Here is a 125,559-nt window from a genome sequence, read left to right on the forward strand (position 1 = left end):
AATCTCCTCGCAGTCAGTGCAGAAGCAAACTCCAGGATAGATGTCAGGAAGGGAGCAGGGTCTGGGTCGGAAATTACTTTGTTGGAAGGGGGGGCAAGCACGTGGGCTATCTGACTCAATTAATTTTATAATGAATGATTTTAGAGTGTTGTTTATGCTGTACTTTTGTACTGTTTTATTGTTGTTAGCCGCCCTGAGCCCAGCTTCGGCTGGGGAGGGCAGGATATAAATAACATTTATTATTATTATTATTATTATTATTATTATTATTATTGTTGTTGTTGTTGTTGTTGTTGTTGTTGTTGTTGTTGTTGTTGTTATTATTACTATCTGAGGAGGAATGATTAAGGAGGGGCTCCAATTGAGCGACTGTGTAATTACCCAATAAATCCAAGAAACTATAAACCTGTCGACTGGCTGTGTCTTGGTGTGAGAGGAGAGTCATAAATCCCTAACAGCAGCAGTGGATCCAACCCCCATGGCAGGTCGCCAGGAATGGATAAGACAAGGAAAAGTTCTTACCAACTGCTTTTTGTTCAATGTTCACAGAGAGAGGCTTGCACTTCTGCCTCTTGAAATAATGGCATTGCCCTGAACGACTCTCCACCCCCTCCCTCTCTCCCTTCACGCATCCTTATTATGGGTTCTGAGAAGTGCCTTCTGCCTCTGAGCTCTCTGCTCTCCTACTATAAGTGCTCGCTGGGTTCTGGGAGAGAGGGGGTCTGGAATGCTTTCTAAAGACACTGCGTCCATCATTTGTCCGCTCTCTGGTGCTTCTTCCTCCTCCTCTCCCATTATTTCCCAGCTTTCTCCCTCATCTGCCTCTGAGCTCTGATCTCCCTCAGACCCCTGTTGTAATTCTGAACTGTCTTCCTCTCTGGAAGGGTCAGGCTGGGGAGGCAGTCTCCGCCATTCCTCCTCTTCCCAGTCCCTGACATAGACGCCAACTCCCATCAATTTCAGCCCATGTGGCCAATGAGCAGGGATAATGGGAACTGAAGTCTAGCAAATATTTGGAGGACTTTAGGTTTCCTGCATTTGATAGAAGCTTATCGTTGGGTGTCAAGCCATGGTGACTTTTCACAGTTGCTGCACTCCTTCGTTGATTTCCATAATGGCAATGCTATTTAAAAATTGCCCAGTTGCAGTGGTTGTTTTGAAAGGCTTGGACTTTTCAACTCTGTGTTTATGTGCAATTTGGCATTCTTGAGAGTCACGAGAGCACGCTGGGCTTCAAATAGAGCACCCAAGTAGGAGATCATTTTCTCTTGTGCTGCTGCTGGAGTTCCACTCTCGAAAATGTAATTCCAGTGTTAATAATATAGCTGCAAAAGAAGAAACAGCGGTCATTTCCCCATTGCTTTTTTAATTGGTACAATGAAAACAAATTCTTGGTTTTATCTGAAGTTTGGGGACAGACCAATACCTGAGTGAAAGACAGTGTGTTAGGAAGATGTGAAGAGCTGGCTAGCAGGTTTTAAAGAAATACAAGCACTTCTTCATGATTGATCTATGGTTCTCATTTCCACTGGAATTTGCATAAATAAAACCACCCCAAAAAACATAGCAGAAATTTTAGACGGGCAATTTCAGATGTAACTATACAATTTTTCATTATAGATTTGCACAAACCATAGTTTGTGCAGTTCAAATGGAGCAGATGAGGCGGGTGAGGGACAAGGAGGGAGAGCACACCATCATTTAGGTTGCCCTATAGCACCAAGTCATTATGTGATGTGATTGCTGCACAAGTCCCTTTTCTTGCCTCAAATTTGACAGGTCTTATTCTTTGGAGGGGTATATGGATGCCTTAACAGTGCATGCCAAGGGGATGGAAAACACAGACATTACAGCTACTAAGTCTCTCACTGGGGGAAAAAGGAGAATGAAAATGAGTGTAATTTTAGTGAATGGATAATGTTTTTTTATTTGATAATCTGATCTGGGTTCATATTTGCAGTTAAGCAACACAATGGGATCAGCAGGTTAAAGCATCACCTGCAGTAACGACCACTGACTCACTGTAATAAAAAATGAACTAGTATTCATACACAATGCTCAATTCAGAGAACAATGCTTAATTCACACTGTATTATCTTCATACTGAAGATTATATTGTGATCGTTGAAGAAAAATGTTAGCAACAAAAAGAAGATGTAATCCAGTACTTAGAAAATAGTAAGAATTAAGATCAGAGTAATTTATAGAATCATAGAATCATAGAATCATAGAGTTGGAAGAGACCACAAGGGCCATCGAGTCCAACCCCCTGCCAAGCAGGAAACACCATCAGAGCACTCCTGACATATGGTTGTCAAGCCTCTGCTTAAAGACCTCCAAAGAAGGAGACTCCACCACACTCCTTGGCAGCAAATTCCACTGTCGAACAGCTCTTACTGACAGGAAGTTCTTCCTAATGTTTAGGTGGAATCTTCTTTCTTGTAGTTTGGATCCATTGCTCCGTGTCCGCTTCTCTGGAGCAGCGGAAAACAACCTTTCTCCCTCCTCTATGTGACATCCTTTTATATATTTGAACATGGCTATCATATCACCCCTTAACCTCCTCTTCTCCAGGCTAAACAGTCCCAGCTCCCTTAGCCGTTCTTCATAAGGCATCGTTTCCAGGCCTTTGACCATTTTGGTTGCCCTCCTCTGGACACGTTCCAGTTTGTCAGTGTCCTTCTTGAATTGTGGTGCCCAGAACTGGACACAGTACTCCAGGTGAGGTCTGACCAGAGCAGAATACAGTGGCACTATTACTTCCCTTGATCTAGATGCTATACTCCTATTGATGAGGCCCAGAATTGCATTGGCTTTTTTAGCTGCCGCGTCACACTGTTGGCTCATGTCAAGTTTGTGGTCAACCAAGACTCCTAGATCCTTTTCACATGTACTGCTCTCAAGCCAGGTGTCACCCATCTTGTATTTGTGCCTCTCATTTTTTTTGCCCAAGTGCAATACTTTACATTTCTCCCTGTTAAAATTCATCTTGTTTGTTTTGGCCCAGTTTTCTAATCTGTCAAGGTCGTTTTGAAGTGTGATCCTGTCCTCTGGGGTGTTAGCCACCCCTCCCAGTTTGGTGTCATCTGCAAATTTGATCAGGATGCCCTTGAGTCCATCATCCAAGTCGTTGATAAAGATGTTGAATAAGACCGGGCCCAAGACAGAACCCTGTGGCACCCCACTAGTCACTCTTCTCCAGGATGAAGAGGAACCATTGATGAGCACCCTTTGGGTTCGGTCAGTCAGCCAGTTACAAATCCACTGAGTGGTAGCATAGTCAAGACCGCATTTTACCAGCTTCTTTACAAGAATATCATGGGGCACCTTGTCAAATGCCTTGCTGAAATCAAGGTAGGCTATATCCACTGAGTTCCCTTCATCTACCAGGCTTGTAATTCTGTCAAAAAACGAGATCAGGTTAGTCTGACATGACTTATTTTTCAGAAATCCATGCTGACTATTGGTGATCACAGCATTCCTTTCTAGGTGCGCACAGACTGTTTGCTTAATGATCTGCTCCAGAATCTTCCCTGGTATTGATGTCAGACTGACTGGGCGGTAATTATTTGGGTCCTCTCTTTTCCCCTTTTTGAAAATAAGGACAACATTTGCCCTCCTCCAGTCTGCTGGAACTTCACCTGTTCTCCAGGAATTCTCAAAGATGACTGCCAGTGGTTCTGAGATCACATCTGCCAGTTCTTTTAATACTCTTGGATGCAGTTCATCTGGCCCTGGAGACTTGAATACATCTAAACTAGCCAAGTATTCTTGTACTATCTCCTTAGTTATTCTGGGCTGTGTTTCCTTTGCTGAATCATTTGCTCCAAATTCTTCAGGTCGGGCATTGTTTTCTTTATCGGAGAAGACTGAGGCAAAGAAGGCATTGAGGAGTTCAGCCCTTTCTGTGTCCCCTGTTTGCATTTCACCATCTTCTCCTCTGAGTGACCCCACTGTTTCTTTGTTCTTCCTTTTGCTACGAACATACCCATAAAAGCCTTTTTTGTTGCTTTTAACCTCTCTAGCAAGCCTGAGTTCATTCTGTGCTTTAGCTTTTCTGACTTTGTGTCTACACGTGCTGGCTATTTGTTTGAATTCCTCTTTGATGGTTTCCCCCCTTTTGCATTTTTTGTACACATCCTTTTTTAATCTTAACTCAGTTAAAAGTTCTTTAGATAGCCACCCTGGCTTCTTTAGGCACCTTCCATGTTTCTGTCTCATTGGTATTGCCTGACGTTGTGCTTTTACTATCTCCCTCTTAACAAACTCCCAGCCATCATGAACTCCCTTTCCTTTTAGTATTACTGTCCATGGGATCTCACCCAGCACTTCCCTAAGTTTTATGAAGTCGGCTTTCTTAAAGTCAAGAAATTGAGTCCTAGTATGCTTGGCTGCTCCTTTCCGCTGTATAGTAAACTTCAGAAGAGCATGATCACTCGCGCCTAATGATCCTTCCACTTCTACCCCACTAACCAGGTCATCAACATTGGTTAGGACCAGGTCTAAAATGGCTGTTCCTCTTGTTGCTTCTCCAACTTTCTGGACAATGAAGTTGTCTGCAAGGCCAGTGAGGAATCTGTTTGACCTTATGCTCTTGGCTGAGTTTGACATCCAACAAATATCCGGGTAACTGAAGTCCCCCATTACTACTATCTCCCTTCCTTTTCCATGCTTGGCCATCTGTTCCAGGAAGGCATCATCTATGTCCTCCGTTTGGCTTGGGGATCTATAGTAAACTCCCACAATGAGGTCTCTGTTATTCTTCTCTCCCTTAATTTTGACCCAAACGCTCTCACTTTGGCTTTGAGGTTCTAAATCTTGGATCTCTTCACAGGTATACACATCCCTGACATATAACGCCACTCCTCCTCCTTTCTTGTCTGGTCTGTTTCTCCGAAATAGATTGTATCCCCCCATTATTACATTCCAATCGTAGGACTTATCCCACCAGGTTTCAGTGATGCCTATTATGTCATATTTAGTTTGCTGTACCAAGAGCTCAAGCTCATCTTGTTTATTTCCCATGCTTTGCACATTAGTGTACAGACATTGAAGTCCATTAATCATTCCCCCATGTCTCTTATTTAAGGATTTTTTCCTCCCACCACTAGGTCTGCGTGCCGTTTGCTCCATTTGGTCTATGACATTTGGATGATCATCTTCATCAATTGATAGACTCCTACCTTCAGGATCACTGTCTCCCTCCCCTACATTAGTCAGTTTAAAGCCCTCCTGATGAGGTTTCTGAGATTTTTGGCAAAAACATTTCTCCCAACCGTTGTGAGGTGCAGCCCATCACTTGCCAGAAGTCCATCTTCAAGACTTAATTTAAATGAGAGGCTTGTTATTTCCTAACCCAACTGAAGATTTGGCCTTTTTCCTAACTTCCTCCAGCCTAGTTTTCAAGAAGAGTTTCAAAGTTTTGAAGCATTTTGGAGCAAAGTTCATATTATATGAATGAGGCTTTTAATAGCAAAAATTAATGGAGTAACGAAAGAAACAAAAATTCAACACTCTTTCCCAGGAGAGTCTTCTGACAAACAGCTTTCAACCTTCAGCGGTCTTTTTAATTCTGACATTCCCCTCTATTTGCATGCCACTAATGAGCCGTTTTAACTTTGTCAGAGAATAAAATAAGAGTTATTGCTTTTCTTTTCCTTTATTTTTAAAACAGAGTTCTAATTATCTTCCGGAAAACTGCAACATATTTACATGAGCATGTAAATATGGTTATTCATTAGAAAGACTAGCTCTTAAAAATGGTCCTGGAGATAAATGGTCCTGGATAAAAACCCTAATGGATAAAATGCAGGGCTGAATTCCTCGTCCCTAGGACCTTCCTGGTTTCCAAAATAACAGAAAATGTGCAGCGCCACTGGCAGCCTACAGTTCTTGAACCTCTTTAGCGGAAGTCATGACAGTTATGTTGGTTAACATTTGCGGTGCAACTTTACTGTTGTCCAATATGTTTTCAATAGCTAACAGGGTGGAACTCCTTTATGAGGGCTTGATGGGAAGATATGGCACGAGTAAGAGAGAGACAAAAGTGCCAGCTTTGATTTCTCTCATTTTTTCCAGTCTTCAGTTCATTCCATCCCATTTCCACACCAATTTACTTTAAAAAACCAGAAAAAACCACACAAAAATCAACATTCATGTGCATTTTCATACACATTTTTCCTATTATATGCATTTTATTCCATTTTCACCAATATATATTTTTGTGTGCAACGTTCCCAAATGCAATGCATTTTTCTGCATTATTTTCATATATATATATATAGATAGATAGATAGATAGCACACACCAGTTTTTTTTAAAAATGTATTTTTGTAGGCCTTTTTTGGTTAGAGAATTGATTTTTAAAAAATCAGAGAAGTGCAAATTTGGAGGAGAAACAGCATTTTGGGTAGCATATTGAGTCAGGATTTAGGCTGGTTCACATTAAAATCCTAACTGAATGAATTTCTTCCCTGGACATAGGCACCATATCTGCATGGGGAAAGCACAAATGCAGGTAGGTTGCTGGAGTCTGATATGCATGCATGTGTTTGTGTCCCACTGCCAAAGAGACAAGCCATTTTAAAAGAAAGAATGGGAACAGCCGAAGCAAATACAGAAGGCTAAGCTTAAGCAGCTATGTGCCTCTCTCATTCACAAGTCTCCTTTGGGGTCCGAGTCTTTGCACAATCTAACTTTGCTTTTCTTTCATTCTGGGACAAATAAAGCATCAGTGAAATTTCATACAGTCTCCTGCCTAGTGTATCGAGGAGTTAACAGAGGCAGGAATGTGCTCATTGACAGACAATCAATCAATCAATCAATCAATCAGTTGCTTTTCTTATTTCTCTGTCCTGTCAATCTCAAAATTGCAGCTAATGAACCTCGTAAGTGAAGGGCAACCATAAGCTGCTCTATTGCCTTTGGAGGAAGTTAAAAATAAGCTCTGTTCCGGGTATGTAACTGAGCTGTATTGAGATGTAAAGTCAGCCAGCCCAGACCGTATGCTTAGCAAGAGATGAGGAGGAAGGCAGAGATCAAACTATGTTCACTTTTAAAAAGGCCCCGCTGTCATAACACATCAGTCTGTTCACACAACTGAACTCTGCCGTGATTTCATAACTTGACTGCTAGTGAATCAGACGAACCACTGAGAGATATGGCACATTGACAGTGAAATAATACTTATGTAGTGCTATGGAAGAAACTTGAAAATGATTAAAACAGTATAAGGCTTCCTGAGAACAGCTGTCTGGGAGCAGTTATTTTAAGGTGCAAACCAAAAATGATTGGCAGGATATACATACAAAGTACTGATTGAACCAGATGCTCCCCTTAAGCTCCACATAATTACGCCATGTATACCAGAAGTTAACTCTTTCTTCAACATCAAGCTTCAGTGTACCTGAGGGCAACAGGCTAGCTGAGGAGGCACAGGGCATCATCCTGCCCTGCCCCCAGCTACTGCTCCCACAACCAGCTTCCTAGCTCTGCCTAATGGTAGAGCCAGTCCTGCTTGAGATAGGAGACTAATAAAGAGATTGTGACCGGCTGTGGCTAAGAAAGAAAATGCTCACTGGAACAAAAGTCTGCTGAAATGTCTGCATGGTGCTTTGCTTGCGTGGGTTTGAATCCCACCTTTGTCACCAGTGAAACATACTCGGAGTTGTGTAGTGATTTCATGCTCTTTATTGCAGCTCGTAAAACAGAACCCCCCAAAACTCGAGCTTTATATACATTATTTACACAATGAGTTCCATCTGATTGGCTGATTCTGCTTCCCTCCTGGAGCCCGATTGGGCTGCGCATGCAGTCCAGTCAGTTGTTGCATTCTAGGCTCCTACCAGCTTAATAGGCTAATTGAAATATACTCGGAGTCAAGTGTGAATTTCATGCTCTTTATTCAGCTCATAGTAGCAATGAATGAAGCTTTCCCCCAAACGTCTAGCTATATATACATTATTTACACAATGGGCCCCGCATGATTGGCTAACTCCAGGCTGCTCCTGTAGGCCAATCAGGTTGTGGATTCACTTCCTCCTGAAGCCTGATTGGCTGCTCTGGCAGTCCAATCAGGTTGCTGATTCACTTCATCCAGGAGCCTGATTGGCTGCTCTGGCAGGCCAATCAGGTCACTGATTCACTTCCACCTGGAGCTGGATTGGGTGGCTCCTGCAGACCAATCAGACTGCTGCATTCTGGATCCTATTGTTCTAGGATTCAGCTCAGTACATAACACTGATGAACTTCCTCCTGGGGTCTGATTGGGCTGCTCCTGAAAGCCAATCAGGTTGTTGCATTCCAGGAGCCTACCTGCCTATTGATCTAGGATCCAAGCTTAGTACACAACACTAGGGAAGTTCCAAGTCAGATCAGGGGCACCAACTCCATAGAGCTGAGGCCTCTGCAGCCCCCTAATGTCCACTGGGATGGGGCTCAGCTCCCCCAAATCTTGACGGGGCCAAGGAGGCCTGACAGTAAGTCACTCCGGGCTGTGCAGCATCTCCTGATGTGGCGCAGCCTGGTTGGATGAACACCTGGAGCCATGAGCCTTAGAAGGTGAACCATCTCAAATCCTTCCTGTCAATTTGTCTAATTCTGTATAGTCCATTAATTTCATTTGCCATTCTTCTTTTGTCGGTAATTTTTCTTATTTCCAGTTTTGTGCCAATAATATTCTTGCTGCCGTTGTTGCATATAAAAACAATTTACAATCTAGTCTATTAATATCATCTCCTACAATGCCAAGTAAAAATGCTTCTAGTTTTTTTTAATAAATGTATATTTCAACATCTTTTTCATCTCATTATATATTGTCTCCCAGAAGTTTTTTACTTTCTTACATTCCCACCACATATGATAAAAAGATCCTTCTTTTTCTTTACATTTCCAACATTTGTTACTTATTTTATATATTTTGGCTAATTTCATTGGCGTAATATACCATCTATACATCATTTTCATCACATTTTCTTTCAAAGCATTACATCCTGTAAATTTTCATCCTTCTTTCCAAAGTTTTTCCCAATCTTTTAACTGTATATTATACCCAAAATCTTTGGCCCAGTGTATCATAACCGACTTTACCTCTTCATCTTTCAAATGCCATTCCAACAGCAATTTACACATTTTAGACAATATTTTACAATCACTATTCAATACTTCTATTTCAAATTCTGATTTGAAGGCGAATTCATGGCAATATCTTAGAGCAGGGCGGTAGCAGCACAGGGAAATGCCTTATAGGTTTTTTTTGTACTGTTCACCTAGCCTTGCATCCTCTACTCCAGGCAAGGGAGATGCCCCTGTTCAGCTCAAGGGCCATATTCCTTCCTGGGAAACTTTCTAGGGGCCACATGCCAGGCATGGGCAGGCTCAGAGGCAAAAGAGGACAGAGCAGCAAATGTTGTTTTTCTGCAGGAGGCCAGTTTCTAGACGATGTCACAGACCCCTCTCTGTCGTCTTTCCAGGCAGACAAGAGGCGTTATCAGAGCTGAGGGGCCTGCTCAGAGTGCAAAGCAGATCCTGGGGAAGGGTGACAGGCACAGCAGAGTAGAGACTGGTTGTTATTTCTTAAAACCAACAACAAAAAACAACCCTGATAATCATGGCTTTACAAAGGATCTCTTTCCCATGGTATATTCACAAAACCAAAAGCAGATGGAAACGGTGCAAGCCCAGTTTATTATCATCCGCTTTGTGAAATGTTCTCCCGACAAGGAAAGGGTGTGCCTATCGCCACAGATTTCACAAGGAGGTACGTTGTCATAGCTGTAAACATGCATCAAGTTGTCATGACAACCTCCATCGCTGAAGCGTCAAAGAGCTTGGCAGAGAGGGGGACGGGCAACATCAGGCAGAAAACTTTAAGAACATAAATAACTGGGAGTTCTCCTCCTTTCTACTTCTACAGCACATTTCATTTGTAGAGTGTCTCACAACTTTTGCTGGGAATCCCACCTTGCAGTATCTCTTGAAGGCAAGTCAATATAATATTTATTGATTTATTGATTATTGATGGGGCGAGAAAAGCTGCTTCCTCAGTGCTTCCCAGGTACATTTTTTTTTTTTTTGCCTTTAGACACTCAGGTTTAGGGACAGCGCATGAAGAACTAGGAAAGCAAAGTGGTGGCAAAAGCCACTATTAAGGTTTTAAACTCCAGGGTGAAATGACCAGTAATATCTTCTTTTGGCTGACAGCTCCTTGGTGCCTGTGCCCGATTATGGGTTGGGTTTTTTTGTACTTCCACAAAAACTCAGCATTCTCCTGTGCATAGGTGGTCCCATTTTGGCTGTGTAATGATCAGCACTCATTTTTGCCCCAGAAGCCTTTGTAATGGCACATGCAGAGATGCAGATCCACCTTCCTCCTGACACCGGCATTGCCCCTGCTTTACCTGGATGGGACTTTGGAGCAGATGTGGAAAGGCTGAGGCCATGCAGGCACACTGCCAGAACTTCTAGGGTTCTGGCGCACCCATGCAACCCCAACTCTGGAACCACCCCACCGTCACCCTGTCCAGGTGAGTAGCAGCAACACCAGTATTAAGAAGTGGGACCCTGGAAATTACAGGCTGGTTAGTTTAAAACATGTCCTGGGAAAAGTGGTGGAAAGCATTGTTAAAGATAAAATAACCAAGCATATAGAAGATCAAGCCTTATTGAAGCAGAACTCACAAACCTATTTGACACTCTTTGAGAGTGTCAACAACTCTACAGATAGAAGTGATGCAGTTGGCATTATGCAGACTTTCCAAGTGTCCCAATTTTCCAGGGCAGTTCCAGATTTACAGAAGATGTCCCAGTTTCTAATTTGATCCCGGAATGTCCTGCTTTCCCTTAAGATGTCCCTATTTTCCTCGGAGAAATGTTGGCGGTTATGCATTATGTACTTGCACGTTCAAAAATATTTTGACAAAGTACTCCAATGTGGTTTAAAGATCAATTCCCCTTTACAAGGATTGCTAAGAATTGTAGCTCTGTGTGGGGGAATATAAAGTTCTGGGAGATGCCTTCACTTGCAGATACTTTTGTGTTTGACATGCTGCAACCTTGTCTGTGTTCACCTCTGGTTTCAGTTACAGATAGGTAGCCGTGTTGGTCTGCCATAGTCAAAATAAAAAAATTCCTTCCAGTAGCACCTTAAAGACCAACTAAGTTAGTTCTTGGTATGAGCTTTCGTGTGCATGCACACTTCTTCAGATACCATCTCTGGTTTGTTAGCCTGAAATTATTAAGGCAAACATGTAGACCTTTTTATCCACCTAAGCTCATGTACAAGAACAGCTTCAGATAATGATGGTTCTGACTAATTAAAAGAACGGGTTTTGGCTAGCACATAAAGTTAAATGTCTGGCCTTGAAGTTGAAAGGAAACATAGTGTTATCAGGCCAGAAGTGAGACTTTTTGTTCAGTTTAGGGAGTGCAGATAAAAATAGGGATTGGAGCAGGTAAATCATTTGGTTTGTATTTTAATGAGAGTTTACCAAATTTTCACTTTTTGAGCCCAAACCAGGCCCAAGCAGCACTTTTTTCTGGGGGTACTCAAATGTACACAGTACTGGCACCCCCCCAAAAAATGTTTAAAGTGTGGCACTTACTGCTGCAACTTCATGATGAGTACCGACATTCCTCTCCCCCCCCCCCAAAAAAAAGCACTGGGCCCAAGTAAGGACAGATCCTTGATAACAACAGTGTGTTTATGTAATAGCCCTCAAAAATGCAAATCCTTCTGGAGGTCAGCATTTGTTTGCACCATCCTTTTGGAAAGTGCACACAAGGTTGCTAGGCGACAGTACGGGAAGCAAAACATAACCTCATGAAAGGAAGAGATGAAAAGCAAGCAATTTCTCTTCTTTTCTTTCTTATTGGTAGGTACATAATGCACCGCCACATATGTAAGATTAGAGATGCCAGCCTGATTGCGTAACCTCTTATGGTTTGAAAACCACAAACAGTGCAAGCTACCATGATGCAGCTCAAAAGCAGCAGTGCCTGCAGGAGGGAGCTGTTTTGCAATAAGGAAAGTGATGCCTGTTGGTTTTAACTCGTATGTAACATTTCAAAGCACTCCACATCCCATGATCTCGATAATCTTTACAACAACCTTGTGAGGTAGCTTAAATACACTCAAAGTACAGATAAGGAGTGAAGCTATATCTCTTTGCTTGTTTATATAAGGCATTTATTTGTTTCCAACTATGAATCGCTCCCTATTAACATCTCCAAGCAATTTAACAATAAAAGCACATATAAAACCATTCCAACAACACCTTTAAACCCAACAAAACAACAACTTTAAACCCAAAACAGACACAGACTATGATAAAAAATATCCACTTAAAAGTCTGGATTTGTGTTGTTGTTTACTGGGGTAACAACAATGGCAGCAAATATTACAGCTGGTACAATAAAAATAGGCCGAGTATACTTTTAAATACAGAATAAAACAAAACTCATTGCTTTCATGCGTGGGATGAATCTTAAAGAGGAATGATATCATATATTATTGAATCAACCAAATCCATTGATGTGATTGGCTGGTTGGATGCAGAGGAATGGTGAGAAGAAGCAGCTGGGGGAAAAGGCTCAGAGCCCAGGAAGTGGTGCTGGGATGACAATGAGTGGTCAGAGGGAGAAGTAGGAGAAAACGGGGGGGGGGGGAGAGAAGGTGTCAGAGGCTTAATTGGTAACAGGGATTGGTGAGTAAGGAGACCCTGTGGCAGAGAGAAGCCCAGAATCAACAGAACAATATAAAAGGACTTGCAACAAGTTACAGATACAGGTAGGTAGCCGTGTTGGTCTGCCATAGTCGAAACAAAATAAAAAAAATCCCTTCCAGTAGCACCTTAGAGACCAACTAAGTTAGTTCTTGGTATGAGCTTTTGTGTGCATGCACACTTCTTCAGTTACAGACTTATGTATAAAAAGTTAAATACCTGGGGGTATGGTTGACAGCTAAGAATATAAACATATTCAAGCATAACTATATAAATATCTGGAAAGAGATAGAGAAATTTAGAGATTTGGGATAGGATGAATCTATCTTTTTGGGGAAGAATATCCATGATAAAAATGAATGCATTGCCAAGAATGTTGTTTTTATTTCAGTTGACTGGCAGTGCAGGACACTTCAAGGAACGTCAAAAAGATATTTCTGGATTTATCTGGCAGGGGGAGAAACTAAGGATAAAATATAAACTGTTAACAGACGTCAAAGAGAGAGGAGGCTTCGCCCTGCCAGACTATAAACTATATTATGAAGTGTTCTGCATTTGCTGGATCCAGGAATGGATAATATTGAAAAATGCAGATATTTTAGATTTAGAAGGTCATGATAATAGATTTGGATGGCATGCATATTTATGGTATGAAAAAGCAAATGTACACAAAGCAGGAGAGAGGGAGGAAGGAGGCCAAGAAGCAGAGATGAGTCAGGCTGGTGAAGAGTCATAGGTTTAGCTTTAGCATTCCCTTTCCAGCAGAGTACAGTGGTACCTGGGGTTACATACGTTTCAGGTTACATACGCTTCAGGTTACAGACTCCACTAACCCAGAAATAGTGCTTCAGGTTAAGAACTTTGCTTCAGGATAAGAACAGAAATCGTGCTCCGGTGGCATGGCGGCAGCAGGAGGCCCCATTAGCTAAAGTTGTGCTTCAGGTTAAGAACAGTTTCAGGTTAAGAACGGACCTCCAGAACCAATTAAGTACTTAACCCGAGGTACCAATGTACTGTTATCACTTGGGTATATAAGGGGTGAGACAATCTTTCTGTATAGGGATGAGACAAGTATAGTTCCTCATACATGCAGCTTATCCAGAGATGGGGGGGGAATGGCTCACAATAAAACATTTAAAATTAAACATGTTTTTAAAAATAGCCTAAGCTGCTTAACACTGGAGCCGACTCTACCAATAGGTCAAATGAGGCAGCCTCCTCAGACGGTAGATGAGAGTAGGCAGTTTGGAAGACAGAGCCTTGTGGAGCCATGCTGCCTGCCTTCAAAGAGAGCTTGCTGCCCTTCAGGTGCAATGGAAGGTGCTGTCCCCTTTTACAGTGCTGAAGTAAGAGAGATTTGCCAGTCTGATTGACATTTGCATGTGGAATGGGGTGGGAGGCAGAGGTGTCATCCTTTCCTTTGCCTCAGGCAGCAAAATGTCTTGGGCCGGCCCTGCTGAACACGACTGAGAGCAACAACATGAAAAATCACCAGAAAAAAGTGATTTCCCCACCCTCATGCAATTACAGCTAATTTCCCAAAATGCAAGCCCAAAAAAGTCATCTAGGATGTGATGGAGAGACCAGTTTGCCTCAGGCCACCTAGCAGTTTGCATTTATTATTATTTTAGAGTGAACAATGGCTATTGAAGTCAAAGTTCCCAAGTAACCCTCGTGATAGGTCTGCTGTCTGCATGGCTTTTCTCCCCCTTCAGTAATTATTGCAGTGCAGAATATCATTTAATTCTTTTTTTTTATAATAGTTTTTTTTATTTGCTTTTTTCCAGGGTAAAAATACAACATCAGTAACACAACAAAAGCGGTTTTACAGAAAAGAAAAGAAATTTTAAAGAGAAAGAAGAAATTCACTTTTTCAGATCAATTTTCATAATCAACCAGACTTCCCCACGTCCTCCATCCCCTGCTTTCTTTACAATGAAAAATAAACAGCAAATTAATACCTTATTTCAGTTGTTTTTGTGTTTTCATTTAGTTATATAGTCCATAATTTATACGTTTCAAAATCTTAAAACTTAGTTTCAATCATTTACCAATTTCAATACTGAAGCGTGTTTTTCCAAAGCACTTAGCAAACTCTCAACATTCATATAACTTATAATGTTTTTGTAAATAGTCCTTAAATTTTTTCCAGTCCTCTTCCACTGCATCTTCTCCCAGGTCTCGGATTCTGCCTGTCATTTCGGCTAATTCCATATAGTCAATCAGCTGCGAATGCCATTCTTCCAGCGTGGGTAGTTCCTGTGCTTTCCAGTATTTAGCTATAAGAATCCTTGCTGCTGTGGTTGCATATAAGAAGAAGGTTCTATCTTTTTTTAACACTCTCTGGCTCACAATGCCCAGGAGAAAGGCCTCTGGTTTCTTACAAAAGGTGTATTTAAACACCTTTTTCAACTCGTTATAGATCATTTCCCAAAAAGCCTTCACCCTCGGGCATGTCCACCAGAGGTGAAAAAAAGTTCCTTCAGCCTCCTTGCATTTCCAACATTTATTATCAGACAAATGATAAATCTTTGCAAGTTTGACTGGGGTCATGTACCACCTGTATACCATTTTCATAATGTTTTCCTTTAAGGCACTACATGCCGTAAATTTCATACCTGTGGTCCACAACCTTTCCCAGTCTTCAGACATAATGTTATACCCAATGTCTTGTGCCCATTTTATCATTGCTGATTTAACTATCTCATCTTGGGTATTCCATTCAAGCAACAAGTTATACATTCTTGAAAGCACTTTCGTCTTAGGCTCAAGTAGTTCTGTCTCTAGTTTTGATTTCTCCACCTGGAAACCAATTTTTTTGTCCTTTTTAAAAATCTCTAGAATTTGGGCATAATGAAACCAGTCTCGCACCTTTCCTTTCAATTTTTCAAAGCTCTGCAACCTCCAGGTATCACCATCTCTCTCAATTATATCACAATATCTCAACCAGCCACTCCCCATATTACGTAGTTTTATGGCCTTGGCCTCCGTCGGTGATAACCACCTCGGGGTCTTGCTTTCAAGTAAGTCCTTGTATTTAGTCCAGACAATAAATAAGGCTTTCCTAACAATATGGCTTTTAAACAATTTATGGGACTTTGCCTTGTCGTACCACAAATATGCATGCCACCCATACACATTGCTGTGCCCTTCTAGATCTAGGACATCAGTGTTTTCCAACAGAAACCAGTCTTTCATCCAGCAGAGAGATGCAGCTTCATAATACAATCTTAAGTCCGGCAGGGCAAACCCCCCTCTTTCCTTTGCATCTGTTAATATCTTAAATTTTATTCGGGGCTTTTTGCCCTGCCAGACAAATTTCGTAATATCTCTCTGCCACTTTCCAAAACATTCCACTCTGTCCACGATCTGAAGGGTCTGAAACAAGAACAACATTCTTGGCAATACATTCATCTTTACCGCAGCAATTCTTCCCGACAAGGTAAGTTTCAATCTTGACCAAGTTTCCAAGTCCTTTTTAATTTCTGACCAGCATTTTTCATAGTTATCCTTGAATAAATTCAAATTTCTCCCAGTCAAATTAACCCCCAGGTATTTCACTTTTGTAACCACATTTAATTCTGTTTCTTTCTGAAACCCATCTATTTCTGCAGATGTCAAGTTTTTTGCCAAAACCTTAGTTTTTTGTTTGTTCAACTTAAATCCCGCCACCCGACCAAACTCAGAAATTAGTTCAAGAGCTCTTTTTGTACTGGTTTCTGGCTCCTGTAGTGTCAAAACCAAATCGTCTGCAAAGGCCTTAAGTTTGTATTGCTTTTCTCCGACCTGTATTCCCTCCACCAGCTGATCCCTCCTAATCCAGTTCAGTAAAACCTCCAGGACAGAAATAAATAACAAGGGTGATAGGGGGCACCCCTGTCGTGTCCCTTTTTCAATTTTAAACTCCTCCGTCACCACACTGTTTACTATCAATTTAGCCTTTTGTTCTGAGTAGATTGCTTCAATACTATTTTGAAACGCCCTTCCCACTCCCATCCCTTCCAAATTTTTCTTCATAAATTTCCAAGATATATTGTCAAAGGCCTTCTCCGCATCTATAAAAATCAAAACTGCTTTTGTATTCATATTTGTCTGAAGTAACTCCAAAACGTCAATATTGTTCCTAGTATTATCAGACAAATGCCTACCAGGGAGAAAGCCTGCTTGGTCCTTATGAATTACTTCATTCAAAACTTTTTTCAGTCTGTTTGCTAAAATATCAGCAAAGATTTTGTAATCCACGTTTAGGAGTGAGATGGGACGATAATTTCTGAGTTGAGTCTTTTCAGATTCCAATTTTGGTATCAGAGTGATGAATGCTTCTTTCCACGATTCTGGTGCCCCCTTCCCTTCCATGATCTGGTTACATACCTCCATTAATGGTTGTGTCAAATATTCCATCAGAGTCTTGTAGTATTTGGAGGTAAGCCCATCTGGGCCCGGGGATTTGCCTATTTGCAGATTCTGAATGGCTCTTTCAATTTCCTGTTGTGTTATTCTACAGTTCAGGGTTGTTTGTTTGTCTTGTGTTAGCTTTTGCAGGCCATGACTTTTTAAGAAATTATTTATTTCAATCTCTGCTTGTGGTCCTTGGGTGTACAGCTTTTTAAAGTATCTCTGGAAGCACTTTCTAATTTCTTCTGGTTTCTGAATACAATCTCCTTCAACCTCCAGATTGGTAACAAAGTTCAATTTTTGTCTCTTCTTCAGCTGCCATGCCAGCAGCTTCCCGCATTTATTCGCCGACTCAAAAGATCTTTGTTTCATCTGTTTAATTTTCCATTCAATTTCTTGGTTTATCAGTTTTGTATATTGTGCTTGATAAAATTTTATTTCTCTTAAGACCTCTTTTGATTTTGGATTTAATCTCAATTTTCTTTCTCCCTCACTTATTCTTTCCAAAATCTTGTCCTTTTTACCATTCCAGAGCTTCTTTTTGATAGTGTTCTGCTGAATCAGGAACCCTCTCATAACGGCTTTACTCGCGTCCCAGATTGTCTTCTTTTCCACCGAAGTATTCAAGTTTATTTCAAAATAGTCTTTCAGCGTTTTTTGGGCCTTCTTCACAATCTCCTGGTCTCTAAACAAGTAGTCATTCATTCTCCATCTGAAGGATCCAGCTGGTGTAAGTCTCAAGTCCATTTTCAAAGCATTATGGTCGGAGCAAGTTTTAGGACAGGTCTCTATTTTTTTTGTCTTAGGTGCCAGTCCTCTTGATATCCAGATTTGGTCGATTCTTGTCCATGATAGATGGGCCTCAGAGAAGAAAGTTCCCTCCATGCCTAGAGGGTTCTTTGTCCTCCAAATGTCAATCAGGTCCATATTGTCTGTAAGTTCAAAGAAAGTCTTTGGAAGTCTGCCATCCTTGTTCAGGTTTTGGTTTTGTGACTTATCCATGTAGGTAGAGACTACCCCATTCATATCTCCCATCAAAATGATGTTGGTGTAGTCAATATGATCCAGCATTGTCTCGTGCAGTCTCTTGTAAAATTCCGATTTCCCATCATTTGGTGCGTATATTCCAACTATCAAAAATTTTTCTCCTTGTGATTGTATTTCAATCGCCAAAATTCTTCCTTGTTCATCTTTAAATACCAATTTTGGTGCCAGGTTCTCCTTTGCATAAATCACTACTCCTCTTTTTTTAACCTTGTCTGATGAAATAAACTCTTGGCCTAGTTTCTTGTTAATTAACACTCTCCTGTGGAGCCTGGTCACATGCGTTTCTTGAAGACAGATGACGTCCAATTGCTCTTTTCTTAAAATGTGAAAAATCTTCTTCCTTTTTTTGGGAGAATTCGCGCCATTTATGTTCCAGCTAAGTAACTGCAGAGACATCCTGGATCAATTTATTTGTCAGTAGGGGTGTCTCCTTTGTCTTCTTCACCTGGAGGTGGAACCGGCTTGAAACCAAACGAAGGAGGTGGCCAGGCTCCTGCTACTCCTTTCCGAAGGTCCTCCCCGTGGTCGTTTAGGAACTTTTCTTGCTCCTCTGCTGTTCTAATTCTTACCTTCCTCTCTTTCAAGGTGAAAGATAGTCCTTGAGGGAATTCCCACCTATAAGGGATTTTATTGTTTCTCAGTAGGCTTGCTAGGTCTTTATACGTGGTTCTTAAATCCAAAAGCTGTTTTGGTATATCTCTGAAGATTTCTGCCGTCTTTCCCTGTATCACCAAAGAATTTTTAAAATGTAGGCCGAGTATGTTGTCTTTTTCTTGCTTTGATCTCAAAATGATCAAGCAATCTCTTGGTTTATCCTTCTTGACCACTCTTCCTAGTCTAAAAGCGGTGACAATTTTAAAGTCCTTCTCTTCTGTCAATCCCCAAAATTTGGAGATTTCTGTTGTCAAAAAGCCAATCAGGTCTTCCTTTTCTGATTCTGGAATATTTCTCAATCTGAGATTATTTTCCCTGTTTTTCAATTCTGCCAGGGACAGGTACGCTTGCTGTTCAGTTACCTGTCTACTCAGTGGCCTCACCTCCCCTCTCAGTTCCTCTATTCTCTTTTTGTTTTCGTCTGTTTTTGTATTTACTTCTTCAACTAATTTTCGGTTTTCTGTTGTGGCCTTTTCAATATTGCTTATTGCCTGTGTATTTTTAGTGACCTGGTCTGTCAATTTATTAATGGAAGCTGTCACCTGGTCGAATTTAGCAGATTGTTCATCAAATCTAGCTGCCTGTTCGTCAGCTTTCTTATTCAATGCTGCCAGTTGTTCCAATATTTCTTTAGAAACAGGATCTATCCCTCCAGCAGCCATCTCCCCTAAGGGTGGTTGTGTAATTTGTCCTTCTTGCAGACCTGTCACTATTGGAACAGACGATCTGCGTAGCTGTCCAGGCAAAGTTGTTTGCACAAGTTCAGATTGTTTTGCTTTCTTTGCAGCCCTTGTTTTTGGTGCGCCACTCATTCCACAGCTGTCCCAGGATCAAGGTCAAATTATAAATCCCATGGGAAACAATCCAGAGAAAGTAAACATCCAGAAAAAAGACCGGCAGTTCTCAGAGACTATTAAATCTATAATCCAGTAGGGGGAGCTCCCAAAAACAAATTTAGGAGAGAAGGATAAAGAGTTTCCGCCATTAAATTCCCACAAAGAAGGAGAAAGAAAAAATAAAAGTTAAATAACATCCAAAACAGGGGGATCTTCCATTAACTTTTAACTGCAGAGAATAATAGCTCTCAAACAAAGGTGCATGCAACAGTTCTCTTTTTTTTTCCCAAATACAAAGTAGCCCGATCTAATTTTATGTTTTATATACAGTTACCGCAGTCCGATACAACTTATATCCAGGCAGATCGGGAGCCGGGTTTCGAAACTTTGTAATCCACAGGCAGGGAAGAATAGAGACCACAGTTTTAAATCCACTTACGATGCTGTTATAACTTTTTTTTAAGATTTAAGCAGTCTAAATCGAGTTTGCAAAGTAAATTCCAACTTCTTTTAAGCTCCTTTCGATGCTTCCGCTTTAGAAAAGTCTTTGCTTGGCACTTTAAGCAGAGCCGGAAGACTGACTTCCTTTTTAGCGTCTCCCGCTTTCAGCCGAATTTCGCCAAATTAGTTCCAAATAAAACTTTAGATTTCTTACTCACGAGTAAGTTGTTTCAATTCAGTTGTTGAAGGAAGAAAGGTCAGCGCTAATCAGCAGCAGCCGCGCGGCTTCGCTTCCGCGGAAAGAGCGATGGATTCACAGCACCGCTACCCCCTCCACGTTCCGATACCCCTTACGGGGTCTCTTCTACGTATCCGAGGTCGCTTCTGGTGCCCGCCGAACCCCACGGCCACGAGCTCACTCTACCCGTGGTTTGTCTGGATGGGTCGTCGCTGTGCCGCAGCGCACGACCCTTTTCCGCGGAGCCCCTCTTCAGCAGCTGAAGAGGACCGCCATTGCTGAGCGCGCCGCCTCCGGAAGTCGAATATCATTTAATTCTAATATCATTTAAATTGTAAATAAAATAGCTGTCCTGTGGCTAATTGAACAGCAGCAAACATCCATGAGTGCCAAGCATGTTCCACATACTGTAGTCTAATAGATTGCTGCTGGATTGTTCAAGGTTAAAAACTTGTTCGACAGAAAGCAACCACTGTTATCTGTCACAAGCAAGAAAAATAGGTATTCTGAAGAGCTCCAGGGTTTTGTAGGTTAGCCCCTCCCCCACCCCCACTCCACCAATGCAACAGTATCCTGAAATATGTGATCTGCAGTTTTAAAACAAATATACATAATAAAATTACATGACTGGGTAGGCTTGGATAAACAATAGAGCCTGCCAGAATCAAAAGAGAGAAGGGGCCTGCCTGTTATAAATAGGCAAAGTAGGTGCTGTCACATGGAAAGATTGATTTCTTGCAAGTGAGGAATGGACATTAAATGGCCCTTGTAAAAGTTCCAGCTCTGGGCTGAAGGAGGCAAGTATTCACATTAGGGTAAGATGATTCAACTGAGAACACAACCCCAAATCTGGTGTGTGCGTGTGTGTGTGCGTGCGTGTGTTTTGATGATCTTGACTTCAGTGCCCACCCTTCTAAAATTCAGCGTGTTACTTTCCTAGGTGCACCTCCACAATGTATGGCGTTTTCATAATAAAACCATTCAGAAAAACATCAACAGAGAGACAAAGAAATTCATTTTCATTGCAAAATTCACTGCAAATTTCCAACAGCTTTTTTTTAAAAAAATCCCCCTAACAGTGAATCAAGGATGCACAAATCTTAACTTTTTGCAAATTTAGACCCTGAGCTGAATTGGGCTGTCTCTGATGTGCTTTGGGCTGAATCCTGCTTTTTTCCACAATGCCAAATTGGGTTCCAAACCAAATCTTTTGGTCAGTGACGACCTCTGGCTTACTAATGCCAGTCTATTTTGTCATCGAAACCACTATGTGAGCAGTACTGCTTTAACCTAATTGTGATTAAAATGTATGTTAAATGTAATTGTCACATTCCATACTTCCTGCTTTTTATTTCCCTCTGATCATATTGCTTACAACACCCTCATTTCTACACTGACATGTATACATACCTACGAACTGAAGATGACACTTCAGATTAAGTGGACTCTAGTCCATGAAAGCTTATGCCACAATATACTGGTTTGTTTTTCTGGTGCTATAAGACACATTGTTGCTTTTAAAATAAGTGAAGCACTTTGAGCACATCAGGAAAAAAAAGCTGTGTGCATTCAAAGCATATCAGTATTGTAGCAAAATCTTCATCGGAGGCACTTAGTGCTCCATAGCTCTTTCAGAACATTATCTTCTGCAGCTGTACCTTTGCGAAGGTTCTTAACAGAGTAAAGGCTGAAGGCTGAAACAGCTACACGGAGCTGAATGTACCGTATTTTTCGCTCTATAAGATGCACCAGACCACATGACGCACCTAGTTTTTGGAGGAGGACAACAAGAAAAAAAATATTCTGAATCTCAGAAGCCAGAACAGCAAGAGGGATTGCTACGCAGTGAAAGCAGCAATCCCTCTTGCTTCTGTGATAGCTGTGCAGCCTGCATTCGCTCCATAAGACGCACACACATTTCCCCTTACTTTTTAGGAGGGAAAAAGTGAGTCTTATAGAGCGAAAAATACGGTATATCCTGTTAGTGTAAGACTGCCACGAGAATTGTCTATGTTGTACAAGTTGTGGTCTTCTATAACCTGCATCACAACAGCTTTATTGTGGAAACATTAAGCAGTTTCTGATAGGCCACAGAAAAATACAGAGATAGAATGGGGTGCAGAGACAGGGTAGGAGAACCTCAGACCTTGAGGCCAAACAAGGCCTCCTAAGTCCTTCTGTTTAGCCCTCAAGACTTTCTTCAGGTGACACACCCCTACCCAGCCCTCCTTTTTCACCCTCCCTGAGTGTTTTCCCTGGCTGCAATGTTTCCTTGAACTCTGTGAATGCCTCTCTTGGTTGTCTGGATGGAGGATTGAGAGGGGCATGTGAGAGTAGGGAGAAGCAAGCCTACTGGACAAAGGTAAATTTTACATTCCTTGCTCCACCCCGGTTTGCCACTGGTCCTGGCCACCGTTGGCTAGATGGTACCTCCAGCATCAGGGGCAATGTTAATCATGCCTCTTTCTTCTAACAACAAGTGGTAGCAAATTGCACTGCCAGTTAGCTCCACAATACAGCTCCTGTGTCTTGCTCCAGAAGCGATCTGGGTAGGAGTATATTTGCATGGGGACCAGAAGATTGGCATGAAGCCACTTCTCTCACCCCCTCCTTCACTTTCATTCTATCCACAACACCCTGCCCATCCCTGACATCTCTAGGTAGGGTTGGGGGAGACTCCTGCCCCAAATCCTGAACAGCCACTGCTGCCAGTCAGTGTAGACAGTACTGAGCTAGTTGATTCTGGCTCAATATAAGACAGTTTCCCGTGTTCCTTGAAACAGAGGCTGAGTATCTGAAGGCACAGTTAAGTTGAACAGTTGTATCAGAGACTTGCACATCAGGCTCTGTGGTCCATGGGGCAGGGTATGGATCACTTCTGATGTTAACCTGTACCATTTGCATGGGGTTTTGTGGCATCAAAGAGGCATGCATCAGGAGGACCTCCTTCTTCACCTTAAGGGTGTAGCAGGGGAAAAGGGTTGGAATTCAAGGCAAAAGTTACTCCCTGCAAGCTAGGCTCACCCAGTCAACATGCTTAGGAGCCTGACAGAGCTTGGGGATTCCCCCCCCCATAGTTTCAGCCCCCCCCCCCATGCAGTTGCATAAATTCATTATGTTCTCTAAAAAAGGCAAAGGGACCCCTGACCATTAGTCCAGTCGTGACCGACTCTGGGGTTGCGGTGCTCATCTCGCTTTATTGGCCGAGGGAGCTGGCGTACAGCTTCTGAGTCATGTGGCCAGCATGACTAAGCCGCTTCTGGCGAACCAGAGCAGCGCACGGAAACACCGTTTTACCTTCCCGCCACAGCGGTACCTATTTATCTACTTGCACTTTGACATGCTTTCAAACTGCTAGGTTGGCAGGAGCAGGGACCGAGCAACAGGAGCTCACCCCGTTGCGGGGATTCGAACCGCCGACCTTCTGATTGGCAAGTCCTAGGCTCTGTGGTTTAACCCACAGAATAAAGTGGCCTGAGTTTTACACTATATTCAGTATCTTGTCTTGTTATTTCTGGTCTCCTAACGCAACAGCCTTTCTTCAGCATTCCCCCCAAAAGAGAGAGAGAGAGAGAGAGAGGCACCCAAGTTGAGTTTTTGCACATTGCACTTACATTTAATAAATCAAAGGTCAGATACAGGATCAAATATGCATTTTTAAACAGTTGAGCACTGTACTATCCACCAACAGTTTCCACTGCTTTGAGGTTAATTTTATCAGCTCGAGAATTTTTATTCCTTCAGTTCATTAATCTTTTAGCCTTTTGTGCCAAACCCTGACTTATTTATAAGTTCTTCAATAGCTTACTCCATGAATAAATTAGAGGAGTGAATTCAGAGTCTTATGAGAAAACAGCAACGCGTTTATGGCTGGCCTCTGCTCCTTCCGGGAAATAAACGAAATGTACAGAAGTCTGATAATTGGTACATTTGCTCTTGTTTACCCAGCTTGAAGGCAATATACACATCAAGTCCAAAGCTTTGGGTCAGTGATATAATTATGTTGAGCATTCCTTGCTCCAATTGAGCTTCAAGCAGGTTTGAAGTTGGACTGCAAATAGCATTTTTTAGACAGTGCTTCGTGGAATATTTTCCTGCAAACGTTTTCAGGATCAGGAGGGCCTGAGATATCCTCAGCCGTAACTTTTTATGCTCTTCTTCACAGCTTTTCCTCAACCTAGGCTGTGTTTCTGCTTTGGAACTCATTCTCAGGTGATCCCAAATAGTAAGAAATCTCTTAACCTCAAGGGCAGCCTCTTTCCATATGAATCTACCTGGACCCTGAGATCATCTTCTGAGGCTCCTTTTCGTGTGCCTCCTCCTGAAAAGGTCCAGAGGGTGGCAACACGAGAATGGACCATCTCTGCAGTGGCTCCCTGTCTGTGGAATGCTCTCCTCAGGGAAGTTCACCTGGCGCCTTCATTATACACCTTTAGGCACCAGACAAAAATGTTCCTTTTAAACCAGGCCTTTGGCTGATCTGATTTACATCCTATGCCCTTTTAAAATGTGGGGGTTTTGGGGGGGAGGGGGCTATTGATCTGTTGTTTTATTGTCATTGAGTATCTTGCAGTTTTATATGATTTTATTCTGTGAACCGCCCTGAGACCCCTGGGTATAGGGCGGTATTGTTGTTGTTTAGTCGTTTAGTCGTGTCCGAGAGCCAGTGTGGTGTAGTGGTTAAGAGCGGTAGTCTCGTAATCTTGGGAACCGGGTTCGTGTCTCCTCTCCTCCACATGCAGCTGCTGGGTGACCTTGGGCCAGTCACACTTCTTTGAAGTCTCTCAGCTCCACTCACCTCACAGAGTGTTTGTTGTGGGGGAGGAAGGGAAAGGAGAATGTTAGCCGCTTTGAGACTCCTTAAAGGGAGTGAAAGGCGGGATATCAAATCCAAACTCTTCTTCTTCTTCTTCTTCGTGACCCCATGGACCAGAGCACGCCAGGCATTCCTGTCTTCCACTGCCTCCTGCAGTTTGGTCAAACTCATGCTGGTAACTTCGAGAACACTATCCAACCATCTCGTCCTCTGTCATCCCCTTCTCCTTGTGCCCTCAATCCTTCCCAACATCAGGGTCTTTTCCAGGGAGTCTTCTCATCTCATGAGGTGGCCAAAGTATTGGAGCCTCAGCTTTAGGATCTGTCCTTCCAGTGAGCACTCAGGGCTGATTTCCTTCAGAATGGATAGTCTTCTTGCAGTCCATGGGACTCTCAAGAGTCTCCTCCAGCACCATAATTCAAAAGCATCAATTCTTCGGCAATCAGCCTTCTTTATGGTCCAGCTCTCACTTCCATATATCACTACTGGGAAAACCAATTATAAATTCAATAAACAGCACCACCAACAACTGATATGATGGGACCTTGGCATCTAGAGATGCTTCCTCATTTCTCCCAATTTCTGAATTTAGATGTTTAGATTCACAGAACAGTGTGTTTCCAAAATAGATCATAGAGGGCTTTAAATGGGCAATGGAAAGAGCACCCCAGTCCAGATTCAAATACAATTATAGGTCCCGTTCTGTAGCTTCTCTCCCAAACAGCCCTACTTTTTCAAAAAGTGGAATCATTTATGCATATCTGCTTCTTTGCCATTTTTTTAAAAAAACATTTTATTAATAAACCAAATATAAAGAGCATAAAGAAATACCAATACAGGAGTTTGAGAGCAGCATAATGTTGGACATTATCGTTGAACTTTTTGTTTCAAAATATATTAAAAGGAACACAACATCAATTTTCTTGTAAACGCACTAGGCTTGTTTGAATGTATCCTTTTGAGATAAGTTTGCTTAATCAAAAGCAAAATATCGTTAAAAAGTAAAGTAAAACAAAGCCCTTTTGGTATTTTTAACAGAAGTAAATATTATGCTTTCAAATCCATGCTCAGATGTGAACTAACAATGTGGGACCATTCTCTTTTACATGGGGAAAAATCATTTTAACTGCTTCAGGAACAATGAGCTGATGCAAGAGCAATTAATTTCAGAAATTAATTATAGAAATTTGCCTTCCCTATTTGGAGGACAGGCAATGCAGAATATAATGTTGAAGCATTACACAAAAGGAACAGGAGAAATCTCCATATTTAGTGACCATCAGACAAAGCCAATTTAGAGGGAAGGCACTGCTTCCACCTCTCGTTTTGAATGCGACATCATGCAGCCATCCAGTGTTATAAAGCTAAGCAAGAGAAAGGGTAATGAATTGCTGTTTTCAGCCCCCTTCTCTGAACAATTGCCCAAAGGGGTTGTTTTCTTACTGCTAATGGGAGCTTTGTTGGAAAATTCTCCCTCCCCAACAACCTCAGGCTTATATAAATGTTATACTGATGTGCTTTTACTCCATTTGGAGCACACAGTTTGATTGCCAATGCTTAATCCAGCCCTCTATCTCCTCTTTAAGTGATACCTTTAAACTACCTGCTGATTTCATTGTCGAAGGCTGTCACTTTTGACCCTGGTGAAAAGCAACCAAAGGAGGAGGCCACAAGTATGAGCAAAGGTGATTATTGCCTGCCAACACGAAGCTGTGGAAGCCAGTTGATTCACAGTTGCACATCTGACTCCCCAGACAGATTAAATAGCAGCATAAAGCACAAACATTTCACTGCTGGCACAAGTCAGATAAGCCAGTGGACAGAAGTGGGTTTACGGATCACCTTGACAAGTTTCAGAAGATCCCACTACCACAGCTGAGGACCAGCCTTATCATTAGGCAGAGTGAGGCAGCTGCCTCGGGTGGCAGATGCCGAGGGTCACAGAGCAGAACAAGCTGTGAGCGCCACTTAGCTTGCCCTGTCCCATAACACCTCTGAAGGCACTGGTCACAGGATGGCAGCCATGGGGGCATGGCATAGCTGAAAACAGGTGCCATGGGGTGTGATGTAACAACAACAAAATGGCTGCCACATCTAAAAGAGCAGAAAAAGAGACAGGAGCTCAGAATGGTTCAGACATGGCTCCTCACTACCCCGTTGCTCCATCAATGGGGGAAAATGCACCTATATTAGCCACTCACAGAGAGCAGCTATGGACATCTGTCCTCCATTCAGAACAAATTGGAGGGTGGGAGTTCAATTCTGGCATCCAATGAGACATGGGCATGTCTGGTGGGAGAGGCTGGGCCAGTGCAAAGAAGAGTTAACAGTTTCTTGTCCAGTGGGGATTTTGAGGGTTATTTATTGAGACCTTTCATGGGCACCATAGGAGGTACTAGGGGCATGCTAGTGCCTGTGAGTGCCACATTGGTGACATGTGGCCTAGAGGCTCTTGAATATGCTATCCAATTACAATCACTTGGTACGCAGTTACAATCACATGTTCCTGATTACAATCACATGCTACACAGTTACAACCGCATGTTCCCAATGAAAATCGCAAAGGCTCAACCTCTTTCAGGAAGCACTGCATATCCTTCAAGTGTCCTGATTTTCCTGGGACATCCTGGAATTACAGAAGCCACACCGGCTTCTGATTTGATCCAGGAATGTTCCTGTTTTACCCCTCCATGAGATACAAGCGCCATGAGGTGGCGCTTGTATCTGGTGCTGGCATTTGCAGTGGTGTTGCACTCTCATGAGAGTTATCTGGTTCCTGCAAGTGCGCAGCATCAAAGAAATGTGTCCCGATTTTCATCATGGGAATGTTGGAGGGTATGGCATCGTAATGCTTTGATATCCCTATTTTGATAAAGAAAGATACCTGGGTCCCTTACTCCACAGTGGAATAAAATGCAGATCATTTTCAAGCTAATAGCACTAGCTGAGATACTTGTAGAATTATATTTTTGCTGGAGCAGTTCCATTCAAGGATGGAAAATGTGATACCTGAAAAAACAAAGTTCAGTGAACTAAAAGGCAATTTACACCATTGTGACTGAGTCAACTAATGCAAGCTAGTTCTTTTGGCATGTTTAAATAAGAAACGGGTAATGAGAAAACTGTAGCTAAACAATTGAGACCTCTTGTCAAGACATTGTACATTAGCACATGAGCTGATGCTAACAAAAGTTTATTGGCAAATAAGCAGCAGGCTCCACTTTTGCTGCAAAGGTCACTGACAAATGAAAGGATTGTGTAATTCTCTGCAAGGGCCTCGATGCCAATTTGGTGAGTACCGCCCCAAGCTTTTACATGACTTGAGACTAGATTGCAGAAACAGCAAAGGATAGTGAGCGATAAGCGCAATATCTGTAGACTGAAGTTGCTGCTAGAGGAAGGCAGGACAGCGATGCAAACTTAGTATGCTAGATGTTCACATCATCCCAACCAATTATTCCCCAAAAGGAATATAAGCAATAAGCCATCACTTTGATGAAATTCGAATTGTCCCCCATGATCATCATCTAATGAAATCCTTCCACAGCTGACCTTTTACATTTCTTGGAAAAAAGTTGTGATCTCCCATTTATAAGACATGAGTTGGCATCCATCTTCCCTGATGCACACCTGCCCTCTGCTTTATCTGAAAGTAAGCAGGGATTTTCAAGAACAAGCTTGGTCACCCACCCAGCATTTACTGCACACAGATAAGTAGGAAATTATACCTTTTATAAGTTCAGGCTACCAGGTTTAATAGACTCCACAGGAACTGGATGGATCAAACAAGAGTACAGGACATTCCATCTCTCAAATGCTTTTTCTTTTGCAGGAAAGAGAGCCAGTGAGTAAAGTGATTTGAATGATAATGACCAGCTGTTTTCAAAAAAACAACTTCCTACAGAAAGGTGCATAGGAACCTGCCTTATACTGAGTCAGACCATTGATCCACCTTGCTTAGGATTGATCACACTGGCTGGCAGTGGCTCTCCAGGGTTTTAGGGTAATATTTCTCCTAACCCTACTCCCCTGCCCTAAGAAAACATATTTGTAATTTGACTCAGTACTTTTAACTCAGAATTGGCAACCAGCTGTCTCTTTACTTACCACCTGGCCCAGGGCGGGGCCTGACGGGCCTCAAAAGGACTGCTTGCTGCTGGCTTGCCAGCTTGCCACTTGCCACCTGGCCCAGGGCGGGGCCTGACAGGCCTCACTAGGACAGTTGCTGTTACTGCTGGAGGGGCACAGTGTTTTTTAAAATGTTTTTAAAAATTTCTTTTGAATTTTTTGTATGTGGGGGGTGGGGGTGGGATGGGTGTTTGGTTGGGCTTGGGGAATTTTTTTGATTTTGATGTTTTTGTAATTTTTACAGTTTTTTGTTTGTATTGTTTTATTGGTTTTGTTTGTTTGTTTGTTTAAGGTGTTATTTTGTTCTTAAGGGAAGGGGTCAGGGCTGCTGGGGAGTGGGTCCCAGCCCACAAAATGGCTGGGGCATGTTCCACAGGGGGGGGGGATGCACTGGGACAACCGATCTCACTGATCACGGGTAGGAGGAGGAGTTACGCTAAGACTAGACCATGTCATTACAGAGGAGGCAGGTTTAGTCGTTGTCTAAGGCCTATTCCTGCCTCTGGGTCTGGTCCTGACCGGATGGATACTAGAATCAGCAAGGGATACCCACATGACCTGAAGGTGCTGCTGTGCAATGCCAGGTCAATGATTCATAAGACCACTGCCATCCATGACTTGATCATGGATGGAGGACTTGACCTGGCATGTGTAACAGAGACTTGGTTGGATGAAGCAGATGGGCCTGTCCTTGCCGCTGCTTGTCCACCAGGTTTCTCTTACGCACAGCAACCCAGGTCATGTGGGCGGTGAGGGGGGTTGCAGTGATTTTTAGGAAGTCATTAGTTTGCACCAGGCGTCCTATTGGGAAGACCCAGTTTTCCGAGTGCATGTTCTGGAAGTTGGGCAATAGGTGCAGTACAGGATTCCTTTTGGTGTACCGACCTCCCCGCTGCACCAAGGATTCCCTGCCCGAGCTGCTTCAGGTCGTGGCGGATGTTCTCCTGGAGACACCTAGTTTGGTCGTCTTAGGGGATTTTAACATCCATGCCGACACAACCTTACAAGGGGCCTGTGATGGCCTGGGAATCCGATTCAGAGGCTGAACCGGAGGAATCCCAGCCTGCACAGGAGTCCCCGCCTCCAGGGCCGGCTGAACTAGGGCAGGGCCTTGATTCTGAAGCGCCTGCACCTGTGCCGGATCCTCAGGAGCAGGCACCAGGTGAAGCCACTCTGGCTCCGGAGGTGGTTGAGGACTCAGTGCCTACAGGTGAGTCTCCCCCTGGGTCCAGTAACCCTTCAGCCTCTCCTGAACTGCAATGGCTCAGGGCAGAGAGGCGGAGGGAACTGGTTTCTCCCAGGAGGAGTGCTCGCCTTAAGGCCAGGAGAGGCCGGGGGCCGGGACCGCCCCTGGCCTCAGAGAAGATAAAGGCCAGTCAGCCCGGTCCCAGGTTGCGGGAGCAACATTGTTGAAGAGCTGTTTCGGCCAGCACTCAGTCCAGTTCCCCCAGAGTTCCTGTCCTTGCCCGGCTCCTCGCTGTGGACCCCGCTTCGCCCGTGGAGGACTGTCTGCCAACCCTCGACTCAGGTCCTGGACCTCACCCCACGGTAACCTCCCCCCTGGACCAGCACAGGGCCGCTCGGGACTTTGTGGAAAGCATGGCCTCCATGGGGCTGTCCCTGAATAAGTCTGGCCCAACCCATAGCCGCGGACATGCCTTGGACCTGGTGTTTACCTCTATGGATGTTGGTGATCTGACACTAAGTAAAAGCGAAACGAAAGAAGTGCCATGGTCAGATCACTTCCTGGTGCAACTGGACTTCTCTGCGACCCATCCCCTCTGCAGGGAGGTGGGACCAATTCGGATGGTCCGCCCCCGCCACTTAATGGATCCAAATGGTTTCCAGAGAGCGGTAGGGGATGCTTTATCCCATGTTGAAGGCCTTTCAGCTGATTCCCTGGTGGCCCGCTAGAATGTGGAGTTAACCAGGGCTATTGACTGTTTGGCTCTGAAGTGCCCTCTCCGATTGCATGGAGCCCAGACAGCCCCGTGGTTTTCCACAGATCTGAGGGCAATGAAACAATTGTTGAGACGGCTAGAGCGCCAGTGGCTGATAACTCATTCTGAATCTGACCGGACACAGGTTAGAGCTCAACGTCGAGCCTACCAAGTGGCGATAGCGACGGCGAAGAAGAATTTCTTCACCGCCTCTATTGCATCTGCAGAAAACAGCAGCAGGAGACTTTTTCAGGTGGTTCACAATTTAGCGGAATCACCTGCAACATCGGGGCCCAGTACGGGCCACATGATCTCCTGAAATGATTTTGCAAAGTTTTTTGCAGATAAAATCACTCAGATTCGGGAAGAAGTAGACCCCACCATGGGAGCAGGGCCGGGGCGGGAGAGGGCTAGAATTTTGTCTAGTCAAGTTACATGGGATCAATTCCAATCTGTTACCTCTGAGGATGTGGACAGGCTGCTTGGACAAGTGAAGCCAACCACCTGTCTTCTGGATCCTTGCCCATCCTGGCTTATAAAAGCTAGCCGGAAAGGACTGGGCGATGGGCTTCCTGGGGTGGTGAATGCTTCCCTCCGTGAGGGAGCCTTCCCAGACCCGCTGAAAGAGGCGGTTATTAAACCGCTTCTTAAAAAACCATCTTTAGATGCGGCTACGATGGCCAACTATCGCCCAGTCTCAAATCTTCCATTCTTGGGCAAGGTGATTGAGCGAGTGGTTGCTGAACAACTCCAGGCACGCCTGGAAAAACGGACCATTTGGATCCCTTCCAGTCGGGATTCAGGCCTCATCATGGGACTGAAACTGCCTTGGTCGCACTGGTTGATGATCTCCAGCGGGCTAGGGACAAAGGTGAGAGCTGTTTCCTAGTGCTGCTGGATCTCTCAGCGGTGTTTGATATCATCGACCATAACATCCGTCTTGAGGGGCTGGGAGCTGGGGGCACAGTCATATAGTGGTTCCGCTCCTTCCTCCTGGGCCGTGTTCAGAAAGTGGTGGTGGGGGATGAGTGTTCAGACCCCTGGGCTCTCACTTGTGGGGTGCCTCAGGGTTCTGTCCTCTCCCCCATGCTTTTCAACATTTACATGCAGCCGCTGGGAGAGATCATCAGGAGGTTTGGGCTGGGTGTTCATCAGTATGCGGATGATACCCAGCTCTACCTCTCTTTTAAATCAGAACCAGTGAAGGCGGTGAAGGTCCTGTGTGAGTGTCTGGAGGCGGTTGGAGGATAGATGGTGGCTAACAGATTGAGGTTGAATCCTGACAAGACAGAAGTACTGTTTTTGGGGGTCAGGAGGCGGGCAGGTGTGGAGGATTCTCTGGTTTTGAATGGGGTAACTGTGCCCCCAAAGGACCAGGTGCGCAGCCTGGGAGTCATTTTGGACTCACAGCTGTCCATGGAGGCACAGGTCAAATCTGTGTCCAGGGCAGCTGTTTACCAGCTCCATCTGGTACGTAGGCTGAGACATTATCTGCCTGCAGAGTGTCTCACCAGAGTGGTGCATGCTCCGGTTATCTCCCGCTTGGACTACTGCAATGTGCTCTACGTGTGGCTACCTTTGAAGGTGACTCAGAAACTACAACTAATCCAGAATGTGGCAGCTAGACTGGTGACTGGGAGCAGCCGCCGAGACCACATAACACCGGTCTTGAAAGACCTACATTGGCTCCCAGTACATTTCTGAGCACAATTCAAAGTGTTGGTGCTGACCTTTAAAGCCCTAAACGGCCTCGATCCAGTATACCTGAAGGAGCGTCTCCACCCCCATCGTTCTGCCCGGACGCTGAGGTCCAGCGCCGAGGGCCTTCTGGCGGTTCCCTCACTGCGAGAAGCAAAGCTACAGGGAACCAGGCAGAGGGCCTTCTCGGTAGTGGCGCCCGCCCTGTGGAACGCCCTTCCAGCAGATGTCAAAGCGATAAACAACTACCTGACATTCAGAAGACATCTTAAGGCAGCCCTGTTCAGGGAAGTTTTTAATGTGTGATATTTTAGTGTATTTTTGGTTTCTATGGAAGCCGCCCAGAGTGGCTGGGGAGGCCCAGCCAGATGGGCGGGGTATAAATAATAAATTATTATTATTATTATTATTATTATTATTATTATTATTATTAGTAGTAGTAGTAGTAGTAGTAGATGCCATGTGCTGCTATACACATGCCTACAGGCTCCCCACTCCCTGGCATAATCTGCAATGGCATCTACTCCTTTCATCTGAACCTGTCGAGGTTGGAGAGCCAGAGAGGTCTAGGAGTCAAAGAGGGAAGAGGCATTTTTTAAAGAGAGAGAGATTGCAACAGGTGCTGTAGGCCAATCAGGGAGCACTGTGCAATAATTGTCCAGCTGCTCTTGCTGATGTCATCAATCTATGACAAGGGGCACCTAGCTATCCAGAAAATGTGCACTTGCATGGAGCTGATTGAGACAGCACACTGCCACCTCCTGGTTTCTTTTAAAGATGGGAATTCATTTTCCCTTCCTCAATCGCCCTGCAGTGTTGGCCAGTGGTTCATACTAGCAAGCCACTTCGCTGGCTGCTTTTTGGGATAATAAAACTGACCAAACTTCAGTGATGTGGGAAAGCAGTCTACAAAGACTTATGCATCACTAACAGTAGACTGAATTTGGAGCCCGGGTTGCAATGGTGTGAACTAATTGCATCAAACGTGGCCCAGTGCTTATGCTTTGATATAAAGAAAAAGATTCTGTGGTCAGCTGGAAGAAATATGCAACAAAACAAGCAAGCAAGCAAAAGCAGGAATAAAAACTCCCTGTGCGAAGAGTCGGACACGACGAAACAACTAAACAACAACAACAACATGCTTTTTGACTAGCAAAAATAGAATTCTGCAAATTGACATAAAAGAAGCAGAAAAGAAAAACAAGCAATGACAGAACATGCTGGGCACTGTGTTGTTTTTGGCTCTTTTTTCATTGTAGCCCTTGCAGAAACAATAAACATTTCATTCAGAAGGGCTGTAGGTCCCTGGAGTACCAACTAAAATGAACAACATTTGCTTTCGTTTTGTCTTGAGTCTGAGTAAATATAACAACTGGGAAAGACTCAAAGAATAGTGCCGTGCCAGGGACAAACAGCAAGTTTTTGCTCTTCCTACCGTGGCAACTTAGGACTGCAACACATTCTTCTGAGAGATAAAGCAATTCTCCAACATCTATACAACACCTATACAAGGTGCTTTGCACAGAGTCAGATCTGTGGTCTATCTAGCTCAGTATTGTCAACACTGACTGACAGCAGCTCTCCAGGGTTTCAGGCCGGTATCTTTGCTCAGCTCTACCTGGAGACACCAAGTGCTGAATCTAGGACTTTTGAATGCAATGCATGTGCTCTACAGCTGACCAAGGCCCTTCCACAAAAATCTCTCTTCCCAATCTCTATCAAATATGAATGCAACTTTTACAAATGAAACAAATGCACATACGTGCAATGTGCATTTGCACAATCATATCAAAACTCTTTTCACTTGGAATTCCTCATACCTGAGGAAGGACCCCAATGTTTGCCAGTGTTGACCCATGTATTTGAGAAACTCATTCTTGCTTCAAGGGGAAATCTCTAAGCAGAATCTTAAAAAACAAACAAAAACAACCAACCAAACCCTAGCCTAACAGTTCAGCAGTGTAGACTATCTCCAATGTTTCCCATTCAATCCCTGTTTATAGGCAGCCCCAGTGTTGGCGATGAATAGTACAGTTGCTTCCACTTGGTGAGATGGCAACACAATTAGACATGACCTGATCGCATTCATAACACTAATTAAAAAGTCCTTGGCAAAGGCAATCAAAGCATGTAAGAAAGCACCAAGACACAAAGAAGATGTTCTTGAGCGCTACAGCCCTCTAATGGAGGAAAGAGTACCAACATTTCAAAATTCATCAGGTCATCACAAGCTGAGAGAGATGCACTGGCTGCCAATTTGCTACCAAGCCAGGTGAAAAGCCCAAGACAACTTGGGTCCAAATTACTTTGAGGACCAGCTGGTTCCTTATGCTCCATCTTGATCACTGAGATCCTCCGATGGGACACTTCTGGTTGTTCCCCGCAACCCCAAAGTCCAGCTGATCATCACTAGGGTCAAGCTTTTCGTGTGACAGGTCCTGACCTGTGGAACTCCCTACCTGTAGAGGTTCAATGACAACCAGCCCTACTTTCTTTTGGATGTCTCTTGAAGACTTCCTTGTCGGGACAGGCCTTTGGACCACGAATTTTCTTTTTAATCCAGTCAGCATTCAGTGGTGTTTTTAAAACTATGTTCTTATGGATATCTTTGCTGGTTTTCTTTTTGCATGTTGTGTTCCATCACATTTTCTTCTGTGTCCCTACCAATCATGCCTATGATGGTGGCAGGGCCCAGAGAAGGGCCTCCTCTGAAGATCTCAAAGAATCATAGAATTTTAGAGTTGGAAGGGACCCCAAGGGTCCAACCCTCTGCAATGCAGGAATAACCTGGGCAGGTTCATATGAAGGAATGTTGTTGTTGTTTAGTCATTTAGTCGTGTCTGACTCTTTGTGACCCCATGGACCAGAGCACGCCAGGCACTCCTGTCTTCCACTGCCTCCCGCAGTTTGGTCAAACTCATGCTGGTAGCTTCGAGAACACTGTCCAACCATCTCGTCCTCTGTCATCCCCTTCTCCTTGTGCCCTCCATCTTTCCCAACATCAGGGTCTTTTCCAGGGAGTCTTCTCTGGTGGCCAAAGCATTGGAGCCTCAGCTTCACGATCTGTCCTTCCAGTGAGCACTCAGGGCTGATTTCCTTAAGAATGGATAGGTTTGATCTTCTTGCAGTCCATGGGACTCTCAAGGAGTGAAGGAATATGAAGGAATAGAGTCTCTCAAATAGCTTGGACCCACGAATTCTGTACTACATGGGATTTTGGCCTCTTGGCAATGTGCAAGGAGCAAGACGTCCTGAGATGCACCCATTGCACATACAGTAGTACCTCAGGTGACAAACACCTCAGGTTACAAACACTTTGGGTTACAGACTCTGCTAACCCGGAAGTAGTACCTGGGTTACGAACTTTGCTTCAGGATGAGAACAGAAATCATGCGCTGGCGGCATGGCGGCAGCAGAAGGCCCCATTAGCTAAAGTGGTATCTCAGGTTGAGAATGGTTTCAGGTTAAGAACGGACCTCCAGAACAAATTAAGTTCGTAACCAGAGGTACCACTGTACTGGAGATATGCCAGTGTCTGTATCACACCATTTAGATTACCAGATTCAACTCCACTTGCCATGAAACAGTAGTATATCAAAACGGTCATGTCGTCCAGAGACACAATCATTGCCAACTCTCATCACAAGACAGATGTGGGGCTGATTGCCTCTTTGTTTGCTGAAAACTGAGGATGGCAGAAGCAATGTTTTGCCATCCAAAACCTATTTCAGGCGGCAGGTGATGATCTCCAGCACAAATCAAGTTGTTGTCCCTGGGGAAGCAGGAATTCATACGGAAACTTCATTTCACTGCTGTCAGGTATCTGTATGAATTAGTCATCTGGAACAACTTCTCTTGATTTATCATGCACGATTCTTTTAGCTGTAACACTTGGCGCTACAGCCAGGTCCTTCAGTCCCCCTCCATCCCCCGCCCTTTACAGAAAATTTTCAGGTGAGAAATTGTAAGGCTGAGGTTTTTTTGCAGCTCAATTTCCTGGTTGCCATTAGACGTTCCCACCAAACTGCTGCAGTTTGAAGTAGGAGACCTCCGTTGCTCATTGGATTCCAGATCACTACAGAGGAAAGCAAGAAGGAAGTGGAAGGAGGGTTTTTTTATTTCTCATTCTTAGAAGAGAAGAGAATCCTGTATTTCGTTTTTTGCATGGATGCTCCACCCCCCCCCCATTCCTTCTTCAATGCCTGATGGGATTCTCTTTAGTTTCCTTCAAAGTTATTAATGAAAAGTCAGGAAGTTAGCCTGGTCAAATGTAATTTATGACTGGGCTTTACATCTGGAGAAAACAGTATGTCCAATTTGATTTGTACAAATGCCATGCACAGACCTCAGACGCCACATTATTCCCTACTCTGCCTTCAGTTGAGCAGTTTAGGGTCACCCCTCCCCCCAATCTGAGTATCTGGTGCTTGTTCTCCAAATGCAAAATATTATGTTGCCAATAGGCTACAGTAAGGGGAAAAAGCTAACACCAAAAGCCTAGAAACTTGACCTGCCGCAAGAGATTCTGAGATGGGAGGAGGGTTAAAAGAACAATTTTTTAAAAATAGAACATCTAAATCAAAACCTTCACAGAAATGATAGATGATAGATAGATAGATAGATAGATAGATAGATAGATAGACAGATAGATGATTACAATTGATAAGCCAGGACAGAAGCAGAAAACACACTATACATTTAAAGTGCATGACTTGCCCTAAATAATCCTGGGGGCTGTAGCTTATGCTACACAGAGTTGCAATTTCAAGCACCCATAGCAAACTACAGCTCCCAGGATTCTTTGGGGCAAGTCATGTGCTTTCATTGCAGCCATAGTTAAAATGTAACTGCCTGCTGGAATGAAGCACCTGCAGGTCTATCTTTCTACCTGGATCAACACAACTGCACGTTTTTAGGGTCTCTCCATGGGTGTGAGGCTATTGGAGCTGTCAGGAGGAGCTGCCGCACCTCAACATTTTATCCCGACACCACTGCTGGGTGTGCTGGAGCTAGTAATCTAAGCCGCACTCTCAGTGGAAAAGCACACTCTGCTGGAGAGTCACTGCTTCAGGAGTGCCTCCTGCCTGTCTTCTTTTTCTGGCCTAATGGTAAGTAACTGGGTGAGTTGGGTCTCATGTACCAGAGAAAATGTTTTTTAGCTATTAAGGTATGTTGGAGATGCCCTGCTTGTTTCCCCAGCCTTAGTTTCTCCTGGGTAAGTGGCAACATGAGGCAGGGATATCTTGGTGGTGGCCCCATGATTATGTGACCTTCAGTTGCCCCATGTTGGTATCACTTAGGCATAAGGTAATAACTTTTCCATTTACCAAGGCATTTGGAACGCAACCAACCTTCTTTGATGACTCTGCTACTTTCCCTGTCTCTACTGCTGCTGTGTCGGTCCTGATTTCTTTTCTGGATCTGTTGTACTGTTAACAATTTTGTTAAAAGTGTAGTAGACTGCTGTGTATGACATCAGGTGTGGGGCAGGTGAAGACCTAGCTCAGTCCAAAAGGAGTTGCTGTGATCAGCTGATTGACCCACCTGCAAAGAACACATAGGATATAGCCTGGAAAAGAGAAGACTGAGAGGAGATACGATTGTTGTTGTTGTTGTTTAGTCATTTAGCCGTGTCCGACTCTTCTTGACCCCATGGACCAGAACACGCCAGGCACTCCTGTCTTCCACTGCCTCCCACAGTTTGGTCAAACTCATGTTCGTAGCTTTGAGAACACTGTCCAACCATCTCGTCCTCTGTCGTCCCCTTCTCCTTGTGCCCTCAATCTTTCCCAACATCAGGGTCTTTTCCAGGGAGTCTTCTCTTCTCATGAGGTGGCCAAAGTATTGGAGTCTCAGCTTCAGGATCTGTCCTTCCAGTGAGCACTCAGGGCTGATTTCCTTAAGAATGGAGAGGTTTGATCTTCTTGCAGTCCATGGGACTCTCAAGAGTCTCCTCCAGCAGCATAATTCAAAAGCATCAATTCTTCGGCAATCAGCCTTCTTTATGGTCCAGCTCTCACTTCCATACATCACTACTGGGAAAACCATAGCTTTAACTATATGGACCTATACGGAGATACGATAGCCACCTTCAAATATCTAAAGGGCCAGCACATGGAAGATGGAGCAAGCTTGTTTCCTCCTGCCCTGGAGAGTAGGACCCATCTGCCATGGCTGCTTTAGCTAAGAGTTCTGCAATTCTACAATTATGATTCATTAACTTTCTGCTCTAGAGAAGAAGTGCCCAGAGGTAGTGACTTCAAAGTGTTGCACACCTTGTCAAATAGAAAGGGCATGCATGCTTGCCTGTTTAAAATGAAAGGAACCAAGTCAATATGGGAGACATCTAGTGCAAATCTGCCTTGAGATTTTGAGTAGCTGGACTTCTTAGTAAAAGAAAGAAAGGAAAGATTTTTTTTAAAAAATTGAGATGCAGAGATTACTTATTAAATGATCCCAGTGGACTAGAACTCCAAACAGCTGTGCAAAAACTTTCCAGCAGCTCTTAACATATTGTTATCTGCATGACTTTTTCTGAAATGAAAGCCAGTGAAATTGCTGTCAAAAGAGCAGGCAGCACAATATAATAATCAAGGGCTTAGCTCTGGGTTTCTGGAGAAGGACTTCGAATTCTCAGTAAGCTTTCCTTGTACACCCATTTAATATAGCCAAAGACATTCTCAAGGCAACAATACTCTGTCTGACTACATTTTGCAGGTTTTAACCTCTGCAGTAAGTCATCATGGCTTAGCTAGGCTTTTCCTCGATGTCTCAGGGGAGAGCCTTGACGGATCGAAGACCCTGGGCTTTTCAAGCAGATGCATCTTAATAAGGAAATACAATATTAGCTCCTCTTCTTGTCAGTCTTTGGACATGTTTATTGCTAAAAGGCGCAGTGTTTTAAAGATGTGTCTAAATATAAAAGCTCCATGTTGACCTGATTGCTAGCCAAAGTGCAGACTGTAGAGAGACAGAGAAAGGAAAAGAAAAGGGACAGATTTCTATTTATTATCTATTCTGTTTCTATACCACTCCTCATGCGAGGATCACAAGGCAGTTTACAATATAAAAACACAAAAATAGCAGCAATAATAATAAGCACGTAGCAGCAATAATAATAATATTCCCTTCACAGTTTAAAAGACCATAGATTGCTTAATCAGCCAAAGCCCTGGGAGAAGAGGAATGCTTTTGCCTGGTGCCTAAAGATATGTAATGAAGGCGCCAGGTGAGCCTTCCTTGGGAGAACATCGCACAAACAGGGAGCCACCACAGGAAAGGCCCGTTCTAGTGGTGTCACCCTCTGGACCTCTCTTTTTTTAAAAAATAATTTTATATTAACAGGCCAATCAGATCACATTAATTCCAAATCACATTAGTTCCTAATTATACAGCCAAATTTTTAAAATTTTGTTGGGGGTACCCATACTTCAAGCTCCGAAAGGGATCCAAACATCACTCTTGCTGCTGCTTTAATTACACAGTTCTGTCCAGATAGTCTCTTTGTTATTTTCCTCATCTTCTTGTTGTTATCATATATTCCTTTCTTTGTGATCTCTGATAATCTTCACAAGCGGGTTGAAAACAAACATATCCTGTGTGGATTTTACTCTTTCCAAGAGCCATATCACATAAAGGACAGACGCCATTTCCACACCTCCGTACAGAACATTCCCACAGTCTATCCGTTGATTTCCACAGGCCTGCCAGTCTGTCATCAATTTTCTCAGGGGGCCCTGCCAGGTCGAATTCGCATTCCGATAACCATACATTCACATTCCGATGACCATGGTCCTCCTCCCCCTCGTCCTCTTGTGGGCAGGCCTGCAGTAACAAATCTCCATTTGTAACTGCGTCACAAAGCTTGCTTTCCATTCCCGATGTTCCCACAAGTCCTCTCTTTGATTAGTAATTTATTTCCACACAGTTCTTAATCTCCTGCTTGTGATTGGTAATTTGCAACGATTCTTTCTCTCGGGGGGGGGGGGTTATTGGGTACTCACATAAGACAAATAAAGAAAAGTTTTTTCCTCCCCCCTTTTCCGTTTCGCTCCGACATTCCAATCTTTTAATGATGAGTCTTCTTTTGATTTATTGTCCAGCCGGTCGCTCCGCTTCACAGAGATCCCATTAATTAGCAGTCTTTACTCCCGATCTTCACTTGAAGTATGTGCATTTGCTTCTTTTCCTAATTGTTTATTTTGAGCTCTGCAACTAGCTGCGCAATCAGAGACAGCGTCCGGGAGAGCCGACCCACCCGAGGGCTTTGTGCCTAGTGCCCTCACCCCCTTCTTTCGAATTGGGGGTGATATATGGCAACAGCAGGCAAGGCAGTGTTCCCCATTCCCTTGGGGTAACACAGGGAGGCTGCATACTCCCATATCAGCCTCTTAATTACCTCGTGTGAGTCGGAGAGACGGTATTGTCGGCCATCTTCCAATGCGGCCCCTAGCGGCCCCCCCCCACCCTCTGGACCTCTCACAGAGGCAGCTTCATGCTGCAGTAATCTAACATAGGGGTTATTAGAGCATAGACCACAGAAGTTAGGCTATCCCTGTCCAGTTATGGCTGCAGCTAGACCCCCAGCTGAAGCTGATGTCAGGCACATCCACTGCCACCAAACATAATCAAACAAACAAACAAACAAACAAACAAACCTGGTTTTCAAATGGATCGTGTGATTGTGCTGTGCCAAAAATGGCTAATGTAATGCCAAAGGCACATTTTGGTCCGCCATCATCCGCAGACTGTCCGCAGACGGCATCCAAACATCGATGAAGACGCCCCTGAAACTCTTGTGGCAAGTTTGTTAAAGAGATACCCCACATTTTCCTTCTCCAGTTTGTCCCTGTTGCATTTCTCCTTCCCATTTCACATTGTCTTATTTCCCCTTCCTTTCCATAACTATTTTAGTGTGAATAGCTTCCTCTTGGTGGGCAGACAGATGCCCAGCTTCACAGGAGAGCAGCTGCAATCTCCAGCCAGCAAACCTTGCTGCAAAGGAGGAGAGAGGCCAGTCAGCGGAATGGAGAAGTGTTTTGGGGAGGGGGTGAGGAAGTGGCGTCACATGAGCACTTGCCTGAATGGAGGATAGGAAAGTATGTGCATAGATGAAGGAACTGCCCCAGGGAGAAGGAAGCATTGTTATGGCAAGCAAGCAGGAAGGAGGCAAGGAGGGAGGTGCAGCAGCCAGATCCAAATCTGCCACCCCTCCCAGAATGCTGCCTGAGTTGACTGCCTTGGAAAGGCTCAAAGTAGTGCCAGCCCTGGGCTGTTCCCAGTAATGTATGGAACACACTCCTGCCCCTGACACATGGGAAATGCTTCAGAAACCTCAACTGTCCCTTACCTTGCAGCCAGATCTCATTTTGAGCCTCTGAGCTAGGGTTACCAGATGTCCCCGGTTCCTGGGGACAGTCCCCGGATTTGCGAATAAGTCCCCGTACAAATTCCATCCCCAGAATGTCCACGGATTTCATCTAATGTCCCCGGGAAAAGCAGCAGCGGCAGTCTCAGCAGCCTGGAGCAGTTGGCTCTGGTTGGCTTCAGGAGCTGCTTGGAAGTCCCCATATGATGGTGGTGCAGAGGCTCTAAGATGCAGCTTCCGGGCTGCCTCCACCTTCCCTGACCCCAGCAAGTAAGCTGTGAAGGGAGGCTTCATGCTGCCTATCGGAGCAGCCTCCCAACTCCTACTTGCATGCAAGCAGGAGCGGGGCGATGATCTCTCCCCTCCCAGCTGAGGGATCCCCGCCCCCTCCTGCTTGCACACAAGTAGGAATGGGATTGGGGATGCTCTGATGGCCTCACCGTCGCTGCTCTCGGCCCTCCTTCTCCTCCTTCCATGCCTGACCCACTGCATACCACTTCCCCACCACCACCACTGAAGAACCAACAACTCAGGGGCTGCCCAGGCTCATGGAGAAAGGAGATAGAAGCCTCGGAGGAAGGGGAAACATGGCGGTTGATGTCAAGGCGGCGGCCGCCCCTCTGCCACTACCATAGCTGCAGCATCAACGTCCTGAACGTGTAGTATTTATTTATTTATTTATTTATTTGAAGTGTCCCCGGATTCATTGGAAAAAAATCTGGTAACCTTACTCTGAGCTGTCAGTCATGTATGGTTTTGCATGAATCTTAGAAAGCAATGCTGTACAGCTGGGCAATAATAACCGATTAGTTGAAACACCATAAGCAGACCAATAAATCTACATTGGAACAACTATTTCAGAGCAGAAGCTATTCTCTGCTTTCACAAGGGTGCGGGGGGATGTAAGGTTAGACTGAGATCATCCCAGACTTCAAAGAGTCCTTATTGATTGTTTGCAATAAGAACCAAAAGGATTTAAAAGCATGCTTGGAGCAAGACCTTTGCTTGTATATAGTAATGGCACAAAGACACTTTGACAGGGAACTAGAAAGCAAAAAAATGGATTCATGATGTTCATGAACGAAAGCCTGCGAGATGCGATATTCTGCATCAGTGATCCCAGACAGGCAACTGTTTTGGGTAGTATTTCTTTTTGCCATCCAGTGTGATTGCTGTGGGATTGCTACATGGTTTTATTCTAGTCCGCTGAATCCGAGTAGACATCATTTTGACAAAGATGCTTTGAGAGAGCAAAAGAATACAAGTTGGAAATAAGAGTGAGTTCTGGAATGGCTTTGAAGGCCCTTTCAACAGGGCTGCTTCCAAGCGGCTGCTTGAAATTTTGCCAACTTTTGAGAATGTGGTACCTTTTTTTCCAAATTTTGCAATTGGGAATACGGACAGCGAGATGAATAATGTGGTTTTTGGAGGAGGGTGAACAGCAGCGGAACAGAAACCATGCTGCATGTAAGACATACAGAGCAGAACAGAAAATGAGGGCTTCTGATATCTCTATCAGGACCCAGAGCACAGCCACACCCTCATTTAAAGCATTCTTATATCACTTTAACTGTCATGGCTTCCCCACAAGAATCCTGGAAAATGCAGTTCATTAAGGGTGCTGGGAACTGTAGCTCTGTGAGCAGTCTCCAAGCATCTCTTGGTACTCTTAATGAACTACAGTTCCCAGGATTCTTGGGGGGAAGTCACCACTATGGCGAATGCTCTAAATGTAGGGTGTCAATGTGACTGAAGATTCTGCTTTCATCCTTCCAAGTTTCTCTTGGAAGAACCAGACAGTGACACCAGAGCAACAATTGGGCCCCAAGAACAGTACTTTGGAGGGGAGAGTCAAGATGGCTCCAAATAAAGTGGTACCTCGGGTTACATACACTTCAGGTTACAGACTCTGCTAACCCAGAAATAGTGCTTCAGGATAAGAACTTTGCTTCAGGATGAGAACAGAAATCGTGCAGCAGCGGCGCAGCAGCAGCAGGAAGCCCAATTAGCTAAAGTGGTGCTTCAGGTTAAGAACAGTTTCAGGTTAAGAACAGACCTCCAGAATGAATTAAGTTCTTAACCTGAGGTACCACTGTACAAGAAACACACCTGCAATTCTCATCCCTCAATGGAAACAGTTCACTAAGTTTGGAATGAGGCTTTCACAATACATTTCTGAATTAAAAACATGTTCTTTATGACTTGGACATTTTGTTTAATGCATTCTCAAGCTACTTTTCCTTGACCTTCCCCCCCCCCCAATCCTGGTCTACCGTGTCTGCAAATACCGAATATTTTTGCTACCCTGCGCCAACAGATCCACATGTCCACAATGTACAAAACTACAAGTGGGTTGTTTCTTTGAATACAAGGGCATGCTTGCTTCACCAGCTGCAACTTTCTCTGTGGCTCATAATTACGATCCCATCAGAATCCTGTTGTGCATTGTTAATGTCTGCAAAGCTGCCTGCTTCCCTGCAGCCCTTTGCTCTTCCTGCCACGCTTTATTAATTAGAAGTGATTTTTTAATTACCCAGGAGTTATGAGCACATCTGGGTGATCTACACGTCTTTTCTCAAGGTAAGCAACACTGCTGCATACACAACGCATTCCCCAGGAATCAAACTACAGTCTTTTTTAATCTCTCTTTTTAAAAACTTTTTATTTCAAAAACTAAAACAAATGGTGGGTGCGAAAACGATCACAATCTCACTACAAAACACACCCTTCTTGCAAAACAAATATGGTTGCCTCTGATCTTGAAGAGTGATATTCCAATACTTAATAGATAAGATCAGTGTCTGCCAATCTTTTAACAAGGAGCTGAGGAACTTTTGAACCTCCAGATGTTGTTTGACTACAACTCCCATAATTTCCAACAAATGGCCATGCTGACTAGGGTCAATAGAAGGTAGCATCCAGCAACATCTGGAGAAACATAAGTTCCTCATTTTTGGTAAAGGTAAAGGTAAAGGGACCCCTGACCATTAGGTCCATTCATGGCCGACTCTGGTATTGCGGCGCTCATCTCGCTTTATTGGCCGAGGGAGCCGGCGTACAGCTTCCGGGTCATGTGGCCAGCATGACTAAGCCACTTCTGGCGAAACCAGAGCAGCACACAGAAATGCTGTTTACCTTCCCGCTGGCATGGTACCTACCTATTTATCTACTTGCACTTTGATGTGCTTTCGAACTGCTAGGTTGGCAGGAGCAGGGACTGAGCAACGGGAGCTCATATCGTCGCGGGGATTCAAACCGCCGACCTTCTGATTGGCAAGTCCTAGGCTCTGTGGTTTAACCCACAGTGCCACCCACTTGCCTTGTCATCTCTGGTACAACATGCCAATTGTCATCCAGAGAGTCTGCTTAAAATGTCACAGTGCAAAGCACTCTCCTGTGGTTGAGGTAACCTGAGTATTCCTCAGGGACATCTTCATTCCTAGGGAATGCCATAGAAATCTGTCAGAAACAAAAATGGGAGTGGATAGAGCCCCGTGTTCACTGGTTTGCCCCATGTCTGGAACTCAATCCAGTGAATGGGATGGGTATTCACTGCTGCTGCTTTCAGCCTGCAAATGCTATGAAACTGATAATATTCCCCCAATTTGGATTGTGTTTTCTTTGCCATAAAACGAATCAGATGGAATGACATAATAGCAATGTAATTTACGTTAATTCCATAATTTTGTAGTTTGGGCAGAAGACAAACAGAAGCAGAATGGGCGAATACAGGACAAGAATGAACGTAGTTGCGATGTATAAAAAGCAACCAAGAAAAATGCTCTTTTTAAAAAATATTTTTTTTCTTAACATCAAAAGCAGACAAAAAAAGAAAAAAGAAAAATGCACATTAACAATGAAATAATGTAAATACAACATGGAGCTGTTGATGATGGAGTCTAAAAGGCTAAACAAACTGGCAGTAAATGAACTGGGAAAAATTATAAATGTGGTATAAAAACATAACTTGTATTATACAATGAAGGAAATGGGGGAGTGGGGAGAGAAGTTTAGGGAAATTTTTAATGTTTGAAGTTTTATTCTGTTTTTAGTGTTCTGTTTTAATAATAATAATAATGATGATGATGATGATGGCCTGGCCTGTTTACAAATGCTGTCATGTAAGACCATATGCTCTTAATTCACTCAGTGGGTCGATTACTCTCTCTCTCAATCTCTTAGTCTACCACAACTCAAAAAGCTGCTCTTCATCAAATTACAGTTTGATAAAAATAGAGACATCCTAAGGATATTCCATAATCAAATCAGAAACCGGGCGGCTTCTGTTCCTGGAAAATAAGGACACTCGAAGGGTGTGCACCCTTGGGCGGCTGCTGGGACCCAAAACTAGTGACACTTGCCCCCCACCGCCAGTTTGGTAGGGTTGCAAAGGTCCGGATTTTCCTGGACATATCCGGAATAGTGCAGCCACAAGCAGTGTCCGGGCAAAAATCACCAAAATGTCTGGGGAAATCCATATGTATGTCAGCAGTTAGGAGGAACATCATTTATATTTCCCACATGTGAGCCTTCCATATCTGGATAGAACCATCCAAATGTTTGTTATCCTCAGTAGCATAGCTCATAGCTCCAAAGATTTTCATGCTGAGCCATTCCAGAGTGCCACAAGTTAGATTTCCTCTGGGACATTAAATATGCCAGTCAGAAGTTAAACTGAGCTTTTCAAACATTTCCTGGTTTACTCAAACCCTTCATGATTTTTTGCTCTAGCTCTTTAAATCATAAACCTCTCTCCCTTCATTTTCCACCTGGTTTGTCCTTTCCTGCACAGTGTCCCACTTGAATTATATAAATTATGATTGGTAAATTGTTCCCGAAGCCAAAATCTCACCGTTTATCAAGCATGATGTGTCCTCGTTTTGTGAATCCAGCTAATTAATTCTGCTACTCAAGTTTCTCAGGGTTTTATGCGCCTTTGCCCTCTGTTTAAATATTTTCACTGGATACGATAGGCAGAAATTAATTTGGGTTTGTAGACCTGGAAGGCAAAAATGGCCTAATCTTGCCGCACTCCTGCTGGCCTCATAATTGCTATTTTTTAAGTGTAATTATATTTTATCCTCCTTCATCTTAATATCAGTATTATTTTAAGCTGTTTTGTAAGCACAGCGAGTTTGCCTTGGGTGATGAGCCTGCTCAAAACCTGCTCCGTGCTTCGGATAAGAAGAGTAAAGCTTTTGCCAGCGTAAGAACAAAGCTCAGCCTGACTTAAATGTCACCTTCGGATGTTAGAAAGGTAGCAGATTATGAAGATAATGAAAAGCTGCAGCCTGTTGCTATGTTACGAGTCACTCAGAACTGACATGTCAGGACAAACAGCAATGAAATGAATTCTTACTTAATGACCCTCCCTGGGCCTCGCGCTTAATATTCAGAGGTGTGTCAAATAAAGAAATAATTAGTTGACGTTTCTTAGAGGATGTAGCTGTAAAAATTTACATCCTCAAAGATTTTCAGTATTTCCTGAAAAAAAGTTCAGAGTCAACCAGTTCTGACAGCCTTTGCCAGTCTGGAACTCTCCCAATGCTTTGGATCACAACTCCCAGAAGCCCCGGCCACCACCATGATGAATCATCAAGATGACACTTAGCAAAGGTTTACAGTGACGCCACAGCAGTTTTCTGATGGCTTCACCACTTTACTTGGCAAGAACAATCCTCTGTCAGCTTCTGGTTCTATTACTGATGTGGAGATTTCATATTATTGGTAATTTTCACCTGTGACTCAGAGTGTGCTCGCAAACAGTGTGGATCAAATGCGTATGTACTATGCATTGCCCAAATCCAGCTCATCATATTATTTTGTCTGGTAAATTGCCCAGCAATTTTCCTGAGGAAGAAAACATGTTTCTGTACAATTCTGCTTGTATAACAACAACAACAACAACATCATATTATTTATACCCTGCCCATCTGGCTGGGTTTCCCCAGCCACTCTGGGCGGCTTCCAGCAAAATATTAAAATACAATAAATCATCAAATATTAAAAGCTTCCCTAAACAGGGCTGCCTTCAGATGTCTTAGAAGAAGTCAGATAGTTGTGTGACAGGACAAGAGACATTAGAGCACTGTTTGGTGTATTAAGCCCTCTTTTTTCAATGTTTTATTATTATTATTAAAGTTTTCTTGGTTTACAAAGGTATGTGCAATGCCTCTTTTTTCAAGTTACATTTTCCATAGGTCAGTTTCATTTGTTAAGACATTAGGCTACATTAGGAAGAAAGGAGAAGGGGAGAGGTGGAGGGGGGAAAGGCGAGTGGGGGTGGGGTTGGTAGGTGATGTTTCTAATTTGCTTAATGTATATGTGGGGTTTTGTGTCAGGCCCTGGGTTAGCATGTGGAAACCCTGGAATCTCCCACCACTCAGTGATTGGGTTGACGTGCATCAGTATAAAACCCATACAATTGGATGGGGCCGTATTAGGAAGTTATTCTGACCCCTGGCCTGCAGCTTTGAATGGAAAGACTATATCAGTCATTGCAGCACAATTCTATACATCTCTGCTCAGAAAGAATTCCTAATATATTCAATGAAGGTAACTTCCAGGTTAAATGGGTATAGGACTGCAGGTTGAAATCCTCTACTAACTCACCTGCAGCTATAAAAAGGCATAGGATTACAGCATTGTTGTTGTTGTTTTAAAAAAACATATTCTGAGGAGCCAGGTAGGTAGCAGCTAGCTGAAGGCGGACATGTAACATATAAATTCTTCAAGATATATTGAAATAAAGCAAGTACAGTCATACCTTGGTTTTTGAACAGCTTAGTTCTCGGTTGTTTTGGCTCCCAAACACTGCAAACCTGGAAGTGACTGTTCCGGTTTGTGTACTGTTTTTGGAAGCCGAATGTCCGACAGGGTTTCCGCGGCTTCCGATTGGCCTCAGGAGCTTCCTGCAGCCAAGCAGAAGTCGCACTTTGGTTTTCAAACATTTTAGAAGTCAAACTGTTAGGTTGTGGGTGAACATATCAGACGACACAGCGATTCTTCAAACAGCTCTTTTTTATTCACAGGCCAGAACAGAACTGAACTGAAGGGTTCAGTCAGCCTGCTTATATAGAGCTCCAGTACAATGTAACTGTAACAATTTTCTAAAACTATCCAATCACTGAACATCACTTTCGATCCCTTATTTGCATAACTATCTACAGTATGCCCCTGCTGGCCCAAGGTGAGAACTTCAGTACATAACACAAACAGACTTCTGGAACGGTTTCCATTTGACTTCCAAGGTACAACTGTACCATCATCTTAGAAAATACATATCATTTTGGAAAATAGGCTTTGAAGCTAAAATCTGTACTTTTTAAATTATTATTCTTAACAAAATAATTATACTAAACTCAAACTAGCAACTACTGTGTTGTCTGTTGTGTATAAATACATGGAATGGACTAATTGCTTCTTCCTATCTGCCCTGTGCCCAAGCAACCTTGAGAGAGCAGGTGCATTTTTGTCAAAGAGAAAAAGCTTATTATTTAAGATTTATGTCATAAGAGTGGATGCCAAGTGCTCTTACACAAGGTCATTCAGAGACCCATTGTTATTCCACACGTGAAAGTGTTAACTGTGCTTCATTAGGAAGGGTCCCCCCCCCCTTTTATTTGGGTTTATTTCCTATTTGCTTTGCAGCAATTAAGTATTGCCTGTCCGACCTGTGCAGAGAGATTTGTCACCCTGAAAACTATTGTGATGGGTTGGCAGGCCATATATAACTTAACAAATAAAATAATAAAACGAAACAGCCAGTAAGAGAGACAAGGCGAGCTACTAAAATTAAATCATAAATCACACCGAGTAGAATTTAGTAGGATGCAACCCAGAGTCGACCTGTTGAAATTAGCAGACATAAGTTAGGTACATCCGTTCATTTCAAGTGCTCTACTCTGAGTAGGACTAACATACTGGCTACGACCCACTGTTGCCTTCATAAAACAAGAATTTCTTCAACAATTCTCAGAACACTGTTAAGTCAGCTGCATTTCTTGGGTCAAGGTGTTCTGCGATCTGAGAGCAGCCACTGAGATGGCCTCCTCCTCCTCCTCTTCTGCTCACTTGTGCTTCTGTGATTACAAATACAAAGGAAGGCTTTCCATCAGGTCTTTGCAAGCAGGCAGCATAATTTGGGAGAAAAGTACCGGGAATCTACGCCATTGAGGGCTTTGAAAAGTGCACACCAACAACTCTGAATTGTTCCCAGAAACAAAATGTTGAAACCTGGGATATATGCTGTTATTCATTTAGATATTTATAAACTGCACCTTCCTGTAACATATCGCAAGACTCAAACCACCACCTTGCAATGAAAGCGTCAAACATCTCAATAAGAGCTAGTTGGCAAAGAATCTCAGGTTCCAAAGGCCTGTCTGAATGATAGTTTTTAGGAGGCATCTAAAAATGGGCATGGATGGACCTCTATTGGCAAGGAGTTCCACAGGGTAGGACCTGCCACACTAAAGGCTCGATCCCTGGTAAAAGCCAGGGACCACCAATATGTGATTTTTTTCTGACAATTTAATATTTTTTGTTATGACTGATCAATATGGTTGGAAGTTAAGCGAACTTCATGCTGCTGAAGATGCCTTATACCGAGTCCGGCTGCTGGTCTGTCTAGTTCAGTATTGCCCATATGGCATGGCAGCAAATCTCCAGGATTTCAGATAGAGGACTATCCCTCTTCGCCCTATCTGGAGACGTTGGGAACTGAAAACAGTATGCATGCAGTGCAGACTATGACTGTTCAGGTCATAAATTTTATTTATATCCCGCCCTCCCCAGCCGAATCAGGGATCAGGGCGGCTAACAACAATAAAATAGTACAACATTATAAAATCATTTCATTATAAAATTAATTCAAATCAAATTGACCTGAACATTCAGTCAGTTAAGATGTCACAAAAGAGCTGTTTCCTCCTGTTTGAGAGAGAAGGCCACATGCACCTCTTCTAAGATCATGCTTGTCATCTGTAGTTCTGTGAATGTGTGTGTGTGTGTGCCAGATTAATCAGCGCACTTGCTTGGTCAATCAAAAGTTTTATATACATACGTCCTGATGAATCCAACTGCTAAGTGCTTAGACGATAACATATTTTGGTTAATAGAAGCAGAATGATACCGAGAACACAGGGCTTCACAGTGTGATGAGAAAATTACTCAGGGGCAAGGACTTTGGAAATGTAACTCACGCTGCACAACACAATAAGGCTCATTATAAGCTGAACCCTGAATTGCACAAAGCTGTTGGGTTGTGTTGAGTGCATTTGGAAACCTGCAGTAACTTCGCACCAGGCAGCGAGCGAATGCAAAGCTCTTATGGATGCTGTGCTACCAAAATAAAATGAAATAAAATAAAATAAAATAACAATTGAAACCCCCTTGCTTTCATTCCGTTGATACACAGATCTCAGTTCCCAGCTTGCTGATAATTGTGCCTAATTTCTGCTGCATCACTAATAAATCTTCATGTTCAATTTGAGGTTGCATGGCTACTGTTAAAAAACTGTGCACTGCCCATGGTCCCATGCGACTCCAGTGAACAAATTTCAGCCACTTGGATTATGTAGCTACCTTCCAAGCAGTTTTGCAACTTGGAGAGCATCTCCAACAATCCAGACTTGCCTTCAAAGCAGCTATAGAGGTTCCAGATCTTCTAGGAAGGTAGCAAAGGTTTGGTGAAGTTGGCTGAGTCACAGTCAGTTGGTTCTTGCAGTAACTTGACAGTATCTGTGCTCCTTTTATGCGATACTCGATTGAATTCTCTGCATCTGATGACTGGCTCTGTGGGTTCCAACACAGCTCTGAATTGTTTAAAGAAGAATGGGAGTCTTTTACAAAGTACTTAAAGAAACAACAAAATGAACTGGACTCCTTGGCAGGTTTTGAATAAATATCCACAAACTTCTTATTGGTAATATATAGATAGATAAATTAAGGATCTTTACAATTTTATAATATGCAGAAATTAAAATGTGCTGAAAAACCAGAGAAAGGAGCTGAGGGAAGTCTGGGGGATGGGTGGGTGGGTTTTTCTTTTTTGGGAGGAGGGAGGGGAAAATGGGGGGGGGATGAGGATGATATGTTTTTGATAAATTGTTATGTTGAAATTCCTAATAAAAATATTCAAAACAACAACAACATAGCTCTGAATTGTAAAAAAAAAATGTACCCCCCTTTTGCTGGGGAGGGGCTGCAGCCGAGTGATAGATCTTCTACATCATATGGAGGAGGAGTTCCCAGGTTCAATTCCCATCATCTCCAGGCAGAATTCTTCCTTGAAATCCCAAAGAATCACTGCCAGTCAGTGTTGACAAGAATGAGCTAGATGGACCAATTGTCCAACTCTGCATAAGACAGTTTCCTGTGTTCCTATGGTTCTTCTGCATCAGATATCCACAATTCATGAACCATCTGAGCCAAATGTAGCTGAACTCCATTTTTCCCCAGTCCAAGGCAAGCAACAAAAATGGAAGGCTTACTGCAGGGCTTTGAGGGCCACATTGAAGCTTCACCCAAGGGCCACATGCCAGCACCTGCACACACAGTGGAGGAGAGCGCACACAAACATTGGACAGCTCTTCCTTCTGCCATAGGAGATGCTCCTTCTATGATTGGTTTTACACCCATTTATTTGCCCAGGCTTTCTCTGACCATGGAATGTGGTTGCTAAATTTGTATTTTGTTTCGTCAAAATGATATGGTTAGTAATGGTTTCACATTGTTGTTATTCTATATTGAGATTTGTATACCGCTTAGAGACTTTGCTTGAATGTTAAGCAGATTATAAGTGAATAAACAAACTCCACTCTGCCACACACACACACACACACACACACACAGAAGCATTTTTACTTTCTAGGGCAGCGCTGGTGTAGGAAGGTCCAAAAGCAAAGCACCGTTTGTCTTTGCAAAAAGGAATAAACAGAAATCTAGTATGGTACCAGGGCTAGGAGATCTTAGAGCACTTCTTCCCACTTCCTAAGAAGTACAGTGGTACCTCGGAAGTCGAACGGAATCGGTTCCAGAAGCCCATTTGACTTCCAAAATGTTCAGAAACCACTCTGTGTAGAAGTCTGTAGAATCATAGAGTCATAGAATTGTAGATTTGTAGAGTTGGAAGGACCACGAGGCTGGTCTAGTCCAGTGGCGTAGCATGGGTTGTCAGCACCCGGGGCAAGGCAAGTAATTTGCGCCCCCTAACCAGTGGATTTGCGCCCCCTAACCCGTGGATTTGCGCCCCCTAACTCTAACCCCCAGATGTTGCGCCCGGTGCGGCCGGCCCCCCTGCACCCCCCACGCTACGCCACTGGTTTAGTCCAAACTCTGCAATGCAGGAGTCTTTTTTACAAGGACCAAACCAGGATGTAGAAACAAAGAATAATCAAGCATATAGGACAAAACATGATAGCTTGGGAAGACCACACATCTCATGCAAGGAAGTCCTTTCCAGGGACTTCTTCTCAGGCCCAGCCCTGCTGTTATGTAGAGTGATGTAGCTACCTCAGGCAGCAAATTTCAGGTTGCATGAAAAGCAGGAAATAGTTCTTTTTTATTGCATTTTTCAGCTCATGGAGGGAGACAGCAAACTAAATTTAATTTTTGGCAACCAGGAGCGCACACACTCTTCCTTGCTGATCCAATTGTGTGCATAATTGCATTCTCAACCGCTCCCCCCCCATCCCCTGCCACAAAGCACAGTTTTAATATGCATGAGCAAAAAAAAAGTGCGCAGTTAAGCTGGTGGCAGAAAGAAAAAGTCAGATGAGCAAAAGAAATAGAAAACTGCCTGTGGCAAACCGAGAATATAGCACTTCCAAGATCAGTTTTTTGCTTTGCATAGCAAGAAGAAAAGTAGACTCTGGGACTAGTTATGTCACTGAGATGGAGCAGAACAGGGGGGACCAGTCCATTTATTATGTTGGGTCAAGTTGCAGCATCTTTGAAATGCCTGATACTGGATCTTGATGCTGGAGCAATTAAACAAATTGTAGAAGTGTACCACCCTATGCCCATAATGATTTGCTGCTGGAAAAAGGAATCTGTGCACCTACCTCAGTAATGCTACACTGCCTGGCAGAGGCGTATTGGTTCATTTTTCTTTATTTTATTTCATTAACTTTATAAGCTGCTGAATTGTAAAAACAAACCTCAAAGTGGTTTACAAAAAGACAAGGCAATAAAATCGAGACGGATTTTACAACCCTACTGCAAAACATACAAAAGTTAGAATACTAAAACAAATTAAAGTCACCTCAACTTTCTAAGCCTCTGGGTAGGCTTGTCTAAACAGGAATGTTTTTAGCAGGCACCAAAAAGAGTATGTTGAAGGAGCCTGTTTAATCTCAATAGGCAGGGAGTTCCAAAGTGCAGGGGCTGCCCAATGATCGAGTTCTTACAAATGTGGAATGAGAATTATGTGACACCTGTAGTGCCAATTTTGTTCATCTTAATCAGGCATTGGCAAACTCGGCCCTCCAGATGTTTTGAGACTACAATTCACATCATCCTTGGCCACTGGTCCTGTTAGCTAGGGATGATGGGAGTTGTAGTCCCAAAACATCTGGAGGGCCAAGTTTGCCTATGCCTGATCTAAATGGTCAAGTGGGTACGTGTAAGGTGTTCTTGCACCTGGAGACATCAGGGATTGAGCCTGGGACTTTTGGCATGCAAAGCAGATGCTCTGCTTCTAAGTTACAGCCCTTCCTCTTAATAAGGACTGATTTAAACAGGAACGTAAGATCATATTTGGTTCATCTAGCTAAATATTACACATACTGACTGGCATTGGGTCTCCAATGTTTCAGAGTGGGTTCTGTCCCAGCCCTACCCGGAGATACTAAGACCTTCTGCATTCAAGGCATGTGCTCTACCACTGAGCCTTTCGTCCTTCTCCGCAGTTAAAGGCCAACCTGGATAAATAATTTCACTTAGCAAATGTGCAGATCCCTCTGGTGAACATTGCCAATCAAATACCAGTCAAAACCAAAGTATAAAGTGTGTGTGGGGTGGTCTTCAGATGAATACCATCCAAGGAATTTGGAAAAATACCAAATCACTTTGCATAAGACCAGTGAAATTTCCCCAGAGGGATCTGCACATTTGCTAAGTGATGTGTCACTGAATACCAGAGTTACTGCTCTGCTAAGTTCAAGAAAGCTGGCAGAACAAAGTCTCCTGTTCTGGAATAAACAGAAAGTCTGGTGTGGCTTTGGGAAGGAAAGCACAACATATTTCAGCTATTGTTACACTTTATCATCCATGTATGTGAATTGCAAAACAAACAAAAAAACCCAGAACTTGAAAAAGCTAAACATGTTCCTAATTATTGTGGAGGAATGATTAAACTATTTGCAAAGGGAAACATTGCCATCTAGCTTCCATTGCCCAAAATGTCATTGTGCTAGGTTTATTTACAAAGTTTGCTTATATCGAATACCGAAGGAAATATAAGCATAAAATGAAAGGGGTTGATGGGAGTTGGAGTCCAAAAATTCCCTGAGAGTCACAGGTATATAGCTGGATGGGAAAATGTTCAAATTTGCCCCCTGCAGATTTGAGATTATGACTCCGTTTCTGTGGTCATTAAATGAATAAAGTATCACCACTGAGAAAAATCCACTAATGTGGATTTCTGGTGCCATCTTGTGTTTGTTTTGTAAAATTTCATTATTCAACAAACTTGAACAAATTTCTAACAGCTAAGACAAAACATGACCATTTTGATACATAAGTTCTGTTTATCAGCTGTATTAACAAACAACTTCCTCTGTGCCCTCCATTGACTCATTCAACTTTGTTGAAGTTCCATTCAAAAATGGGAGATTTGTGGAATGTAGTGGTGGAACGAAACACACACACACTTTATTCCGTCATCTGAAAAATGGCATTGTTTGTCATTCTACAATTACAAAAAACTTTTATTTTTAACAAGTTTCTTGATTGGGACAGTAAAGCACATTGTTAACAGAAACACACACATATAATTACAGTGGTACCTCGGGTTAAGTACTTAATTATTTCTGGAGGTCCATTTTTAACCTGAAACTGTTCTTAACCTGAAGCACCACTTTAGCTAATGGGGCCTCCTGCTGCCGCCGCGCCGCTGGAGCACGGTTTCTGTTCTCATCCTGAAGCAAAGTTCTTAACCTGAAGCACTATTTCTGGGTTAGCGGAGTCTGTAACCTGAAGCGTGTGTAACCTGAACCATATGTAACCCGAGGTAGCACTGTATAGGATAGATTCTGAAGCTGAGGCTCCAATACTTTGGCCACCTCATTAGATGAGAAGACTCCCTGGAAAAGACCCAGATGCTGGGAAAGACTGAGGGCACAAAGAGAAGGGGACGACAGAGGACGAGATGGTTGGACAGTGATCTCGAAGATACAAACATGAGTTTGACCAAACTGCGGGAGACAGTGGAAGACAGGAGGGCCTGGCGTGCTCTGGTCCATGGGGTCACGAAGAGTCGGACACGACTAAACAACAACAGATATGCATAGGATTGCATGGCTTCAGTTCTGGTCACCTTGCTTCCCAAAGGCAATTGTAAGAATTGGGAAAAGTTCTGAAAAAGAACAACCAAAATGATGAATGATGACTCCCTGCTTGTGGAATCCTCTCCCCAGGGAGGCTCATCTGGCACCTTCTTCATTAGGCAGCATTCAAAATATTCCTCCTCTTCTAGGCCTTGGGCTAACTTTCTATGGATTTTTAAACTGGGTGTGTGTGTGTCTGTGTGTCTGTGTGTATGTATCATTATGATTGTTACTGTTATGCATTTTTGTGTTTTTATATTGTAGACCTCCCTGTGACCCGCAGGTGGTGGTACTGTTGTTGCTGGTATCAGTCTGTCTCCAGAGACAATGCCGTGCGCCTCTGGGGGGTGAAGTCAAACCACTGCGCCAGCAGCCCCCAAGTAACTTCCTCCCCAGGATGCAAGCCTGGGAACTGCGTGTATGGAGGTCCTGGCCAAGCAACGTAACGGAAGCAGCTCGGTCGGCGCCGTAAACTGAGCTTAGCCAAGCGCCACCTTCGCCGCTGAATCATCAGCCTGCGCGCGCTTCCTTCCCGGAGCTACGAGGGCAGAGAGAGGAGGAAGCGAGGCTGCCTAAGCTGCGCGCCGCCGAGAGCAAGGAGCGCCCCGGATAGGGCTCCTGAGAGGCCCGTCTAAAGGTTCAGCCAGTGAGGGAAGCCGGAGTTGGGTTGGGAGGCGGGCACCCGGAAGAGAAGAGGCTCTGTGCTGCGGCGCGAGGCTCTCCAACTGGAAACGGAGGGGCGGAAAAAGGCTGCGCGCAGGCACCATGTTTCAGTTTTTGGTGAGTCTTTTCCCAGGGGCGCAGAGGCTGGGTTGGCTTGGAGCAGGGGTGGGCAGGCGTCAGGATCGGAGGTACCCTTTGGATCTCTCTCTCTCTCTCTCTCTCTCTCTCTCTCTCTCTCTCTCTCTCTCTCTCTCTCAGATCCCCCAACCAGGGCTGAGCGCAAAAGAGCACATAGTTAGAATGGGCACAGATCCCCGTTTTCAGTTCCAGAACTTGAACTCTACTCGCGGTGCTTTCAGGGGAAAGTGTCCCCTCGGTTAACTGTCTTCCTTTCATTAGTTGGGAAGGTCTCTCTGTCGCTGCCACTGTAAAACAGAGTGGGAGTCAAGAAACTCTTACCGATTTGCTGTACATTAGTAGGCCACCCGGATTTCGACCAGTTGATTCCGCGATCTACTGAGGGCAGAGGAAGAGAGGCGAATTTGCAGTCACATTGGGCTACTAGAAGAGAAAGATGGTGGTTATGCCTATGAAAGACACCCCCACCTTTTAAATGAGCAGAGGAATAAATTAAGGCATCGAGAGTGCAAGCCTGTAAGTGGGAGTAAACCCCAAGAAAAGCAGTGGGCTAGGTGTGTGTAAGATTGCACTGTAAAACATTTATTTAGGAGTGCGTCCCTCTGACTTCAAACTTCTGAGTAGATACACAAAGAAGGTTGTGTTGTGAGCCTGGAAACTTATATATCCCTTCCCAAGCCCAAGGTCTGTTGTTGTTGTTTATTAGATTCGTTGGTCGCTTTTGTCTTTCCCAGGCCAACTCAAAGCAACTTACAAACAAACAGAGACAAAAACAGAGGCGTCTAATGTTTCCCCATCCCAATTGTTCTAAGGATGAAAGCTTTCTCCTGACCCACATTTGTGGCAGCTGACAGCAGCTCAGTAATATGGCATCTATTTGGTAGTGTCTTTAAACTGCTGTTGTAATCACACTGTTCAGTATTTTCTCAGTATCGTTTCACATGGGTTAAGTGCTCTTCTGTTCCACTTACGAATCATAAGGGCGGAATAACTGCTCTGAGGAAGGTCTGGCCAGCCTGATGTTGTCTTTCCATTAGTGATGCCTCTGGAAACTCACAAGCAGGGCATCAAGATGTCAGCCATCTCCCCTTGCTTGATCCTAGCACCTTCTTGATACATTCCTGGGCTTATTTTGTCTTTTCAAACACAATCAAGCTGCTTTCCCACACTGTCATCTTTGTATGCCCTCTGCTTTAAGCTATCTATTGCATGCAGCCTGACAACGCCTTCCAGAGGCCGTACAACCCCTTAACATATCTCAGAAAACAACACTGGTTGTTGTTTTAAATAAAGCCATTTAAATGTGCCCTGTATGTATATTGGAACTATTGGACCGGTGGGTCTCCAGATGTTGCTGAACTCATCAGCCCCAGTCAGCATGGCCAGCAGCCAGGGATGATGGGAGCTGTAGTCCAACAATGTCTGGAGGGCTATACATTCCCCACCTCTGCCCTGCTGGTTCCTGCAGTAGGCTAGATCAGTGTTTCCCAACCTTTTTTGGGCAAAGGCACACTTGTTTGATGAAAAAAATCTCGAGGCACACCACCATTACAGCCCCATGACGTCAGCGCGCAGCGTCACGCCGGGAGGGACGCACGAAAGTGTAAGTTTCAATTTTTTCCCCTCCCCCTTGCGGGGGAACCTCCAAGCTTTGGGGGTGGGGGGGAGGAGGCAGCAAAGCGAGGCAGGAAGGAGAGCGCGGCTTGGCTGGGTGAGCTTTGGAAGGGGCAGGGAATGAGAGCCGCGAGGCGGGCGCTGCGGACGGAGGCGCTGCCCGCCGAGCTCGCAGGCAGCCAGGGAGGCAGACGGCGAGAGCCCCGCGCTGGGCGGCCTCTCCTCGCCGCCGCCGCCCCACCTCTCGCCGCCCGACTCGCCCGCCTCCCTCCAGGCAACATCTCGCGGCACACCAGGCAACATCTCGCGGCACACTAGTGTGCCGCGGAACAGTGGTTGGGAAACACTGGGCTAGATCATGCCTCATGTGTTCAATATCACATCTCAAAACTGGGTGCTCTGCCATCTTAACAGTGTTTTCCTCATTATTGGGGACCAACACAATTACTAATTGCCTGTCAAATTTCTCCTTGGGATTCCCTGGACTTTCATCCATTTGGGGGCCTATGCAGTTTCCTTTTAGACTGATGCAACGATATCTTTGCACCAGTTTTGCTTTGGTGCTAGCTCCTGATATTTGTTAATGCATTTTGACATATTTATCCCTGTGACCTTTCACACAGCCAGGCAGTTTGCTAGGCCAGTGGTTGTTAGTGCCCACAACATACCAGAAGTTTCCAAGTTGTGGGTTTCCTTTTTCCTTTTCTAGCTGTCTCTAGAAAAACAAGATATTAACTTGTCCATATCCAAAGTTCAATTCGTTTCGTGCCTGATAAGGTGCATGCCTTCCACTCTTCCCCTGTTTGTTTCACTGAGCTGCTGCTGCAATCCTAGACCCACGTACCTGGGAATAAACCCCATCTGAAATCAGTGGGACTGAACAGCATAATTCTGTGCATGTCGTCTCAAGTCCTTCAGGAGAGGGCTGTTGTGCTCTGGTCCTGTTTGCTTGCAGGCTTCCTGCTGGCAACTGGTTGCCCATTGAGAACAGGATGACAGAGTAGATGGACCTATGGACAGATCCAGCAGAGTTTTTCTTATGTTTCAACCTAGATGTTGAATTAATTAAACTTCAAATTTCTAAATATTGTTTCAGAAATGTAGTCACACCCTCATGTGGATAGGTAAATCAGCCACATGTATCAGTGTACTGCAAATAATGTACAATCATACCTTGGGTTACAGACACTGCAAGTTGTGCATTTTTGGGTTACGGACGCGCTGAAACCCGGAAGTACCGGATGACGGGTTACTTCCAGCTTTCGGCGCATGCGCAGAAGCGCTGAATTGCAACCCACATGTGTGCAGATGTGGCGCTGCGGGTTGTGAATGCTGCAGGTTGCGAACGTGCCTCCCGCACGGATGACATTTACAACCCGAGCGTCCACTGTATTACATATATATTAGCAAATGCAAATCTTATGCACATTGGTGTTCTCTCTTGCTGTTTTCCATGATGCATAGTTGCTACCCTATTGAAAAACAACTACTGTAGTTTAAATAAATATAATTTCTTATATCTACCTTGCAAGTATTACTGAAGTTCCTCGAATGCTGCAACAGAATTTAAATAAATATAGTAGTTTAAATTCTGTTGCTGCATTCGAGGAACTTCAGTAATACTTGCAAGGTAGATATAAGAAATTAGATTTATTGAGAATAAGTTTAATTATGATAAAAGCGTGTACTGGCAAAAAGTAATATGAATTTGAAATATGGAATAGATGGGAAGTTGGGTCTTTAGTGTTAAGACCAATAGATGTTTTATTGTTTGCTAAGAAAATTATGTGTCTATGGTTATTTTTGTAATTTGTGTGTAATTTGGTATTTGTGTGTGTGTGTTTTTCTTGTTGTATAAATAAAAAACTTTTAAAAAAGAAAAGAAAAACAACTACTGCTTGCTCCAGTGCCGTGTTAAAAAGGAAAGGTGGGATGCTGGAGACGGAATGGTTTCTGGCCAGGGCATCTGCACCAAGAGCTGAACAACTTTCTAGCATTTTCAAGTGAAACATTGAGAACCGGAATCACAGACTTGTAGAGTTGGAAGGGGCCATGAGGGTCATCTAGACCAACCCCCTTTTGATGCAGGAATCTTTTACCCAACATGGGGCTGAAACCCATGACCCTGAGATTAAGAGTCTTATGCTCTACCGAATGAGCTATCCATAGTCAGTAGAAGTCTGGATGTCTGCTGGTTGGCCATTCTAATCCGGGCAGGCCAGAGATTCCCTGCAATCACCTGATTACTCACCCTGTCAAGATCTTCCATAACGGCTCAGGATACTAATCCTAGCCACCCTTGAGCCAGCCACATAAGCACTTTAAAGCCGTTTCTGTGGTCTTAACTGTCCCATTGAAATGAATTGTCCCACTGAAATCGAAATACGTGCTTTAATTTCCCACTGGATTGTTCCTGCTGTATTCCTGGGACGCCCTTGGGTAACTCATGACATCCCTGATTCTTACACTTCTTGAAATACAATGCCACACAGATGTTTGCTTTCTGAGCTTTGGCTATATTTTTATCAGGCATTAGTAAGGTGCATGTAAAGTTCAGAGGTTCATGTGTCTCTTTTGCAGTAAACATTAGGACCATGGTCCCATAAACAGAGCCACCGGGTCTCTTATTGAAAGACATTCTGTGTGCTTGAGCAAGACGCAATAGAACTGCATTCTTATTCCACCCTTCCTCCTGGGAACTCAGGACACAAAAGGCCATAGGTCAGTGGGAGAGAACATGTTTTGTATGCTGGTTTCTAGTTCAGTCTTTGGCACCTCCACATACAGTTGGGAGATACACCCGTCTGAAACCATTGAAAGCTACTGCTGGTCAGCATAGATAGACCATACTGAGCTAGATGGACCAGTGCTCTGACTCAGTCTAAGGCAGCTTCCTATGTCCCTGCCACCATCCTGTGAGGTAGATCAGGCTGAGAGTGAGTCTGTGAGTATGTTGCCAGGGGTCTACCTAGTCCACCTTTCTGTTCTCACAGTGGCCAACCGGATGCCCAAGCAACATAATCTCAACATAACCATTAAAAAGGATTCCTGAACTGACTTACAAATTGCGAGACAAGGAGAACTGTGACTTCAAGGAAGAATGGGAACTTTATACAAACTATTTAAAAACACAACAAAATGAATTGGACTCCTTGGCAGGTTTTGAATAAACATACATAGAGTTACTGTTGATAACATGGTAGACAGATAATGTAAGGATTTGTATAATTTTACAATATGCAGAGAATAATATATGCTGAGAAATCAGAGAGAGGAGCTGAGGGACGTCTCTGGGGGAGGGGAGGGAGTGTTTGGGGGGGGGAAGGGGGAAAATAATGAATATGTTATGGTTTGATATGTTGTCATGTTGCAATTGCTAATAAAAAAAAGGATTCCTGAAAATACAGGGAAGTAGCATCCTCTAAAATGTGCAAGAGTTCCGTGGAAGACGCATAGGGTGGCAAACTGATGCGCAGTAGGTTTTTGAAGTTTGGGCAATCTGTGCATTGGGTGTGGCGGCACATTCCCTTTGAAATGCGCTCCCAGTGAACATCAGCTGAGCACCTAGTTACTGGCATTTAGGCACCTACTTTAAACTCATCTGTTCACCTAGGCTTTCCCTGGGAGGTGATCTTACTATCTTCTTGCAGCACAGTTTGGAAATCACAGGCCTACAAATCAGCCCCCAGGCAGCACATCTGTCTGTCCATTTTAATAAAGTTGCTCTGTGTTTTTCATGGGCATTGTATGTGATGCTCCTGGTGATTGTGGCTCAGAGACGTGGTTAGAGAGTCTTGCAACCTTTAAAGCTACTTTATCTAACCAGGTTCCTCCAGATGTTTTTTTGGACTGCATCTGACCATTGGTCATGCTGGCTGGCTTTGATGAGATCTGTGGTCCCAAACATCTGGAGGGCAACCAGACTAGGGAAGGCTGTTGCAAATGGCATCCTGTGTCCATATTTAATTCCAAGTCCAGACTTTTAATTAAATTATTGCGGGTGTTTGTGTAATTTTACAGTAAATCAGACTTTAATTTGTTTTTCTCTTTTATTTATACAGCTACCTAGCTCAGATGCTGATCTTTGTTGAGAGTCAGCCTTTTGTTATTGTTGCTATTGATTTTCTTTTTTTAATGCTTCACAATCCAAAGCAAAGTCGGAATCGTTCGAAGGACGTCTCTTATTTCTCTGGCGTTGTCTCTTATTCCTCTGACAAAACGACAGATAAGACTCGCAACAGAGAGGGCATCCTTAAGTATTCTTTGATGGAGTAGATGTCTGATGTTCTCTTGCGTTGCAAATCCACAATAAAAATCACTTCTGTAGAAGACTTTCTGATTAGTGTCTGAGAACCGGAAGAATGGAAGAGGGAAAAGCTGACATATTCAGCCTTGCCTTCTCTTCCCTGTTTTGGTAACATACAGTGTCGGGACTCTGTTCCTTCCTAGTTAAGACTGCTGCAGGCAGATAAAGGGATAATCTCATAAATGGGGCTTTTGTTTTTCAAAAGAACAAAGTAACTATGTGCTTTTTTAAAGGACTATGCATAAAATTAGGATAACTGGGAAGCCCTATACATTCCAGCCAATGTTTTGCAGGCCTCACTTGGCATGCAAATTGCCGATTGTCAAACGGGCTGCCAGCTTTTTCCCTCCTAAGACTATTTAAATCCACTTGCAGATGCAAGTAAAAAGTACTTTAAAATATCGGAAAATGAGCTGTGTGTAGGCCCCACAGGGGGAGGGTATTTTGCTTCAGGAACTGACCTTTTATGAACTCCGAAATAAATGGGCCAGAGTACATGGTTGCCACTACCCTAAACTCTGAGGGTGGGATTCAGTGTTGTGCTGTGATGAACTTTCCATCTGCACAAAGCATCGCAGCTTGCCAGATAGAAACACCACCCCTCTCCCCACCCATAGGCTCTGTTATCAGGCTTCACCTGACACAGAATGCCACGGAAGACAGAATCAGGATGCAAGATGGCCTTAACAGAATGGAGAACTGGGCCAAAACTAACCACTGTCTTGATCTAGCTGACTATTCATATGTTCTTAACATGAAGATAACGGACCCCTGACCATTACGTCCAGTCGTGACCGACTGGGGTTGCGGTGCTCATCTCGCTTTATTGGCTGAGGGAGCCAGCATACAGCTTCCGGGTCATGTGGCCAGCATGACTAAGCCGCTTCTGGCGAACCAGAGCAGTGCACGGAAATGCTGTTTACCTTCCTGCCAGAGTGGTACCTATTTATCTACTTGCACTTTGACGTGCTTTCGAACTGCTAGGTTGGCAGGAGCAGGGACTGAGCAACGGGAGCTCACCCTGTTGCGGGGATCCGAACCGCTGACCTTCTGATTGGCAAGTCCTAGGCTCTGTGGTTTAACCCACAGCGCCACCCGCGTCCCATCAACATGAAGATAGGCGTCCCATCAACATGAAGATAGGTGTGTCCAAATAAACCGGATGTCAATGAACAACAATTCCCCTCTTCCCTGGCTGCTGGGAGTTGTAGTTCAGCCACATTTGGGTGGCCAAAGTTTTCCCCACGCCTAAAATAGACAGAGCCAGCTGAGACCATGTTGTTCTCATATAGATATTTGATCTGCGGTTAGCTTTGCCTGTTGACATGCTTCAGCAACTGCCTCACAGCAGTCAATTTTTCCGACCACCAATCGATGGAATGGTGCTGGTACGCATTTTATGTTCTGTTGGCCTGAAAGCAAAGGGGGAGGGGGGAAGGAGGAGTGAGTGGGTGCGGCTTTTGAGATGCAATCTGTTCCCACACCACACCCCTCGATACCCGCAAGTACATGGCAAGCGAAGCAGGACACTGAGGTCTATAAATCTGTTTTCTAAGAGTGGAATGGTAAGCATGACTGTGTTGGAACCAAGATAAATTAGGACAGATGTACTGAAATGCTGGATGGGCAAGGAGAAGCAGTTTGGATTAAGAGTAGGGAGATATATATGGAGCTGGATCATGAGATGGAAATCTTGTTAGGATGTTAGTTAAAAGAGATACGGTGCCATTGTGAGGCATTTTTTGAGAAGAGTTGGATGCAAATGATGTCTTAGCTTCCAGCTAGACTAAATGTCTCTTGGCCTGTTTCAGGCACTGCACTATTTCAGAGCAAGGAATGTGGCAAATAACTTTGGGGTACACTCTGTGTTTTGTGATGGCACATTCACATGCAGCGGAGTCCAGCAAATCATAAACAAGGCAATGTTCTTTGTTTAATGTGACTGTAAAAAGAAGCCAGTGACTTGAAAAACAACAACCTATTTTACTTTTGAAACTCAAGAGTGTTGCTTTTGCTGTATGAAAGAGGATGGCTTTTTTTGTTTGGAAATTGGCCATTGTGTCCTGGACTGTCCTGAGACTGTGATTCCTAAGTGACCTCCAGACCATGCAAGCCGCTGGGCTGGGGGTGTCTTTCGAGAGCTGTAGCAGGACAATCAGACTCCAGTTCTGCCCTTCCTCAAACTGGCTTCATTCATACATATACAGAGCATCTTCAAGGGTAGCAAAAGCAGCATATATGCATAAAATACCATATTACACAATGGGATGCGGGTGGCGCTGTGGGTTAAACCACAGAGCCTAGGACTTGCCGATCAGAAGGTCGGTGGTTCGAATCCCCGCAACGGAGTGAGCTCCCGTTGCTCGGTCCCTGCTCCTGCCAACCTAGCAGTTTGAAAGCACGTCAAAGTGCAAGTAGATAAATAGGTACCGCTCCGGCGGGAAGGTAAACAGCGTTTCCGTGCACTGCTCTGGTTCGCCAGAAGCGGCTTAGTCATGCTGGCCACATGACCCAGAAGCTGTCTGTGGACAAAAACAGGCTCCCTTGGGCCAGTAAAGCAAGAGGAGCGCCGCAACCCCAGAGTCGGTCACGACTGGACCTAACGGTCAGGGGTCCCTTTTCCTTTACCATATTACAGAAAGTAAAATGGATGTAATACAAACTTTTTTTAAAAAAAACAAGGCAGTTTTATAGGAGCTATTAGCAAGCACATGGCCATGCAACCTATTTGTTTGACTTTCAGCACTGAAATGAGTATTAGACCATGTTTATCTTTGTGTAGCACTGAAATTACTATTAAATACTATTTAGCTGCATGCAGCATGTGTTAATTAATTAATATCAAAACTCCCACATGGTGGGGGGGTGGGGGCGGGCGGAAGCTTTGTTAGCTTTTCAAGTAAAATGTAACCCGTACAAGAAAATGTGTAACAAGAATGTTGCCTGTTAATGTGCCAATTGACGAAAATAAGTGCAACGTACCATCCTCCCGAAAAGTCATATATTAAGTTAATAACTGATGGTATGGAAAAGTGAGGAACCAGTTTTTATTTTTCCATAGAACCTTCTTAATCACGGTATTTCCCGCAAAAGAATGTGTTCTATGACCATGACAGAAGACGCCGGCTCTCTTTATTATTCTGTTGCCTGCTTGCTGCCTAGTAGCCAGATGTTAATTAGGAAACAATTCATACTTAATTATTATTTCTTAAAGTTGGCATTCCGATATTAGCACACCAAGCTCCAATCCACAAGCAACTTTATGTACAAGATTTTAAGGGTTAGGCAGATTGTTTGCTAGCAATCTGACATTTTAAAATTCTGTTCTGCCCTGAGGCATTGTTGGGAGAGGAGGCACACTTCCTGCCACCTCCCCTTACTTCTCCTCTGACCCAAATCCTGCTTCTTGTTCTTCCACGTCTGCCAAGGACTTGGAGGATGACCACTTCATTCCTTGCTGGAAGAAATGATACTCTAGCAAGGTGGGAAGAAACCCCATTTGAAGGCAGTTTCTCCCGGGACCTAATGGCAGCAGATTAAGAAGTGGTGGCGCCAGAATCTGCAGAGGGGAAGCAGCACAATGCAATCAAGTGAATGTGGGCAGAAAGAAGTTCCCATCTTCCTTCTAGCCTACTCTTCTCCTTCCACCCACGTGTTAAGATGCTATTGTCAACCCCAATCCCTAAAGTCTTGAACAGTGAGGACTTCACTGCATACTTGTTCTTCTCAGATGATGACTGGAGAGGCATTTAGGTGCCTAGCGTGAGGGTGACATGTATGGTTTATAACCTACAATTTCTTCAAGCCGATCTGGTGTAGTGGTTGAGAGTGCTGGACCAGGACCCAGATGACCACAATTCAAAACCCCATGCAGCCATGAAGCTTACTGGCTGACCTTGGACCAAAGGGGGTTGTGAAGCTGAATTTTTCATGGCGCACACAATCCAAAATTGGCTTTGTTCTCCTATTGCAAGCACTAGATTGACTAGCTCCTACAAAGTGTGATATATGAATTCTCAGCTCCTGAAATAGTGTCCCCACTTTTCCAAGTTTAATTGTTTAAGGCAATTTTAACTTTACTGTACATATTTTTTTATTCCACAGCTCTTTCTACACCCAGTGGCAATAAAATCTGCATTTCTTTTGTGGCTGAAAAATAGATCCTCTTGTGGTTAAACCAGCAACCACAGGCATTGAAATATTTTCACCACTTGGTGACACATTTATTTATCCATTTAACATTGCAAGATTTGAGGACTTTATCATCCAGATGGAAGAGGTTTACGAGGCCCAAGCTCTCAGATGCTGGATTGGGAAAAACAAAAACCCTTTTGCATAGAGTGGTCACTGCTGGGTTAGGATAAACCTTTAGTCTATCTTAAGCCAGGGTTTTGGAATCTTTTTCAGCCTGAGGTCCGCATTTATTCATGGGTAGTCTTTTGGGGGCCATATACCAGTGGTGGTTGGGAGCGGATGCAAACGTAGGCAGAGAAGTGGATGAAACCTTTGTGCATTTCTACCACACAAAAGTCGATTTGTGTACAGACACTTCTCCGCCTTCCTTCCAGGAAACCAAGAGACCTTGTTGATGTTTAGTGGCACATTTCCAGCCAGGCAAAAATACTCAAGGAGGATGTGCCCCGTGAAAGACATGTGCAGCCTGGGGAGAGTCCTGAAGGCCACATTTGTGGTTCCCCATCCTAGATTATGACAATTTCATAGTGGGCATGCAGTCATATTTGATCCAGTGTCAGGGGTCAGGGCATGGCATGGTTGGACATCCATCAAGGTCCATGACCTGGGAAGGGGCCCACCATAGAGACCCTGCCAGCTCTACTACCCCTCAGTTTAATTATTGGCCCCCCTTTGATCGCCTCTGCTCCAGCCCCGAGTGGATGAGTTGGTGAGAGGCAATTGCAGCAAAGAGGAAGCAGCAGCCATTTTTCACTTTCTCCTTTGCAAGCAGCAATGGCAGTAAGGAGAAGGAGGGGGACCCCCACCCCAATGCCTTTAGCATGTTACATAACATCACCACTCCCATGAAAAAAATCCCCTGGTGCTTGTCAAGTGCTAGGAAGTGTCTGAAATTTTCCAAAATTCCTGCATTTGTACTGAAAATCATGACTGAAGGAATTAATTACAGTATTTGCTACGTAGCTTAACTTCCGAAGCAAGCATTATGAGCAGCAGAAACCACTTGGCAAAAACCAGCAGCTGAGAATGTGACAAACACTTTAATGAGTATCAGGTTTGTTTTGAAACTGGCAAAAAGTTGTTTTTTGTTTTAAAAAGCTTAATGGAAGAGAAGCTATATCCTTAAGCACATTCACCAGATGGGAGAAAAGTATAATCCTTGTCTATCCTTTTTATTTCTTCTTTAGGTTGGTTTTGCACTTGGCAATGTAGTTGGGATGTATCTGGCCCAGAACTATGATGTAAGTATTATTTTGCTAGTTTCCTACTGCTGAGCTTCTGTTAACATTGTTTATGGGGTTGCAGTTTTGTGGGAAGGCAGTTCCATATTCTGCTTCATACCATTTTCACGTGTTCACTTAGAAATCCACTCTGTCCTGTTTCCTTGTTAATCTGATATATTTTAAAAGTCAGTACCAGTTGTCTATCAGCAAATTTTGAAGTGCAGAAGCCCATCATGACAGACCCTATATCCATTCCCCTATGGAGAGCCCAAAAACGGAGTCAGCTGCATTGACCCTTATCTAACACACATAAAAAGATAAGAAGGGTCTGCTGGATCAGGCCAGTGGTCTATGTAATTTAACATCCTGTTCTCACAGTGGCCAACGAGATGAAGCCCGCAACCAGGACCTGATGTAAGTGCTTCCTCCCTCACACAATTGATGCAGGTCCACAACATTTCTTTGTGCAGTATCTTTTTCTGCCCTTTTGGAGTTGGCAGCCATTTTGTGTGATGTAGCCTCCACAGCAGCCATTTTGTAACAGGTGCCCAGAGCAGTTTCTCAAAATCCCAGTGCTTCCACTGGCCCAAAAAGGTTGGCAGTGTCATTGAAATACTACTCAATATAATCCAGAGCAGATTCCAACGTATAGTTAGCGGAGTAACAACATAAAGACATTGCAGGATTCCCCCAAAATAGACCAGAGGCAATTGTATTTCATCCAATAGAGCTTTACTGCTACTGAAGGCAAATGAGCATAATGGTCACAAATCCAATACATTCAGAATTGGCACTGTTTATAAGAAATCCAGTTGCAGCAGACTTATTATAAGTTATTGTAAGTTTAAGTTAAGTCTAAACCTTAACACTAAGTATACTACGTATAGAACACCAGAACAAAAGAGAGACAGAAACTCTGTTGTAGGGTTTCAGAACCAAACAATAATTCTCTTCCCTGTGCCCACCCACCAAACACCCAGCCTTTCTTACCACACAGACTGATGAAGATAAATGGAAAGCTTGCTCACTGCTTTGTGACATTTTGGTTGGCCTAATGATGGTATCGCCATGCTACAGACAATGAATTCTGTGAACAGTAGAAGATTCTGATACCCTGTTCTGCTTTCAAATAGGTTCCGAACATTTCAAAGAAGATTGAAGACATCAAGAGAGACGTGGAAGCTAGAAAGAAACCTCCAAACGACAAATGATGTTTACCTAGCTGTCTCTGTATTAAATGTAGATCATGTAGTTTTGCCACTAGGTCGCAGATGCCAAACCTTCATGTGGCTTTTCTGAATTTCCTCCAGATGTGTAGTCTTGAAAAACCAAGCTGCCCTCAGGCTGAAGTGTCACCACATCCAAGGGACCTTCTAGCACTTTCTGGATATTTGACTTCTTTTTCTTTCTTTCTTTTTACTCCATGTGTAATGAGAAAAACCATGCAGGGAGAGACTGAGAGATTGGACTATTGTTCTCAGTGTTTGTTTTCAATAATATTTTCTATTCAGTATTAATTTGATTTCGGAGTAGAGTAATGAAATTAATTATTCCAGTGTGACAATCAGTAATGGTCTGGCTGTAGAAGTGACTCATGAAAGAAATTAAAATGCGTCAGGAATTAGCATCCAAAGATTTTTAATGGTATTTTAAAAATTAATTCAGTATTTTTTTGTACAACCTATTTGTAATATACTAAATCACAGATAAAAGTCCTCCTCTCTTTCCCCCCTCTGAAGTGAGAGGCTTTTTTATTTTATTTTAACCTTGTTGATTCTTGTGCTGTGTATTTTCCATGCAAAAGGAGTGTGAATTATTGAGCAAATCAGAGAACTCTGTAATAGTTTCCGGGCTTGCTTTCACCCGTTTTCTTCTCTCAGGCATTTTGTATGGTTGCTCCTTAGATTCAACATTGGTTGCTTTTTTAAAAGTCTTACAAGATGCCCAATAACAAAGTTGTTCCCTGTGAAGAGGAATTGTCTCTCAAACTACTTTGAGAATTGTAACTCTTTGAGGACAATTTGGGTCTCTTGACGACTATCAACACCAGTAACAAAGTGCAGCTCCCAGAATGCTTTGGGGGAAGCCATGGCTGTTTAAAGTGGCATAACAGTGCTTTAAATGCATGGTGTGAATGTGGCCTAATTCTTGTTTTGTCCCTGGTCTGCTCTCTGCTGAGTTCCATAAGGGTGCCTCTCCTGAGATATATGGCATGTTAGCAGGTATCAGGGGGTAAGAGCAGACTGAGGTGGGTAGATCAGTGCCTCATTCACCCTAATGAACGAGTGTCCACTATTCAGACATTCACTTACATTCAATTAATACTGTGCGAACTGGGAGTACAGGGCCATGGGTGTTCGGCCCATGCTTGCCCCTTCCCAAAGTTGTACATACAATTGGGAGGGTATCTGCATCAAGGTGGTCCATGGGATCCCTCTCTGCAGCAGTCGCCATGGAAACTCATGGGCTTCATTCCACTGGGCAGATTTCTGAGGCATTAGCATGGGTACATTGGAGGTCGGGGTGTGTGGAGCCTGAGGCCTGAGAGCTAAATGTGGCCTCTTTGGGGCTCTTCCCCCACCTTTGCTCCCATATCAACTTCTTTTATTGGCTGGAATGTGTCCTTGAACTCTGACAATTCCTCCCTAGAGGGAGGATGAAGTATGTGTTGAGTGTGATGACGCTGGGGGCAGATGCTCCTTCTTCAGTGGATGAGGTTGTGGACTCCATGTCAGAAGGGGAACTGCACCCAGGATCAGCCCCCGATAGGACAAACCCATATTGTCATTGCTCCCTGGCCCACAGACTTATCGTTTCCACTCTCTGGCTTCAAAGATCCCATCACAGAAGCCCGAGTACAACCAGAGTCTTGCCATCTCTGTAGCCATTGTTGCTGTTCTCATGGACTTCTTGAAGACATCTGGGTGGTCGTGTGTGTGTGTGTGTGTGTGTGTGTGTGTGTCTGAGAAGTGTAAATACTGAAATATGGTGAGCTATTTCAACTATTAAAATGTGTTTACTTCACAGTGAATGAACTGGGAGATTATTCCCTTGACTGGAGCTTGAGGTATATATTTATACAACCTTACATACTGAAACCAGCAATTCTCTTGGATTATGTCCTAGAGCAGACATCCCCAACCTGCGGCCCTCCAGATGTTTTGGCCTACAACTCCCATGATCCCTAGCTAACAGGACCAGTGGTCAGGGATGATGGGAATTGTATTCCAAAACATCTGGAGGGCCGAAGGTTGGGGATGCCTGTCCTAGAGCTTCCTTTTTTTTCTTTTTTTCTTTTTACTATATTTTGAGTCTGTGACGTACAGGTGCACGTTGTTATGCCATGGTAAGAAATCCCCTCTTTAAATGAGAATTTTTTGGGCTAAAAGAACTTGAATTTCTTCACAGGCATTTTATCAAAGAATGTTTTTGCTTCCTTTCCCAGAAATGCAGAGTGTCCATTCTGTATACACTACAAGGAAAAACTGAGGGGTCCCCTCGACCTCATTTTTAAAGTTCCTGCTTATTCAAATCTGCCAAGCAATTAACTTTCAGGCAAACAAAGCTAGTTCTAAACAAAGCCAAGAGACATTCTGATGTCAGTACCCATTAATGTGAATTGAGCGGACTTCTTCCGTCTCTTTCGAGATCTGCAATCCTTTGTACATCAGCGGCGATGGCTTTCGAAAGTCGCTAATGGGTTTCTGAAGTGCCAGAACTATTTGGCAAGGGCACCCTGGTCCGTGGTGCTGACATAATTATGAAGGTTCAAGTAGTAGCAAACACAGACCAGGATTAGCATAAAGCTCCATCTACTTCCATGCCTGCAGGCAGAGATTCTCCCAACCCTTGGTCCATCTAGCTCAATATTGTCTACACTGACTGGCAGTAGCTCTCCAAGGTTTCAGGCAGGGGGCATTCCCAGCGCTACCTGGACATGCCAAAAACTGAACCTGGGCTCTGTAGAGTAGGTGCTCTTAATGTTAGCAGTTTCTTTGAAGAGTGGTTCTACATTGCTCCTCATTGCAAGAAAACAAACAAACAAAATTCTAATACCAGGGATGTTTGTCTACTTCCGAAAGAGGTATGCTTCTCTTCTAGTCTATTGGCAATGCCCATTTCTATGAAAAGGGAGGCAAGGGAGATGTAAAATGTCAGTGCTGAATTTGTGGCTGAAATCACTTATGCATTCAAAGCAAGAAAGGGAGCAGGCAGGGTTGAGGATATGTATGTTTGTTGTTATACTTTTTAAAAAAATCATGGAAGATAATTAAAAAATAAAATAAATGTAGGTCGATACAAACACCAGTTTTCCCCATGCTGTGATTTTTCGTCTGTGAGGGTCTAGCAAGTGTAGCACCTTGAGCAATGCTTGCAAGAGGTATTGATTGATGATAGATAGATAGATAAATAGATAGATGATAGATGATACAGTACTTTATAGCAAATAAAATAGCCCACAGTCCCTGCTAATGTTGGAAAGGTTCTGGCTCGGTGTGCTTTCTGGGAAGAAGGTCCCAGGTTTAGTTTCTGGCATTTCCAGGTAAGGATGAGAAAGAACTTACTCTGAAATCCCGAAGAACAACCACTACCAAGAAGTGTAGGCATGGCTGACTAGATCATGGTTGAAATTACCAATTTGTCCCTTGACACGGGGACATTCCCAGGAGAACTGAAGGAAGCAGTAGTGTCTCCACTCTTAAAGAAAACTTCATTAGATCCCTTAGAGCTATCCAATTACCACCCAGTTTCAAATCTTCCATATCTGGGTAAGGTAATTGAGAGAGTGGTTGCTGAACAGCTTGGTAGGTTTCTGGAGGAAACATCGGCTTTAGATCCATTTCAGTCCGGTTTCCGTCCTGGTTTTGGGACCGAGACGGCTCCGGTTGCCCTAAAAGATTATCTCTGTAGACAACTGGATCGAGGTGGGTCAGGACTGCTGATCCTTTTAGATTTATCAGCAGCCTTTGACATGGTCGATCATGATCTTCTGGACCACCGCCTCGCAGATGTGGGGACATAGGGCATAGCCCGTAACTGGCTGTGCTCTTTTATCTCTGGTCAGGGACAGAGGGTGGCACTAGGGAGGGAAATGTCATAGAATCATAGAATCATAGAGTTGGAAGAGACCACAAGGGCCATCGAGTCCAACCCCCTGCCAAGCAGGAAACACCATCAGAGCACTCCTGACATATGGTTGTCAAGCCTCTGCTTAAAGACCTCCAAAGTAGGAGACTCCACCACACTCCTTGGCAGCAAATTCCACTGTCGAACAGCTCTTACTGTCAAGAAGTTCTTCCTAATGTTTAGGTGGAATCTTCTTTCTTGTAGTTTGGATCCATTGCTCCGTGTCCGCTTCTCTGGAGCAGCAGAAAACAACCTTTCTCCCTCCTCTATGTGACATCCTTTTATATATTTGAACATGGCTATCATATCACCCCTTAACCTCCTCTTCTCCAGGCTAAACATGCCCAGCTCCCTTAGCCGTTCCTCATAAGGCATTGTTTCCAGGCCTTTGACCATTTTGGTTGCCCTCCTCTGGACACGTTCCAGTTTGTCAGTGTCCTTCTTGAATTGTGGTGCCCAGAACTGGACACAGTACTCCAGGTGTGGTCTGACCAGAGCAGAATACAGTGGCACTATTACTTCCCTTGATCTAGATGCTATACTCCTATTGATGCAGCCCAGGATTGCATTGGCTTTTTTAGCTGCCGCGTCACACTGTTGGCTCATGTCAAGTTTGTGGTCAACCAAGACTCCTAGATCCTTTTCACATGTACTGCTCTCAAGCCAGGTGTCACCCATCTTGTATTTGTGCCTCTCATTTTTTTTGCCCAAGTGCAATACTTTACATTTCTCCCTGTTAAAATTCATTTTGTTTGTTTTTGCCCAGTTCTCTAATCTGTCAAGGTCGTTTTGAAGTGTGATCCTGTCCTCTGGGGTGTTAGCCACCCCTCCCAGTTTGGTGTCATCTGCAAATTTGATCAGGATGCCCTTGAGTCCATCATCCAAGTCGTTGATAAAGATGTTAAATAAGACCGGGCCCAAGACAGAACCCTGTGGCACCCCACTAGTCACTCTTCTCCAGGATGAAGAGGAACCATTGATGAGCACCCTTTGGGTTCGGTCAGTCAGCCAGTTACAAATCCACTGAGTGGTAGCAGAGTCAAGACCGCATTTTACCAGCTTCTTTACAAGAATATCATGGGGCACCTTGTCAAATGCCTTGCTGAAATCAAGATAGGCTATATCCACTGAGTTCCCTTCATCTACCAGGCTTGTAATTCTGTCAAAAAATGAGATCAGGTTAGTCTGACATGACTTATTTTTCAGAAATCCATGCTGACTATTGGTGATCACAGCATTCCTTTCTAGGTGCTCACAGACTGTTTGCTTAATGATCTGCTCCAGAATCTTCCCTGCTATTGATGTCAGACTGACTGGGCGGTAATTATTTGGGTCCTCTCTTTTCCCCTTTTTGAAAATAGGGACAACATTTGCCCTCCTCCAGTCTGTCGGGACTTCGCCTGTTCTCCAGGATTTCTCGAAGATGACTGCCAGTGGTTCTGAGATCACACCTGCCAGTTCTTTTAATACTCTTGGATGCAGTTCATCTGGCCCTGGAGACTTGAATACATCTAAACTAGCCAAATATTCTTGTACTGTCTCCTTAGTTATTCTGGGCTGTGTTTCCTTTGCTGAATCATTTGCTCCAAATTCTTCAGGTCGGGCATTGTTTTCTTTATCGGAGAAGACTGAGGCAAAGAAGGCATTGAGGAGTTCAGCCCTTTCTGTGTCCCCTGTTTGCATTTCACCATCTTCTCCTCTGAGTGACCCCACTGTTTCTTTGTTCTTCCTTTTGCTACGAACATACCCATAAAAGCCTTTTTTGTTGCTTTTAACCTCTCTAGCAAGCCTGAGTTCATTCTGTGCTTTAGCTTTTCTGACTTTGTGTCTACACGTTCTGGCTATTTGTTTGAATTCCTCTTTGGTGGTTTCCCCCCTTTTCCATTTTTTGTACACATCCTTTTTTAATCTTAATTCAGTTAAAAGTTCTTTAGATAGCCACCCTGGCTTCTTTAGGCACCTTCCATGTTTCCGTCTCATTGGTATTGCCTGACGTTGTGCTTTTACTATCTCCCTCTTAACAAACTCCCAGCCATCATGAACTCCCTTTCCTTTTAGTATTGCTGTCCATGGGATCTCACCCAGCACTTCCCTAAGTTTTATGAAGTCGGCTTTCTTAAAGTCAAGAAATTGAGTCCTAGTATGCTTGGCTGCTCCTTTCCGCTGTATAGTAAACTTCAGAAGAGCATGATCACTCGCGCCTAATGATCCTTCCACTTCTACCCCACTAACCAGGTCATCAACATTGGTTAGGACCAGATCTAAAATGGCTGTTCCTCTTGTTGCTTCTCCCACTTTCTGGACAATGAAGTTGTCTGCAAGGCCAGTGAGGAATCTGTTTGACCTTATGCTCTTGGCTGAGTTTGACGTCCAACAAATATCCGGGTAATTGAAGTCCCCCATTACTACTATCTCCCTTCCTTTTGCATGCTTGGCCATCTGTTCCAGGAAGGCATCATCTATGTCCTCCGTTTGGCTTGGGGATCTATAGTAAACTCCCACAATGAGGTCTCTGTTATTCTTCTCTCCCTTAATTTTGACCCAAATGCTCTCACATTGGCTTTGAGGTTCTAAATCTTGGATCTCTTCACAGGTATACACATCCCTGACATATAACGCCACTCCTCCTCCTTTCTTGTCTGGTCTGTTTCTTTGAAATAGATTGTATCCCCCCATTATTACATTCCAATCGTGGGACTTATCCCACCAGGTTTCAGTGATGCCTATTATGTCATATTTAGTTTGCTGTACCAAGAGCTCAAGCTCATCTTGTTTATTTCCCATGCTTTGCGCATTAGTGTACAGACATTGAAGTCCATTAATCATTCCCCCGTGTCTCTTATTTAAGGATTTTTTCCTCCCACCACTAGGTCCGCGTGCTGTTTGCTCCATTTGGTCTATGACATTTGGATGATCATCTTCATTAATTGATAGACTCCTACCTTCAGGAGCACTGTCTCCCTCCCCCACATTAGTCAGTTTAAAGCCCTCCTGATGAGGTTTCTGAGATTTTTGGCAAAAACATTCCTCCCAACCGTTGTGAGGTGCAGCCCATCACTTGCCAGAAGTCCATCTTCAAGAAACTGCAGTCCGTGATCTAAGAATCCAAACCGTTCCTGTTTACACCATTTGCGAAGCCAGCTGTTCACTTCCAGTATTTTCCCCTCTCTCCCTGGGCCACGTCGTTCAACTGGGAGGACAGACGAGATGACAATTTGTGCATTTAGTTGCTTCAATTTCCTGCCGAGAGCCTCGTAGTCTCTTTTGATCTTCTGGAGGCTATTGCTTGCAGTGTCATTGGTTCCCACATGAACCAAGAGGAAGGGGTATTTGTCAGTGGGTTTTATGATTCCTTGCAGTCGTTCAGTTACATCTTGGATCTTAGCCCCGGGGAGACAGCACACTTCCCGAGACATCTTGTCAGGCCCACAGATCACTGCTTCTGTTCCCCTCAGTAGGGAATCCCCTATCACCACTACACGCCTCCTCTTGGGTTTGGTCGGGGTTCTTCCGTGAGCTGTCCGTTCCAAGGTCGCCTGCACATTCCCTGAGGACTGACTTTGCTGCTCGTCTTCATATACCTGATCGACTGTAATGAGGGAGAGATCCTCAAATGGAGTCTGCTCTTCGTCTTCCATGCTAGGGGAGAGGACCTCAAAGCGATTGTGTATTTCTAAACAATCAGAGTGAACCCTGGGCCTCCTACTTCTTTGAGTCACGTTTCTCCATATATCTGGCTCCTGTGTTGATGAACTAGCCTCCTTCTCAGGGGAGTCCCCTGTCTCCTCCTTGGTGGGGACGGTGTGCTCTGTTGCTTCCAAGAAGAGCTCCAGCTCTCTAATTCTTTGGAGCGTAGCTACACGTTCCTCCAGTTGCTGGACTTTGTCTTTTAAAAGGGCAATCAACATGCAATTGCTGCAGGTGAAGCTGCCTGCAACCTTTGGCAAGATGGCAAACATTGCGCAGGAATCGCAGGCGACTGCAGCTGTTCCCTCCCCTTCCATCTTGAGATCGTGTTGTTGGGGGTGGCTACAGAGGTCCTCCATCATAAAAAGCTTGAAGACAGGACAAATAATTTCGCCCACAAAAAAAACCCTAGGTCTCCCCCAACAAACGTTTGAGACTAGCTCCCCTAAATCTAAAAGATGGATATAACTGCGCGCGCCGCTAGGCGCGCGCCGCTGCCCTACAAACTCTGATAAGCTCCTCCCACAGCTAATCCCCTGCCTCAACAGAAACCCTGCCCCCTCTGACCTTTACACAGGGAAAACAGCTAATCAGCCACAAGAAACACACACACACAAGAAAACCCTTTTTGCTCCTTCTTCAACTGCTGCCCTACAAACTCTGACGTCGCACCATTCCTTGGTGTGTGGAGTGCCGCAGGGCGCAGTTCTCTCCCCGATGCTTTTTAACATCTTTATGCGCCCCCTTGCCCAGATTATCCGGAGCTTTGGGTTGTCACCAATATGCTGATGACACTCAGCTCTATCTGCTGATGGATGGCCACACCGACTCGGCCCCGAACACACTGACCAGATGCTTGGAAGCTGTGGCTGGATGGTTTCGTGGGAGCCGATTGAAACTAAATCCTTCGAAGACAGAGGTCCTATGGCTGGGTTGGGATGGCATGGGGATGAGGGACCAATCTCCCTTCTCTTGCGTGGGCCCAATTAGTGCCATTGCCTTCCGTTAAGAGTTTGGGTGTAATCCTTGACGCCTCCCTTTCCATGGAGGCGCAAGTTACAGCAACAGCCAAGGCGACATTTTTCCACCTTCGCCGCATCAAGCAGTTGGTCCCTTACCTTTCCCGCCCCGACCTGGCCACAGTGATCCATGCGACGGTCATCTCCAGGCTTGACTACTGTAATTCGCTCTACGCGGGGCTGCCCTTGAAGCTGACCCAGAAACTCCAGAGGGTGCAGAATGCTGCAGCGAGGCTCCTCACGGGGTCTCTGCCATGGGAGCATATTCACCCAGTGCTTTTCAAACTGCACTGGCTCCCGGTAGAGTACAGGGTCAGATTTAAGGTGCTGCTTTTGACCTTTAAAGCCCTTCACGGCCTAGGACCCTCATACCTACGGGGCCGCCTCTCCTGGTATGCCTCACGGAGAGCCTCAAGGTCCATAAATAGCAACACCCTAGTGGTCCCGGGCCCTAAGGAAGTTAGATTGGCTTCAACTAGAGCCAGAGCCTTTTCAACTCTGGCTCCGGTCTGGTGGAACGCTCTGCCTCATGAGACCAGGGCCCTGCAGGATCTGATTTCTTTCTGCAGGGCCTGTAAGACAGAGTTGTTCCACCTGGCCTTTGGCTTGGAGCCAATTTGATTGCCTCCCTCTCTTTATTTTTTCCTTTCCTTCTCCTCCTGCGATGAAGCTACATTTTAATATTTTAATGTTTCAATATTTTAATGTTGTATTTTAATGTTGTTTTTAAGTTGTAATCATTCAACTTGTTTTTATTATTGCTTGTAAGCTTCTCTGAGCGCGGCCTTGGCTGGGGAGGGCGGGGTATAAATAAAAATTATTATTATTATTAGTATTATTATTATTATTAGATGGGCCAGTAGTCTAACTCAGGGTATTGGCAACTTCCTTTCAGCCTCTGTTCCTAAAACACTGCAAATCCCAGGCCTGAATGCTTCCATCTGTACTGTCATGTCCGGGTTACTTCTTTGCGAGTTGTATCAATGCATCTGAATGAGGAAAAGATACCAATGAAGCTGAAGGACTTGGAAGCTGTAGCAAACTGAGGCACTGCAATTCTAGAATACATGTTAGGAGAAGAATGAGAGCAGAGCAAATCAGAGAATTAACTAGCTTACGGGTGGAGAAGTTGTGGCCCTCAAGATGCTGTTGGATGACCATTCTTTCCCGCCATATTTATTGACTCACTGGGGCTGATGGGAGAGAGTCCTTCATCTTTGAACTAAATGGAATGGGAGAGGTCATCTTGTTCCTGCCGCACTCCAAACATCAGATAAAAATTTGCTGTTTTAATGGAGCTGTGTCGTTATCTACAATCAATAACTTACAGTTGTCACACTGAAGCTAATTCGGTGCTCAAATCCAGTTCTCTCTCTCTTAGTAGAATGGTAAAATTATTTCAGATGCACTTAATAGGATGTATATATTTGGGCAACAATGGTGGCATTCTGTGTCCAGCTGGGACAGGACTTTTGAATCTGGAAGTGGTTTGCCCTGGAATTGCCTCTTTAACTTTGGGATAATCAAAACAAGTGTCCTAATAAATTACCCAAGGCATTTCTAATTCAGTTGCTTTCCTATATATTGCTCAAGACATTACTAGTTTAGCTGTTTTCTATTTTGTTGTTATTTGTTTGCAACTTGGTCTATATGTGCAGAGAATTTTCTTTGTTGTCAATCATCCACTTAAATTAACAACTCAGTGGGTAACCACTTCTTCTCCCATCATGACTGCCAACTCCCTTCTGGTCACGGACGTGCCATAGACCAACAGAATGAAGTTCACAGCCCTGGTTGGAGAACCCTTGATGTACTGAGTGGGTTCATGCCTGAGTGGCCATTTAAACCTGGGTCTCTCTACATGCTGCTGGAATAGTGTGGGAAGAAGTCACTGTAGGGGAAGTGGATCCCAGGATGATGAGATGAAGTGTGAACTGGGTCTCCGTCACTTGGCAAGCCAGCCATCTCTACATGTGGAGGCTTGTGGCACTGCTATGTCATCTCCACAGAGGGCAGCAGAGCAGTGCTCCCCCACAAGGAGGTACTAGATGGTACGCAGTACTGGCACCTTTCTTGTTTGTTTTGTTACAAAGTGTGTAACAGCTTCACAGTGAATACCGGCACTATTTTTCTAGGGGGAAAAGCACTGCCGCAGAGTACTCACCCAGGCTTTCAACATCTCCATTAATATGTCTACAGATCACAATAATTTCCAAAGCTTGAATAATTTATTTTATTCACAAGCAATTTCTACAGCATAGACATTTTTATTAGCATCAGAGGAGCCCTCCCCCTTTAATGGGGAACCCTCCCCGCAAAAAAAAATTGATCCTAGTACAGTTACTGTGGTTAACAAAGGCTCTATTTATTTCTGTACACATCCAAGAGTTTCTGGTTACATCAGTTATTAAAATAATATGCCTGTTGTAGAGGCCTGGTATTTAGTTTGGGAGAGATTCAGGTGTAAATTGTTCTCTCTGGGAGTCTGGTATGCCACCTCAAGGCTGCCCCCGTAGTGTAGTGTAGTGTAGTGTAGTGTAGTGTAGTGTAGTGTAGTGTAGTGTAGTGGAAGGAGAACAGAGATCTAGGAATGTATATATATTTAGAACAGGAATGATGCATCATCTGCAAGAGTGCCAGGCATCTGAAGGACGCTCCCTGCTCTGGCAAGTGAATGTGGTGTTGATGGGCTTTCAAGTTTTACTTGAAAAAACTTTACTTGAAAAAACATCATCTGCCGCAGAAGGCAGATGAGCATCAAAGTTGGAGAATGAGGAATATAATTAGCCAGAGGCTGGATAGCTGCCTCCCCAGCTTTCTCTATCCCTGGGTTCCTTCTTCATGCTAGCAGTTTGGTAACACACCATCACAAGAGGGCATAATGCAGCCTGATGCCCTCTGGCTGTTTTTATTTAATTTATTATTACATTTATGCCCTGCCTTTCATCCAAGGAGCTCCAGGTGGCCTATATGGTTCTTTCCCCTCTTCATTTTATAATTGCAGGAACCCTGTTAAGTTAGACAGAGAGACAATGACCGGCCCAAGATTACTCAGTGAGCTTCACGGCCGAGGTGGGATTTGAACCCTGGTCTACCATGCACTTGGTCTTCTCCCTGGACCAAAGGGCAGCTGTGCAGATAACCCTCTGGCCTTGAGCAATTGGCTGATCAAATTGGTTCTTGTTACCAGATAAATAACTCCACATACAAGTTTTTACTTTTTCTTTTTAAAAAATGTTCTATAGATATATACATATGGATACAGTCTTCAAAACACACTTTGGATGTTGGGACTGTAGGCACTGTGATTTATGTATCAAGTAAAGAAGACAAATTGGCTGAGTGTTCTGTAGAACAAAAATGGGTTTTCTGTGGAAAAGACGGGGTGGGGGATCAAAGCAATTCCATGGTATTGCTGAAAGACAAGAATAATGCATGCTTTCCCCAGCCCCTTCAGTACTAGATGGTGGAGATATGATGATCATTAAGGAAACCTCCAAGAGAGTTACTTCTTACTTAGTTCAGGTTAATGGAACAAATATACACTCAAGTGTTTTCCTTTCTTAACAGCTGTGCAAATATTTTGCTCCCAACTTGCTGTGAGCCAGCAAGTTCTGTGGACGCTGACTATGATGGACCAGTGACATTGCTGGCTGTTGCCCAGTCTGGAAACTTATCCAAGTGAAAGAGTCTAATTCCCCAAGTATTTATTGCCACTGTAACAACCACTAGACCAATCAGATTGACACCAAAGCCAGCTTTGATCTATGAATGAAAAAAAACACAAGGGAAACAGACCACATTAATTGTCATCAGTTAAGGCAGGACTTCTCCTCTCAAGGTAGCAAGGGGTACAGGTAGACACGCCTTCAATGAAATTATGAGATTAATCATTTTTCTAAAATGTTCTGGACAAAATCCTCAACATTAGCAAGGGGTGGTGCAATTTCATTTCACCCTAGAGCAGGTGAGAAATCTCTTTTGTATTGTGGTTGTTTTCCACATTTTAACACAAGCGCACCCACAACCACACCTTCCTTTGGCCCTTGTCCATCTGTGCTTGTAAATTGTGCTAGTAACTTCATTGATGAAGCTGCTGATAATGGGGCAGGGTAATTCTCTTGGTTTTGCCTTTGTGCCATATCCAGGTAACTCATTCTGCACAACACCTGGCTGAGAACCTGACTCTAAGTATTGCCTTATTTCAGGAAACCTCAGACCCAAGGTAAAAGGTATGCATGCATTTAAACCAACACATGCCTGTCTCTATGCTAGTGTTTTCATTGCTCTCGTAGAAGTGCATGTTGGGGTCATGGGCATGTGGGTTCCGACATACACATGTAACAGAACTGAGATAATATCTGAATGGAGGATGGAGGGGGTGCATGTTTAGAAACCTTTGGCACTTGTGTAAAATTATTTACCCTATTGTACAGAGGTAAGAGGCTCTTCCTTGGTCCCCAGTCAAGATTCCTCAAGCACATTCCTCGTGCAATTCACAAAAATGTTGACATCCAATCTGAACTCACAATTGAAATGATAGATGCTATCCAGTTTCAAATTTGGGGGGAAACCATCATTTAAGCACCACAACAAAACAGTTGCAGTGTTAAGTGATTATTATCACTGCCCCTTATCTAACCAATTTGATCATTGATCATTCTGGATGCATCACTCTTGGTACTTACCATATCTTTGATCTGGCAGTGCCCATAATTGAAGACAATGGCATTTGGGGGGTTGCCCACTGGCAGCATCACCGCAAAAGAGATGCACATGGTGACAGGGATCAGGGTGTACAGAGGGTTGATTTGTAGGGTTTCCGACTGGAAAGAGAAAGGGGAGATATGAGCATTTGTAGTCAAAGAAAGTAGTAGACTACCAAAACCAATTCCTTGCAGGAAACCATTGTTTTTCAGAGCCAATGTCAGGTAGTAGATAGAATAAGGTAACAGGTAAAGGACCCCTGGATGGTCAAAGGCAACTATGGGGTTTCAGTGCTCATCTTGCTTTCAGGCCGAGGGAGCCGGCATTTGTCCACAGACAGCTTTCCGGGTCATGTGGCCAGCATGAGCAAACTGCTTCTGGCGCAATGGAAACCAGAGCGCACAGAAATGCCATTTACCTTCCCGCCGCAGCAGTACCTATTTATCTACTTGCACTGGTGTGCTTTCGACCTGCTAGGTTGGCAGGACCCGGGGCAGAGCAACGGGAGCTCATGCCATCACGGGGATCCGAACTGCCGACCTTCTGATCGGCAAGCCCAAGAAGCTCAGTGGTTTAGACCACAGCACCACCCGCGTCCCTTAGTGGATAGAGTATTAGATCAAGGCATGGACCTCCAAAGTGGCACCTGTAGGCACCACTGCACCCAAGTCCCTTTGTCCTTTCATTTTTAAAATTTGGGCTGGCGGGGGTGCAGGTTCTGGTTGTTTGCCCTGGGGGGGGGGGGTTCCTTAGGTTGGGGGCAGAACGTTACTTTTTTGGGTCTGTGTTTTATTTGTTTTGTGGGAGGGGACTTGGTGTTTTGCCTTCTATTTGGGAGGGGGCGGTTGAGCACCATCCAGTTTTCTTCTGTGAAATGGATATTTTGTAGTGTCCACAACAGTTTCTGGGTCCTAAAGCGTTGCTGACTCCAGGACTAAGGCAGCAATCTTATATCTGAGAGCACTTGCTTTTAGGTACGCATGTGCAGGATTACTCTGCAATAATATGTTTGTTTCTGCAAGTTTTAGGGTCTTCGTTTTGTATTGTTTTCAAACTTATTTTCAGTTGTATTTGTACTGCTTTAAAAACCATTTTAGCTGTTTTAAAGACATGTCTGCAAGTTGCCTTGAGACATATCTGTAACTAGGTGATTGATTGATAATAAATTGATCCAAAGTCTGTACTCACCATGCTGCATAAAATAGGTAGGAAGATGGTTATAGTTGCTGGGTTACTAACAAACTCTGTTACTATGGAGACCAGGACACAGGCCAACAGACTGACAGCCCAAGAGGGAAGGCTACTCAGGGATAACATTTGTCGCCCAATCCATGTGGAAAGGCCGGAAGTCTGTGGGGGAAAGACAGTGAGTGAAAAAAACTGAAGTCGGGCATCTCCAGTCCATCAGCATCTTTTCAAGACATCAGTCCCACTACTCTGCAGGAATACAGAATGGACTGGTCACTACACTGTACTGAGCACACATAACTGAATACAGTGGTACCTCGGGTTACAGATGCTTCAGGTTACAGACACTTTAGGTTACAGGCTCTGCAAACCCAGAAATAGTACCTCGGGTTAAGAAGTTTACTTCAGGATGAGAACAAAAATCGTGCAGCGGCGGCGTGGCGGCAGCGGGAGGCTCCATTAGCTAAAGTGGTACTTCAGGTTAAGAACAGTTTCAGGTTAAAAATGGACCTCCAGAATGAATTAAGTTATTAACCTGAGGTACCACTGTACCAAGTTGGGCTATGTGGCCTGGGCTCAGCTAAATTAGCAGAAGATAGCACAAGGACCCTCAATAACACAATGGGGCTTTCCCTCATCTCTGCCCCCACCTTCCAAATGCCCTGCTTGGAGATACTTTCTCTGATACCTTCCTGTCATGGAGCAGGAGGAGGCAGTGGGCTTGATGCCTGGTGGAGAAACTTCAGAGAGTTTACATGGGCCAGAAGCCAGAGAAAAGGCCTTGGTTACTATAGTTTGCTTGATAATTGCAGCAATGATTATATTTAGATTAAAATGCTCACAATAACTTTTGTTCCCTAAGTAGGTTTTCCTCATAAATTTAAGATGACCCTACAATTCTGATTTGGCAATCCCTGTACAGTAATCTATTTCTGCAAAACTGTATGTGTGTTCTTAGTATAGTGCACTCTTGCATTTTTTATTTTTAAAAAAGTTGTTCAGAATAGTGAGTGGGGGATCTCTCGTCATAACGGGAGATTGCTGAAAAAAATGATCTTCATGTTGCTTCCACTTCAGTATGCTTATGTTAATCTGGCCTTCAGGGTAGAGTAGGGAAGCAGGGGTTATTGTTTTGCTGTTTTGTTTTAGCTGTTTACTTGTTTTTATCCTGTATTTTATTCTGTGAACCACCCTAAGATCGTATGATGGGTGGTATATAAATCTAATTAATAAAATAATAAAAAAATAAAACTAAGGATTGAGCCTGGGGCCTTCCTGCAGCCACCAGAAATTCTTTGGCTTCATGCTTTTGGTCTATTGTGATTTTACTAACTGTATTGCATTAACATTCATTTATAAATTTTGCTCAATGCATTTTTATGTATTGCTGGAACCCATCCTGGAGATCATGTCAACATGATGAAGGATGGTGTACAAATTAATAGAACGAAATCAATGTTTTTGACCCACTCCTAAATTTGGGAGGGACCGAGGGTCTCAAACTGGGGTGAGGATTTTCAACTGCAGGGAATTCACTGCAGTGCTGAATTCACTTCATCTCTAACTGTGACTAGGCCCCAATATTACAGTGAAAGTCATCCAGCCATCAGTCTTCAGAGTCTAATGTCAGTCCAGTGTCATAGGGACATCTGTAGAACAGGAAGGAGAAAAAGAGAGGGAGGAAGCTCAAAGAACAGTAGCTTAGGGGCACCAGAGAGAGTGAAACTGAGTGACTAGGGTGTGTGTGACCTGAGATAAAACAGCATTCTCTTGAAGAGAGTTACATCATTGTTAAGGAGCTCCAACATGTGTGGATCCCAGTTTTATAGCACAGGGGGTTATGTGGGGATAATGGTGTTACCTTGCATCCAGCTGCTAAAGCATAACCTCCTCCAACCAAGACCACAATCTCCCAGGGCATGGTTTTCTCAAAGTCCTTCCAGGTGATTATTGGTTCCCCTGCGTTAACATTGGTGGAATTCGGAACATCTCCTGCATCAAAGCAAAACACACACAGAAAAATAAAATTGTCATTTCCCCAGGTTCCTTTGCAAACTCAGATTGGCGTGGAACACACTGTCAGGAAATGTTCACAAAGAAACACAGAGTCCTGGAACAGGACTGACAGGAATGAAGACATCCTCCCTCTGCATTGGTTGCTTGCTCTGAACTTTTTTTAAAAAAAAAAACACCAAAACCCACAAATCTTGTTAGAAACTGGTGCCTATATGAAACCGCTTACACTGAGGATGTGCCGAAAAAGAAGGCTTGGGTTAAAAGTGGTCTCACTTAGCAGTCGCAAAAGGCCAACATTTTCTTCTGAGGGGCAAATTGTTGTTCCTGTTCTGCTTTCAATTTGCTGAAGTGAGTGTGTGAAGCAAACTGTGATCATGCCCAGCTGAAACAAGCCTGGAGAATCTGAGGTAAGGAAGAGGCAACCCCTAAATTGTGGAACCCCCCCCCCAAAGGTTTGTTTAGACCTTTAGCTTCTGCAATATGCTGAAGATACACCTCTTTAACCTGGCCTTTGACATTATATATTGGGAGGGGAGGGTGATGGGACAAAAGAGCAGAGAAAATGGAAGCTGGTCCCAGCCAGAGTCTAGTGAAAAGAAAAGCCTCAGGGGAAGAAGTCTGGTCCTCCTATAAAAAGTAAGAATTTATTAATCTAGCAGAAGACCACTGCCTTCTTTTACAGCAGCCTTACCCAACGTTTTGGACTACAACTCCCATATAGCTTAGCCAGCATGGTTGTATGATGCTGGGGTTGATGGGAGTTGTAGTCCCAAACATCAGGAGGGCATCATTTTAGGTAAGGCCAGTGTCAGGGAGCTGCCATCAGCTCAGAGGCGACAGATGGATGGGCAGTTGTGTTACAGGGAGCCTCCGAAAATCTTGCGAAGCAGTTCCTCTTCCGGCGAGGAGGAAAGCCCCACCTCCAGTGGAGAAGAGGTGCAGGGACCAGGGGATGCTAGGGAGAGCCTCAACACCAAGCCGCTCCGGAGAGGCAGGAAGTTCGTCCCTGCCAGCGACCATTCTGTGCAGTAGGCTCTGGTGCAGGGAGGGATGGAAAAGGTTGGGGGCGACGCGACTTTTATGCTGGGGGAGGTACAAAAACCGACCACTCCCAGATTCTGCTAGCGACTGAGCCAGACATGAACTTAAAACGCTCTTCACTGTAAATAGTTTGCACCAAGAATAAAGTCTGGAAAAGACAGGTCGGAGTCTTGCCTGTTTACTCTCGAGCAACCACACCTGCATCTGACAGCCAGTTTTCAGGAAAGCCTCAGAGTTCACAAGCAAACTAGAATGCAAATGGCTGGAATTGCCCCCATGTGGTTAATCATCATACATCATTGCCTCTTACCTACGTATGTTACGCAAATGCTCCCAATGGGAGCCAATCTGGAAACAAGTATTATCTGAAGCTCACTGTTGTGACTGATTTGAATGTGTGAACTCCCCTGCAGGTACTTTGTGTGTGGCTGGAGACCAAAAGGAGCTAATACAAGATGTGTCGAGTGCTCTTATGTTTGAGTCCCTCATACCTTTCCTCTTCTTTCCAAAGCATGGCTTCTTTGCTGGAATCAAGAAGAGGAGGAACCCAAGGAAAACAGAGACTGTGGCATCGGTCCGATAGCCTTTCCTAGGGAAGAGACATGGGAGTTGTTTTATAGAAGGCAGGGAAAACAGGCAGCAGAGATCTGTGTGGCTCCTCCTGTTTCCTCTTAATGGTTTGTTGCAAGTTTTACTGGCATGTTGCTCATGTTCTTGCAGTTCTTAGACTCCATGTTACATCCCCAAAACACCACGCCATATATTTTATACATGTTATAGGAACAGGAACACCAGGGTGGGTCCTAATATATATCTCAAGTGTCAAAGGCCATGACAAAGAGATGTGTCTTCAAAATGCTAGGAAAACTACAAAATGAAGGTGCCAAATCTACCTCTGTGGGGAGGGAATTCCACAGCATGGGGGCAGCCCCAAAAGATGCCCTCTCCTGAGTTGTCATCCCTCAAATCTCTGAAGGTGGTACAACAACAAAGAAGGTCTCAAATCTTACAACCTGAGAGGGTCTGGAGGGAAGGAGATGGCCCTTCAGATATTTGGGGCTGAAGCTTCACATATGTATCTTCAGAAAAACTGAAAAACTACGTTTGTAAGTTGTGGCAGCGCATTTATTGCCATAAATGGCTTAAGTGTAGCATAGACCGAAGGCCTTGCCCACAAATTTATTGACAGCTGCACACATGATTATAGCTAGGAAGTGGAAGGGGCAAGTATAATTTAAATGGAAGAATGGCATCAAGAGGTGTGGGATATAGCTATTAATGATAAATTGACATGTGTCATTAAGGTAAGACGGGGAATATGCAGGAGAAATGATTTTGAGGAGATATGGAGGGTGCTTGTAGAATTTGTACTGTTAAAGTGGAAAGGGGTCAAACCATCGCAAGAGGTGTTAACATTTTGGGAGGTTGGATAGTTACAATGGAATGGTCTCGGTTGTGGTGGGGCGTTTGCCTGACACCAAATGTGGCGCTGGAGGCCTCGTTGACATTTCAGTATTAAATATGGCACCAAATATTACACAGGTCCTTCTTGCCCACTCTGCCCCTCCCAACTCCACTTGGAAAAGTTATTGCTACGAACTAGGAACTTACTTTCCAAAGAAGGATGACCAGCCTGGGACAAATCCAGGCTCCCTTGTAAACCAGAGCAAAGTCATCAAGATGAAAAAGAACGCTGTCACCCACTCTGGATAACTAGAAAGGAAATGGGACAAGGGGAAGCATTTAATACTAGAGAGGCCAATAAAGAAAGATTTTACCGATTAGCAGTTAGCTGTTTTTTTATATAGTTAAAAAACCAAACACTCAGCTCCTCAGTTGGCAGCTGTGCATGTGTAGCAACGGGCAATTTTTCCATCCTCTCAGTTTCTCATTTTCCCAATCTTAAATTCTCCACATTAGTTTATGATTTTTTCAAAGTAAAGAGTCTGCCTGAAAATCCATCAGAATTTATTCTAACATGCACCTTTTTGTAAGCAATTCTTTTCTAGTATGATCGTTTCTACAAAGCAGGTTCCCCTAATATAATGCATTTTTGTATGTCATGTTCATTAATGTTAATTATATGCTTTTCTAGCTGCACTCTAACTTGATACATGCATTTCTGCTTGGCTGGAGAACTGTACTGCAAAGTTCAGAGAAGTGTGAACTTCAAAGAACACCTGAGTTTTGCTTCATGTAATGTTATAGAAAGTACAAATTATGTAACTTTGCCTTTAAATGCAAATTGAAGCAAATTCTCCGATGCCTATGCACGAGAAGCAAAACCTATACAGTTCTTCAAATATTTAAAGGACTAGAAGACAGAACAGACTCAAGAGGTAACATAGGCAGTTTCTGTATACCTAGCCAGACCATTGGTTCATTGAACACAGTATTTTCTACGCTACTTGGCAATGGCTTTCCAAAGTTCCAAACAAGGAAAATGCTCAGTCCTACCTAGAGATGCCGGGGATTGAACCTGGGACCTTCTGAATGCAAAGCAGGTGCTCTACCACTGAGCTACAGCCCTTCCCCTTAGGTGGAAATGGAAGGGAAGCAGATTGTGGCTGAAGCTCAAGAGAAACTTCCTACTGATAGGAGCTGTTTCACAGACTGACTCGGGAGGTGGTGGATCTCTCCTTTGCTGTAGATATTTAAGCAGAAACTAGACAGGATGCTGTGAGTACTAAACCTGGTGATGTTTAATGTCCTTTCCAAAGCTATGACTCTATGATTTTACCTAATATTTCCCAGTTTCTCATATTCTTCCTGGATTCTCTTCTCAGACATCTCTTCCCGTCTGGTCTTCTTCTTCTTGCTTAGTGAACATGTCTCTTTAAAACTGAAAATAATGTGAGGCATGGAAACAGAAAGCAATTAGAGTTGTATAACTCGGTTTGCACCAAATATTCTCTATTTTCATCACTCAACTTGAAATCCATATACTGGATAAAGGTGAGCCAATTACAATCCCTCTCTCAAACCCACCCAAACTGTACCATTTTTGGGTGATAGTGAAAATAAACAGGGGTAGATCCCCTTCTGCATAGTTTCCACTGAAATGTGGTTTCTCTTCACAGGTGGGGAACCTGTGGCCTTCCAGAAGTTGCTGGACTACAACTCCCATCAGTCTTAGCCAATGTGCCCAAAAGTCAGGGATCATGGGCATGTAAGGAAAAACTGTAACTGTGAGTAAACTAAGAAAATCTCTTGCAGGTATCCCACAGAAATAAATGGGATTTGCAGAGCAGTGTGCAATATACAGTGTACTTTTACGCAAAGACTATCACATCCCCAAAGTGAAGCATGGATGACAACACTTCTGTAGATGATCTGCACAAAATAAGGCAGGGGTTTTTGCTGTTGGCAACTTTAATTTGTTTCTTTGCTCATTCCCAATATTTCAGGGCAAGCCCTCCTGATGTATCTCTCACACATGATGAAAAACATAAAACACACCTAAAAACATATTTTAACAATTACAGAGATAACCATTTAAACCAGGGATAGTCAATGTGGTGCCTTTCAGATGTTTTTGGATTCCCAGCTCCCCTTGCCCCAGCCAGTCTGACCAATGGTTGGGAATAATGGGAGTTGTGGTCCAGCATCACCAATCCAGCCCCTTGTATTTGCATGACTAGCAACCAAAGGATGATGGGAGTTGTAGTTCAACAACATCTGACTAACATGTTGGCTACCAGCCCAGCACCTTAACTAAAAGCATAATGAAACAGGGATGGCTTTTCAGATGTTCTTGGAGTCCAGCTCCCACCAGCCCCAGACACAGCAGCCGATAGTGAGCACTGAAGGCAGTGCATCCAATATCATCTGGAGGGCCAGAGATTCCTCACCTCTGAGCTAAAATGAGCTGGCCCCTACATCTCTACCACCTGTGTTTTGCAAGAAATGGTTCTGAACACAGCATGAAAAGCTGGTGCAATCTGCACCTGAGCAAAGAGCATATCACAGTAAGCCCCACAGCACTCAGGTCAGGACTCTAGCAACAAGACTCTACCGCAGCAGTAGCAGCTTATCAGAAGAAAGTACATCAAGCCAGCTGGCCGCCGTTCTTGAATACTGCTGATGCAGCTGGCCAAAAGGCAGAACTTCAGACATAATGCCGCTGTTATTCTCCAAACTCCACTGACTCAGCAATCGGTCAGGTGACTCACGGAATCGACAATGCTTCTCCATTCACGATAAACCTGTTCTTGCTCTTTAGCCTCCTCAGGAAAGGGGCAGCTCAGTAGCAGGGCACATGTTTTGCATGAAGAAACCCCCAAGTTTGATTTCCACTTAAATGGTCATGGAGCAGACAATGAGAAGGACTTCTACTGGAGACCTTCAAGAGCCACTGCTGGTCAGAGCAAACAACAAAGGGCTAGAGCAGGGATAGCCAACACGGAAACTGTCAGACTCCAACTGCCATTAGTCTCAGCCAGCATAGTCAATGGTCAGAGATGATGGGAGTTGCAGTCCAGCCATCAGGAGGAAACCATGTTGGCTACCACTGAGCAACAACGTGGGATGACACAGCTTCATGTGTCCTTCTTTCTGAGCGCACAACTTACTGGGAAACAAGGCATCCTTTGGGAGAGCCAAGACATTCTATCTCCTAGCCTCTGACTCACTCACCCTCAGTCAGTGAGTCTGTCATCACAGCCAGAAAATATATATTCATTTCTCTGAATCAACAGCACCAGGGAATCAAGTCTTGGCTAGTTTTGAAGCTTCACAGGAGTGACCCAATTTACAGGGTAGCTTCCTCCTCTGGTGCGTCTTTGTTGTTGTACCTCTTTGTACTTCTCCAAGCAGGATTCCACCACAACCCCTGCTCCTCCATGCTGCAAAGAGCAGCTGGAACCAAGGAAAAGTTGCCCTTGATGCAGCCTCCCACAAAGTTGGCTAATTTTGTGGAACCAAGTGCTGAAATCCAGTTACACAAAGTACCTGGGGACAAGGACACGGAACATAAAAAGAGGCTGCTGGATCCGACTAAGGGCCAATCTAGTTCAGCATCCTGTTCTCACAGTGATCCACCAGATACTGCAAGCAGGAAGCGAGTACAACAGCACTCTCTTCACCTGCGATTCCCAGGAAATGGTACCCAGAGGCCTATTGCGTCCAACAATGGAAGCAGAACCTAGCTATCATGTCTAGTAGACTCCAATAGCCTTATCCTCCATGAATTTGTCTAATCCTTTTTTTAAATCACCCAAGTTGGTGGCCATTACATATCACTTATAGGTGCAATAGGTAAGGTAAAGGGACCCCTGACCCTAATGGTGACAACTGTGGGGTTGCAGCGCTCATCTCGCTTTACTGGCCGAGGGAGCCGGCGTACAGCTTCCGGGTCATGTGGCCAGCATGACTAAGCCGCTTCTGGTGAACCAGAGCAGCACACGGAAGCGCTGTTTACTTTCCCGCCGGAGCGGTACCTATTTATCTACTTGCACTTCGTGCTTTCGAACTACTAGGTTGGCAGGAGCATTGACCAAGCAACGGGAGCTCACCCCGTTGCGGGGATTCGAACCACTGACCTTCTGATTGGCAAGTCCTAGGCTCTGTGTTTTAACCCATGGCGCCACCCACATCCCTATGGTGCAATAGTTGTAGTTTAGTTATGTGGTTCTCAGCAGGGTAAGTGACCTACTCAACTAGGGCTCATCATCTTCAATTCTGGGTATTGCCATGCAAGGTCCAGGTTTCTTTGCCTGATCTCTGGGTGGCAGGTGAATCAAGCAGGGCATCCCAGCCTTCTTTCTCCTAACCTGCCTAGCCTGACTTCTTCTTGTGCTGCATTCACTCTCTCTTGCCTCCTGCCCTTCAGTTTCCCTTTCCTCTTTAAAGGGGTCTGGCCTCACCTCTGGCTCTGCCCTCTACATACTTGTGACAATTCCAAAGCCTCTTGTTGTTATCTAAGTCAATCTGATGTAGGAAGGAGTGAATCTGTCAATTCTGGTTTCACTCAGTTTCTCATTTTCCTAGCCTTAAATTTAGTTTTCCACATGAGTTTGCAAATTCTTTTTAAGTTCTCATGAAAAGTTATACGCATTTCTTCTAGAAACATTTTTTGCAAGCAATTTTCCTTAATATAATGCATGTTTGTATGCATGCACATTTTTTTATGCCCAGTTTACCCAGCATATGCATTTTTGTATATGTTTACCTGACCGGAGAACTGCATTGCAATATTCAGAGAAGGGCAAATTTTTAAGGATGACTATGAATTAGGTCGATTCACATTCAAATGTGAACTGAATTGAATTTCTTCCCCATGATGTCACTCATAAATGACAGTGCCCATGCCACACTGGGTTGATGCTGGCAATGCCAGGATGGCACAGGGGCATCTCACCAAACCCTGACACTGTCACGATAAGAATCAAGCTTCTGCTCAAACAAACCCTGTTCCAGAGGACCTTCTTGCCCCCATCTTCTCCCTTGCTTTGTCCTACACATTTGCCCCACTGTCTAGGTCAGAAAGAATAGTCTTTGGTGTCTTCACATATTCCCTCCTCTTGAACTATTGCAGCATCAGGTTTCCAGGGGAATATATTCCTGAATGAACTGCAGTAAGCAGGAGTCAGAGATTAATGAGCCTCAGAATCCACTAATGTTTCATAATAGGTTGCTAACGCTTTAATTCCCTTACGGATTTTTTAAAAAACCAACCCTTGTTAGAGAGAATATTTGGAACTGTAATGTGGAATGCAAATGCTCTTTGTGAAAGAACTGTGGATCATGTTAGGACTTGTCGTGGGATTATAAATTATTTCTGATTTACTATAGCCCCCCTTTTTTTGCTAGGGAACAGACAACTTATGGGACTGAATGGTAAAGCACATGGAACAGATCCATATTTAATGCCAGAAAAAGCCAGGGGCAACCAGAGGTTTTTAACATCTTCCAGCTATTCATGTACTAGCATGAAAACTATTTCTTTATTTAGCATAGTTCTCAATGTGACTTGAAGAACAGAAGGCTCTGGTTTTTTTAAAAAATAAAACCCCCAAATATAATTTATTAATAAACTCAGGGTCATGAGCCCCACATTGGGCAAAAGATTCCTGAATTGCAGGGGTTGGAGTAGAGGAGCCTCATGGTCCCTTCCAACTCTACAGTTCTATGGTTCTAAGGGAAATCTTCACCTGCCAGCAACATGAGGACATGGAAGTTGCTAGGCAGATATCCTTTGGCAAAGAATTCCAAAGATTGGGTGCCAACGCAGACAAGGTCCTACCTTAGATACCTTCCAATCTTTCATCTGAGGAGCAAGGATACATGAGCATCTCAACAGTCAACCAGAACAAAGCTGCACTTTGGCAAGCACATGGTGCCCGTGAAAAGCCAACAAACAGGACCTGGGAACAACAGCATGCTTCCCTCCTGTGATTCCTAGCAACTGGTATTTAGAGGTATACTGCCTCTGACAGTGGGACCAGAGCTTAGCCTCCATCATGGCTAGTAGCCATCAATAGCCCTCTCCTCCATGAATTTGTCTAATCCTCTTTTAAAGCAAGCTAAGTTAGTAGTTGTCATGGGCCAGGAGTCACCTTCATCTGCTAAGCAGTAGCCTGCAGGAGCAGGAGGCAAAGTGACTCCACCCGCTACTGATCAGCCTTCTTGCTCCTAATGAGAACCAACTGGCTCCAGCTTTCTTAAGCAGGGTTTCGAGCCTCATTCAGTTGCTGGAAACAACATTTGTCATTACTGGCCAACCTTGCTGCTTCTTGTTTCTCGTGACCTTGGACCCTCAGCTTTCTTGGCCCCTGGACCGTCTGACTACATTGGCCTTTCTCAACTTGTTGGTCCCCAGATGTTGTTGAACTACAACTCCCATCACCCCTAGCTAGCAAGGCCGGAGCTCAGGGATGATGGGAGTTGTAGTCCAACAACATCTGGAGACCCACAGGTTGATAACCACTGGACTACATGAACTGAGATACTCCTGACCTTAGGACTGGACTGGACCTTGTATACGGACTCTGCCTTCAGGCAAGTTCCCCCCTGAGACACAGCTGGTTGGCTGGTTTCTCCCTCCACTGAGCTCTGCTGTGGCTGGCAGCACAGGACTACGACAGTGGCTATTACTGCCTCCTGTGGGAGTGAGTTCCATGGTTTAAGTATGCATGAATCTCCCAAGTATGCATGTCTTCCCATGACAAAAGTATTGGACATCCAATGATGCAAAATGGTGGACGTTTCTGTGAGCTTCTGCATGCAAAACATATGCTCTACTGCTGAGCTGTGCTGAGCTTTTACGAAGATCTTGCAGACCCCACTTACTTGCATCCAAGGAAAAGCCAATGCATCCAAAACCAGGTCATCACCAGCATGATGAGGGAGATGGGTAAGCTGAGTAAGAACCAGGTTCCAAAATTCACCACTTCAGCATTGGGATAATGGCTGTAAGGAAATCAAAAACAGCCACTTTGTAGTATGCTTTTTCAGGCAGCATCAGGGACCTATACGATGCTTTTCCCATTTCAAGTTCACCTTGTGTACTGCCTGCTTCAGGATGCCTTTAAAATACCAAGTAAACAAACGAACAGCCCCCAAAAAGATTAGTATAGCTCAGTTGGTTAGAGCATGGTGCTAATAGCACCAAGGTTGCAGGTTTGATCCCCATATGGGACAGCTGCATTGCAGGGGGTTGGACTAGGCGATCCTCAGGGGCCCTTCCCACTCTACAATTTTATTATTCTATGAAAAGTCTTCATCTGCCAGCATCAGAAGGATAAGGAAGTTGCTATGCAGAACTCCCTTGACGTAAGTTCCATCATAGACAAGTCAGAGCATTAGTTAATTTCGCTCCGTATTGGTGACTCCGACTCTCCATAAATCTTTCCCAGTCCTACCTGGATTGAACCTGGCTCCTTTTGCATGCCAAGCACACCGAGTTTCAGCCTTGGATGTGTAATCTGTGAAATGGCCTTCAGGGTAACCTGAGAGATAGCAAGTTTTGGCTCTTTGGTTGGCTGAGCAAACACAATAGGTTCCATTGTGGAGAACTCTATATAAGAGATCTTGAGGGGGCGGGGGGAATTCAGAGCACCGTCCTTAAATTCTGTTTTCCCCTCTCAGGCATTTCATTCCCTCCTCCCCCCCCCTTGCTAATCGTTAAACAGTAAATTTGCATGAAAATATTCATAAAATCAGATCGTTTTTCTTTTGAAGTAGTTTAGGCATGCCTTTGGCTTCATTAATTTCCCATCTATTGTTAACATAATTTGCTACATTAAAAAGCATAATGATGTTGCACTTGGAAGATTATTACTTTGCAGGGGGAACAAATCACTAGAACAGATGGAGCCGTCCCAGAAACAAAAAGATTCCCCCCTCCCTGCCGCCACCTCCCCTTCAATTCCAGAGCCTGTAGTGATAAAGAATTAGAGAAGAGCATAAATAGAAATGAAAAAGAAGCATGTTCCGTCTAGGGTATGGTTAAAAAAGCAGTGACAAAGTCTGCTGGTTCAAAGTGACAAAGTCTTGCTGGTTCAGTGAGAACTCACTCTCTCTTGAGGAGCCTGAAGCAGGTCACTATTTCTCAGTCTTTGCTCATCATCTGTTATACGGGGACTGCCTTTGCTTCCTTTCAGGGCTGTTACAAGGGTCAGACACAATAGAAACCAGCTCCATGGTGAAGGAATGACCGCCGGGTGTGGAGCACACTTCCACCCGCAGACAAGCCATAGCTGTCTGAACACCATGCCCTCTATTTAACCTTTGCTCTTTTAGTGGTCTGCCATGCCCTGTCTGTGACCTTTGTCTCCTTTGCTATACATTCATTGTTCAAGGGGGAAATGGCGCGGTGGAAACAGGTGTCAAAATAACTTTGTACCACCCCACGATCTTGGGATTGGAAGATGTGTAAAGGTCACAGTCCAAAATGTATCTGACTGACTTTGCATATTGTGCTAATAAAAAGAGCCTCAGCAGAGCTAGCTGACAGCTTGCTTGTGCACAGCTCACCTGCATTACCAACTCCTGCCATTCACTTCACATGGCTTGGAACCACACCAGGTTACCAGGTCCTTACTAAATGTGCACTGTGCATGCATTACTCACTTGTTGAAATACTCCAGGAAGATGAGGTTTGTGGAGGTGCCTATGATGGTTGTGAGTCCCCCAATGGTTGCCGCGTAGGAGATGCTCAGCGAGAGGCACTTGCAGACCATCTGATCGTGCTTGGTTGGGTACCGAGGTTTACTGCTTAGGTCTAAACTTTGAGGCTGAGGTGGCAGAACAAGGATCTGAGCCTGTAAAGAAACCACATCATTTAACACATGTTTGTATGTTGTGACTCTTGGGTGTTGAAAGCTGTTTTGAGACCTACACCGTGAAAAGCAGGGTGTACATTTTTAAATTGAAAGCAAAATGCAGGGCGGTCCACACCAACCAGCACTGCAGAAAATCACAGGGCAGATATTGTTAAGCATAAATGGTTTAATTCACACTGAAATGGGAATGGCTATGAGTATTGGTGAAAGGGTTTAACTGGAAGTTTCCACTGAAGCTAAGTTAAGAGCAGAAAGGGCTCTCTGAGCTTCATTGATGGGTTGATAAATATGCTTTCTGCGTGCCAGGATGCCTGTGTTCTGCAGACAGCTTATTTTCTATAAGAACTAGAAAGATTCAGAACAGGTGTCTTCTCCAGTTCCCTGAAAACTGCTTCGTCAGTGGCAGAAATAAAGGCTCAACAGTAATCAGGCTGCTGAGCCACATGCAGCCTTGCGGGAAAGATTCAGTTCAGACGGGTTTTGTTAGGAGCTCATAATCCTCAAATCACGTGAGAAGTCCAGGGCAATAGTTGGCAGACTTTCCACCTCAAATTAATCATGTCTGGAATGGTCTAGGGCAAATTGCTCTCTCATTCTCTCAATCTAACATTCATCTCTCAAATGGGACGCGAGCCAAGCCTAGCGCCACATGAGCCTCAACACTTCAGCAGGGGCTGGCATTGAAATGGGTCTCCTTTAAAATATTTTAGTCTGATCAACACTGGGTGACCAAGTCTTTCAGCTGCCATTTTAGTTCTCTGCAACGCTTAAGAGTGACACTATAGTATATGAGAGAAAAATCATCTGGTGTTGATGACTAATTAGGAACAGTGTTGCGGCCACGACATAAGTCAAAGAAGGGTGGGGTTATCAACACAGGAGAACCCTGCAACAGGGCACTTTGTCAAGTCAGGATCCAGCCCTACACACTGAGGGAAATATCACTTCATGATAGACTGTTTAATATCAAAAAATAGGAGGCGTATTATGCATATGAAAAGTAGTGGCATATCTCACCACTTTCCTGGTGGGATCAGAGCAGAAATGAATGAAACTTTGGACAAGGGGCTTAGTGCTTGCCAGGGTCAAAGGGAGTCAGCAGACACCAAGAGCCCTTCCAATATCATCACCCAGGGGGGTGTCCTGCTTGAGGATACTGTCAGATGCTGGGTGTGATGTTTTTGACGTATTTCCATTCCCCTTTGGTTTTAATGTATTTATGTGGGGGGTTGTTGTCTGTTTGCTTGTTTAGAAGTCACTTTGGGTTGCCTTGGGCACCACTTTAAAAAATAATAATAGGGTTGGAAGAAGCAAGTTGCCCTCACTGGTTTCATCACCCTGCTTCGTACCCTGCAGGATCACCCCGAGGTACAGAGGTCCAAGGGACGGAAAAGAGCTGGAGAACAGAGCTGGAAGCACAGTGCTTCTCTGGCAGCATCTCAAACATTCCCGAGTCTTATGCATGAGGAGGAAGCAGGGCTCTAAAGGCACATGTTCTGGGTCAGGACTCTGAAGATCATAGCTGTCAACGTTTCCCTTTTTTAAAGGGAAATTCACTTATTCTGAATAGGATTCCTCGCAAGAAAAGGGAAAAGTTGACAGCTATGCTGAAGATAGGTTAGGTAAGGTAGGGCCACAATACAGATTAAGCTGCCCAAGGGCAGCCGAAGCATCGCTGAAACAACATCTGTCTTTCTGTGCTCCCTGGGGCTCTGCACTGGACAGCTCCCATGCTAAGCTGAATGTTCTTATCCTGGACCCCTGGGGACAGCTTTTGAACTGCATAGCTGCAGTGGCAGGAACAGAGCCACAAACACAAACAGTCCATGTCATCAAATGTTCTGCTTTTTCCAAGCAATGGTGATAAATAAACCTGGGGTTATTCATTGTATCTCTCAATAGCGGAGAATGTTCTTACCTGAGGCAGATGCTGCCCGTTGGTTTTGGAGCTCACAGTTCCAATTGTGTTGGCAATCATGTGTACGCCGCTCATGTTCTATATATAGGAATAGAAATCCCCCTTCATTAGAAAACAACTCTTTCAGTGCCATTCCAGGACCCCAGTTGGATGGAAGCCAGTTTGAAATTCCTGTGTGGATATTTCATGTTATCGGAAATATTCTGTGCAATTCACTGGCAGAGGAATGGGGGGGGAGCGCACCGCCCCCGCACCATCAGGGAGGGGGGGTACCATTGCGGCTGCCCCCCTGGACACGTGCTGTGCATCCCCCACTGCGCCGGGGGCCATGCCCCCGGGACGCATGCCACGCCCCCCAGGACGCACACCAGCCACACACCAGCCTGCTCTCTGCCCCCGGTGCCAGAGCATGCAGCTTCGCCACTGGTGCAATTACAGAAACACTATCAAAGCTGCTGCCTGATCCAGTAAAAAATAAGTTTTGATGTAGAGCAGGTCTTTTCAAGTCAAGAGAACACTTACCAAACAATTAGGGCCAAATAAAATGTTATTCTTAATGCACACCATGCAGCCACATTGACCAGGAAGTCAGTGGGTGAATCAAAATGCATAAGAGGAGGAAGGATTGTGTGAGTGCAATAATTTTATGTAATGCATGGGTTGGCAAGACATCCCATGCTTCTGAAGGGGGCATTTTTTTCTCAGGTGTGGACAGGGCATGAGACAGCCAGCATCAGAACATCCTTTCTCCACTTTTGCCCGAAATAGAAAAGGTACAAAGAAACTGGCTGCTCTTCAAAAATTACTTCCTTTCCCATGCTTCAGGAGATATGTTTGCATTTTGTGTTTAAATTATAACCTAAGCAGGCATCTCTACTTTTAAGCACCAAGGGATCTAGAAGTGGAGTGCTAATGGGGACAGGATTAAGCCACCTTCAAATGTTTGCTAATACAATTCTTTTGAAAATCGGCTTTTGCCAGCCCCCTCACAGAACCACTGCTTATACCTAATGTTAAGTATTGTAATTATCAGGTAGTCACTTGATCATCTGAAACCTTAAACACCTGGTGACTCACAACAAGAGAGGTTCCCCTGCCCGCCCCCATCTCCAAAGAGCAATCACTGCCTATGAGAAAAAAATGCTTCCGTTTGTGGATGGTTTGGTTAGTGGATTAAAAGGATTGTTAACACATTCCCTGTACATTAGGATCAGAGGCTTCAGGAGGAATCAGATTCTGTTCCCTGACCCTGTTCACTGGTAAATCAATCTACCCACACATTAATGCACACTACTTGACCCAAAGGACGGGGGCATATGAAAGGTGTTACTCCAAGTGAATGCAATGTTAGCCGGCCCAATAAAAACATTGTATAACTGGCTTTCTCTCTCAAGCTTTATGGTACCTGAAGGCTTGCTAATGTGAGCATTTACATAACCTCAAACATGATAAATGAGGGTAATTCGTATATTCATCTGTTAAGTCATTAAGCACTAAGATCAAGTTTTGTATGTGAACATGGGAATTGGAAACCACCAACACATTCTATCTCCACAATGGTAGTAACACCCCATTAATCAGTTGATGCCCTCCAGCCTAAAGTAAAACTGTAGCACAACTTGGGGAAGATATCAAGGCACCTAAGAAATTGTGTTAGACCAAGTCAGGTCACTGATCCTTACGGGAGGCCAGGTATGTCAGTTTTCTTCTCAAATCAAGTCATTTCTCCCTAAAAGGCAAACAAATATCTTCTTCACCATCCCTCTCGACCAATCTTGCTTGGTATTTTTCTCTCCATACTGATTGGCAGTGACTTTTCAGGGCTTTGGGCAGGGGTCTTTTGCAGCCCTGCCTGGAGACGATGGCGACTGCACCTGGGAGCTTTTGAATGCCAAGCAAGTGGGTTCTACCACTGACCTCTGGTCTCCCCCTGATTCACACTACAGGCCTGTGCTGTGCATGCAGCCACATCAGACTGCAGACTGCAGAACAGAAGTGTAAGCAGAACAGAAGTGCAGCATTCCTCTAAGCATAGAATGTTGTGCTCCTCCAGACACATTAAAGGGAAGAAAACCATGCAATCCTGTGTTGCTTTCTGTAGAATCAACTTGTTATTTTACAGAGTGGATTCAGCCAACAAAAATATACCTTCGAATGCATCAGAGAGCTGAGGTCAGCAGTTGTAGCACTGCAAAAAAAAAGAGGATAATTAATGTTGATTTGCCGCTGTACAATTGCATACCATGCAAATGAAATATGACATTCTAGATGGGGTCATCCAATTCTATGCTTACAACTACCCAGTAAAGAAGGCTAGGCTGACAATAATTGGCCCAAAGGTTTCTCTTCCTGGCAGAGTAGAAACTTGGTTCAAGCCAGATCACCACTGTGGTTCACCCAAGTGGTGTCCAGTTTTGAGAAGGTACAATGCTGGAATGGGAAACCAGTTGCTTCATGTGGAGTGGGGCTTCCAATGTTGCTGGACATGGCAGGAAGGAGTTGCCCTGCACCAGTTTCCCCACCACTGAGACGAACATCATAATAAACCCTTATACCATAGTTCCCAGGGTTCTTTGAAGAAGACCATAGCTTTATATGAACTTCCCTAGATTGGTAGGTTAGAGATATGTCCATGGCACCACCTCTTTATTTTACAGGAAAGTCACAGGTTGAAATACGAGAGATGCCATAGCTTTGCTTCTGTTTGCCTAGCTCTGGTTCTTAGCCTGCTGCACAGAACCAGTATGGTGAGTGAGGAGCTTGCCTGGGCAAGAGAAAGGGAGAAAGGAGGACCGGTTTCATTTCTTCATTCTTCTCCTGGGCTTTCGGTGTTCCGTACGCTGATTGGTAAGTCATCTTTAAAGAGAATGGGAGAGTGGGCTTTTGGAATCAAGATAAGGCCCATGGGAAGGGGAACCAGTGAGCTAGTACTTAGCTTCTGTGCATCTCTCAGGATTCCAACCTCCCATCTTTGGCAATCACCTGTGAGATGTTTTAGTCCAACTGACAATTGTCCCTGTGCTTAGAGAAGCTTAACTGCAAACTGCTTCATTCTATAAGCGAACTGAGCCCTCCAAGTCATCCCACCAGCCCAGCCAATTGGTGTTTGCCACCACAAACACATAATGTATATACTGACTGTAGGCATTCATATGTATGTATGCATTCACCACCCTGGGACCTTCTGGCAATGGGCAGACTACAAAAGCTCTAAAATAAGCAAATGATGTGAAAGAAAAGCAAATTACTTGGCTGCATCCACACTATACCTTTAAAGCACATTGGAAACACATTTCCCTCCCTCAAAGATGTCTGAGGTTTGTTAAGGGTTGCTGGGAATTGTAACTTTGTGAGGGGTGAATTACAGGGCCCAGAATGATTGTTTGGGGTGTGTGCTTTGAATGTGCTTTAAAAGTATAGTGTGTACACAGCCTTAATTTCCACTTGAAATAATAATAATAATAATAATAATAATAATAATAATAATAATAATTTTTGCTGTTGATTAAATGTCTATATCACCCTTCATCCAAGCATCACAGGGTGGTGTACAATACAATAATAAAATAAAATAAAATAAAATACATAAGGTAGTAACATACAAAAATGATACCCCACTCCCCAGTCTGAAATGCCATAGATTGTTTAATTAGCCAAAGGTGGGGGAAAGGGGAATGTTTTCACCTGGTGCCTAAATATATGTAACAAATGAAATGCCACTCTGCACACAAAATTCCAGCTACCACCACCACTACCATGAACCATTCCTAAGTGTGTCTGCTTCATGTTATACATCCCATTATATATTCCCTTAACATCTAAAAACCCTTAAATAAAATAAAATCTTTGTGATCATGCCATTTGCTGGTCCTGCTTTTATATTTTATCTCATTGTGACCTGAAAGGGTTCAAATGTCCATTAGAGCTGGACGGGCTTCATTCTTACTCCTCGTTGATGAAAAAGAGCTCCAGGGACGTTTGCCCACGCTTTTCGCCGAGACCTGTAGCAGGAGAAAAAGGGGTGGAGTACGCTAGGATTGGACTTAGTCTTCTACCCTTCCCTCCCTGCTTAAAAATGCATTTAAATAAGATAAATATAATTATGAGTTACTAAAAAAAATCAAATCAAATCAAATCAAATGAACAAGAGAGTGTTAAATTATTTCAAAGATTGCTTATCCTTATATAGACCTGTTCGTTCATTTAGTTCATCTAGGGAAATTATACTCATGGCACTACACCCTACAGTATATCATAGAGTGGTGACCCCAAAATGAGCATTTCCTGCTGTTGCCCCTGCACTGTGAAATGTCCTTCCCTCTGCCATATGTGGAACAGCGCCAGACATCTTATAAAGACTTGACTTTTTGCCTGGGCTTTCCCAATTTGGATCCAGTTTTACAAGTCTCGAGTCCTCTGAATTTCTGTTCTGTTTGCTTTTGTGTGGGTGTTTTTATACTGCCATTTCATTAGTTTTGCGCAGTAACACAGGAAGCTGCCTTATACCGAGTCGGACCATTGGTCCACCTAGCTGAGTATCGCCCACATTGATTGGCAGAGGCTGTCCAGGGCTTCAGTCTAGGTTGTCCCTCAGCCCTACCTGGAGAGTCAGAGGGCTGAGCTTCTTGCATGGAAAACAGATGTGATGGCCCTCCCTTTGGTTGCATTATTGTTTCTGTTATAATAATATATTGCTTGTTTTTTAGACCGGCCGCACACTGACTGCTTAGAGATTTTTGGAACGTGAAGCGGATTGTAAATGCTTATAAATAAATGAACAGAAGTGGGTGTCACCATCATGTACCTATAGTCTCCCGTTCTTCCAGGATGGTGTTGCCAGTGGTACCATTCATCTCGCGGTCATCTTCGGCATTCACTAACTCCTGCAGCACTGCTTCTACAATGGGCATCACCATGGCTGTGGTGGATGTGTTGGAAAGCCACATGGACAAGACAGTTGTGCAGCACATGAAGCAAAGGAGCAGCCTAGAGAATGGGAAAGGAAAGCCCTTTGGGGAAAACTGCAGATTCACGAAGGAAAGCCTAGTTTAGATGCATGTGGCTTAGAAGGAAATGGGGGTGGGTGGGGATTTCCGGAAGCTCTGAGTGAATTCATGCACTTTTGAATTTTTGTTCTACCCGGACACTGAGGTCCAGCACCGAGGGCCTTCTGGAAGTTCCCTCACTGTGAGAAGCCAAGTTACAGGGAACCAGTCAGAGGGCCTTCTCGGTAGTGGCACCCACCCTGTGGAACGCCCTCCCACCAGATGTCAAAGAGAAAAATAACTACCAAACTTTTAGAAGACATCTGAAGGCAGCCCTGTTTAGGGAAGCTTTTAATGTTTAATAGGTTATTGTATTATAGTGTTTTGTTGGAAGCCGCCCAGAGTGGCTGGGGAAACCCAGCCAGATGGGCGGGGTAGAAATAATAAATTATTATATTATTATATTATTATTGAACTTGCCCTGCACAACTTAAAGAGGTGTCAAAGAGGAAAGAGGCCAGGGTGGGTAGCCCTGTCCAAGTTAAGGGTTGCCCTCCCTTGTGGGTTGTCCTTCAAGGGACAAACCCAAGGGTGGGAGGGGCCAGAGATAAAAGTGGTTGCAGCAACAGCTGTGGCTCTTTCTTTTGCACAGTAGGCTACACTTGAGCCATGCAAAAGTCGGAGGTCCGACACACACATCACACAAATACACGTCTCTCCATTCAGGGAAACAAGGGACATTATCACACAGTTCAAGGGGAGCGTGGCCTGGAAAGAGTCCTGAGGGCCAGAAAGGGGAGTCTGGAGGACTACATATGACCTATGGGCTAGAAACATCATCATCATCATTACCCTCCCTAACTGGCTGGGTTGCCCCAGTCACCCTGATCTAAATGAACTAAGAGCAGAAATTAAACCAGAATCAACAAAGCAATAAGATGAAGGACCAAAGAGAGAAGAAGTTGGCAGGAAGAGGAAGGGAAGGATATTTTCATCCTATTGAAGCAGACGCCACACTTGTCCTAGTGATGTATCTGGAAACCTAGTGACTTATTTATTAAGTGTGCGCCTTGCATTCTGTCAGCTCACTGGGCTCCTGAAGCAGTGCTCTCGCTGGCTAATAAGCACCACTTGACACTTTAATGACAGCGCTGTGTCTTTCTTTTCAACTCCTCTCCCTCCCTCTCCCTCTTTCTGTCATGGGTCAGGAGTCGGCTTCACCTGCTGAGCAGCAGCCTGAAGGAGCAGAAGGCGAAGTGACTCCACCTGCTGCTGGAGGGCCCATGACACTCTTCCTCTCTCCCTCCATGCTGTGAAAAAGCAGGTTCACTCACATGCCTGGTTTCGCTCCGGCCATCATCACCATGCGCAAGGCGATCCGTTTGTGCAGATTCCATTTCTCAACAGAGGCTGCCACACAAATTACACCCATGAGGAGCAAGGTGGTGTTCTTGATGTATTCAGCAGCCACCTGCAGAAAAGACGAGGTGAGGGTTGATAAACCTCTAGGGAGAGCTGACTGCTGGCAGAGAAACATCCTAGGAGCAGGTGTAGAAACAGCTAGAAAAAGCTTTTCCCTTCCCCTGCCTAGACTTTCATTCATTTTTATTTCCCCCCTGTCCCCTATGTCCCCTGTTCAGTCTGATTCATAAACCACAGCAGAATTCGACTTCTGTCTAGAGCTGGAGAAATCTGCTGGTTTGGGTATCTTTCAATTTCTCATTCTTCCAGTCTCTCCACGTTTCTGCAACAATTTCTGATTTATTTATTTTTAAAGAAATCCTCAAGAAACAGGCCCCAAAGTGACCTTTAGAGTCTTAATAAGCTTCCAACCCCCAATATCTAAAATGCTGCCTTTCTCCATATAAACCTGCCCAAACCCTGAAATAATCAACTGAAGCCCTTCTCTGTGAGTCACCTCAAAGGGCCGTTGAAGAGAACAGGCCTTTTCTTTGGTAGCTCCCTATTTATGGAATTCTCTCTTCGGGAAGGTCTACCCAGTGCCAACTTTGTCATCATTTCGGGGCCAGCAAATATTTTTTTAATATGCATTTTCATCAATGTATTACATTCTTGGAAACTGCTTTAGGACTTATGGAAAGTCATCTGTGAATCCAATCAGCAAATCTGCAGAGCCACCCACGCCTCAGGGACTCCCAGGCCATTGCTGGCAACGTGTGAACTGGCTACCAAATAAGCATGCTTACAATGGGTTGGCAGCTTCCCCCCCAAAAAAAACTAAGGCTGCATACACACCACATATGTAAAGTACATTGCACCCCCCTGCAAGAATCCTGGGACCTATCGTTTACCCCTCTCAGAGTTCCAATTCCCAGCATCCTTGTCAAACTACAGTTCCCAAGATTCTGTGGGGAAGCCATGTACTTTAAATGTGCTCTGAAGGAATGCAGCCTCAGTAGCATCAGCACACGGCAGTTCTGGAAAATCAGAGCCAAGTCACTATGGTAAACTGGAAAGCATGACGAAGGTTTTCTCCCCATTCAAGCTGGAGAAACCTGCTGCCTATTGCACAGAGCCGTGTGCTTATAAGAACATTAGTCTTTGTATCTGCCACGCTGCAAAGAGGTATGAAAGGGATAAAGTGGAATAATAAAGGCTTTTGTGCTTCTGGTTGACATGGATTCTTTTCTTTCCATTCAAGATTACGCTTATTAAAACAATGGTTGCATGTGCTAACCAGGGGTTGGGGTGGAGAGAAAGTTTATGATGCAGACACAAGCCAAGAAGAGTGAGAAAAGAACATGAAAGTGTCTGTGAGGAACCTTTTTAACTAAGGTGCTCTATTTTCATGTTGCATTTGCACATATTTTTTAAAAGAAACTCTACTCTGAGAACTTGTTGTTAATGGGAAGCATAAAAACAATGTAAATAATGAATGAAGTGTTCTTTGCTCTGTCCAAAAATACAGATTAGTCAAGGAGCATGAATTTTGCAGTGCACATCCCTTAGTCGTAAAAGCAGGTGTTATGTGTTGAAAAGAGAAATGTGCATGCCTGCTGCTCTCCAGTACTAGGGAGAAAGTAATACAGTTGGCCCCAACCTTCAAATACAAAGTCACGGAATGATCCGACATAATAGAATCACAGCATTAAAGAGATCAATTAACCCAGCTCCCGTGCTCAGTGCAAGATCTGCAATGCAGACTACAGCCTCAGTATTCCTACCCCCTGGCCAATGTTTAAATACCTGCAGCAGACAGCTCTCTCTCTTCCTCCTGAGGCAATCTGTTGCCCTGCCAGATAACTCAGACCATTAGGGGGTTGCTCCCAATGTTTAGCCAAAATCTGATTCCTTGCCATTTCTGCCCACTGGTTCTATCCCTGCCCAACAGAGAGCACAGCTTCTCCATCTTCCTTATGTCCGCCCTGCAATTATCTGAAGGGCCGGCATGCACAGGTGACTCAGGCCCCAGTAGCACGGATAAGAAAAGGACACGTAAAGTCTGACCTCGCTGGATTTCATGACTCCAAACAGTGGATAGAGGAAAGCAGGAACAAGGGCTGCTGCCCCAAGTGGCACTGCCTCCGAAACCCAGTACACTGCCGTCACGATCAGCACATAGCCACATGAGGCTTCCTGAAAGAAAGAAAGGGAGGAGAAAGTCAATTGAGCTGTAGTGAAGCAATGGCATTCTCTCTCACAAGGTACAGTGATGGCTTAGGCAACTTCATGGAGGAAAAGGCTATCAGTGTAACCTGATTGGTTGATTTCCAATATTTATAGAATGCTTTTTGCTATCAGTGGTACCTTGGTTCTCAAATTTAATCCATTTTGGGAGTCCGTTCGACTCCTGAAATGGTTTGAAAACCAAGGTGCAGTTTCTGTTTGGCTGCAGGAGCTTCTTGCACTCAATCAGAAGCTGTGGAAGCTGCTTCGGAGATTTGGTTTCCGAAAAGCCTTTGCAAACTGGAACACCCACATCCAGGTTTGTGGCGTTCGGGAGCCAATTTGTTCGGGAGCCAAGCTGTTCGACTACCAAGGCACCACTGTAGATGGTTGCAAGTTGGTTTACACAACAATCAATAGAATAATCCACCAATTCAAATTATACAGTGTTTAAAAGAAACAGAAACTGCAGGTCCAAATGCAAGGACAATAAATAGACATTGCACAACCAACTGAGAGCATCCTCTAATTTATTGCTACAAGGCATTCCTATCTACTTACTCGGCATGTTTAGGGGAGTTACTTACCAGGCAAATTATTCAGGGCTGATGGTGCTGTGGATGGAAGAGGGACTGAAGATCTGTTGCAGGCAAATTGCTCAGGGGGTTTATTGTTTATTTATTTAGGTCAGTGGTGGCCAAACCTGGCCCTCTAGCTGTTTTGGGACTACAATTCCCATCATCCCTGACCACTGGTCCTGTTAGCTAGGGATTATAGGAGTTCTAGTCCCAAAACAGTTGGAGGGCAAGTTTGGCCATCACTGATTAGGTGATTTTAATCCTGCCCCTCATCACTCAGACTTCAGGGTGGGTTACAGCAGTGTCAAACCCAATAAACTTGAACATCGCCATCTATTCAGTATATAACTCAAGTAGCTCTTGGGCTTGGAACTGCCCACTCAGAAGACCAGGTGGAAGAAAACAGTCTTCATTTGGTTGCCAAAAAGAATATACAGTGGTGCCCCGCAAGACGAATGCCTCGCAAGACGGAAAACTCGCTAGATGAAAGAGTTTTCCGTTTTGGAGGTGCTTCGCAAAACCAATTTCCTATGGGCTTGCTTCGCAAGACGACAATGTCTTGCGAGTTCCTGCTGGTTTTTTCCCCTTTCCCCCCTTTTTCTAAGCCGCTTATCAGCTGATCCGATCAGCAGATAAGCCGCTAAAAGCAGCTAAAAGCCGCTAATAGCGCTAATCCGCTAATCTGTCAATGGGCTTGCTTCGCAAGACGAAAAAACCGCTAGACGAAGAGAATCACAGAACGGATTCTTTTCGTCTTGCGAGGCACCACTGTACAACCTAAGTGCAGTGGGGAGAGTATTTGATAACTGGCTGCTATTGCTGAGAAGACCCTCCATTGAGTTACAGTTCCTTCTATGCCAGCATTGTTGAAAGAACGTCCCAAACCAACTTTAAAGCCCTGGCAGGATTATATAGGGAGAGATGCTCCTTCAGTCTACATTGATGCAAGTGTAGAAAGGAGAGATTCTGGTGTGCAATCCACTTGCTAAGGGGAGCCCATCTCTCCCAACATCACCACCACCTTTATCCTGGTCCAGACAGAAGAAACTGGCTTCATCGCTTGTGTAGATGAAAAACCAGGCCAGGCTGCTCTAGTGGCTGCAGCTTTAGACATGCACACAGCCACTCTTGGAAAGGTACTATAATCTTCCATCCTTAACTTTGTTTTGGTACTTAGCCATTATGTAACTCTGATTCAAATGGTTAAGCTCTCCAGCACAGGGTCCATTATTATTCCTTCGTTAGGGGATCTGACTGTATTAAAGAACAGAGGCCATTTCTCAAGTGTCTGTAGAAGCAGAAGCAATCAGAATTGGCAGCTGCTGTGACCCAAAGCTCTGATATGCATGCATGAAATAAAAGCGTGTGAAAATCATGGGTTGCCCCATTTCACCCAGTGTAAGAGAATGCAGTCAATGGGCCAAACACAATGGATGTTTAATAAACTGGCAGGAATGCCTTCTACTGATTCAGGTTATTTGTCCATCTAGTCCACTATTGTTTGCTCTGACTGGCAGCTTCCCACCAGCTTGAAGCTGATCATTTGTGGACATCGTAAATAAATTGCTGTTTATTCTGTGTATTTGATGTTTTTGTTGGTTTTAGGTATGCTTTCCTCTGCCAGTTTTTGGTAATTTTCTAGTGTTTTTGCTTTATATTTTGCAACTGTTGGCCACCTTGAGCACAGATTGATGGAAATAATAATAATAATAATAATAATAATAATAATAATAATACTCTGCCCATTTGGCTGGGTTTCCCCATTCACTCTGGGGAGCTTATAGCATATATAAAAACATAGGAAGGATGGAAAATGAACAAATGAATAGGACTGCACTCAAAATAAGGCTAAGGAGATCATTCCATTACTCGGAGTCCAAAAATATTTGGAGGGCACCAATTTGGGGAAGACTTATTTAAACAATTGCCATTTCACTCCAGAGCACCTGACTCTATCCTTACGGAATGCTAACCAGGTTAAGGATGTGCAGAGCATCCCTAAGATATGTCACTAGTGTCACTGAAATCCTTTCCCCACTTTGTCTCAATAATCCTCAGAAGTTTCACTACCAAGCAGGAAATTCCAAATTTGCCCTGGGCTTCAGGGCAAAACTTAGGTGGAATCTACACACATATAAAAAAACACGCTGTGTCAATGCTTTCTTTTTTTTTAAAAAAACAACCCACCGTTTTGAATAATATATTGTATTTGCCATAGCTAACCATCGCCACCTAGTGTCACATTTCTATATTGCACTTTGCAACACACTTAAAACGTTTGATTTGCAGCTGTATATCTGAGTCCTTAGTGACCATCAAGGATCTACAGGATTCTTTCCTACTGCCCTCAAGACATTTTGCTGTTTAAGTGTCTTTGTTTCCCTTAGATTTTTCATCTGAACAGGAACCTTCAAGTCAGCGATGGGCAAGCAGTGCCCTGCCAGTATGGTCAATAGTCGGAAATGATGGAAGTCGTAGCTCAGCAGTATCTGAGAAGAGTGTGCTGGCCCATCTAGTCCAGCATTCTGCTCTCACAGTGGCTAAACTGTTGCCCTTTGCCCTCCTGTGATTTCCAGCAACTGGTATTCAGAGGCATTTCTGCCTCCAAGCATGGAGACAGGGCATAGCCACCATGACTAGTAGCCACCGTTATTCTTTATCCTCCATGAATTTGTCTAATCCTCTTTTAAAGCTATCCATGTTTCCCATTTAAGTGAAATTCAGTGGGAACTCCTGCTACATGTCCACAACTGATCGTGATGATACGCCATCAATGTACATCTGATGAAGATTATCCCCAAAACACACAGCAGGGAATATAAATTATTTGCTGCAGACATTTCTTCCTCTGATCTTTTGAACTCACTGCTAGCATTGATGACTTGGTTATGTGGCAGGATATTTACACTGGCTGCGATTCAGGAAAGCACATGGCTTAGAGCTGTGCACGCCGCAGAATATTCTGCTTGTTTTCCAAACAGCAACCTCTGACTCTACTGCAAAGAATTGAAATTGGAGAGGAGCTCCAGAGCAATTTGTCATATGGAGTTGAGCGATAGGATGGAGGTTTGCTGTTTGAAGAGCGAAAAAGGAAAACAAAAGAGGAACACAAAAATCTGGCCGAAGGAGCGCAAGCTGACCTTAAGGCAAGCGGAAAGATATTTTGAATGTAAACAGCTTTATTCAAAAATATTCACAAGCCACCTTTGCACTGTGCAAACCACACTAAATCAAAGCATGAAGACCAACAATGAATCAGAAGCAGGGAGGCGTCTGGACCGCTAGATGACAAGGGAGTGAAGGGTGTGCTAAAATAGGGCAGGGAGACTGCAGAGGAGCTGAATGAATTCTCTGCAGTTATAGTGCAGATTCTAGGAGGTGGGTGTGCATCAATTCTGTGTGTCCCTCAAATAATGAGGCAAATCTGGGTGCTTCTGGGCAAACTCTCACATTGCTCAGTTACAGTGGCGTAGCGTGGGGGGTGCAGGGGGGGCCGGCCGCACCGGGCGCAACATCTGGGGGTTAGGGTTAGGGGGCGCAAATCCACGGGTTAGGGGGTGCAAATCCATGGGTTAGGGGGCGCAAATTACTTGCCTTGCCCCGGGTGCTGACAATCCACGCTACGCCACTGCTCAGTTAGGTGGTACTGTTAGCTAGGACCATTTTGGAGGATCAGAGATTCCCCAACGACAAATTAAATTCATCAGTTGCTTTTTCGCCAAAATTGACTTACAATATATAAGCGGCGCCTATATATAAGTGGCGCCTTCCCTGTGGAACACCCTTCCACCAGATGTCAAAGAGAACAACAACTACCAGGCTTTTAGAAGACACCTGAAGGCAGCCCTGTTTCGGGAAGCTTTTAATGTTTGATGGTATTATAGTATTTTAATATTCTTTTGGAAGCCGCCCAGAGTGGCTGGGGAAGCCCAGCCAGATGGGTGGGGTATAAATAATAAATAATAATAATAATAATAATAATAATAATAATAATAATAATAATTATTATTATTATTATTATTAACAAATATGTACATTGAAACTGGCATAAAAGAAAAAAAAGATAAAAGACAACCCTTCTGTTAAAAGGCAGGATTAAAACATCCCACCCCCACAGGCCACAGACAATTAAGAGCCAAAGGCCTGGCAATAAAGAAACGTTTTCATGCATGGCCTTCAAGCTATGTAATGATGGTGCCAGGCGAGTCTCCACAAGCAGGAAGCTACCACTGAGAAGGCCTTTTGTCATGTTGCCACCCTCCTGACCTTCCAAGGCAGGGCACACATATGATGATTGTAAGGTCTCGGTTGGTTCACGTGGGGAGAGGTGATCCTTGAAGTCTTGAATGTTGCCTCATCTCATCCCCTCACCTCCTTCTTTTCTGGGAAATGAAACTAAACTGAGTGGGGAAACGCCTAGAACTTGAGTGCAGAGGGGTGCAAAGGTGAAGGATCCATTCTCCTGCCACGCTGTTGTGGAAGCACCCCCCTGCCCCCCCACCCCAAAGAGGGAGGATAAGGTTGGATGTGACAGAGAATGGATCATGGGGCTCATTAAATGGCAACAGATAATCAGGGGAGGGGAAAGACTCATTCAGCCAATGTTAATTCAGGAAAGACTTGGCAGACATGGATTTTTAGAAGAGATTTAAATGAGGCTTAATGTATGCATGTTTCATATGTAAACAATGGATATTCTACTAGCAAAGCAGCTTATGAATGTCAAAAATGAAACAATAAACCAAAGCAAGTATCAAAGTGGCTGAACATAAGAAAACCCCTACTATCCTACTATCCAGCATAAAGTAGGGCTGCCATAGGTCCGGGATTTCAAAGGTGAAATTGATGTCTGGGTGTGTGTGTGTGTGCTCTGAAAGGTGGTGCTTTGTCCTGGATTTTAGGCAAGTCAATTGAAAAAAATCTTGCTTTTTTGGTTATATATATAAAAAAAGCTCAACAATTTTGGAGTGTCCTGGGGTTGAAATTAATATGGCAACCCTAGCATAAAGATTCAAAACTTTTTCTATTGGTCACCACATGTCTAGTGATAGTATCAGTGGAAATCCCAGGTGGAGCTACTTCTTGAGATGTGATTCAATAATATTTGGGATCTGGCTAGTTCAGAATGACTAACTGGGCTTAGAAGAATCGCGAATGGAAGAGACCTTGTCTTCCTTCCTTGTTTTCATAGGTAGGGGAAGAAGAAGAAGAAGAAGAGAAGAGTTTGGATTTGATATCCCGCCTTTCACTCCCTTTAAGGAGTCTCAAAGCGGCTAACATTCTCCTTTCCCTTCCTCCCCCACAACAAACACTCTGTGAGGTGAGTGGGGCTGAGAGACTTCAAAGAAGTATGACTGGCCCAAGGTCACCCAGCAGCTGCATGTGGAGGAGCGGAGACTCAAACCCGGTTCCCCAGATTAGGCGACTACCGCTCTTAACCACTATACCACACTGGCTCTCTTCTCATAAGAAGAAAGCAAAGCTCTCCCACCAGCCTCACAAACCTGTCTGTGGAGTACTTATATGGACTGCCAATGTTTCAAGATCATGTAAAATGACATTTGCCTGGCACCTGCTTCATATAATATACACTGGTGGTTTAAAGAGCTACGTTTTCTCAGTTTTTAATCAACACATTGTGGCTGGTTTTTTGAGCAGCTTTAGAACTGCTATGGTTAAAGTTAATAATAATAATAATAATAAAGAAGAACCCTCTTACAGAGAAGGACTGAAGCTCAGTGGTAGAGTGGTGTTGCATGCAGAAGGTCCCTGGTTCTGGCATCTCCAGATTTGGGAAGGACAACTGGGAAGGACTCCTGCCTGAAACCTGGGGAAGCTGCAGTCCATCAACATAGATAATACTAGATGTGCCAGTGGTTTGACTCTGTATAAGGCAGCTTCCTACATTCCTCCAGGATCAGACCAAACCATTGTCCATCTCGTTCCCACAGCGTCCAATCAGGTTCCTCCAGGAAGCTCACAGTCAGGGCACGAGGACAATAAACCACTCGCATTGTCTCTTCACAGCAGCAGCTGTCCACTACCACACTACTTTTGGACCTCAAGATGCCATGCAGACATGATGACTAACAGCCAAGGGCTGACTGGCAAGCCATCAGGAAGAAAAGTGATTCACAACAGCCGTTTTATTAATCTCAGCTAAACCATAATCGGCCTCCGTGGGGCTATTTAATGATCAAGTAACTAGGCTATCGGATAACTGGGCTATTTAATGAAGAAGTGCTTAGAAACCAGCTTGTCGTGAGTAGGCACTCTGCGCTAATTTCTTTCCATTCCACTTGATCCACCGAGAAAGACCGCAGGGTTTTCTTTCTGATTGAGTTACGCAATGTTAAATTATTGTCTGTGCTTCGATTCTTCTTGCAGAACACAAAAGGATCAGTTTGATTAGTCATTCTAAACTGCAGCTTATGATCCTCCAGAGGGAGGGGAGCACTGCAGCTGAGTCTCGCTTCCAAAGATGGTGTTTTGGAAACCAGTGGACACATGGGATACTTGGGTGCTGGTTCGATGCCTTATCATTCGGCATGAGTGAATCTGCCTATTTCATAGAACTGTAGAGTTGGAGGGGACACCTAGTCCAACCCCCTAGAATGTAGGACTCTCAACTAATGAACCCATGGCAGACGTCCATCTGTTCATTTCAGTTTCTCATTTCTCCCAAGTTCAGCTCTCAACATTTCTGCATCATTCTGCATTTTGTTTATTGTTTTTGTTTGTTACTATGTTGTGTATTTTTGTGTTTTTATGTTGTCAACTGCCCTGTGGACTTTGGATGAAATTTAATAAATAATAATGCGGTAAGCAATTTCCCCTCATATACACATTTTTGCAAATCTACATAACCCCTAATATAACAGTAAGCCCTGCAATTTATCTGGGAATTACATTCTGGGGATTGTGCCTAAAGCCAAAATGGCATATCGTCAAAACATATTGGGTTCAATAATTGGTGGGATTGCCAAAGTCATTTTCCCCAGATGCCAGCCTCCTCCCCTTTAATCTTTTTTTTTTGCCAAGCATGTAAAGCACACGAGTTAAAGGCACATAAGTTGTGGGTTTAATGTATATTATATTATTTACCGTATATTGTACCATCCTTTATCCGAAGAGCAAGGGACAGTTCACAACATAAAAATACAAGCTAGGAACACACTGTCCCTGCCCTGCAACTTTCTCAAGTGTGTTTGTTTGGCTGGAATGTGCCCTTGAAGTATTATAATATCTCTCGCATTTCTGGATGGAGATATGAGTGGAGCTTGTAGGAAGCTCTGAGAGAACAAAGCGTGCAAACATCCATCTTGTCTTTTGCTCTGCGCAAGAGAGACATGCATGGAGAAAACTGGAGAAAAACCAGGAATGGTTTAATTGAATTTTTAGGCTTTTACAAAAGAATTAAAGTGAGCAGGGAGTGAGCAAGAGAGGAACCAATACCTATAGTTGAATTGAATCTGATCAAGCACATTTAATAGCATGATGTTTCTGACTTGAGTTACGGTTCCCAATCCTAAAGCCGCCTTTTCCAACCTGGTGCCCTTCCACTCTCGTCGGCACAGCTTCAGACAATTCCATGAATTTGCAAAACCGCAGAGAAGAGGTTTATTACCACTTCTCTGCCATGATAGCCAAAGAGAACTTCCATCTGCAGGGGCACAACAGCCCTGACAGCCAACTGCTGCAGCCAAAGAACAAGGGGAGGTTGAGCATTGAGCACCTCAGCCCAGAAACCTGCACTGGCTGCCAGTCTGCTGCTGGGCCAAGTTCAAAGGTGTTACTGCTGGTATATGAGGCCTGTCACAGTTTACCTGCAAGATTGCTTTACTCCATGCATACCCACTCAAACCCCTTTGGCACTGTTACAGGTTTCACATAATACTCATTCAGCAGTTGGAAGAAATCTCTCTTTTGGTGTGGCTGCGCCTGCACTTTGGAAACTGAGGCAGGCACCTTCCCTGTAATCTTTTCAGCACCCGCTAAAAGCAATTTTGTTTCGGCAAGTCTATCCAGACATGTGGAATGTTGGCATGTGCTTTAAGCTGGTTTTCAGCTTGTGGCTGATTATAACTATTCTTTGATTGTTCCAAACAGCTGTTTTCCCACTGATCTAAAATTGTGATTTTAAGCTGTATGTGGGGCATTGTGAGTGATTTGTGGACATTAGAAGGGAAACGTATAAATGTTTCCATGAAATAAATATATGGAATTACCTGTTCTGTGCCTCTATGGACTAAGGTGCAGATCAGCCCATAGCAATCCACTTGATTTTGCATTTCTCCAAATTTTGTGATGCAGTTCTCAGAGGTTTAAATATAGCAAAATATGCATTTGAGTCAGGGTGGCCCTGTAGGCCTCTGCCTCTGGCCCTCGTAACTCTCCCAAGGCCACCAACCTCCTCTCTCTGGGCCATCCCACTTATTAGCTCTGCTTTGCACCCTGAATGCTTTTGCCAGGATGTAATGTGCCCTTAAGCACTAGTAATGCCCACTGCTTGTTCAGTTGGAGGAGACAGAGGGCTGGGTGAAACTAGCCAAGGTAAAATTTTCCTTGCTTACCCCACCCACTTTTTCCTCTGGCCCCGCCTACCACTCACATGTGGCCCTCAGAATGTTGCCTAGGAGGAAATGTGGCCCTTGAGCTGAAAAGGGTTTGCCACTCCCAATTTCAATAGATAGTTTTAGAGGAAAATACACATTTAATTATGAATATGAAATGCAGATTAATGCAGGAGTGGAACAGAATTGTGGGCAAAAGCATACACAGTGGCGTAGCGTGGGGGGTGCAGGGGGGCCCGGCCGCACCGGGCGCAACATGGGGGGGCGCACTCGTACTTGCAGCTCTCTGCCCCCTGCTAAAATCCATGGGTTAGGGGTCGCAAATTACTTGCCTTGCCCCGGGTGCTGACAACCCACGCTACGCCACTGAGCATACAAAAGTAAAATGGCCTGGAAGCAAACCTGCCCATCCCTTATTTAGTTCTATATTGAGTAACTACCTGCTGGCTAATTTGATTTTTTAAATTCATCATGCCGTCATTCCATCTTCATCATCGCACCAGGTCTGTAAGCTTGTAATAGCTTAACTCTTGTCAGCTCAAGAGAGGCAAAAGGAAAGGAAAAAACCTCATTTATCTTCCTTTGCCTCGCTCTTCGTTTACTTGTTTAATGAGGTTGAAATTTGTTTTAGCTGACTTCGACTTTGCCTAATTTGCCCATTTGTTCATTTGTTCACTCCAACCCTGATAAACAAGGGGACACCATTAATTAAACAAGTTGCAAACAAATTAATCAAAAGGTGCAACTCCACTTCATTAAAACAAACACCGCCAAGTTAGCGACGCTGCCTTCCTAGAGAGCATTTGCGGCAGTGCAAATTCATTTGCGAAAGGAAACTCGTCTCCAAAATTAATGAGGAAATTTCACCTGCCTTTTCCTTCACTTCAAATGATAATGCAACTCAGCTTCATTCTTTGATTAAGATTATCACAGGAGACCAAGGAGAAATGTTTCCCTCTCCTCGTGTATTTTTGCACTCACAGCTGCATATTTAAATCTAGAATCCAAGACTGTAAACAGAACTTAATTGGAAAAAGGCGCATGGCAGCTCAGCCCTGCATGTAATCACAGCATGTTTCTGGGCATGTGCAGAGCACATTTTTTCTCATTATAAGTGAGTATCAGTATTGGATTTGAAATGGTTTTTATATATTTGTTTTAGTTTGTAGATGATAGATAAATAGATAGGCTGGCAGACAATGAAAGCATCGAACAGCACGTCAAGCAAGTTTGCTGAACACTTCTGAGAAGTTACGGATAATGCAACAGATCCAACAACGTGGGACACATTAACACCACATGGCCTCAACCTTGAACAGCCTTTCTCAACCTTGGGTCCCCAAATGTTGTTGGACTACAACTCCCATCATCACTGCTAGCTAGGGATGGTGGGAGTTGTAGTCCAACAACACCTGGGGATCCAAGGCTGAGAAAGGCTGACCTAGAAAATAGTACAAGCATCACTTAGCTTCAGCGACCGAAAACCTCCTGAGCATTCCATCCTCAAAGCTCTATAACATCTTCAAATATCTGAAGGGCTGTCACATGGATAATGGAGCAAGCTTGTTTTCTGCTGCTCCAGAGGACCTGAGCCAATGGATCCAAATTACAAGAAAGAAGATTCTGACTAAACATTAGGAAGAATTTTCTGACTGTAAGAGCTGTTTGACAGTGGAATGGACTGCCTTCTTCATTGGAGGATTTTAAACAAAGCTTGGATGGTCATCTGTCAAGAGTTCTTTGAGCCCCTTCCAACTTTACATTTCTATGAGTCCACCCTGGAAACAGCATCATTTTCATTGGAGTAAAGCTGGAATCCGGAACAATTTGCTATAAGAATTTAATTTATATATTTAAAACTGTTTTTAATTGTTTTATATATGCAACTGTTTTAACTCCTTTTGCATACACAATTGTCTTAGAGATGTTTTTGTTGCATTGTGAAGTTGCTTCGAGAAGTGATTCATCAATGAAATAAATAATCAACGCTGAGTAGCGTCCTATGGAGATCCCATGCAACGGAGGCAAAGGGGCTGCCACCTTATTGTTGCCTTCGAACCCCACATATTCAATAGGGCTTACTTCTGAGTAGAGGATTGAACCGCAACTCTCCCTGCTCCCCCGCATACACCTTCCTGACTGCTTGCCAAGAATGCTTTGCCTAGTTGACCTGCTAACTTTTCTCCTTAAGCACATTAATTTATTTATCACAGTTATAACCCATCTTTCCTACGAGGAGCTCAAGGTGGCGTAAATAGTTCTCCTCTTCCCTATTTTATACTCAACACAACCCTGTGAAGGTAGGTTAGGCTGAGCTTGAGTGACTGGGTTCATCCCATCCCCTCTCAGCCATGGTTCTGGTCCAGCACTCTAACCACTATAGCAGGCTGGCTCCCAATCCAGTTATGGTGAAAATGAGAGGACGGGGAAGCAAAGTACTTACACTGCTGGGATATAAGAGAGGCAAAGGAAGCAACAAGAGTGGAATCAGGATAACCAGCAACAGGTTTCTGGCGCGGAGCAGCTCCTTGACTACTGTCATCCTTCTGTTCCTGGTGTATCTCCTTGATGACCCAATGGGAATCCTCAGGGTCTTCCTCCAGCCCTGGGGAAATGGTTCCCTCCTTCTACAGAAGAGTTATTGGCGGCTCTTGCTTCTTTTCTCCTTTAAGGGGACGTTGTGAAATGCATTGGAGAGTCTCTGCCTTTATGTAGGACTGACTAGTGCCTCCTCATGACCATCACACCATAAGTGTCTGAGGAACATAATGTTCTTTCTTCTGACCACCACCAGGAAAATCACCAGGCGGCCTCCGCGGAGTCCATTTTCTTTTCGCCTCCCATCACGTTTGTTTGCTTGGAGTATGAATCAGGTAGGCAGAAACCCAAACTTTTTTTGAGCCTCGCTTTCTTCTTTTTGCAGGTATACCCACTTTGAGGTGCACATCAACTAAAGAGTTAGCATTCAGTTTATCACAAATTAAAATAGGGAAGAAAATCCACAGCTTAAAAAAAAAGTATTTTCTCTCCCTCTCTCTCCCTTTATGCTTTTTGCATTCTTTCCTGTAACATTTCTCAACTGCTTAAAGATTATCTTTCTGCTCCTTTCCCTCCCTACCCTCAGATCAGCAGTTCTCAGGGAATGCACAGAGAAGCAATTCTTACACAGATTACCTTCATCTTGAGATAAAAACTTGAGAGGAAGTCCCAATCTATTGCAGCTCACCAATGGGAGGGATAGAAAGGAGCCCAGACTCCACCTGCTAAGAGGATGGCATTGGGGGAAACCAATATCCTTCCAAGACAAGTGTTATTCCCTCCCTCCCCCCAACCCCTGGCCCCACCCCCCACCTCAGCTGCTGGGCAGTGTGACTGCTTCAAGGCCAAGGAATGGCTGTGAAAATATAAACTCCCCACTGGCAATGCGGAATGATTCACTTTTTACCTCACGTTGTTCGCCAGTTGCAACTTTAGCCATTAAAACCGATAAAGCAGGCCTGTACAAATAGTGGTGCCCATAATATTAGTCAGGGGCCATATCGTTCTGTAACCTTTGGCTCCTGCCTCAGATTCTCAAGCAGTTCAATCTCTGTGGGAGACGATTATAGTAGAGAAATATTTGATGAAGGGCCACAACTCAGCGGTAGAGCATCTGCTTTCAGACCCTATTTTCCAGGGACATCCCTGATTTAGAGAAGCCATCCCAGTTTCTGATTTGATCCCGGAATGTACCACTAAGGTAAAGGGACCCCTGACCATTAGGTCCAGTCGTGACTGACTCTGGGGTTGCAGCGCTCATCTCACTTTATTGGCCGAGGGAGCCGGCGTACAGCTTCCGGGTCATGTGGCCAGCATGACTAAGCCGCTTCTGGCAAACCAGAGCAGCACACGGAAATGCCGTTTACCTTCCCGCCGGAGCGGTACCTATTTATCTACTTGCACTTTGTGCTTTTGAACTGCTAGGTGGGCAGGAGCAGGGACCAAGCAACGGGAGCTCACCCCGTCATGGGGATTCGAACCGCCAACCTTCTGATCGGCAAGTCCTAGGCTCTGTGGTTTAACCCACAGCGCCACCCGCGTCCCCTAATGTCCCACTAGGACATCCCTATTTTCATTGGGGAAATGTTGGAGGGTATGGAGTTATCTGATCCCCGAGCCGTCTGAAGGCAATCCTGTATAGGGAGGTGTTTTTTTTTAATGGTTAATATTTTATTATGTTTTTATATATGTTGAAAGCTGCCCAGAGTGGCTGGGGCAAAGATGTGTGGGGTATAAATAGTAAAATTATCATTATGGAATGGGACATCCCTATTTTCATCAGAGAATGTTGGAGGGTATGTCCTTTTGCAGGTTTAATCCCTGACATTTCCAGGTTCGGCTGGGAATGTGCCCAGCATGATACCTTGGAGAACTGCTGCCCGCCAGTGTAGACAATACTGATCTAGATGGACCAGTGGTCTGACTCAGTATGAGAGCTTCCTATATTCCGATGGGCTTGAAAGTACGCTGAACCCTGGTGCACGGAGTCAACTGCAGTTCACCCCTTGAGGGATGGGTTTGCCTTCCTTCTGGAGCTTGAGTCCTGTTTACACACGCTTAGTAATGCTACTGGAAAAAGCTAGCTAGCTTTTATTTTTGATTTATTTAATGGCCACACCACACTTTGCCTGTTACCCTGAAATTTACTCATTCCTAGCCTTGCTGTGGGGTGTAGGCCGGGATAGAGGAGAAATTCAATTCAGTTCACATGCAAAGGTGAATCTACCTGATTCTCTCTCTCTTTTTGAAACAGAATGTGAACCGAAACACAGCCCCTGATGGAAATTTGAACTTTTCTGAATTTTGCAGGAAGACTATGCCTAGGAGAAATGTGTATATTAGTGAAAATTGCATGCAGAAATGTGTCTGTTATGAGAAATTTCCACAGAAATGCTGGTGAATTTTCTTGAGAACTTTTTCTTTTTCTTTTTTAAAAAAGCAAACTGATGTAACAAGGTGAAGAATGGAATTGAAGATTGGAAAAGTGGGAGAGTGAGAGAAACCAAAAGTGACAGATTTGCCCAGCCCTACTCCCTCTGGGAGCCTTTTCTGGCTGGAGAGCGGGATAAAAATCATGTAAACAAATGCATTTATTAAATGTATAGATGCATAAATGAGACTTATGACGCTCTTAATGGCTTCCTTCTTTGTTCATGTGCCAGAGGTTTTTAATGTATCAAAGAAGAAAGGTTTAAAAAACAGTTCATAGCAAAAAGATGTGAAGTGGTAAACCTCCCCATCCCAAAGAGGAAAAGTACTAATATATTTTTAAAGTGACTCCCCCACTCCCAAGCAATGAGTAGATGAATTCGTAGAGGACTGGCATTTAGTTAGAAATCAGTGAAACTTGAAATTAGGGTTGTTTTCAACTGACTGGAATTAAAAATAAAATAAAATGCTGGGTGAGCTTTCTTGGTTCTGTGCTTGCTGCCCGAATTATGTGTGCAACTGCATTAACGGCCAGAATCTGGGGCACGTTGCCAAAGTGTTGTTGTTTTTGAGTAAAATCGGAATCTTTGGACTGAAGGTCAGCTGCATCATTGTCACCTCGTGCGCATGCTTCTTCTCAAAGTAAGAAATCCAGAGGAACCTACCTGAAGACTTCCAGCACCGGACAGCTCATTATCCCTCTAGGTCAGTAGTCTTCAGCCTTTTCTGATCTGGGATCCACTTTTAACCCAGAAATGCATTTGGGGATAGAGAGAGGTGCTGCTGTTGCAGGATCAGGCCATGATCTGGTAGTGGGTCCACCTACTAGTCTAAGACCAATGCTTTAGATAGTTGGTTGCATTGTCAAGTGACTCTTACCATCAAGAAGTATCTTACAACATTCAGCTGACATCTACCTTTCTGTAACTTAATGCCATTGCTGGATTTTGGACAAGATGGCCTCTGTGGAATTCCCTTCCCTAAGTTCTATATTCCAGACCCTCCAAGTGTCCCGATTTTCCAGGGACGTCCCTGATTTAGAGAAGCCATCCCAGTTTCTGGTTGGATCCCGAAATGTCCCACTTTTCCTTAGGACATCCCTATTTTCATTGGAGAAATGTTGGAGGGGATGGAGTTATTCAACTGCCGAGCCATCTGAAGGCAATCCTGTGTAGGGAATGTTCCCCCCCCCCCAATATTTAATATTTTGTCATGTTTTTATATATATTGGAAACTGCCCAGAGTGGCTGGGGCAACCCATTCAGTTGTGTGGGATATAAATAGTAAAATTATCATTATGGTATGGGGCGCCCCTATTTTAATTGGAGAAATGTTGGAGGGTATGCCTGCATTCCTGCTCTAAGGATATGCTTGGCGACCAGCTCGTTATCTCCTGGTTGCTTCTCTAGCTTTTCTGAGCACCTGGAAAGACTTTTCTTTTAAAAAGAAAACTAAATTAGATGGTGGTGATGAGGGCTTTTAAATACCTTGTGTGCACTTTCTGCTGGCCTTGTTGCTTATCTCCACTGATAAATGTACCTTGAATCCAAGCGTGCCTCAAAGCACGGGTGTTTTGCTTCTTCGTTAGAGATGCTTTAGTAAATAAAATAGACCTTTATGGATGTCATTCCCATATTTTGTGCTTCTGACATTACCCACAGTAAAAGAGGAGGGTGGAAGCCAACAAAGCTCTATTTTACAAGCATGAAGCAGAGGATTGTAAGAGTTATTTCTAAGGTTCATTGATCCACTGGGAGCCCGAGGGTGTTTTATGCTTTGTTTGTATATGTATTATTCAGAGAGCTAGCAACGCCGGCTCTTAAATCAACAACACTCCATTTTGACTGTGGGAGAAATCCCACTGTGCTGGGAAATGTGCTTTAGAGTTTAACAATGGCTCTCTATATAAAGAAGGGGTGGTGAAGCCCAGGCCTGAAGGCCAAATGCCCCCCCCCCCCTCTGGACCTTGGCACTCTCCCCCTTCTTTGCCCCCCCAAGTGTTTTTGCCTGGCTGGAATGTGTCCTAGAACTTTGATAATGCCTCTTGCTTTCCTCAATGGGGGATAGAGGGGTTGTATGAGTTTAAAATATACGTGTGCTGCTCGGTCTACCTTTGGCTCTGGCCCTGCCCAGCATTGGCATGTGACTCCCTGTAAGACTGCCTAGAAGGGAATGGCACTTCGCAGCCAAGGAATACACATGGCAGAGAGTTAGCTCTTTATTGTCAATGGGAACACTTGCAGTCGCTTCGACACCTCTGAATTCCTGCGCACACCAATCTGGCATCTAGGCAGCTAATCCCAGGTCTATGGAGCAGTTTCAGCAGAGTCAGCAGCCTAGTGGTGGCGATTCTTGTATTCTGCTGACCTGGGCTATCTGTCTCTCCTAGCTGCCTTCTTCCAATGCACCACAGGCAGCATGTTTAGGTAGGGCTGTCATACATCTGGGATTTCCCAGATATTACCAGGATTTCAAAGGCGGAAGTGACGTCCAAGGGGAATTTCTATTATTATTATTATTATTATTATTATTATTATTATTATTATTATTATTATTATTATTATTATTTAATTCAGTTTTACATTTAACATTTGCATTCACATGTAGATCATAATTATATACAAATAGGATTCTCTGAATCCTTAGTCTTCCCTCCATTTCCCCTCCACGGGTTCCATAGTTATTCTTTCCAACTGCATCATATAAACTCAGTTCATACCATAGTTCTTGTTACATTGCAAGTGGTTTTTTTAAAATCCTGCCAATGTTTTTCATTGCTTACAGTTGCTTTTTCAGTAACTTATAATTTTTCCCCATTCTTTATTAAATTTATTATCTGCTTGGTTTCTGAGCTTCCTGGTTATTTTCGCCATTTC

The 125,559-nt window shown here is 44.1% G+C and overlaps 1 protein-coding gene and 1 long non-coding RNA gene across 3 annotated transcripts; one reads left to right on the forward strand and one right to left on the reverse strand.

Annotated features, from left to right (window-relative positions):
- Nucleotides 1-57,429: 57,429 nt before the first annotated feature.
- On the forward strand, nt 57,430-70,704 carry LOC308596814. The gene is made up of 3 exons (XR_014012710.1): nt 57,430-57,608; nt 68,931-68,984; nt 70,100-70,704. It is a non-coding gene; the product is annotated as an uncharacterized lncRNA (long non-coding RNA).
- Nucleotides 70,705-77,835: 7,131 nt separating this feature from the next.
- Nucleotides 77,836-120,910, reverse strand: SLC13A4 (solute carrier family 13 member 4; the record flags this gene model as incomplete). Of its 2 annotated transcripts, XM_081212050.1 has the most annotated exons (17): nt 120,159-120,881; nt 108,406-108,534; nt 106,272-106,408; nt 104,757-104,938; nt 103,899-103,953; nt 102,101-102,140; nt 99,953-100,030; nt 97,823-98,013; nt 96,041-96,160; nt 90,492-90,593; nt 89,363-89,464; nt 88,243-88,340; nt 86,556-86,686; nt 84,695-84,856; nt 83,488-83,625; nt 81,504-82,564; nt 77,836-77,846 (listed from the first exon to the last, which is right to left on the reverse strand). In XM_081212050.1, the coding sequence occupies exons 1-16, from the start codon at nt 120,255-120,257 to the stop codon at nt 82,427-82,429; spliced, it is 1,902 nt and encodes a 633-aa protein (XP_081068176.1). In that variant the 5' UTR covers nt 120,258-120,881. The 2 variants fall into 2 exon arrangements, with proteins under 2 accessions (XP_081068176.1, XP_081068177.1); XM_081212051.1 differs by lacking the exons at nt 77,836-77,846; nt 120,159-120,881 and adding an exon at nt 120,890-120,910 and having other exon boundaries at nt 82,427-82,564.
- Nucleotides 120,911-125,559: the final 4,649 nt, after the last annotated feature.

This window comes from Podarcis bocagei (assembly GCF_964188305.1).
Source record: "Podarcis bocagei genome assembly, chromosome: 10".
NCBI lineage: Eukaryota > Metazoa > Chordata > Lepidosauria > Squamata > Lacertidae > Podarcis > Podarcis bocagei.